The 118,231-nt window shown below is 34.6% G+C and overlaps 10 protein-coding genes, 1 long non-coding RNA gene, 2 other non-coding genes and 1 pseudogene across 16 annotated transcripts in view; 9 read left to right on the top strand and 5 right to left on the bottom strand.

The window, feature by feature from the left end:
- Positions 1 to 6,063: 6,063 nt before the first annotated feature.
- LOC145559654 (wall-associated receptor kinase-like 14) lies at positions 6,064 to 11,737 on the top strand. The gene is made up of 3 exons (XM_081621040.1): positions 6,064 to 7,136; positions 9,401 to 9,454; positions 10,223 to 11,737. Exons 1-3 carry the CDS (start codon positions 6,416 to 6,418, stop codon positions 11,512 to 11,514), a joined length of 2,067 nt encoding a protein of 688 aa, XP_081477166.1. The 5' UTR covers positions 6,064 to 6,415; the 3' UTR covers positions 11,515 to 11,737.
- A 691-nt stretch (positions 11,738 to 12,428) lies between these two features.
- LOC145637379 (uncharacterized) lies at positions 12,429 to 12,899 on the bottom strand. Its single transcript, XM_081688823.1, has one exon. The coding sequence runs from the start codon at positions 12,897 to 12,899 to the stop codon at positions 12,429 to 12,431; it is 471 nt and encodes a 156-aa protein (XP_081544949.1).
- A 21,120-nt stretch (positions 12,900 to 34,019) lies between these two features.
- LOC145559647 (uncharacterized) lies at positions 34,020 to 38,334 on the top strand. The gene is made up of 6 exons (XM_081621037.1): positions 34,020 to 34,417; positions 35,484 to 35,755; positions 36,330 to 36,527; positions 36,686 to 36,776; positions 37,351 to 37,570; positions 37,680 to 38,334. Exons 1-6 carry the CDS (start codon positions 34,131 to 34,133, stop codon positions 38,013 to 38,015), a joined length of 1,404 nt encoding a protein of 467 aa, XP_081477163.1. The 5' UTR covers positions 34,020 to 34,130; the 3' UTR covers positions 38,016 to 38,334.
- A 6,574-nt stretch (positions 38,335 to 44,908) lies between these two features.
- Positions 44,909 to 47,506, top strand: LOC145624009 (BTB/POZ domain-containing protein At5g66560-like). Its single transcript, XM_081676939.1, has 3 exons — positions 44,909 to 45,316; positions 45,406 to 46,665; positions 46,791 to 47,506. Exons 1-3 carry the CDS (start codon positions 45,197 to 45,199, stop codon positions 47,343 to 47,345), a joined length of 1,935 nt encoding a protein of 644 aa, XP_081533065.1. The 5' UTR covers positions 44,909 to 45,196; the 3' UTR covers positions 47,346 to 47,506.
- Positions 47,507 to 52,627: 5,121 nt separating this feature from the next.
- On the top strand, positions 52,628 to 53,946 carry LOC145623993 (cold-regulated 413 plasma membrane protein 2-like). Of its 2 annotated transcripts, XM_081676919.1 has the most exons (4): positions 52,681 to 52,977; positions 53,114 to 53,221; positions 53,325 to 53,395; positions 53,486 to 53,946. In XM_081676919.1, exons 1-4 carry the CDS (start codon positions 52,814 to 52,816, stop codon positions 53,737 to 53,739), a joined length of 597 nt encoding a protein of 198 aa, XP_081533045.1. In that variant the 5' UTR covers positions 52,681 to 52,813; the 3' UTR covers positions 53,740 to 53,946. The 2 variants fall into 2 exon arrangements, with proteins under 2 accessions (XP_081533053.1, XP_081533045.1); XM_081676927.1 differs by having other exon boundaries at positions 52,628 to 52,977; positions 53,325 to 53,946.
- Positions 53,947 to 54,438: 492 nt separating this feature from the next.
- On the bottom strand, positions 54,439 to 54,529 carry LOC145566689 (small nucleolar RNA snoR8a). The gene has a single exon (XR_014095473.1). It is a non-coding gene; the product is annotated as a small nucleolar RNA snoR8a (small nucleolar RNA).
- A 592-nt stretch (positions 54,530 to 55,121) lies between these two features.
- LOC145566747 (small nucleolar RNA SNOR75) lies at positions 55,122 to 55,203 on the bottom strand. Its single transcript, XR_014095484.1, has one exon. It is a non-coding gene; the product is annotated as a small nucleolar RNA SNOR75 (small nucleolar RNA).
- An 804-nt stretch (positions 55,204 to 56,007) lies between these two features.
- LOC145623986 (vesicle-associated membrane protein 724-like) lies at positions 56,008 to 57,849 on the bottom strand. The gene is made up of 5 exons (XM_081676907.1): positions 57,534 to 57,849; positions 57,289 to 57,433; positions 56,961 to 57,081; positions 56,805 to 56,867; positions 56,008 to 56,694 (listed from the first exon to the last, which is right to left on the bottom strand). The coding sequence occupies exons 1-5, from the start codon at positions 57,733 to 57,735 to the stop codon at positions 56,545 to 56,547; spliced, it is 681 nt and encodes a 226-aa protein (XP_081533033.1). The 5' UTR covers positions 57,736 to 57,849; the 3' UTR covers positions 56,008 to 56,544.
- Positions 57,850 to 58,476: 627 nt separating this feature from the next.
- LOC145623976 (pentatricopeptide repeat-containing protein At1g20230 pseudogene) lies at positions 58,477 to 64,754 on the bottom strand (annotated as a pseudogene). Its single transcript, XR_014110353.1, has 2 exons — positions 62,302 to 64,754; positions 58,477 to 61,582 (listed from the first exon to the last, which is right to left on the bottom strand). The product of XR_014110353.1 is annotated as a pentatricopeptide repeat-containing protein At1g20230 pseudogene (transcript).
- A 1,880-nt stretch (positions 64,755 to 66,634) lies between these two features.
- On the top strand, positions 66,635 to 69,889 carry LOC145623968 (CASP-like protein 5C1). The gene is made up of 3 exons (XM_081676889.1): positions 66,635 to 67,190; positions 69,273 to 69,405; positions 69,504 to 69,889. Exons 1-3 carry the CDS (start codon positions 67,057 to 67,059, stop codon positions 69,696 to 69,698), a joined length of 462 nt encoding a protein of 153 aa, XP_081533015.1. The 5' UTR covers positions 66,635 to 67,056; the 3' UTR covers positions 69,699 to 69,889.
- An 11,240-nt stretch (positions 69,890 to 81,129) lies between these two features.
- On the top strand, positions 81,130 to 82,004 carry LOC145623960 (uncharacterized). The gene has a single exon (XM_081676880.1). The coding sequence runs from the start codon at positions 81,264 to 81,266 to the stop codon at positions 81,774 to 81,776; it is 513 nt and encodes a 170-aa protein (XP_081533006.1). The 5' UTR covers positions 81,130 to 81,263; the 3' UTR covers positions 81,777 to 82,004.
- Positions 82,005 to 88,894: 6,890 nt separating this feature from the next.
- Positions 88,895 to 89,266, top strand: LOC145637365 (uncharacterized). The gene has a single exon (XM_081688822.1). The coding sequence runs from the start codon at positions 88,895 to 88,897 to the stop codon at positions 89,264 to 89,266; it is 372 nt and encodes a 123-aa protein (XP_081544948.1).
- A 4,540-nt stretch (positions 89,267 to 93,806) lies between these two features.
- Positions 93,807 to 94,536, top strand: LOC145623954 (STS14 protein-like). Its single transcript, XM_081676872.1, has one exon. It carries the CDS (start codon positions 93,926 to 93,928, stop codon positions 94,442 to 94,444), a length of 519 nt encoding a protein of 172 aa, XP_081532998.1. The 5' UTR covers positions 93,807 to 93,925; the 3' UTR covers positions 94,445 to 94,536.
- A 23,642-nt stretch (positions 94,537 to 118,178) lies between these two features.
- The window catches only part of LOC145623947 (uncharacterized), an 828-nt gene continuing 775 nt past the window's right edge, over positions 118,179 to 118,231 (top strand). Inside the window, exon 1 of one of the 2 annotated variants that reach the window (XR_014110319.1) lies at positions 118,179 to 118,231. This exon is cut by the window's right edge and continues 10 nt beyond it. This is a non-coding gene — a long non-coding RNA (uncharacterized LOC145623947). The other variant, XR_014110316.1, reaches the window with a different exon arrangement.

The raw sequence follows: 118,231 nt of genomic DNA, 5'->3' as shown, positions 1-118,231 counted from the left end.
AGGTTCGGTTAAAGTCAATAATTTGCGGGTTATAATCAGGTTGGGTCATTTCTAAGTCGGGTCATTCTCGGATTCAAGTCGAATTATGTTCAAGTTAATAATTTGAAGGTTATAATTAGGTCGGGTCATTTCCAAGTCAGGTCATATTCGGGTTCAACTAACTATAAATAGATAATTATAATTTTTATCAAGCTAATTATTTCCTCTGACTATAATATATATGAAAATATACTAGGGAACTATAGTTTATAATTTAGGAAGATAATTATCTCCTTTGACCATACAACAAATATGTACGATATTTAACTCTTAAATTTGAGGATGATGCTCCTTTCTTTTGTTGGCTTGGACCGAATTGGTTTCCCTAGGCAAAATGCTTTGATCAACAATAATAAGGTGGTCTAAATTGCATTTAAGGTGATTTGAAATCGGGTCAGGAATAATTTGGGTTGAATTTAGGCCGGGTCAATAACAAGTCGTGTTAATTTCGAGTCGAGTAAGTAACAAATCGGGTTGAATTTTTGGGTCGGGTAAGAAATAGGCCTGGTAAAATTCGGTTCGAGTCAATAACAAGTCGGGTTTAATTTATGTCAGGTCAATAACAAGTCGGTTGATTTCGGGTCGGGTTTGTAACAGGTTGGGTTAAATTCGGGTCGGGTTAAGAATGGATCGAGTTGAATTCAGCTAAGGTTAGTAACAAGTCGGGTTAAATTCGGGTTTTGATGGGTTAAAATGGGTTTGGGTCAATTTCGGTTCAAATCGGGTTCGGAGCAAGTTAATTAAATTGGTCGTTGTAAACTAGTAAATCGGTGCAAGTTGTAAACCGATAAATTGGTTGTTTAAAGACGAATTGGATGATTCCACCCACCTAATAGGACTCCTGAAGGGTATTAGGGACCATGATAAACATTTTGACAATTTTTATATCGGGCTAAAATAAGTCAAAAAATTCAAAAATTGAAGGCTAATATCCACATTTTTGAGAAATTTCTGAGTCTTAGGCCCGGTGTCTAAAAGTCTTGAAATTCAAGGGAATACATCTCGGGGTCATATAATGTCATTTGGAACCATATGTTATCATTAATTATTGTCATAAATGTTCGTGGTAGGCTTGAGTTAATTAAATCGGTGCAAGTTGTAAACCGATAAATTGGTTGTCTAAAGGCAAATTGGATGGTTCCACCCACCCAATTCGACTCCCGGAGGGTATTAGGGACCATGGTAAACATTTCGACAATTTTTACATCCGGGCGAAAAAAATTCAACAAATTCCAAAATTGAAGGCTTTTATTCACTCTTTTTGAGACATTTTGGAGGTTTCGGGGCCCGGTGTCGAAAATCCTTGAGATTTTAGAGAATACATCTCGGGGTTATATAATTTCGTTTGGAACCATATATAATCATTATATGTTGTCATAAATATTCGTGGTAGCCTTGAGTTAATGCAATCGGTACAAGTTGTAAATCGGTAAATTGTCCGTTTAAAGAAGAATTGGATGGTTCCACCCACCCAATTGGACTCTCGGAGGGTATTAGGGACCATGGTAAACATTTGGGCAATTTTTATTTTCGGGTGAAAAAAAGTCAAAAAATTTTAAAATTGAAGTTTAATATCCACGTTTTTTGACTAATTTTGAAGGTTTCGGGGCCCGGTGACGAAAAGGCTTGAGATTTTAGGGGATACATCTCTGGGTCATATAATGTCGTTTGGAACCATATATGATCATTATATATTGTCATAAGTGTTCGTGGTAGGCTTAAATCAATGAAATCATTGCAAGTTGTAAATCAGTAAATTGGTCGTTTAAAGGAAAATTGGATGGTTCCACCCACCCAATTGGACTCCCAGAGGATATTAGGGACCATGGTAAAAATTTCGGCAATTTTTATTTCCCGACGAAAAAAAGTTTAAAATTTCCAAAATTGAAGTCTAATATCCATGTTTTTTGAGAAATTTTGGAGGTTTCGGGGCCCGGTGTTGAAAAGTTTTGAAATTTTAGGGAATACATTTCGAGTTCAAATAATGTCGTTTGGAACCATATATGATCATTATTTGTTGTCACAAATGTTCATTGTAGGCTTGAGTTAATGAAATCGGTGCAAGTTGTAAACCGGTAACTCGGCTATTTAATGGCAAATTGGATGGTTGCACCTAGCCAGGTGGACTCCCGGAGGGTATTAGGGACCATTGTAAACATTACGGAAGTTTTTATTTCAGGGCGAAAAAAAGTCAAAAAATTCCGAAATTGAAGTCTAATATCCACGCAATCACGCATTTTGCGAAATTTTCGAGATTTCGGAGCCTGGTGTCAAAAAGTCTTGAAATTCTAGGGGATAAATCTCATGGTCATATAATGCCGTTTGGAACCATATATGATCATTATATGTTGTCTTAAATGTTCGTGGTAGGCTTGAGTTGATGAAATCAGTGCAAATTGTAAATCGGTAAATTGGCCGTTTAAAGGCAAATTGGATGGTTCAACCCACTTAATTGGACTCCTAGAAGATATTAGGAACCATGGTAAACATTTTGGCAATTTTTATTTTCGGGCAAAAAAAGTCAAAAAATTCCAAAATTGAAGTCTAATATCCACGCATTTTGAGTAATTTTGGAGGTTTCGGAGCCTGGTGTGGAAAAGTCTTGAAATTTTAGAGAATACATTTTGGGGTCATATAATTTCATTTGGAACCATATATGATCATTATTTGTTGTCATAAGTTTTCGTGGAAGGCTTGAATTAATGAAATCCGTGCAAGTTGTAAACCGGTAAATTGGTCGTTTAAAGGCAAATTGGATAGTTCAACCCACCCAATTGGACTCTCGTAGGGTATTAGGGACCATGGTAAACATTTCGACAATTTTTATTTCCTAGCAAAAATAAGTCTAAAAATTCCAATATTGAAGGCAAATATCCATGCTTTTTAAGAAATTTTGGAGGTTTCGGGGCTCGGTGTCGAAAAGCCTTGAGATTTTATGATATAAAACTCGGGGTCATATAATATCGTTTGGAACCATATATGATCATTATATGTTTTCTTAAATGTTCGTGGGAAGCTTAAATTAATAAAATCAATGCAAGTTGTAAACCGGTAAATTGGTCGTTTAAAGACGAATTGGATGGTTCCACCCACCAAATTGGACTCCCGAAAGGTATTAGAGACCATGTTAAACATTTCGGCAATTATTATTTCCGTGCAAAAAAAAGTCAAAAATTTCCAAAATTGAAGGCTAATATCCACGTTTTTTGAGAAATTTCGAAGGTTTTGGGCCCGGTGTCGAAAAGACTTGAGATTTTAGGGAATACATCTCGGGTCATATAATGTCGTTTGGAACTATATATGATAATTATTTGTTGTCATAAATGTTCGTGATAGGCTTGATTTAATAAAATCGGTGCAAGTTGTAAACCGATAAATTGGTCTTTTAAAGGCAAATTGGATGGTTCGTTCCACCCACCCAATTGGACTCCCGGAGATTATTAGACACCATGATAAACATTTCGGCAATTTTTATTTTCGGGCAAAAAAAAAGTCAAAATTTTTTAAAATTGAAGTTTTGAGAAATTTTGGAGTCTTCGAGGCCCGGTGTCTAAAAGTCTCGAAATTCTAGGGAATATATCTCGGGGTCATATAATGTCATTTGGAACCATATGTGATCATTAATTTTGTCCTAAATGTTCGTGGAAGGCTAAAGTTAATGAAATCAGTGCAAGTTGTAAACCGGTAAAGTGGTCGTTTAAAGGCAAATTGGATGGTTTCACCCACCCAGTTGGACTTCCGGAGGGTATAAGGGATCATGGTAAACATTTCGGCAATTTTTATTTCCGGGCGAAAAAAAGCCAAAAAATTCCAAAATTGAAGGCTAATATCCACGTTTTTTGAGAAAATTTGAAGGTTTCGGGGCCCGGTGTCGAAAAGACTTGAGATTTTAGGGAATACATCTCAGGGTCATATAATGTCATTTGGAACCATATATGATAATTATTTGTTGTTATAAATGTTCAGGGTAGGTTTGAGTTAATGAAATCGGTGTAAGTTGTTAACCGGTAAATTGGCCGTTTAAAGGCAAATTGGATGGTTTCACCCACCCAATTGGATTATCGGAGGGTATTAGGGACCATAATAAATAATTCGGCAATTTTTATTTTAGGGCGAAAAAAAGTCAAAAAATTTTAAAATTGAAGGATAATATCCACGCTTTTTGAGAAATTTTTGAGGTTCGGTTCAAGTTAATAATTTGCGGGTTAGAATCAGGTCGGGTCATTCTCGGGTTTGAGTCGGGTTAGGTTCAAGTCAATAATTTGCGGGTTATAATCAAGTCGGGTCATTTTCAAGTCGGGTTCGGTTCAAGTCAATAATTTGCGGGTTATAATCAGGTTGGGTCATTCTCATATTCAACTCGGGTTATGTTTAAGTCAATAATTTGCAGGTTACAATCAGGTCGGGTCATTTCCAAGTCAGGCCATATTCGGGTTCAACTTACTATAAATAGATAATTTTCATTTTTATCAATCTAATTATTTCCTTTGACTATAATATATATGGCAATATACTAGGGAACTATAGTCTATAATTTAGGGAGATAATTATCTCCTTTGACCATACAACAAATATATACTATATTTAATTCTTAAATTTGAGGATGATGCTCTTTTCTTTTGCTGGCCTGGACCGACTTGGTCTCCTAGACAAAATACTTTGATCAACAATAATAAGGTGGTCTAAATTGCATTTAAGGTGATTTGTAGTCGGGTCAGGAACAATTTGGGTTGAATTTAGATAGGGTCAATAACAAGTAATGTTGATTTTGAGTCGGGTTAGTAACAATTTGGGTTGAATTTTTTGGTCGGGTTAGTAATAGGTCTGGTAAAATTCGGGTCGGGCCAATAACAAGTCGGGTTGAATTTGGGTCAGGTTAATTTCAAGACGGGTTGATTTCGGGTCTGGTTTGTAACAGGTTGGATTAAATTTGGGTCGGGTTAGGAACGGGTCAGGTTGAATTCAGGTCAAGTTATTAACAAGTCGGGTTAAATTCGGGTTTTGACGGGTTAAAATGGGTTTAGGTCAATTTCAGTTCAAGTCGGGTTCGGTTCAAGTCAATAATTTACGGGTTACATTCGGGTCGGGTCATCTCCAGGTCAGTTCATATTCGGGTTCGGGTCTTACATACTCGGGTCAACTCGAGTCTAGGTTTGGTTTCAGGTTGGGTCAGGTCGGGTTTGGGTCACCATTTTTTCGGGTTCAGATGGTTCGGTTAATAATCGGGTTTAAGTCGGTATTTTGAGTCGGGTCAACTTTTGACAGTTCTACGTGCAAGCTCTGAATGTTGCAAGCAGAAGTTCCTGATCGTCAATAAGCACTCTTGCACAGACGTGCAAGGTATGGCATGGCCACGCAAACTCTCTTAGGCCCTTTTCTCACCTTTTCTTCGATTTTGCTCCTTTGTTATGGCTTCTAACCTCGGTTTATCATCCATATGCTTCAAATGATCGTCTTTGGACCTAAAATTTCAACAAAAACACTAACAACTCGTGAAGCAAATGATATACAAAAAATTGCACGATAATAGAGTAAAAGTGAACCAAAACACCTATTTATCAAGTAAACAAGGTTCAAAATCATCCTAAAATCATATCGAATAACAAGTTATCAATTTCTCTTTCTTACCAACCCCACCCACACTATGTTTTTTTTATTTTTATCTCTTACTAACAATACTTTATATTGTATCCATACAAGCCTAGTCTATAATATTTTTAAATTACGAGCCAAGTCTACTGTTACAACTAATACAAAACAGAGGGAGTAACTATTGGTAGTTATTTACAAGTACTTATTTTCAAAAATATCTTTGAATTTATTTGAAGAAAAAAAATGTTATAGGGGCAAAATTGTAAATGAAATAACCAACCAAAACCACATTTCTGATTTCTCTACTCCTTTATTACGTACCCAATCACCCTTAATCCCGCGTCCCCACTCTGCGTCAAACAGACGGTCTTACTTTTCTTCTCTCTCCTCTTTTTCTTTCTCTTTCTCTTTCTTTTTTCCTTTCTATCATCAATTTCATTTCCAGTTTCCCCCAATAATCATCCACAAATTACAGAAAAATCCCAGTTACAATTTTATCTAATACTTTTAATAAAACAATATTCTCACTTCTACAACTTCGTTGATTCTTACTCTGCAAAAAATTGGTAGTTGCTTACATTGATTCAATTGCTTTTAATTCCCTCTTTCCATTAAATACACTCACAGAAATTTCTACGGAGCTGAATTTAATGTTGTAGTTGATCTTCTCAACGGCTTCTTACATGCGCTTTTACTTCTCTGTCACTCGAAAGAATCGAATATTTATCATTCTAAATTGCATTGAAGAACCCAAAATTTGAACAATATAGAGTTGAAATCCAAGATGAAGATGATGTTGTTGCTTTATAGACTGTTAATTTTTCTGGGTTTCTGTTTTCCATTAGCAAAATCGATCGAAAATTCGTCAAATTGCAGCAGATCATGCCATGGTAAAGCAGTAAATTACCCATTTGGATTCTCCCATGATTGCGAGTTTCAATTGGATTGTAAATCCGACGGAAAAATGGAGTTCAAGGGTTTTGATATCAGAAATTTAACATGGAATTCTATTCTACTTAATCTCTCTCCAAATTGCAGTCGTCCGATGAATGAAACCCAGAAATTATTTGGAAGAAACTACGCTTTAACTGCTCAAAATGGGTTGCTATTACAAAACTGTAGTACGCCGTTAAATGGGTGTGTAATTCCGGCGAGTTTGATTGAGGGTAGGTTTAATCAGTGTGAAAAGAAGAGAGAGAATATGAGTTGTTATGCTGCTGAACATCCGATTGGAGGAGGTGGGATTTTAAGGTACGAGGATGTTAGTAATACTGGTTGTCAATCGTTGTTTTCGTCGATTGTTATCGAAAATTCTGTCGCCGGAGATAGCAATTCCGATGCTTTTCTGGAGTTTCAAGCTGTTCAGGTCAGTTGGTGGCTGACCGGCACGTGTCAGTGTGATCAGAACGCAAATTGTAGTACTGTTGGAGCTTCCGGTTACCGGTGCCAGTGTAATCCTGGGTTTTCCGGTGATGGGTTTGTCAACGGCGATGGTTGCCGCAATGGTTAGTGGGTTATATTATTAAACTTTATATTATATTTGCATTTCATGGTTATTGTTAAATATTGTTATTTATATTGTTTTTCATATTGATCTGTTTTGTTGTTAATGATTGAGATTGTGTATTGACAAGCGTGAAGAGTAGTTGAAGTTTTGCGAGTATTAAGAAACGGAGGAAGTATAATTAGGTTATCCATTGATTTTGTTTTGTGTGTTGCGAGTTGATGAGGTTGGGTGTTTTTTGAGTGGTAATGAGCAGCTAAGTTGCTGTAGTCATAGGAAGGGATTGGACAAAATTGACTAAGGTTAGATTAATAAAATGAAGATTTTGCGTCGACCGCCTAATAGGATATGATAATTAGTAGTTTAGTACTAGTAGATACATAAGATATTGTTGTAAAATGAAACCATTGAAAAGTTTCTTTGATGGAGATTTCTACGAAGTTGATGGGTTACTAAAAGCACATGGACCGGGTTTGGTGTCTAGTTGTTTAATTAATTGATTAATACGTTGTAATATATTGTTGGGGATTGACATTAGCAAATGATTTATTTTGAATAGTCAAAGAGAGCCTTGAGTGTTCAAAAATGTGGGGATTCATTCATGTACTTTTATCATTGACTATAACCTAAGGTATGAAAACATTTTGATATCGTTATTACATATTATTATAGTTATGTTCCGTGGGCTACTTCGAAACCTCTATTGACTTTCCATCGGATGTGTAATGTATTCCAGCCATATCTAAGAGAAAAAAAAATGAGATAGGATAATAGAAAATGAATTAAGTGCCAGTTTGGTTTGTTTAGGATGAAGAGGATAGGTTTTGAACATTAAACAATGTATACTAGCTCATATAAGTCTTTGTGCAAATTTCTGTTTACGTTTAATTGTGTTGTCTTGTAGTGGCAAAAAAAGCCCTGGTGCAATCAAATAAAGGTCCATGGCATACTTGTTTGGACTAGGGACCTAAGAGATTTCTTATATGTTACCTTCAAATTTTTAGGGGTTATTTTCTGGACTATTTAGTGAGGAAAATGCTAAAATCCAATATCATTGGATTAGAGATTTATTTGGGTTAGACTGTGGACTCTGGTTAATATTACTTGAGCTGATAATGGCTCCTTAAATTTAGCTTACAACATTTAAAGCTAAACTTCGGAATCTAGTTACTGAGGGGTAATGTAGAGTTATTTCGTAACTGTGTCACTTATGACTAGAACAAGATCATATATAAGGCAGAATTATTCATTTGTATGTAATTTACATAGAATGCCTGAAACTGTTGGTGTATATAATAATGCATCAGTAATGCACGTGTTTTCTTTCCTTGACTTCCATGTTCAATCAAACAACCAATGTAATTAGCCATGATGGAAAAAAAGTACATGAGATATAAAATGCGTCAGACATTCAAATGGGACATGGCAGATAAAACTACATACACAATTTTGTTCATTCAACCATTTGTAACTAAATGAGATAGTCCATGTTTGTAATTCTAGAAAAATTGTTGCAGTTGCTCCAACTGTTTTCGGTTGTATTAGCTGTTAGCACTTAGCAGCTTGTCTTAAAGACTGGCTCTTTCTTGTTCAAGTAAAAATATATTGAGATAGTGGAGAAATAAGGAAACAAGAAATGCACACCCGTTTTATCTGAGAGACAAAGTTTTTTTCATGTGAACATAGGATAGTGTAGGGGGCTGGTCTTATGGATATTGGCAAGGAAAAAGGAATAGAAAACTCAATCTAGTTTGAATAGAATAAGTTTTGTTATTTAACTCACGGGGACTTGAGCAGCAAGATACTGTGAACAAATTGGTTGCTGTATGGGATTCCTAGTGAATAACAAGATACTTATAATGTATGTTTTTTTCCCACTACATCCATGCTGTCATTATTGGATTCGATGAATGCTTCTGAAACCTCAACCTCATCAGGATGGAGTGGCTCCTGGATCGAAAAGTGGATTAATTTGGGGGACACTTCCCCGGACCTGGGCGATTCTAATTTATGGAAATTTTTTTTTAAAAAAAATAATTTAAATACATGCTGCCATTATTCTTATTCATGGCATTTTCTTACTTGTAATTCATTTGTAAAATCGAACTCTATCTTGTCCGAAGGGGAAATTTTATGTCTATAATTAGTTGGACTTGAGATTGTTGATGCTGGGTTTATATCTTTTATATCTGTGTGTGTTACATCTTATTATGTGTGCGTTCAATTGGTTGTTATCTGACCTTCTTTTCTTTGGCCTCTGAACAGATTCAGTTGCAGTCCTTCAGAAAGATGGAATTAAAATTCCTGTTCTTATTGGAGGTATTCCATCTACACATTGGCATTTACAGTCTATGTTATCATGTTTTTCCCTCTTTCTTTCTATCTTTCCAGCTTCATAGACGGTGAATAGTTAAATTTGTGGGCTTCTGCTAAAATCTTGATCTTTCTTCAACAGACATATTTGTACTTTTTGCCAATATCTACATAGTGCATACTCTTTAGGCTTAAGTACTACGGCACTAGTATGTCTTTTAGCTTAATCAGAGAAAATCATTAGACAAATCATACTATTGGTCACTTTGTGGACTTCGTATTCACAGTGTGGCTTTACTACAACATATCTTTGGCATAACACACAATGCAGTGTTACACACATAAACACACCTCTACCCGTTGGAAAACTCTTGATTTGTCAGTTTTTTTGTAGTTCTTATTGAGCTTGTTTCCATTCATTTTGATCTTTTCATAAGAAGTGGGTGGAAGTAGTGAAGGGGTTGTTCATGGTTTGAAAGCTACTGCTGATTTCAACGTCTTGAACAATGTTCATCTATAGTAACTAAGAAACCAATTAATGCTATGGGGATCTGGTTTCCTTTGGTGGTATTGTTCTCTGGGAAACCTTTTACAGGTCTGAATTCTTGTAGTCTACAGCCATAGTATAGTAATAGTGGTTACATTGTGTCCATGTAATGTCTCTCCATATTCACTTTTAAAGTGGCATACAAAGTGATATTTTTTTTTTTTTAATGAAATATATCATGTACAACTAAATTGCTGATTTTGTTGCATCTTTTCAATGTTGAAAAGGCATTGCTGCTGGTGCTGCTTCCATGGCAATCTTGGCTGGTATTTGCTACTTTTGTCGTCATCGTTCTGCTCATCAGAAAAGTCGGATGAGTGCAAGGCGTCTTCTTTCAGATGCTGCTGGCAACACTCCTGTTCCTCTGTACCCTTACAAGGAGATTGAGAGAGCCACAAATGGCTTTTCTGAAAAGCAAAGGTTAGGCACTGGTGCATATGGTACAGTTTATGCTGGAAGACTTCATGACAATGACTATGTGGCTATCAAAAAGATCAAACATCGGGACCCTGATAGTATAGAGCAAGTCATGAATGAGATTAAACTCCTATCCTCTGTCAGTCATCCAAACCTTGTCCGTCTTCTTGGTTGTTGCATAGAGGGCGGCGAACAGATACTTGTGTATGAATATATGCCCAATGGAACTCTTTCTGAGCATCTACAGAGAGAGAGAGAAAGTGGAAAGGCCCTTCCTTGGACAGTACGCCTTACCATTGCTTCAGAAACTGCCCAAGCAATTTCCTATCTTCACTCTGCCATTCATCCTCCGATATACCACAGAGACATAAAATCAAGCAACATACTACTAGATTTCAAGTATCAATCAAAGGTCGCAGATTTTGGACTTTCTAGACTGGGGATGATGGAATTATCGCATATTTCAACTGCTCCTCAAGGGACTCCAGGATACGTTGATCCTCAATACCATCAGAACTACCATCTTTCTGACAAAAGTGATGTTTACAGTTTTGGGGTAGTTTTAGTGGAGATTATAACTGCAATGAAGGTGGTGGATTTTAGTCGACCTCATACTGAGATCAATTTGGCTGCCCTTGCTGTTGATAGGATAGGAAAAGGACGCATTGACGAGATAATTGATCCATATCTTGAGCTGCACAGGGATGCTTGGACTCTTGCATCTGTTCACAAGGTGGCAGAGCTTGCTTTTAGATGTTTAGCCTATCACAGAGACATGAGACCAACAATGATGGAAGTTGCTCATGAATTAGAGCAAATTAGGCAAAGTGGGTGGGCCTCTATGGAGGAGAATGTGTGCATGGCATCATCGGTTGCATCTTCTTGCTCCTCGCCATTTAATGGGAGTGAGAGATCATTTGGTGGTTTATCAATGAAGAGGGTAGTAGGAAGCCAGAGACTTGTCGTTCCACAGAAAGGTATTGATCACCTGGCTTCATTGGAGGAGGGAAAAGATAGTTCACCAGTATCAGTTCATGATGGTTGGTTTAGTGAACAAAGCTCACCTTCAACAAACAGCTTGTTGGGTAATGTAATTCAGTAAGCTTGACTAAAATTAGTAATCTTGACTCTGTCGTCGTACAATGTGCATAAACTAGTAAATTTTGTTGCTTATATTAATAGCCCTTGTTGTTTTCCTTCTTAATGTCCACAAAGGCGGTGGTACATATGTAGAACTGTGAAGCAATTGAAACAAAGTGTACACATTATAGTTTAGGATGTCTTGCTGTTAGTGCTGTATATGTCAAGGAATCATTTACGCGCGACTGTGTCCCCTTACACTCTTATGATCCTGCCACAATTTTTGGCCCTAAAGTTATCTTTTTTATGAAATTTAAGTCCCCTTTGAGTCGTCTTTTAATGATGGCATAAGTGATTTCCATATCCAATTCTTTTCCAAAGGGTGAAAACTGTTACAATACTGCAGAACAGGGGACTATTTATATGGGCGTCAGTTAAGTCTCTACTAAACAAAGCCAATTTTACAATGCTATGATCTTACCAAAATTGTCAACCTGTGGTCTAGTTTATGTCATTGTTTGGGTCAGGTATCTCCTTTAGCCGTCTTTTAGTCGTAAAACCAAGTTTCTGGTCGGTTTGGTCTGTTTTAACAGGCCGGCTAAACTTAATTAAGCTCATAACAGCTTGTAAAGTGTCAGCAAAACTTATCATAATTCATACAGAATATGCAAGAAATCTTGAAGTTTCGAAAGAAATTCTTTAATCACATCAGCTAATCTGATGGGGATGTTTGCTATCTGTCACATTATCAACTACAAGCGAATATAATCAAAGTAAATCAATTGAAATCCAAATAAATACAAAAATAAATTCAACTACTTAAGTAGGTGAAATTAGTGAAGTTTATGATATATCGTTTGTAATATGTTGGCAGTAACATTACAACTCTCATACAGTAAGTAATACAGTACAGAATTTTACTAACACTGACAAAAATCAGGTTTTTTGAGGCTGAGAACCCAAAATGCTATTAACAATAGAAGTAGCAATTAGTACCCCTAAAAATTCAGCTCCAGCAACTACTCCAGCTTGAGCTAACCCACTAAAACTCACACTCTCAGCTGCACTTTCAATCCCTTTCTCTGCAGCAACAACTCCCTTCTCAGCTGATTCGATCCCTGACTCGACTGTGTCGATCCCTTTCTCGACTGTTTCGAAGCCTTCCTTGACTATCTCCTCTGCCTGCTCCAGCTTCTTTCGCAGCCCGAACAATGGAATGTCCTTGGCATTGGCTGATGGTAAGTCGACTGCTGTCAGCACCGTTGTTGCGGTGAAGATAAGGCAGCCTCTACGGGTAGCTGATGGTATATGCGCCGTTGCGCGTGGTGGGGGGGTGGTGGTGGTGGAGGAGGTGAGAGAGTTGCGGACTAGCTGATGGGGATGAACTAATGAGGCTGTGGATGCCATGGCTTTTCCTGCCTTATTTTCTTCTGGTGGTGTTGTGTTGGTGGAAAGGGAAGTGAAATGGCTAATATTTTTTGCGGTTTAAAAGTGTGTATTGAGTTGCCTCAAGTTGAGGATATCATTTGTCCATGTCTACTAGTCTACTACTCGTAGGCTCCATTCACTTCACCGGTTCACCTTATTATTTTTGAATTAAAATTATTTTTACAAAATTGTAGAACTTAAATTATTTTTACTGAATTGAAATTAATTATTATTACAAAAAAATTGTAGAACTTAAATTATTTTTACTAAATTGAAATTAATTACGAGTATTATTTTTATTGATTTTCTATTATATTTCTTCTTTTAAGATATTGAATTTTACTATATTGAACTTATTTGTAATTACTGAACTGAACTTATTTTTACTGAATATTTTTTTTAATAGGCCATAGTGCAAAACTCTTTATCATGAAATCTATATCTATACTATCTATTAAAAAACGTTACTTTTGTTATTCAAAAAAAAAAATAAAAAATAAAAAACGTTACTTTCAAATTTTCATAATAAGATTAAGATGGAAAAACGTGTTTTTTTTTTTTTTTTTTTTTTTTTTGCAAAATTTCCAAAATAAAATTAAACAATTTTATCTTCATTTTTTTTTGGGTGAAGAACCTTACCTTACTTGAGTACAATTTAAAAAAAAAAAAAAAAAAAAAAGGAAAAAGAAAACCCTACTTTTCTTTTGATCTGCATCTATAAATACTTACAAAACAATAAATTTACCCCAAGCCAAAATTCTCGATATTCTCCATTCAAAAAAAAAAAAAAAAAAAATCTCGATATTCTTCTTCCAACCCAATATACGAGCAGTGCTATTATGGATGTAGAGGTCGTCATGGAAAAAAAGCCAACCACAATCAATGATCTTGATGATAAGTTATTGATTGAGATTTTTGTTAGACTTTTCTCTTAAGAAACCATAATTACATGCAAATTTGTATGCAAGCGTTGGTTAATTCTACTATCCAACCCTAAATTTCTGATTCAATTCCTTAACCACAAGAAAAGGCAACAACCCCTTTTACAACAACAACTACCATGGACCTTTCTAGGCTTTTATTCGACAATTCGACTCGAAACCAAGGATGATGCCAATGATCACTCAAAGGAGACCAATTCCCTAAATCATAAGGTATTTAGTTCTCCTAAATTTAATCTCAACAATTGTCTTCCTTGTCCGGTGAAGGTTGTTGCGGCATTCAAGGACTTGGTATTATGTTTAGATCTTACTAATCATAAGCAATACTATATATGCAATCCGCTAACTAAGCAATGGGTTGTTCTTCCCTTGACTCCTTCGCCTCATGATCCCGAGCTATCTTGGGCTACTTTGTTGTGTGAAGATCTTTATTATAATGACTACAAAAGTCGTATCGATTACAGGTTTAGGGTTGTGGCTGTTCATCCTATACCTAAGAGGTACAATATAAAAGAGGATGATCCTTTCAAAAATTTTAACTTGATTGTTTTTTGTTCTGAGGATTTCCAATGGAAATGTATTGATCTCAAAGTCCCTTTGCCTTTGAGGGCGGATGGCAATATTAAGTGGATATCCGCTAACCCGCTCCACCCGCTTAAAATAAATGGACGAAAACCCGAATTAAATGGATGAGAAGCGGGTGACGGATGAAGCGGATGATGGATCGGATCGGATGTGGATGATATTTTTTTCACCCGCTAACCATCCACCTATCCGTTTAACATATATTAAATTTTTAATCAAAGAATTTTACTAATAAAATATAGAATGTGCAAGAAATTACTTGTCTTTTTTTTTGTTGTAAATTAATTTTTCAAACAATATGTTGTTATTATTTCTTTTTTATTAATAAATTAAAAAAAATTATTATATAAATAAACGAAAATTAAAGTTTATGTGATTTTTTTTTTTTCATTGTAGTACTCATCCATTTGTCATCCGCTCCACCCGTTTCATCCGCGGATGATGGACGAACGGATATGGATGATGGGTGAAGCGGATGACAGATGGATGTGGATGGAGCAATTAGGATAATGGATGGATGCGGGTGAAGCTCCACCCGATCCAAATCCGATCTATTGCCATCTCTAGCACGTACCTATTTTGATTCCTATAATGTGCCTTTTCTAGGTTTGCTTTGTAAGGGGATGGTTTGTCTTCGCTACGCTTCATATTTTGGAATATTCAATCCATTCGATGTCACTCCTAACTCGAGTGGCACTCTTGATGCAAGAATTGTACCATTACCTTTTCGAGGAAAAACCCTCTTAGAATGTGAAGGCCAGGCCGATTGATTTTAACATTAGATTCTTTGTTTTACCCCATCAGTGATGATGGGGATAAGTATAGGTAAAGGGATAGGGATAAGGATAGAAAGCGGTCCATCCCTGAATTTGATTCCAATTCTTTGTTGTACTCTCTTAGGGGCTAGGGCTAATGATAGAAAGCGGTCCGCCCCTGAATTTGATTTCAATTCTTTGTTACACTCCCCTAGGACTTATGAAAGAAAGCGTATGGCAATATCAATGACAAATATAGAGCTGGATCTCAACAAAGTACTTGAGGAGAATAATAATGAGGTAGGCAGTCGTCTAAGCAAGATTTTCATAGAGTATTGTGGCGAGGGATCAAATTCAAGATGGTGTTCAAGTCGTGTGATAGGGATGCACCCAAGTAATAAGTGTTTGCTTTATTTGGTAACTTGTGAGGATGAGGTGCTTTTGTGCGATATGGGGTCAAAGTGCTTGAAGTCTTTGGGTACATTGCCTCCGAGTTTTTTAAAGTCATCCTGCTGACCTACGCCAAAACTTGAGCTCCAATACTGGCCAACTCCAGTTCCTACAGTCCTCTGATCAATCTCATAGACATTAATGCGAATGGTTGCTATTTTTCATGTCCAATCATCTTGTTTATTATGTTTATCCTATTATATTTGAAGTAATTTTTGGAGGAAACATTTGGTACATACCGTAATTAAACTCTTTTACGGAGTATGAATTATTGTTTCTTGTTTTTTGTTTCTAAATCTACAAGTATATTGCTTTTGGTTCTTTCTCAAATTAGTCAAATAGCATTGTTGTTAGCCCGTAGTAGTACTACTACACATGGTGGGAGTGGGATTATATTCTGGGGTGGGTGATCGAATTTTGCTATTGTTCTTTTTCATGGTAGGGGTGGAATATATTATGGGTGGGCCCATGCACAATTGGATGCCAAAATCCACTGACCATGCACCAAGTGAGAAGAGAAAAATTATAGACCCCCATAAATGTTGATGCTCTAATGGATGTATGTATTCTATGTAACCAACATTAGTAAATGAAAATTTTGTCAAAAAAGAATTTTTAAGTTCACTTGTGAGAACGGATCTTATGTTAAAAGTGACATGAAAGAATTTTATAAGCAATTTTTTCTTTTAAGAAGAGACCTTGTGGTCAGAAAGTGGGAGTTGACCACCGGAATCTGACGTTGACGACATGTGGGAGACACGTGATGTTTTTAATGTATAATTATTTAATTTTCAAGCCAAAAAAATTGTACAGATAAGGTTTTGAATTTAAAGTCTAAATTATATTGGAAAAAAAATTACTAAAAATGTCTTATTTTGCATGCTTAGAAACACCTTGATTCCCGTGCCATTATTTTCAAGGCAAAAAATTTTCGACTAGTACATCACTTGATGTTACAAATTTATTCATAAAAAACGAACCCACTTCTCATGACATTAGACAGTTCACAAAATCACAATTATGTACATACATATAACGCTGAAATTCTATAAGAAGTCTCATAAATTTATTCCTAGCAATTGCATTTCTAAAAGTCAATTATGTACCTTGAGGTAAAAGATGTCTTAGTCTACCATCATGTAGGATTCTGAATTTGGGAGGGTAGTCCGTCTCACAGATAGTTGTTAGTCTCGTGATGTATATCACTATTCGATCTATCACCTTAACAATCTGATCAAATTTTATGGGAATCACATATGTAGTGTTTGATGTAATTTTGCGCTGTAAAGTCATACCATATGTCTCTGGCACAAGGGAGCTGCCCACACTATCAACAATAAGCCGTGTGACAGGGTAAAGTCGTATCCCCTAATCAAAAGTAATTCCTAAGTCCTCTAACTAAAGTAGATAGGGAAGTAGGGTCGAACTCCACAGGGAACAGATCTTTTCACTCCTAATTAATTATTATAGTCTAAATTATCTAAGTAACCAATAGTTTTGGGAATAAATTCTATACTACGAAGAATAAGTTTAGGGAGGAAAGAAATAATAATAAGGAAGCCTAGGGTCACAGGTTCACCAACAATTAATATTCCGGGATAGAACGAAGTAACTAATAATAATTAACAATGCACAAATAACATGATTAACAGGCTCTCGCAATTTACTAATCAACATAGATCCAACATGCTCTCGCAATTTACTAGATCTAAGTTCCTATTGAAAATAGCCTTTAATATTAAATTAACATCTGCTCGATTCATCAATTCAATATTGCTAAACATTCACAATCAAATTACATCTGCTCGATTCATAATCTAATTGCAAAGAATTAAAACAATTCAATAAGAAATTATCATGCAATATCAATAATCAATAATAACAAACTATCCCTTCATATTAATTATGGATCCCCATAAACCCTAGAATGAAATTACTCACGCATCATCATAACTAAACTAATCAAATAATCAAATAAAGGCATAATCAAAGAAGCAAGTAAAATAGCTGAAATTAAAAGAGAAGAAATTGTTACCAAAAAGAAATCTAAAATTAATGGAATAATTAAGAACAAAAGTTGAGAGAGAATTTAAGAGAGAGAAAAATACTAAGTAGAGAGAGAAAATCTAAGAAAGAAGGTAATATAAAAATTCCGTACCAAATTGTACTTAAACGTTTCCTAAAACAAGATTTAAAACTAAACTTAATCAGGTCTTCTAAAAACGCGCGCCCGATCGGGCGAAGGGCCGCCCGATCGGGTGCGCCTTTTTCTTCGCGTTCTTCCCAAGCAGCATCGCCCGATCGTGCTAGACGCTTGCATGATCGGGCGCGCCTTAGCACGCACAACACAAAAGTCTTGCCGCGCCCGATCGTGCTAGAGGTTGCCCGATCGGGCGGTTGCTTCTCCTTGTGCTTGGACTTCGATTGGGCTAGATTTCTCGGCCCAATCCGGATTTCCTCTCGGGTCTTGAATACTTGGTCCAAATGCCTCGGGATCCCAATTACCGAGCCCTTAATCACCGGCTCTCACCGATCTTGGGCTCCAAAAGTGGTCGTGTCCTTCTAGCTTCCGTAGTTGATCCATAAAGCCCGGGAAAATGCTCCAAGAGTGCAATTTCCTGTAAAATACAACTAAAACTACGAAAACACTAGAACACACAAATTAGTAATAAAAGTGGCCCGAAAGAGCCAAAAACACTACTAATAACGACCAAGGGACGGGGGTAAAACACTATATAAAATGGACATATCAAACTCCCCCAAGCCAAACCTTTGTTTGTCCCTAAGCAAAGAGCTCATCAATGAACATATAAAACATACTTCACCCCAATAATCAAATAAAAAACCAACGATTCAAGGCAAATCTAATGAACATGCTTCAACATCAATCAATCTTATTCATCTAATCACCCTTCCTCCCCAACCAATTGTCAAGTAGAGCAAACCACAAGAGCATATAGAATTCAAGACTAGTGCTCACACACTCAACTCTCATTTATGTGGCAAGTAAAAGATGTACTCGATCGCTCTCCAACCAACCCCTTTATTGTGAACGATGCCCTCCCAACTCACACTCTCGTGTGTATAAAAACAATGAACGCTCATCCTACTAGTCGACTCGAAATATGCCAAGTCATAACTTGCATTGATAAACAACACTTTCACATTTACATAACTTCTATGCACAAGGTCGGAAGGTCTTTAAAGCTTGTAATGTAAGGCTAGGGTAAAGGTAGGATAAATTTGGGATTATGTGAGAGAAAAGCTATGCATTAAGGGAGCCAAATCCTAACAAACCCATGATCAAAACAAATGATGATCATACATCTCCATCAACATAACTAACTCCAATAAAAATCAACCAAATACAACTCCAAACAACATAAACAAACCCATTACTTACAAAATTCACTCATAAAAATATGATAATGTAGAACTTTGAGTGAAAAACAAACTTTGAACTCATTCTTTTCTTCTTTTTTTTTTTTCTTTTGAACAACCTTCAAATAGAACATTTGAGCATTAATAAAACTTTTTCTTTTGCTTATTTTTTTTTCTTTTTAACTCATATTGGAAATTTCAACTTTGAAACACAACATATCAATATTTTCCAATCAAAAATCAAATAACAAACACTCTTCTTTTATTCCCACATTGTGCAAATAATGTGCACACCACAACTCCCTCATCTCACCAACTAATAGCTCCCCCAAACCAAGCTTGGGACTAGTAACCAATGGGCTCATATAGGCTCGTAATGTGGCTAAATAAACAATAAAAGGGCACAAGCAACAACATGGGTAACAAGAAGGGAACAAATGTATCTAAATACTCTGAAGGCCACCTAAAAGAATGAACGCCTTCGTCCTCCTCATGTGCATAATAATAAGTCATGAAACACTACTCATAGTTGCAAATCAATACTCAAATTCATTGACATACCAGGAATTATGGAACTATCACACATTTCCTAACCAAATCAACTAGTCAAGCACTATATTCACAAATAGTTGGCAAAATTGACTCATGTTTAGGAATCCAAGCAATTAAACTTCAAATCATGACCAACAAATCCACAATGCTCATTATCAATAACCAAGAATCAAAATAAATTTTCTCAAGTATGGGGCACAGGGAAGTATGATTCATAATTCATTGGAACGTATTTTTGAATTTTTTTTATTTTTCAATTTTTTTTTTGTATTTTTCATATATAAGAAGGCAATAAAAACTACACTAGAAAGCAAATAAAAACTATACTAGAAAGCAAATAAAGAGAGAAAAGGAAGAGAATTACCAAGTGAAAGAACACCCCCTCAAGCCAAATCAAGCAATGCCCTCATTGACTTGGGAGAGTAGCCTACTCCTCATCCTCATCCATCCTCGAATAGCCCCCTCCGTGGCTAGAACCGACTCCTCCATGGCTAGAGCCACCACCTCCATAACCCGAACCACCTGCAAAGTAGTTAGGGTCTAATTCCCCCCAAGCCCACCAAAAGGTACATCGGTCCCATAACCATGGACCGATGAGTAGTCGACATAGGTACCAAAGGCACTTGGGTTCGTATATCCACCTTGTGGATATTGGAACCAATCAGGGACAAGTTAATCGGGGGGAATAGCCCCCCGACGGGCGTAGTCATCATACATGGGGTATAAACCCCTCCCTAGGTTCCTCTCCACGTACCCTACCCTTCGATCTAGAGACCCTACTCTAGTATCCAAATCTCTAACCAAACCCTCAATTCTCCCTTGCCCCGTCTCAATCCGATCTAATTGGCTCCTAAAAGCCGAGAAGTCATAAGGGGCGTTGGGGTCTATGTTGTAGTTGGTAGAGGAAGTGGGAATATCGTATGTAAAGGGTTGAGGTGGTGGATAATGTGGTGAATGGTGAGGAGGTGAGTGGTCAATGGGAGAGTGATGGGGTTGAGGTGAAGGGTGAGGTGGTTGCACCTCACCTTGACCGTTAAGCTCAAAAGTGTAAGAAGGCTTCCCCTTCTCAAATTTGGTCAAGGTGGGGTAGGGTAAAGTGAAAGCATTATCTCTCCTACCGGATTCCCGTTGAATTACCCACCAAGTCTCCCCTCCCATGACATTAACCCAATTAAGGCCACCTAGATAGGGTAGGTCCATAATAGTTGGGCCGGATACCTTACCATCATCGTTAGGGACAAAGCTAAGGTGTTTGACCGCTATATGTGTAACTATGCCACCAAAGTAAATGGGTACCCTAGACCTACCCGCCTCGGCCGCATTGGCCACCCGTTGGAAGTGGTTGGCCATTTTATGGACTATATTGAGCTTTTCACTCCTAGGGATCATGTATGACCCTAGTAATTCAAGCTCATCCCGCCTAACATTGGCGGGTTCATGCCTTCCAAAAATGGTAAGACCAACAAACTGCTGCCAAATCTTTGGCACGGGATGTTGTATCCAAGTGCCTTTAACATGTTGGAGGTTCAAATTGGGATCCCCCGTAAGGGATTGATAGACAACGGCAATGTTGTCTTAGGGCGGTTCAAGGGGCCTATCCGATTTCAACTCAAAAATTTTACCAAATTCTTTCAATGTCAATCTAACATCATTATTGAATAAACGAAATTGAACATGAGAAATTAAAGCATTTGATTTTATGACATTAAAACTAGAAACGAATTTTAAGGTTAAATAATCATAAGTATCGTAATGCATGTTAAAAAACCGCTCATGCCAACTCCTTTGAATAATTTTTCTACATGCTTATCAATTCCTAGTCTAATAAGGGTAGGGTGATGAATGAACCGAGTGGGAATTACCTGCCTCGTGATGAGGTTAAGCATCCTCTGTTTTTGCTCTTGGGTGGTGATGACCACCCTCTCCCATCCCGAAATTTGAAAATCCGGGTCGATTCTCGCCTCTTGTTGCCTAGAGCCTTCCCCCCTTACCGTTCTTGATCTCTTGAAAGCCATTGAGATTAGAAAGTGTAGGAATTGGGTGGTTTCTCTCTCTTAGGGTTTAGAGAAAATTGAGAGAAAATGGTAGAAATTGGGTGTAGATTGTAGAGAAAGATGAAAGGATTAGAAATATGTAAAAAATTTTGAGTTTTAATGGAAGGATTGGAGAAGATCTTGAAAAATAAGTGAGTTTGAAGGTGTAAAAATGGAGGTTTTAGAGAGAGAAAGTAAAGGAGAAGAAGATGAAATAAGAAGAAAGTGAGGAAAGAAAGAAGAGGAGAAGCTTAAAGGGGACGGCCAAAAATAGGCGCGCCCGATCGGGCGAGGCTCGCCCGATCGGGCGGATAATCTGAAATTTCAGAATCGTAGTTGCGCGCCCGATCGGGCGCGAACACGAACGAAAAATTCGCCCTATGGCTCGCCCGATCAGGCAAGCTTCGCTTGACATATCTTTTCCTTCACTCGATTTGCGCCCGATCGGGCGAAATTTGCTCGAGTTTCTAACTGCACTTGAGCGCCCGATCGGGCGAAATTAGCCTCGATTCCCAGCTCTCCTTTCGCGCCCGATCGGGCAGCCACGCCCGATCGGGCGAAATAAGGCTCGAATTTTAACCTTCCTTGCGCGCCCGATAGGGCCCGTGCCCAGTCGTTTTCCTTTACTTTTCTTCGTCTTCAAATTCTTCTAAGTCTTTTGACCTCTTAAACTTATACCTGTACAAAAACACTTATAAACGGTAAAATTTCACTCTCCTCGCCTCTCTGAAATAAAATAAAAATAGATAAAAAGAAAAACTAGCCTAGAAAGCAAGAAATACGGGTTGCCTCCCGCAAAGCGCTGGTTTATCTAGGTCCCGCACGACCCTCTTACCACCTTGATGCTCAGGTTGGAAGTGGAGTTAGGAAGGTTTCCTCCACATCTCTACTAGTAGCGCCCTCATGATACACCTTCAGTCGTTGGCCATTTACCTTAAACCCTTCACCCTTGTCATTGACCAACTCTACCGAGCCAAATTTGTTTACCCTTTTGACAGTGAAGGGACCGGACCACCTAGACTTCAACTTTCCTGGGAAAATCTTTAATCTAGAATTGAAGAGAAGAACCTTATCACCTGGTGCAAACTCTCTTGGTAAGATCCTCTTGTCATGCCACTTCTTGGTCTTCTCCTTGTAGATTCGCGCATTATCATATGCTGACAATCTAAACTCATCTAACTCATTGAGTTAGAGGAGTCTTTTCTTACTCGCGACCTTAGAGTCCATATTAAGCTCCTTGATCGCCCAAAAAGCTTTGTACTCCAATTCCACGGGAAGATGACATGCCTTACCATAAACTAATCTATAGGGTGAAGTACCAATTGGTGTCTTGAATGCTATTCGGTATGCCCAAAGTGTGTCATCGAGCTTCATGCTCCAATCTTTCCTTGACTTGGCTACTACCTTTTCTAGGATCGCCTTGATTTCCCTATTAGAGACCTCAACTTGACCACTAGTTTGAGGGTGGTAACTAAGCCCGGTTATGTGATATACGCCATACTTCTTAAGGAGGTTATCCAATTGTCTTTCATGGAAGTGGGTACCTCCATCACTAATGATAGCCCGTGGAACGCCAAACCTCGGAAATATGGTCTTCTTGAAGAGCTTGGTGACTACCTTGGCATCGTTTGTTGGTGAAGCTATAGCCTCAACCCACTTAGACACATAATCGACGGCTACAAGTATGTAGCAATTCCCATTGGAAGATGGGAACGGCCCCATGTAATCAATACCCCAAACATCGAATATTTCTACTTCAAGAATTCCGGTTTGGGGCATCTCATGCCTCCGCGAAATGTTGCCAGTCCTCTGGCAAGAGTCACAAGCCTGCACAAAAGTGTAAACATCCTTGAACATAGTAGGCCAATAGAAACCTGACTCACTAATCTTAGCCACCGTTTTAGTGGGGCCGTGATGTCCTCCATAAGGTGAGGTATGACAGGCGGTAAGAACGCCATGAGCACCCCATTCGGGAACACACCTGCGAAATAATCCATCTACACACTCACGAAACAAAAAAGGATCATCCCAAAAATAATGTTTGACATCAGAAAGGAATTTCTTTTTCTGTTGGTAGGACAGGTCAGGAGGTAGAGTACCACCCACTAAATAATTAGCAAAATCCGCATACCATGGGTGTTGCTCTACAACTGCATATAGGTTGTCATCAGGGAAAGAATCATCTATAGGTAAAGAATCCTTACCCTCATCATACCTGATACGTGACAAGTGGTCTGCCACTACGTTCTCTGCTCCCTTTTTATCTTTTATTTCTATGTTGAAATCTCTTTTTATCTTTTATTTCTATGTTGAAAGCTTAGAGCAAGAGAACCCAACGGAGTAGCCTTGGCTTTGATTCCGCCTTAGCTATCAAATATTTCAATGCTGCATGATCAGTAAAAACAATAACTTTAGAACCAACAAGATATGATCTAAATTTTTCTAAAGCATAAATAACAGCAAGAAACTCCTTTTCCGTAGTGGCATAGTTGACTTGGGCTTCATCCAAAGTTTTTCTAGCATAATAAATAGCATGCAAAACCTTGTCCTTCCTCTGTCCGAGCACGGCTCCTAGTGCAAAGTCACTTGCATCACACATGATCTCGAAAGGAAGGTTCCAATCGGGAGCACATATGATGGGTGCCGATATCAAAGCCTGCTTGATCCTGTTGAAATCCTCAAGACACTCGTCAGTAAAAATAAATGGGGCATCCTTGAGCAAAAGTTGTGTCAATGGTTTAGCAATTTTAGAAAAATCTTTGATAAAGCGGCGATAGAACCCCGCATGACCCAAGAAACTTCTAACTCCCTTAATATTAACTGGGGGAGGTAATTGCTCAATCACTGATATTTTAGCCTTGTCTACTTGTATGCCCTTATCAGATACAATATGACCTAGGACTACTCCCTCTGTCACCATAAAGTGACATTTTTCCCAATTAAGGACTAAGTTGCACTCTTCACATCTTTTCAAAATTTTAGCGAGATTAATTAAGCATGAATCAAATGAAGAACCATATACGCTAAAATCATCCATAAAGACCTCCATAATAGACTCTATGAAATCAGAAAAAATGCTCATCATACAACGTTGAAAGGTAGCGGGTGCATTACATAAACCAAAGCGCATTCTACGATATGCAAAAGTGCCATAAGGGCATGTAAAAGTAGTCTTTTCCTGATCTTCAGGGTGAATCGGAATTTGAAAAAATCCCGAATACCCATCCAAATAGCAAAAGAATTTATGATTGGCTAACCTCTCAAGCATTTGACCAATAAAGGGAAGAGGGAAGTGATCCTTTTTAGTGGCGATATTTAATCTACGATAGTCTATGCACATACGCCACCTTGTTACAGTTCTAGTGGGAATTAATTCATTCTTTTCATTTGTTATCACAGTCATCCCACCTTTCTTTGGCACTACCTGCACAGGACTTACCCACTTGGAGTCAGAAATAGGATAGATAATACCTGCATCAAGTAATTTCATCACCTCCTTCTTGACTACTTCCTGCATGTTGGGATTTAATCTCGTTGGGGTTGAATGCAGGGCTTGTAATTTTCCTCTAGATGTATCCTGTGCATACAAAAGTCAGGGCTAATACCCTTGAGATCATCAATATTGTACCCTATAGCCTTCTTATGGGTTTTGAGAACCCCTAGAAGTTGGGAAGATTGTAGGCCAGTAAGTGTAGTACTGATGATCACGGGGTGTAGTTCTTGTTCATCCAGAAAAACATATTTTAAATGAGAAGGGAGAGGTTTTAGCTCAGGTTTTTTGACCTCTGCAGGTTTTGATTCCTGAACTAAATTTACTACCTTCATTGATTCCTTGGGGCTTAACTCTTTTAAGGAAAGAGCCTTTTCAATATCCTGTACCTCATTACCCCAAATGCTTGCATTGTCGCTAGATAAATTCCCGCAGAGAACTTCCTTTAAGGATCCTTCGCAAGAACCTGTGGCAAGCTATCATCACAAATATCATCCATTATATCAATTATATCAATGTAGCAACAATTTTCCTCTAGCATAGGCCCTTTCAAAACCTTCCCTAAATTGAAAGTAACGTTGTCGTCACCTACAGAAAGGGTTAGTTTACCATTTTTAACATCAATAATCGCTCCTGCAGTATGGAGGAAGGGCCTACCTAATATAATGGGTATTTGTGTGTCCTCTGCCATGTCTAAAACAACAAAATCAACAGGAATAAAAAATTTACCAACTCTGACAAGTACGTCCTCTAAAATACCTAAGGGGTATTTTACCGAATGATCTGCCATTTGCAAAGTTATATTAGTAACTTTTAATTCCCCCATATTAAGTTTAGCGTAGACAGACGAGGGCATGACACTGACACTAGCACCCAAATCACACAAAGCTTTATCAATAAAAACATTCCCAATATGACAAGGGATAGAAAAACTACCGGGATCCTTTAATTTAGGAGGGGATTTGTTTTACAATAAAACGCTACACTCCTCTGTGAAAGCTACAGTTTCTACTTCATTAAAGGCCCTTTTCCTAGTCAGAATGTCTTTCATAAATTTAGCATAAGCATGAACTTGAGTGATTAAGTCAGTAAAAGGAACTGTTACCTGCAGGTTTTTCACGACTTCTAAAAACTTACCTAATTGTTTATCAAGCTTACTCTTTAGATGTCTATTAGGGAATGGAAGCTTGATAACTGGGCTTTGTACATTTCCTCCCTTATCCTGCGATTTACCCTGCACAGAAACATTAGTAGGGTTAGTATCTATTTGTAGCCCTGCAGGGCTAGCAGGATTACCGTTTGGTATAGAGGAATCTAGATCAGGAACTGGTCTATCTTCCTTTGGCATAGGAGGTCCATCATAATGTGAACCACTCCTTAGAGTGATTGCATTGGCATGATCTGTAGGATGGATTGGTTGTGATGGTAGAGCTCCCTGCTGACGGGATTGTAGGGTAGATGAAATTTGTGCAATTTGATTGTCCATGATTTTATTATGGGCTAGGATAGAATCAATTTGCGCATCCCTACTCTCCATATGCTTCTGCATGTTGGCAAGCATTGCTATAATTTCTGTCATGGCAGGGTCGGAAGATGATGAGGGTGATGCTTGGTTTTTCTGGCTGGATGATAATATTTTTGCTGTGGTGGGGTTTGCTGCTGTGGTTGTTGTGGAGGTGGAGGATTTTGTACATTGGTTCTCCGGTACAAAAGATAAGGATGATTTTTATAACTGGCATTGTAGGAATTGGAATAGGGGTTATTCTGCCTATAGGTTTGAAAGGCATTAACTTGTTCCATAGAGCTCCTACAATCTTGCTCCCAATGACCTATAATTCCACAATTTTCACAAAAAGCTTCATGGTTAGCAACAGCAGAAACATTAGCTACAGAGTTAGGAGCAGCAGTAAGATTATCTAATTTCTGACAAATAGATGTTAATTGAGCTTGCAAAAAGGATACGGAATCGACACTATGTTTTCCTTTATTTGCAAACCCTCTCGGATTCCCATATTGGGAATTGTGTATTGTCATGTCTTCGATAACCTGTCCTGCATCATCCACATTTAAATTCATAAACCTCCCACTAGCTGCCGAATCTAGCACTAATCTAGAAGAATTTCCAAGTCCATTATAGAATGCTTGGATCAATTGCCATTGTGCTAGATTGTGGTGGGGGCACTCTCTCTGTAGGTCCTTGAACCTCTCCCAAGCCTCATATAACGCTTCGTCGGCCTCTTGAGCGAAGTTCTGAATAGCACTCCTTAGCACCGCTGTTCTCTCTGCAGGATAATATTTATTATAGAAATTCAAAGCAAGAGTTTCCCAGTCAGTAATACCAAGTGCAGTTCTATTCAAACCATTAAACCATAATTTTGCTTTGCCACATAATGAAAAGGGAAAAAAAATATCCCTGATTTGGTCTTGCGTGACCCCGGCTTGTCTAATGGTGTTACAATATTGGTAGAAATCTGCGATGTGAAGATTAGGATCTTCACCCTTAGCTCCGTTGAACTGCTTCCTCTCTATCATAATGATAAATTGGGGCTTGATCTCAAATTGAACTCCATCTAGAGCCGGAGTGGGAGTAAGGTGCGGGAAATCTGTGAGCTTCGGTTGCAAGTAGTCACTGAGTTTCTTCTGGGCCGTCATCTCTGATTCTGAATCTGAAGGAATATCTGTGTCACTAGAATCAGAGGGAGGATCGCGGTGATTATTGTTATTATCACCAGAATCCGCCAGGATTTGCTTGTAGAGATTTTTCTGTCTATGGAAGGAACGTTCGATCTCAGGATCGAATGGGATGTAACCTGATCTGGAACACCTGGGCATAAACAAGAACTAGAAGCAAATATGAGAATTGCCTCGAAGAACTAACGTTCTCTGAGGCAAAAAGGGGATAATCTAGACTACAAAAATATAATCAGAAAACAAAAATAAAACCGTTTCCCCGGCAACGGCGCCAAATTTTGACAGGGTAAATTCGTATCCCCTAATCAAAAGTAATTCCTAAGTCCTCTAACTAAAGTAGATAGGGAAGTAGGGTCGAACTCCACAGGGAAACAGATCTTTTCACTCCTAATTAATTATTATAGTCTAAATTATCTAAGTAACCAATAGTTTTGGGAATAAATTCTATACTACGAAGAATAAGTTTAGGGAGGAAAGAAATAATAATAAGGAAGCCTAGGGTCACAGGTTCACCAACCATTAATATTCCAGGATAGAACGAAGTAACTAATAATTAACAATGCACAAATAACATGATTAACAGGCTCTCGCAATTTACTAATCAACATAGATCCAACATGCTCTCGCAATTTACTAGATCTAAGTTCCTATTGAAAATAGCCTTTAATATTAAATTAACATCTGCTCGATTCATCAATTCAATTGCTAAATATTCACAATCAAATTACATCTGCTCGATTCATAATCTAATTGCAAAGAATTAAAACAATTCAATAAGAAATTATCATGCAATATCAATAATCAATAATAACAAACTATCCCTTCATATTAATTATGGATACCCATAAACCCTAGAATGAAATTACTCACGCATCATCATAACTAAACTAATCAAACAATCAAATAAAGGCATAATCAAAGAAGCAAGTAAAATAGCTGAAATTAAAAGAGAAGAAATTGTTACCAAAAAGAAATTTGGAATTAATGGAATAATTAAGAACAAAAGTTGAGAGAGAATTTAAGAGAGAGAAAAATACTAAGTAGAGAGATAAAGTCTAAGAAAGAAGGTAATATAAAAATTCCGTACCAAATCGTACTTAAACGTTTCCTAAAACAAGATTTAAAACTAAACTTAATCAGGTCTTCTAAAAACGCGCGCCCGATCGGGCGCGCCTTTTTCTTCGCGTTCTTCCCAAGCAGCATCGCCCGATCGTGCTAGATGCTCGCACGATTGGGCGCGCCTTAGCACGCACGACACAAAAGTCTTGCCGCGCCCGATCATGCTAGAGGTTGCCCGATCGGGCGGTTGCTTCTCCTTGTGCTTGGACTTCGATTGGGCTAGATTTCTCGGCCCAATCCGGATTTCCTCTCGGGTCTTGAATACTTGGTCCAAATGCCTCGGGATCCCAATTACCGAGCCCTTAATCACCGGCTCTCACCGATCCTAGGATCTAAAAGTGGTCGTGTCCTTCTAGCTTCCGTAGTTGATCCATAAAGCCCGGGAAAATTCTCCAAGAGTGCAATTTCCTGTAAAATACAACTAAAACTACAAAAACACTAGAACACACAAATTAGTAATAAAAGTGGCCCGAAAGAGCCAAAAACACTACTAATAACGACCAAGGGACGGGGGTAAAACACTATATAAAATGGACATATCACCGTGTATGTGCTTTGAGGTTTAAGATACTTCCTGAATCTAAGCAGTCTTGTTTAGTGGTTTCAACAATCCAATGATACTCAAATTCATCAGGTGTTTCCACACTGCTTGAAATTCCCGATGGGATCTCAACAGATACCAATTGTTTTCAAGGCCACATCTAGAGGTGCAATGTAAAAGAAGTCACGTTCATATTCATTCAGCAAACACCAGCCATCATTATCAGCTGTCCACACTCCTGCAGGATCATACTCGTCAGCCTTACTTAGAAAGTCTTTAATTAATTTCAGATTCTTATCCAATGATGAGCTTGAGTCGACTAGCATGTCATTGCCTTCTATCAGGTCTTTTTCTTCATTGTCAACAGAACAAGGATTCAGCACACCCGTCTTGACCTGCAAAGATCACGCTCAAAAGGAAGGCTCTTACAACTGTACATTTCTAATCTAACCATATCAGAATTAACAAATCTACCTCTTTTTGCAGCATATTCTTCTTTCGCAATGCATCATGCACTCCTACAATACAGTACATCAGCTAAACAAGCAGATTTGAAACAATCAAAAGTTTACTGCCTCTCTCCATCCATTTTATAAGTTAAAAGGACTCAGCATCCAAAACATACATATGCTTATTAGTTGTGCTAATAACAGAATTTTGTCGGACACTTAAGTGAACTCAACAAGAAAATTACCTTTAATTTAGTGTAACAAAGCAACTTCCTAGTCTGCAGCAAGTGGTTTTAATTAGCAGTACAACCTAACATGGAAGTGGCCTTCTTTATCCTAAGTCAAGATAATTACCATCTTAGGGAACCTTGGATCCAGCTGTGCTGTAATACAAAATGCTTACTACTCATGTTTCCAACCTTGTCTGTGGGTCCTCTGATGATTGGGGATTCAAGATCTGTTGGTTGCAATTTAAGTTGGTGGAGTTCCAAAATGAAGATATATGCCATGAATAACTTTAAACATAGGAAAGACATGTTGGAGCAGGGACAACAAAAATGCATATATATCAAAGCTCTTGTTACCACAGTAAAACTAAGAATCGATTATTTTACATGTTATTACTTTTGTTCTTGATATGTTATTGCAAGATTCAATAATGTCACCCGAAGAATGTAGTTAGTTTGCACATGTGTGACTCCAATAGTTGTGAACTTCTAAAACTACAATGTTACTGCATAAGGTTATGGATCTTGTCAACTTTTAAAAAAATTTACTCGTATCATCTTATGAGCTTAAGGATTTCCTCTAAAATAACTTAAATTACTACATACTTAGTATGCATAATGACAAGCACAAATACAAGAGATCATACATGCAAACATATTACATGATCAAAGTAGAGAAGCTTCATCACAATTGTGCACTGTAATGAGAAAGAATATAATAAAAAAGTATAAGCATACCAAATTTCATACTAGTATACCACTACTTTGCTATTTTTTTTTACCTTTTCTGGCTAATATATAATCAATCAATTTTCCAGCATTGAGTAGTTCAACTTCCACTAAAATACAAAGTATGATCTCCAAATATTCAGCACAAATGCTCATCGCAAACAATAAATCCATATGATAAATACAAAATCAAATTACAACTGAATTTAAACTTTATGCTCACAAATTTATCAATTAACATTCAATTACAACTACTTTGTCAGACATTTCTGGAAACACTTGGCATAAACCACAGCTCACAAACTCAACAATAATATTAGCCGATGAAACAATTAACACAAGAATAAAGGCAGATTTTGATGATCACAAAGTAATAATACAAAATTAAACCCTAATTCAAGCAACGAATAATCAGAAGCTCACAAACAACGGAAATTCAATCGATGACGCAATTCACACAAGGATGAAGATAGATTTTGATGATAACATTGTAATAATACAAAATTAAACCCTAATGTCACGGGTCATCTCCCTTGCCAACCACTTGCCAACCATGGGCGTCATTTGGGTCACTAGGCAACGATCGTGGCTAGGGGGCTTGCCCCAGGCGAGCACTTCCCCCTAAAGAGCTTTATTTAGCACCTTGTGTAAAATCCCAGTGAACACCCAAGTGACAGTAACACAATAATGGGTCATTTGGAGACCCAAACGAAGTCCAAATGGGCACAAATTTGGGGGTCCACCGTATTTTGGGCCAAGGAAGACGATGGTGGTGTCGATTTTCCAAGATGAGGTTCCGAAGTACAAGTTTTGGCAGCAGGTAGTCCGGAAAACGCGGGAAGCTTCTAGAAGGTCTGGTACATCTTAGAATTCTTCTAGGTTCTTCTATGTATGTACATTTGTATGATAAGTTTCTAGAATGTTCTAGGTCTCTCCTTAGCATTCTAGGTAGGAAGCTTAGCTAGTAGAAACCTCCATGTATCTAGTTCCTAAAGAGGAGGGAACTCTCTAGATACTTGTAGTCTAGAACCCTCCATTTGAGGAGGTTAGGAATTTTCTAGAGAAAGCTTGTAAGTAGGGAGGAGCACTATAAATAGGCTCTAAGGCCTCATTTGTACATTCAAGTTGAGAGTAATAGAAAAAGCCTTCCAAAAGCACTTGTGTTCTCTTGTAATTCAACCCTTTCCTTCAAACACTTAGAGAATGTGAGGAAAACCAAGGCACGAGGGTGCTAAGAGAGTGATCGGGCATACTAGCAAGGATGATAGCTTCTGTGCTCAATTGTCTACGACACTTATTCGTAAATCCGGACTAAGGCACTAGGGGTGAGTGCTTAGTTCAACCAAGGGGACTTGTTAGCACCAAGGGGACGTGCTAGCAAACATATTTGATCAGCACACACGGACGAAGATAGATTTTGATGATCACATTGTAATAATAATACAAAGTTAAACCCTAATCTAAGTAGAAATTCAAGAACCGAATTATCAGAAGCTCAAAATCAACGGAAATTCCATCGACAATACGTTTAACACAAGAAATCAAGGATGAAGATAGACTTTGATGAACACATTGTAACAACACAAAATTAAACCCTAAGCTAAGTAAAAATTCAAGCGATGAAGTACCAGAAGCTCAAGATCAACGTAAATTCAATCGATCGAACAAACGATAACAAATTTCATCTCAGATTTAGCAAAGAAACTGACAATTAACTTTTCAATTTGAAAGAAATTTACCAGAACATCAGATTGTTTCTGAGCTAATTCCTATTCATTCACCAGCTGTATGACAACCTGAAACGAAAGGAGAAGCAGAGAATTGAACTTAGAGGTGTAAGAATGATCCGAAAACAGAGAAGTAACGAGTATGAATGAGGATTTTTAGAAAAACAATGAGAGATGAACCGCCATGTTTGTGAGATTGGAGAAAGAAACTTGCACTGCAAGATTAGAAAGGAAGGGAAAGGGGAGTTTAAAGTTGAAGGAAAGTGTACAGGAAAAATGGTGAATTGGGATATATATAAGATCGCGGGAAATTTGGGGAAGGAAATGTTCAAGGAGTTTATTTATTTATTTATTTTTTAACTTGTACTCCGTAACATAATATTACGTGTGATCCGTGTCACCACTTTAATTTTATTTCGTGATATAAGCATATAAAATTTTGTTAAAGTTATCTTAATACTTAATTAAAATTTACTTTTTATTGAAATTCATTCTATTTACTTAATTTTCATCAATTTGGAAATATGGCTAAGTTAGGATTCAAAAATTATCGGGCTGAGGTTATTACTTTCTTGTATGTATCATTATATAATTCACTATACACATACCTAGTCTAGTAATCTCCAATGAATTTTTTGGATCGTAGGAGGGTCGGGGGCTTGCTAGCCCACCCCTGGCTTTGCCCATGTCTGAAATTAAAAAGGTCTAAGATTACAAAATTTGATCATAATACTTCCCTTTTTTAGAAACTAGATCATAACACTTTAGGAACAATATAATATTGTAAGATCTTATCCACCCAATGCTAAAATAAACTTCAATATTATCCTTATTTGAGCTTGTTTGACCTTACTAAAAAAAATCCCTATGAAATACTTCGTACGTTCTTTTTTACTTGACCTGTTTCTTTTTATCATGATTGTCGATACACAACTTTAGCCATCAATAACTTTTATAATTTTATTATAAAAGTTATATATTGAGATACTATTTATTTAGACGATTCTAACAAGATCTCACATGAGCATGTTTTTCCTTATCAATAATTCACAAAAAAGACGGTCAAAGAAAAAGTAGTGAATAGTGTAAAAGTCAAAACAAATCAAGTAAAAAACAACGGAGGAAGTAGCTCATAATAAGGAGAACATTATAAGATCTTCTCTCTCGTCTGTGAATGTAGGTAACACATTGTTAGTAAACCATGCATTGTTTCGAACCTGATGAATATTTTGCTTCTTAGACGAGGGTCCATAGCATACTAATTGAGTAATTGGTATCTCAAACTGACAAATAGCCTAATTCGTATCTTAGCCAGACTAAACCAGCCCAACAATTTAGAAACCAATTCATACAAAACAGTCCGTTTATCCAAAAAAAAAAAAAAAAAAAAAAAAAAAAAAAAAAAAAAAAGAAAAAAAAATGTGCGCTGATTGAAATAATTTTCCGTATAGTTTTTCCGCCACAACACAAACCAAAGGGTTTTGCATTTTCCCCCTAAATTTCTTTTTCCTTCTCTCTCCTAAATTTCTTGCCAATTTCCATGGCAGATGAAGCTTCAACCATAACTTCTACATCAAAAATGGCGGAAGATCAACCAACGCCTAATCAGTCTGAAACTACAAACGAGGGAACAATTCAGTCGAATGCGCAAGGAGAGCACTCTGAATCATCCCTCAAAAACCTTGAATCTTCCGAAATCTCTGCTGTAAATGACCATGAGAAGACTCTGGAGTTTGCTGATGAGTTAATGGAGAAAGGAAGCTTGACATTTAAAGAAGGTGACTTTCCTGATGCTGCTGAACTTTTTAGCCGTGCCCTAGAAATCAGGTTAGGGTTTTAATTCTCTCTCATTTGAATTTGATTTTACTTAGAATTTGTTTTTATGTTTGTTTTTGAACAAGGAATTGCTTGAAATGAATTTGATTTAGGTGTTTGATTTTAGTGGTGAAATTGAATGCTTCGAATTTAGGGTTTTAGCGAATTTAGGGGATTTATTCTGGATTGAAGCAAGTAGAAAATGACTGATGATTTTGGACAGTAATTGGAGGTTTATTGTTTGTTAAAGGCTGCCCCATTCCCAAAATATGTGCATTTGATTTTTAGGTTGTGCCCCTTTTTATGCAGAATTTGCAGATTAAACAACTTATTAAGATAAGACAATATGATTGCAGTAAGATCAAATTAGTTATAAACCTTCAATGTGTTTGGTTTATGATGACGATTCACTGTTTTCGATAGGCAATGCCGGGGTTTGGGGGGGGGGGGTGTTGGAGGGGGTTATCGAAAATATGAAACAAAGCATACCCAATGGCGGATCCTCCCTCTCTTGTGATCTCTTCCTTATGATTGTAACTTGAAAATAAATCTGGGATATCCTTCATGTTTTTGGTGGTCTGTAACTCTAAAATTCATTCAAAAACAACATTTAAATTTCCGGATATACCGTATAGGTGGAACCAAAATCTCTTTGTAGTTCTAAATGATTGAAGATTGCATATGTGCTAGCCTCCTAGACCCTGTAAATAATGTGATAGATGTTTGCTGTTTTCATTTTGGTCTATGGAGAAGCCTTTAGATGAACTGTAACTCTAGTAAAATAATTAATTTGGAAGCCTTATCGTCTTGTATGTTTGTTTTTTGATGATTATATACCTTGACATTGGGTTGCCTTTTCTTTTACTACAACAGGCAATGGTTTAACTTGCTTAAGAACGTGTTTGTCCCCAGTTGTAGTGATATTCTTGTACTTAAATGGTGTAGCATTTACTTAGCTGCATTACTTGGGGTGCTCTGAATTTATGTATTCGCTTATAAAATATAAAATTTCTGTATATTCATATAATTATATAAATGGTTAGTAATCTTAGTATGGCCATCTTGTGTTGTTTTGCAGGGTTGCTCATTATGGTGAGCTTGCACCTGAATGCATTAAATCATACTATAAATTCGGCCTTGCATTGTTGTACAAGGCACAGGAGGAGGCTGATCCCTTGGGATCTATGCCAAAGAAAGATGCTGAATCCCAGGAAGGTTCTGCTAAGATTGAATCTTCAAAGAAACCTGTTGAGCGTGAATCATCCCTAGCTTCCATTTCAAGTAATGCTGAGCAATGTGCAAGTTCAAGTCAACCTGCGAGTTCAAGTCAGCAGCAAGGCGCTGATGATGGTAACTCTATTAGCATGTCTGTGTTTGATGTTTAAAAATGCGTAAATACTACCACCTCTGTTTCTTAATTGTTGCATCATTTTGACTAGACACGTGTGCCAATGTAGTACGTTGATTGTTACAAAGTATTATCTTTCATTATGCTTTTATAGATAATCTTATTTTGAAAGTATATAATGAGATTAACTCAACACAATTTTAAAAAATTAGTTTGCAAACGGTTCCTTATGACAATGCATGTTAGGCATGTAAGCTGGCCCCAAATCATTTTGGGAGTAATGTGGTCAAAGTTATTATAGGAATGGTGTAAAAAATTAATATGATGCAACTAGTGATAGATGGAGGTAGGAGTTTCAATTGGATGTTGGTATATTATGTTTTAACACCATTGAATAGATAAATCATAAACATCTCAGATTCGTGCTTGGCCTAAGCCCATGTTTGTTAGTCTGGCAAAACAGTAGACAGTTGCAATGGCCAGAAGTTCAATCCAAATTTTTCTTCAGAAACATTATGCACTGTATTTGTTTTCCTCGCATTTCTTACTTTGATGGTTTACTTTCTTTCGAGATAGTTCCAAGCAAGGATGATGGAGATGAAGATGAGGAAAGTGATACAGATGAAGTTAATGAAGCTGAGGAGGATGAGTCTGACTTAGATCTGGCGTGGAAAATGCTTGATCTTGCTAGAGCAATTTCAGAAAAGCAGTCCAAGGAGACAATGGACATGGTTGATATCTTGTCGGCTCTTGCTGAAGTTTCCCTTGAAAGAGGTATCATATAATAATTTCTTTTAATTGGCTATGAATCAGTCTGTTGATCATTACCCCAGTTATTGACTGCCTGTTCAAGTTTTCTTGCTGGCCTAATATATCATTCTGGTACTCAGTTTCACTAAATCATGTTTGATGTTTTGATTGCTTCTTTGCAGAGGATATCGAGACATCTCTCAGTGATTATCAGAAAGCACTTGCCATCTTGGAGACTTTGGTTGAACCTGATAATCGCTATATCGCTGAATTGTATCCTTCAAGCTTTGCTGTATTCTGAAAATCTTAGGTGGCATCAAGTTTCCCCCAGGATTGGGACTATGTTTGTTGACTGTTGAGTTCACTTCCCTTGCATAGTGCATGCTAGACATTTCTTTATATGTTTTATGATTGCTTCGTAAGCTAATCCATGCATAGCTTAACTAGAACATTCATAATTTACATACAGGCTGGAATACTCATGGTTATATGGATTACATACAGGATTGGGACTATGTTTGTTGACTCTTGAGTTCACTTCCCTTGCATAGTGCATGCTAGACATTTCTTTATATGTTTTATGATTGCTTCGTAAGCTAATCCATGCATAGCTTAACTAGAACATTCATAATTTACATACAGGCTGGAATACTCATGTTATATGGATCATTCTATATTCTTTGGACAAGGTTCTAGTTAATTAGTCTTCTTGGTAGCTTCTTATTCCAAGTGTTGATTCTATGTTAATAGAATGCTTCTTGAGTTATTGGTTCCAGGCTTGCTGTAGTTAAAAATCATTATCTATTTCATTGCTTTGCTCATTTGTAACCTTCACAGTATATGTCAGAAACTTCCGCATCTGCCTTTGTCTAGAGGTTGGCTCCAGGTCCCAAGAAGCTATTCCGTATTGTGAGAAGGCAATATCTGTATGTAAATCAAGGATGCAGCGTTTATTGGATGAATTGACAAGAACACCAGATGCTTCTGAGGATGCTGCCGCTGATAAACAAGCAAAAAAAGCAGAGATTGGAACATTGAAGAGTCTCTCCAGTGACCTGGAGAAAAAGGCAAGTCTCCCGCTATCTCTCTCTTTTTTGTACCTCCCCTTCCCCAACCTTCCTATGATTACCTCTTCCTGCTCTGGGACTGCTAGGCTAACTGTGCATCTGTCACCAGCTTGAAGATCTGCAGCAACTGGTATCCAACCCGACATCTATCCTATCTGATATCCTGGGATTGGCAGCTGCCAAAGCAAGGGCCAATGAGCAGGCTTCTGCATCTGCACCAGCAAGTTCTTCACGTGTTGGTGTTGCCACAAGCAATGGAGAATTTGATTCCTCCACTGTATCCAGTGCTCACACTAATGGAGCTGCCAGCGGAGTCACACATCTTGGTGTTGTGGGCAGGGGAGTAAAGCGTGTGAACATGAATTCTGTGAATGTAGAATCAGACTCCAGTAAAAGACCTGCCATTGATCCTAAACCTGATACAGGTGATAGCAGTGCTGCTTGAAGAAAAACATCAGAAATTCTAACAACCGGATGTGAGACATTTCTGAGCATCTAGATTCTGATTGAGCAGCATAATATTTCTCCTTTATTCTTCTTGTACTATTTTATGCATGTATGACTTGGATTGTACCAAGTAGTAGTCTGGCTTTGATTCCTCAAAACGATATCCTTCTGAGTGATAGTTATGTATGCTGTAGAAGCCTGCTGGGGCGCTTGTCCATGGTTCATCCTGCTTCCTCTTATTGATAGACACCGTCTCTTGTAGAGTTGTGATCATGGTTTACTATTTTCATAATCAAATCAGACCTATCTTAGATTCATACTTCGTATGTTGTTTAGTAGGCCGGCCTAGTCTTCACAAATTATGGCCTATAGATCTTCTGTTATGGCCTTTTTCTTTTCTTGTAACTTGATATCACTATATCTACATCAGTGGATGATGTTCTACAGCATTTGGACCAATTTATCAACCTCAACAATTAGTAATGTGAAATGTCTAAACTATAACAATTGTGATTATGTAAATTAGCCTTAATACATGTCTTTTAAATGTCATTTTTTTACTCGTTATAATCTTTACTCATATTTGATTAGATGACAAAATAATACTTTAGCAGGCGTAGACCTCAAAATGTAACATTTATGTTGAAAATTACTATGTAATTCTCAATTTATCTAAAAAATTACAAATATGTGAATGTAGATTGCATGGAAGTGGACAGAGGTGTATAACAGTGAAATAAAATCAAAGCAATGCATTGAATCATCAAATCATAATGTCATATTGTCAAGTACAATAACTCAATAGGCAATAATTAAACGAATTTTGACTACTTTTGTCTAATACCATAAAATAATAGGAAATAAATGTTGAGGTTTGTCGAATTTTGTTCTTATTACACTGTAAGTGGCTCCACTATTTGATATTTACAGTGAGGCATCCTACTCAAAAGCGAATTTCATTTGCCACTAATTAAGAAATCTTATCTTAAAAATCTCCATTGATATTGAAATCTTAAATAAAATTGGATCACTTTCCTATATATACTAATTCTTTCTTTTGTCTCGATGATCTAGACAAATACTCGTGATAATGAGGTTTATTCTAATTGGAATTTTATTTATTCATCTCCAAAATTGTTGCTTAGAAAAATCATCTTATATTTAGTATATGTACATTTGTTCAACCAAGAACTAGTAGAAATAAAAAGTTTAACTTTTTGCATTTATATGTACATTTATTCAATATTAACCTTGTATTAACTTTTTGCATTTATATGTACATTTATTCAATATTAACCTTGTATTAACTTTTTGCATTTATATAGCCTAAAGTAATTGAAAATAAGATGAACAATGTTTTGTTCACCTTATTTTCACTTATTTCAGGTATAATAAGTTCATTTCAGGGAAAATAAGCTTTGATAAGGGTTGTCTAATTTCACATTACAACTAAAATAAGTTTTAATAAGATTTGATAAGTTCAGATAAGTGAAAATCATGTAAATAGAAAATAACATCCAATTAAAATTTCAATAAAGTACATTATTTTTATTTATTAAAAAAAAGGCATTACCATCTTACGGTAAAGACAACAAAAATCAATAATCTAAGTGAATATTTTTCATAAAATTACAAAAGCATAAGCTATATATTCCAGAGAATCTTTGCACAATACAATATTTATTAGAGATTGAGATTTGCCTTAAAGATGAGTAATATTTTTAATCCTCCGTGAGTAATGCATGAGAGGTTAGATTAGTGACTTAAATTTATGGATAAAACTATTGTTTAAAGAGTTAAAAATAATGTCAACTAGTAACTGATCAAAGTTCACGAGTGTATGATCTAATAGTCATAGACCTGAGACCTCAAGTTAATTGACCAACAATTAATTAATGAAAGTTTTGGATTCTAATTAATCTGTTTTCTACCTACTTGGCTTTTGCACTTTGTCCAATGATTAGGTGAATAACTAAGCTTATTGTCCTCAAATATTCAAGTTTAATTAGTTTTTCTATATTATTAGTCTTTGATGATTTCTTTGTGCTACCAAACAATCAACAACATTTTCCTTTTTCACCAATATATAGGAATAGGATTAGGCATTACGGCAGTATAGTTTAGGGTTCTGTTATTAGTACTCCCTCCGTCCCAAAAAGAACGACCCATTTGAGTTGATTATGCGGGTATTAAGGAAGTTAAGTAAAAAGAAGTAAAAGTATATTGGAAAAATAAATTTACATGGGGTTTGTAAAAAAATAGAGAGAGAAAGTAAAAAAATAACATGGAAAATCAAATTTTTATATGGGGAAGCTAATTTTGCACAAATATTGTAGCAAATTGGTGGGTGTTTTAATGCAAATGGGTCATTCTTTTTGGGACAAAGTTTTGGCCAAATGGGTCGTTCTTTTTGAGACGGAGGGAGTAATTAATTAATATGATTATTTATTTATTTTCGTGCTAACAATATAATGCATTAATGCTCCTAAAACAAGACCAGTGCAATTAAGATTTTAGGTATCAGACTGTACATAATCAGTACATATATTGATATATATGATATGATTGAGATTTTTTACCCCACATTGTATTTTACTAGTATCACTATTTTTGTGTATGGTTAATTTAGCAACCATAGACGTGAATAGAATTTGATTTCGGATTTTAGAAATCGCCCCATGAGCCTAATTCAACCTATATTTACCCTTTTACCTTATTGTTTGAATTTAAACAGTACACCCATGTATAATACTTGTACCTTTTCACTTAGTATTGATACATAGAGTTTGATCATTTATTCAACTTCATTTTTGTAATATATATAGAGCCGAGTCACATTGTAAAAAATTATTTTTCAATTATATATGTATTCCGTGTCAACACCTTACACGAGTTTGTCAGCCAAGTTAAGTCACACTTGGGTTCAAACTCGTGACTACAAAGAGCATGTTCACTTCAGTTTAGTTTCAGTTCAGTTCAGATCCAATCAGTTCAGCTCAGTTCAGTTCAGTTCAGTTCAATTCAGCTCCAATCAGTTCAGCTCAGCTCTTTATTTCATTCTCTTATAAAATATTCATTTCAGTTCGGTTCAGCTCAGTTCAGTAAATATGAACAGACCCAAAGTTTTCACCAAGCAAGCTTAGTTAGTATTTTGAACTGATAAATGTATTATATATTATAAATACATAAAACTTGGTATAAGTATAAAAAAAAGTACAGTACTTGGTATTTACTTTACATGAAAAGAATAGCATCATATTGTGGTGGGTAGAAGGCAAAGCATTAACATAAATAAGCAAAGGAGAGGGTGGACCAAAGAAAGAGACATGAAATAAAGTTGGACAAAATAAGATAGCCGTGGGAGAATTGGAAGAATTCAAATATGGACATAGCAGTTTCAATCGCCTCATTTAAGAATGAAATAAATGCAAAAAATGTCACATACATACATTAACATTACTCAATTGTACGACCTAACTCTCTTTATGTCTTACCACAGTGGGGGTTGTTGCACTTGCAGGGGTAGATACGATCTTATTTATGATTATACACGAATTGCCAACAACACCAATTTCATACCATTGGTTTTCTTAGGGTACTATTCTTTTGAATTTTGAGTAGTAGGCCATATATTGGTAGGATTTCTGGATTAAAGGATTAAATCATAAACCGATTTGATAGAGCTTGTAAGTGTATCACGTATATATATATATATATATATATATATATATATATATATATATATATATATATATATATATATATATATATATATATATATTTGTGTTCCTAATAAGCAATTAATTTGAACATGAGGCTAACAAATTACTATTACTCCGCAGTACTTTCGTTTGGCAAGGCAATTTCTTGTCTTATATTCCATTAGATTTGTGTTGTTTTAAGACAGACATGCAATAAGTATCATGTAACTAATGTTAGTGATTGAATTTGTAATTTCATAACATACATAAACGTACAAACAATAAAAGATATAGTTGCATACATAGGTACTGGTTCCTCAATTTCTTTTTTTTTTTGGGAGGAAGGTTTGTGTGATGATGTAACATAAATAATGATCTTTGTTTCGATTATCTAAGCTTCATGCTTCTTGTTAAGCTTTTATACGTAGTATATATTAATCTCTTAGGGTATGTTCGTTCTGTTCACCTTATATTCACTTATTTCAGGTCTTATAAGTTCAGTTCGGGAAAAATAAGTTTTGATAAATGTTGTTCAAATTAAATTATAATTAAAATAAGTTCAGATTAATTCAGATAAGTTCATATAGGTAAATATCAGGTGAATAGAACACAATATTAGGGCGTTAAGTTTTATGAGTATGTACTCGCTCCGTCCCTAAATTACATTCTTCCTTTCTATTTTTGGTAAGTTTTTTTAGTAAATCAACTCTTTTTTTTGTTTTATATTTAATGCTTTCTCACTCATCCTTACCTAATCTCACTCATAATCCTTGTGCCAATTACAATGAATATGATTGGTTAAAAATTTTCAATTAGGAGCATGTGATTAGTCCTTTTTTTTTTTGCAAAGGATTGATGACATGTCATGAGTAATAACTAATCTATCTTTGTACTTCCCATTGCATTATCTAATTATTGTTATTTGTCTTATTCTTTCCTCCTTAATTCCCGTGTAAATTTCCAAAGAGGAATGTAATTTAGGGACGGAGGGAGTATCAATTGGGCTAATTGGCCTTGCTTACCATTCAAAGCTAAAGCAATTAAAGAGAAGATTCTTGGAAAATGGGACAAACTATTTTACATGGTTAAATGATGTTATTATTAAATACATGCAATATTTCAAAAATTGATCATTTCATCATTAGATTGGACATTGATTGCTCCTGTCTTCACTTTTTTTTCATTAATTCATTGTTTAAAGCTTTCTATACACTCTTTTAAACAAGTGGGTCCAAATTATGAGCAATAATTTACATAGCCATCCAAGACCAAAACAATAATTATATGTCTTCATGGTTATAATGATGCATGAGTACTTCGTAATTAATTTTGAATCATTTCATTAGAAGCATAAGTGTTACTCCAAACTATAATAATGTGAGGTGAGGCACGAGGCAATAATCATATGTTTCATATCCTTCTCTTTTCTTCTCATTCTTGGATGTGACTCTCATACTATCATACACTACACTAGTTTGCTATTGCATGCCTATCAATATTGTAGTAGTATAGTTTCAAATTCTTTAACATAAATAAACGAGCTTATGAACATAAATGAAAGAATTATTTGAGGAGAATAAAAAATGAAATTACATACTCCATACTTTTGTGAACTTAAATGAACAAACACTTCTACCACGCGTCGTACTTCTATTTCAGGCTCAAGCTTATCCTCCCATCATAGTTTCTTTAAAATTATTCATTAACTGTACTGGATATTACTATGTTGGATGTTTAAGTTTATTGATCATTAACTCGATATTACTATGTATTGGAGAAAAATAATCTTACTTTCATTTTTCATGTGGCTGAGCTGAGGGTCTGTTCTCTTCAACTTATTTTCAATTCAGTTCGGTTCAGTTCCTAATTTCCTGCTCGATCTCATAAAATATTTAGTTCAATTCAGTTCAGTTCAACTCATTTCAGTATCTCAAAACAGGCCCTAAGTTTCATATATAGATGCAAAGATCATACAAAACTTAATCTAATAGTGAGTCTTTGGAGATAGGAATTTCCTTATTCTTTCCCTCGCTTTACACAAATTTAACTTGCAAATCTACATTGAAATGTATGAAATGATAGTATTTGCCACATCTCAAACTCTTTTTGCAATTGAATAATGGTTTTTTTTTTATTTTATTTTATTTTATATTACTATATACATAGATGAGCCAACAATATTCAAATTATTGTACGTAAACCAGACCCATACGTAGTTTAAAAATCTCATACATTGATTCATTGTTTAACATTTGTGGGTGACAAAAGAAAGGCAATCCCAATAAAATAAATAGAGGGGGTCTCAAATTATTTATTGTAGTGATGTAAGAGAGGGGGAGTCTAGTACTCTGTTTATATTTCATTCAAAATTTCAAATTAAAGATTTATTTTCAAAATAGAATTACTACCTCCATTTCTTATTATTTGCATTAAAGAAGGATTATTTGTATGATATAAAAAATTTATCTGTTACAAATAATACGAAATATAAAGGTATGTTAGTTGAAATGCATATTTTAAACATATTACGGAGTAACATTCAAGTGTTACCTTGTCCGATAATTAAAGATAATACTTAAATATTGTCATATGAAAAAATTATTCCTATTTAGATGGTAATTGTCGTTAAAAAAAAACATTTATTAGATAAGAAATAAATAAAATTAAATTAAAACTATATGATGATCATGATGCTAATAATTAGTCACCACTAAAATACCCTAGTTACATCAATAACAGTGAATGTAGATATTTTAAAGTTTCATAACATGATAATATCATCTTAAAACTAATTTACATTTTATTATGTATACTAAGGGCCTGTTCTGATTAACTGAACTGAACTGAATTAAATATTTTATGAGAGAAGGAAATTAAGAATTGAACTGAACAAAAATGAACTTATTGGAACTGAACTTAACTGAATATTTTATGAGAGAAGAAAATTAAAAACTCTACTGAACAGAACAAAAAATAAGCTGAAGAGAATAGACCTTAATATTACATTAATTTTTATAATAATTTTATGAAAAACTCACCTGCTGCATTTGTTTTGATTTCTTTGTAACCATAACAGAGATTTTCTTTATATTTTTGGACGGATTACTGTGAGATTCTTCTACTTAATTGAAGACAGTAGGATATTTCTACAATCATAAAATAAATAATTAGAAAAAAAAAAGGTAGAATATTCAAAATAGAAAAATAAGGAAAGAAAGACTGTAGTTGGACCCCCTTCCCTTTTATATGTAAAATTAAACCAAAATCCTTTTCCTCATTATTGGATTCCATTACACCTTTCCTTTTTATTTTCTCTTCTTTCATCTTCACTTTATCATTTCCCATTTTTATTCCACTCATTTTTTTTTTCTGTTTTTTTTTTGGGTTTCTCTCTATATTTCTTCATGCTTTTTTCATAGATCTGTAGCATTATAAGTTCTCTTTTGAGTTTTCTCAGAAAATAAATAAATAAATAAAAATGGTGAATGGAAAATCTGGTGCTGCTACTCCTAATAAAGGTCAAGCATGGTTTTGCACCACTGGTTTACCAAGCGACGTCGTTGTTGAAGTCGATGACATGACTTTCCATCTTCATAAGGTACTCGATTTGTTATTTTTTTTTTTTTTTAAAAAAAAGTGGAATTTTGTGTATTATTGTGTAATTTGTTAATTCGTAAATGATTTCAGTTTCCATTGATGTCGAAGAGTAAGAAACTCCACGACCTCATAAAAGAACAAGAAGCCAACAAAGTACAACCACTAGAGCAAAGACAAGATACACAAAACGACGACGTTGAATCCGAAGACGACGAAGACTTAGTTGAGCAAGAGCAATGCCACGTGTCACTCACAGAATTCCCCGGCGGCTCAGAGACATTCGAAGCCGCCGCGAAATTCTGTTACGGTGTAAAAATCGACCTGACCGCCGCCAAAGTGGCCCCACTCCGGTGCGCCGGAGAAGTTCTAGAAATGACGGAAGAATATTCCGAAGACAACCTCATCTCCAAAACAGAAAGATATCTCACAAACAACGTTCTCAAAAACATCAAGGATTCCGTGAAAGCGTTAAAATCATGCGAGTTTTTATCGTCGCTTTCGGAAAACCTTGGCATTGTTGACCGATGCATTGATGCTATTTCATCGAAAGCGTCGCTTTATGATCCGACATTGTTCGGGTGGCCGGTAAACGACGTCGTTGTAACCTCTTCCGGAGGTTCTAGAAAGAAGAATACGACGTCGTCGAAGATGAGAGACGCATGGGTTGAAGATCTTGCTCAACTGAGCTCAAATCTCTTCAACCGAGTCATCTCCTCAATGAAAGAGAAAGAAGTGAATCCGGAGGTTATTGAGAGTTGTTTGATTCATTATGCGAAAAGATGTTTCCCTGGGATTAGTCGTTCCAACCGCAAGCCGACGCCATCATCGTCGATGATGGCGTCGGAAGCGGAGCAGAGACAGTTATTAGAGACGATAGTGTCAAACTTCCCGACGGAGAAGAGCTCTCGATCGCAAGCTGCGACGAGGTTTTTGTTCGGGTTATTGCGCACTGCGAACATTCTTAATGCTTCGGAAGCATGTAAATCTGCTCTGGAGAAAAAAATCGGAGCTCAATTAGAGCAAGCAACATTAGATGATTTGTTGATTCCGAGTTATTCGTACTTGACGGAAACTTTGTATGATGTTGATTGTATTGAGAGGATTTTAGGCCATTTTTTGGCGGATTTTGACGGGAGAGAAATTGAAGGTGATGGTGATCAAACCCTAGGTAATGCCCGATCACCGGCGATAATGCTCGTCGGAAAACTTATTGATGGTTACCTTTCGGAAATCGCTTCGGATTCGAACTTGAAACCGGAAAAATTCATTCAATTGGCTCTTTCGTTGCCGGAGGAAAAAGCACGGTTATATGATGATGGTGTTTATAGAGCCGTCGATGTTTATCTCAAGGTATTATCTTATATATTAAACTATTTCATTAATCATTTATTATATTAAATTTTGTATTAATTGTATAGTTGAAATGTTTAATGTGATTATTAAGTTGTGTTAATTATTTGTTGATGTTGTTATAGGCGCATCCATGGTTATCAGAGGAAGACAGAGAGAAAATAAGTGGAGTAATGGACTGTCAAAAGCTAACACTTGAAGCGTGCACACACGCAGCACAAAACGAGCGGCTGCCACTAAGAGCAGTAGTTCAAGTACTCTTTTTTGAGCAGCTCCAACTCCGGCACGCCATCGCCGGTACTCTAATAACAGCCGACATTGCGGCGAGTGAGTCCACTCGTCCTTCGGTCCAAGACGAGGACGAGGGGGAGAGGGATGGCGGCGATGGTGGAACCGGGGCGGGGAGGGAACAGAGTACATGGAAGGAGGCAATAAGGGAGAATCAAGTGTTGCGGCTAGATATGGATAGTATGAGGACAAGAGTACATGAGTTAGAAAGGGAGTGTTCAAGTATGAAGAGAGTAATTCAAAAGATTGATAAGGTGGGAAGTGCTTCTCCGAGTTGGAGAAGCACTATAACACGTAAGTTTGGGTGTAAGTTTAAGACACAAGTTTGTGATTCGCATGAATCAACGGTTGTGGAGAATAGGAAAGGGAGACATCACACCAATCAACGGTGATTAATTAACTCTAGTAAAAGTAAAAACAATGTGTCTATAGGATTAGAGAATTATATTTAAATTCATACTTAATTGATAGGCATATTTCGTACAATTTGTAATTTTGTTGATTGTGTATTTGGAATTGGAAAAAGAGAGGTTCAACTAGCATTCTAGCAGTATTATTTGGTGTGGTATTTCTCGATTCTTTTATCATCTTCTGGATTTGGTAAATTCTTTTTGGTGCGATCTGATATGATGAGTACATAATGATGTTTTTATACTCCGTAAATGAACATTCATAATTTACAAATGACAATAATGTAGATAAAATTCGAAAAGGATCCTGAAGTCAGTATTGTAACCGCATTAATAGTGTACGAGTAATATAGTATTACTGTATTAGTAAAGTTGGTACTATTGTAGTGAGTCACTTTATTGCGCCAAATAAAATTATGTGAAAGTTGGCAATACCAAAAAATATTGTGGGACTTTTGAGGTGGAATGGAGGGAGAGAGAGAGGGACCGCTAGAGGCCAAGATGTATGGGGGAGTGGCCTACGGTAGTGGGGGGAAGTTGGGGGGGAATTACTACTTTATTTGTGCGAATGATTTGGGGGACTGAATGGGTCCGGGTTCGGGTTTGGGTACGAGTCTGAGTTCGAGTCTGAGTCTGTCCGAAAGACTTTAAGGTTATATTAGTACTAGTAAACGTAAGATGGAGAAGTGAGTGGGTCGCATTGAAGTGGCCGGTGAACAATACAGTTGCCCATGCAATAGTGGGGTTGCTCGGGAAGTTGCCTACCTGATACGTAATGGCATCATTTGGTTTGGGGCATGTACTCAATTGGTGTGCAAATGTTTTAGGTGTTTTAGATCTTAAATTGCCGGCGAAGTTAAGACTAGTTGTAGCGTGTAAATGAGATTAACAAAATACTAATTTGTACTTTTTTTTAAAAAAAATTGGTATAATGATTATTGATTAATAAGCTGGTAGTGTTTGGGTAATAAAAAAAAAAAAAAACTAAGTTCATTTAAGGCATGCTTATTGAGATTCATCAAGCCATGTTGAAGTAAGAGAAAGTTAGTTGCATGAGAAAAAGTAGAATGGGAAAAGTAGGTTTTGTTTGGGTGGCAGATTAAACTCAGGATTTGTGTGAGTAAAATGAGGCGAAAAGGGTGATTGGTTTGTAGGGGGGAATTAGTACACAGTAAGGTTGGCAATGCTTGATAAAATATACTAAGCTCTTAGTGCGAATTAATTCCACTTTAAAGAAAGGGCGGATGAGATTTGAACCCGTGAACCCGTGACCTTTGTGTCACACTGGCTCCAATACCATGTTAATGTATCAACTCAACCAAAAGCTTAAGTTAATAGTTGAGGCCCATGAATATGTTTTATACCCTATCAAATAATTTATTAATATTAAAAAATATTTATGAACAAAGAATATAAGGAAGTATTTCCTAACGGCTCTATATTACTTTGATTACAGCTTTTTGTTAATTACAATAATATACTTGTACGTTAAACTGTTAACTATGTATATGGATGATGTTGGATTAATTTTATGAGTGTTAGAGTTTTAAAGTTTTACTATAATTAAAATCTTGTAAGGGTCAAATTATGCATTTACAAATGTGTTGATTGAACTTCCGCAATTTTACAAATACATAGGAAGTACTTTAAAAGGTTGTACACTATACAACAGTAGGTGTTTAGTGGAAAAGAAGTTTGTGGAACAAATTAACAAACACAAATTCATCTTTAATAATCTAAAGTACGCGGTTTACGTAAAATAAACGAACTAAAGATTCGAATAGAATATGGAGTAGAATATTTGAGGATCGGATTTGCATTATAAATATTTTGCATAAAATTTGGTTGTTACAGTAAGAGCTTTTAGTGGAATAACATTCGAACAGCGCTTTTGAGTTGGTGAAAAGCTCATAATAATTATGTTTGTGCTTCTCACAAAATAAACTAAGAATGTTATTTCAGTGATAATATGAAATGGGTCTGGGCAACCCGAATAAAGAGGAGAAGAGTTTGGTCCACAAACAAGGCTTAAGAGTTTCTATACTAGAATCAATTGGCAATAGTAGGGGTAATTTCTCTACATTATAAAGTGGAACCATCTCTCATTTTTTTCTCCAATATAGGACATACACAAGTGGACTACAATGAGTTTCAACAAAGAATTCAACTACATTCTTCAAAGGTGGTGAACTTTCGACACTGTAACTCAATACAAAACTCTCTAGATACATAAACCAGCAGAAAAGGATCGTAGAGTGTGTTGTACATAGGTCGTTTAAACCTATTTAATTATTTATAAGTTATAACGATAAGACCGATTTAAATAATTATTTAATCATGTAGTATGAAGCGTCAGATAGCTAATTTTAAATTGATTAATTATCTAATAAGAAATTAAAAGGAAGCAAATTTGTTTGTTCGTTTTGGCGATCACACTCATAGCTTAGAGCTTGAATATCAAAGTTCAACCAACGAGTTAGAATAAACTTAGAAGAGAATTGTTTCTTTTGTTAGTTCAATTTGGCCTTTGCACATAGCTCAAGTATATCTTAAAAAGGTATTGGCAATTTTTTTGTTGTCTTTCTACAATATTTTAAGAGAAGCTTTTTTTTTCCCCCCTCCAAATAGAACAGCTTTGGAGCATGTTGATCAATTTCTTAAGTCGATCTTATACTGATAAATATTATCTAAGTTCAAATAACAACTAAATACGAGAATTAGGGCTTGGTCACATTTACTGAACTGAACTAATTGGAGCTGAATTGAACTGAACTGAGTTCAAATGTATTTTATGAGAGAGGGAAATTAAGAGCTAAACTGAATTGATTAGAGTTGAACTGAACTGAAATTAAGTAAATGTGAACAGACCCTTAGTTTTAATAAATTCTAATTAAATGAAATAAGATAAGTTCATAACAGGTAATGAAAATTAGTGAATAAAACAAAATGTTAATGGAAGAAGTCATAAAATTTGAATTTCTATGAAAAAAAATACTACAAAGTATGTAATAATTATGATGTCTTCTATATGTCAGTTTGTCAAATTATATGAGCCTTAGAAACCCAAAAATGTAATGTCAACATGTACAATTGAAGTATAGTACATTAACAAACTTGTAAAATCAATCTCCACATTGTGCATATGCATAATTAGTTAATTACTAATTACCAGGTCAAACACAATGTGAATTATCAACTATCACCAAGTCTCCTTGAACCTAACATGTAACAAACTTTAAAAATCAATCTCATCTTTCGGTGCATCCATATAATATTATCCCCTTGTGTTTAAGCAATAATGTTAATTAACGATGATAATCATAATCCAAAAGTGAAGACGACCTTTTCAACGTGGGAAAATTGGGTAATTATTAGTCAAATTATGAAATAATCAAGTAATTATCAAGGCCCAAAAAAGTAGACTTTGGCATAAAACTCGGGCCATTGAAAACATAGATCAAGTATAATGATGACACTCATAGTTTAACATACCATAATTTCTTGACAATCATGTGTGAAAAGTTTTTCATTGATTTAGGACAAAGGAAAAGACGTTCTAAAAAGGTTAAAAATAATATGGTGGAAATGCCTTTCTATAGGACTAATAGGAGTAGGTGGTAAACAGGTTATTAAAAGGGTCATGCATAACCTGCTACTATCCTTTATTTTTGACAAAATAATTTCTGCCCACAAGAATCCTGTTCATGATTGAAATCGTCTTTTGTGGGATCAAATTATAATACTAATTATATTTCATTTACTTGTCCTATTTTTCTATTTAAATTATTGCTTTATTTAATCAAATTTATTATAAAATAAAAAATAAAAAAATCACACTCGCCCCCTTTACATTTTCTAGCATATAATGCTAGGCAAATGATATAATTGGAGACAACGAAAGTATAGAATATGTTTTTGGCTTAAAATGTGTATTGAATTAAATTTACGGCCTGTTCACATTTATTTAATTTCAGTTCAGTATTTAATTTCCCTAAATGTGAATACGTCCTTAATATTGGTTTTTTTTTTTTTTTTTTTTTTTTTTTTTTTTTTTTGTGTGTTTCACCCGGTTCACCTTTTGAGCTAATCCGGATTTGGGGATCGTTTTTGGGTGGTTAAATACCACTCCCCTTCGAATTGTTGTTGCGGGAGATCAAACACGGGTCCTCCGTGCCAATTGTAGTCTCAATCCCCACTACACCAACATCCAATTTGTTATTGGAATTCCCTTTATCTTATACTACGTATAAATTCTAGATATGTAATGAAAGTTGAACCTTTATTCATGAGAGCATACTGGAAATAAGGATGTGGGCATGATATAGTTGTTTTTTCATTTTCCCAAAATTAGAATAAGTCTTTTTGGTTGTTAGTAGTGACCAGCATTGTTTCATTATTTTTAGACGTATTTCTTTGTATTGTTGTGCCTATTATTGTACATATTTAATTATTAATACCTCTGATTATGTCTAAAAAAAGAAAAAAATCATTTATTCAGACAAATCAAAAGTATTACACAATTATTTTTTTTCTTATATATCAAAAATAATTTAAATTATTCCCTAAATTGTGAAAAATTGCAAAATTATGGTTAGAGATGGAGAATTGGATGGAGCGTTGGATGGAGCGTTATAATTATAATAAATTTTAAAAAGTTTACATTAATACATATCTTTAATCTATGTATCGAAAGAGAGTACAAAAAACTGTTAAATCGATCTCTTCAACAAATAAAAGTAGTTTATAGTTTTGATGTATTATGTATATTATACATATGACTTGAAATTAAGGAATGATATTTAGCTCCAAAAATGTGAATGGTTAGCTTTTCGTCCTAATGACTATGTAAAAATGTACCACATTACATTGAGATGCAAAAATTAACTACTCCGTACGACTCTACAAGACTACAAATACTACCTCCGCTAAATGTTATGTGCAACTTTGGGGTATTATTTGTGAGATATAAAATATTCCAAAGTTGCACGTAACATTTAACGGAGGTAGTATGAATTCTGAATTGAAGCAGCTTAGAAAATTACTTTATCCTTATTTATTTGGGCTGGACCATCTCATTGTAATTCATAATGGCAGATCAGATGACAACCTGAAGCTAAAAACATTGAAAAACAAGCAATATTTTTTGGGCCTTTCATAAATAGAAACATGGGCCAATTTTGTACAAAGGCATAAATGGGCTTATAGTATAAACTAACAAGTGTAGTTCCGCTTGTTAAGGTTTCAGCAGCCTATTCATTCGGATCAAGCAAATTTTGTGGCTATTTTACATTCTAATACGTTCGAAACGTTACTTTATTTTCTTCAATCTTCACATACTTACCGTAATAATATTACACTTTGGTTTTTCACACACATATTATCATTTTATAGGATTTAAGCGAGCTAAGGAAAAGAATAGGAGACCGAAACTGGGCAGAGGAGTGAATTATATGGCAATGACACCTGAGCAACTAGCCGCGGCCAATTTGATCAACTCCGACATCAATGAGCTCAAGATCGCTGTGATGACACTCATTCATGATGCTTCTAGACTCGGCGGCACCTCAGGATTTGGAACTCATTTTCTTAGATGGCTAGCCTCTCTTGCTGCTATGTGAGTTTCTATTTTCATTCGCAATTCAATTGCCTATTGACTAGGTACCATATGATCATGTATCATAGTTTGGCTGATGAAATAGAAGTGGCTTCTTGTATTTGCTAACGCAAAATTTTTAATATTTTCAATGCAGTTACTTGTTGATCCTGGATCGCACAAATTGGAGAACCAACATGCTCACATCACTCTTAGTACCATACATATTCCTCAGTCTTCCTTCTGGCCCTTTTTACCTTCTTAGGTTATTCTTCCTTTCCTTCTCTATTACCATCATATAGCACCCTGCTTTCTATAATGGTTTAATTCATCGATCATATAACTAACTCACAAATTACATGCCACAGGGGTGAGGTTGGGAAATGGATTGCTTTTGTCGCGGTTGTGCTAAGGCTATTCTTCCACCGCCGCTTCCCAGGTACATATCATCCTCTAAACTCACACTCCTTATCTGTATCAGCTCATGAAATCATTTACGAAATAACAATTGAACACGTAAAATGTGCAGAATGGTTAGAAATGCCAGGATCACTGATACTATTGTTGGTGGTAGCTCCAGAATTGCTAGCACACAAATTAAAGGATAGTTGGATGGGAGTTGTAATTCTGTTAATCATAGGGTGTTATTTGCTGCAAGAACATATCAGGGCAACTGGTGGTTTAAGAAATTCGTTTACTCAAAGCCATGGAATTTCCAATACGATTGGGCTGCTTCTCTTATTGGCTTACCCAATTTGGTCCATGGTTATTTTCATGATTTAATTTGTTCATCAATTTTTACTTTTTAAATTATACACTGCCATAATTATTACTCCTGTTAAATTTGTGTAATAGGTAATTTAAAGGTTTTCATCCAATTTTCATCAATCCCATTCCATTTTCTTTGGTCCAATTTTTGCTTTCTAATGTCATTCATTATAAATCCTTGAGAAATGATAAATCTATTCCCGTTATATTTATACAAGAATCAATCAACTAAGGGCCTTTTTTGAAAACTAAACTTAGGGCCTGTTCTCGTTGACTGAATTCAGCTGAACTGAACTAAAATAAATATTTTATTAGAGAAGGAAATTAGAGGCTGAACTGAACTGATTGAATTTCAACGTAAGAGAACAGACCCTTAATTGGAGGTGAAATGAATATTAAGAGAAGGAAATTAAGAACCGTACTTATTAGAACTGAATTAAACTAAAAATAATCTGAAGAAAACAGTCTCAAAATTAACATTTAAAAGCATATTCCTCTTTAAATCCGTAATTGTTCAAAACTATTGCAAAGTACAGAGTAGTTTATACAAGAATACTTTACCAACTAAATTAACTAAAAACAATTTGATTAGAACAAAAACTTAACAAACTAAAATTAACCAATTAATACAAGAAAAATGAAGAAATAGAAATATATATTTTGAATATTTTCAATTTAAATTTAAAAGAGCTTTGATGATTGAAAGCGGGGTAAAACGCTCATATTCTATGGGTGTATAGATGAGTCTATCATGCCATTAAAATAGCAATTCAGAACGAGGAATTTTTATAATCACTGCTATTTTACCCCAACTTTGGAAAATTTCTTTAATTCAATTTGTTGCTAACTAATTCCATTATTATTATTGTAACTTTCATTTTAAGTAAAGTAAAATAATGGACCACATTTCTAAACAGTAAAACAAATCCCTACATAATATCCCATCAAATGAAAGCCCATTATTGCTCATCATAGGAAAATCATTATATGGTTTTGTAAACACCTTTTAATACTATATATATATTAACATTATGTTATAATTTATTCATTAATAAAACTATACAATTGAATCAATATTAACTTAAAATTATCAAGATTAAAAATTTCATCCAGGTTGAAAAAGCAGAGAAAGGGGGGAAATTGCAGCTCAAAAGTGCTTGAAAAATAATCATGAATAGCATAGAATAACTACCACTATTCTCATTAATTTAATGAGAGTGTAATTACTTTCTCATCATAGCTGCTTTTGCTTCCCTTTTAAGCCTTCACAAACACCCAGAATAATAATCAATTGAAACAAATATTAATGAAATTGCAAATTAAAAAAAAAAGTTCAAATTTATTTATAAAATTTCATGAAATTAAAATTAAAGAAAAAGAGGGAAGAAATGTATGATTCCTCTCAGACAAATGCCTCGTTTTGTCGTCACAATGTTAAGAATGGATCGGACTCGTCATCTGTTTGTATCATCAATGAGAAATCAACCATTTCTTCTGAAATTTACACCAAATTTTTTTTCCAAAAAACTAACAAACAAATTAAATTCAAACAAATAAAATAGATTATTCAAAAAATATTGAGAAAAATCGAAAACAAAAACAAAATGGATTGAAAATGAAGAGTGAGAAAGGAGGAGAGAGATTGGAAGAGAAATGGAGAAGAAGGAGGAGTAATTATAGGTAAAGTCTAAAAAAAGCGGTGGATATTAGGGTTAAGGATTAGGGTTGAAAGTCAACTACTCATTATTTGGTCTAAGTTAGGCCCAGGCCCAGGCCCATTTACCCACTTGAAGAATTTCCATTCAACCCTCGTCTAATGAAGTAATGATGTGTAATGAGTAGTCACCATGTGTTGTTAAGGGAAAATTAAATGATTAGGGGTTACTTTGATTTGCTTCTAAGGTTTCATGATTTGAGCATGGGGTTAAACATTAAAATTATAAGGAATTTTGAGAGTTTAGGTTAAGATGATTTGAAGCAATGGGAATATTATTGTTAATATTTTTAGTTTTGTTCGTTTTGATTTGTGTTAGAAAGTTAAAAAAAATGGAGTCCTATGAGGGTGGGAGACTTGAATTAGAAGTCGATTATTTGGTTAGCTAGATAACCAAAGTTGAATGGAATTGAATGATTTGTATCGATGTGCCTGGACTTGGTTGTTAATGTCATTATCATTGATTAATTTGATTTTAGTTATATTTACTCAAATAATATCAATTCAAACTTAACAAATAATACAATAAGTACTGATAGTTTGATAGATATCAACTATATATATTTTTTTTTCTCATAGACACTTTGGAATGAAGATTTCCTTATTCTTCCCCCCACTTCCAAATGGCCTAGCCAGCTAATACGGACCAGGTAATGTCAATTAGGTACATTTATGAGAACAATAAAGTATAAAGATAAAAGTCCATGTGCTTTACTTTTTTGGGAAAACGCCTAGACAAAATATTTGACCTACAAGCCTTTATCAAAAATTACAATTTCATTACATTATTTCCTAGTCTGATATACGGAGTACTTCCCCCCAAATTTCTTAGAGCAAATAGTTTATCATATTAGCTTGTTTCATACATGTGTAACATCTTTTAGCTGTGGTGTACCAAAAAAAAAAAAAAAAAAAAAAAAAAAGAAATCTCATTCAACTGTTATCTATTTTTTCAAAAAAAAAAAGCACAATTGAACAATAAGATAATTTTGAAACAAAACCGAATACTTCTCATAAAACAATGAAGGCAAACGTTGCCAATTGTCCTCTTCACCTCTTTGTACAACATGCATAATGTAACACAGCCAGTCCACAAATCATAGCAGTCAGCTACAGTTAAAACCGTTGCAAATTGAAGCCCAAATAATCAATGCCAAAATCAGAAAAATTACTCCTAGGATGATTAGTTTTATTTTGGCATTCTGATACCACATCTTCCTTCTTATCTCTATTGCTCTATTTCTGTACTCAAGAGACTGAAACAACAAAGAATTAACTACATATATTAGCAATTGCACAATCCTTCTAAGAAAAGGCGGTATGTTTTTCACTTTCAAATAGATGGAGTATGATATAAATGAATTACCGAATCATGTAGAGCCTCAGCCTTGTCTACAACAGTGTTTATTTGCTCCCCTCTCTCAATAATCTAGAATACAAAGCAATTAAACAGATAAGCGTTAAACTCAAAACATTGCAATCGTTCAAATCCATTTCCTTCATTAGTCTCAACTTTATTTACCTTGTTTACATTGTCTGTTATGATAACTTGGACCTCGGAAATTTGAGCTTTCACTTTTGCTACCCTATCAATTTCTTCAGCATGATCAACAACCCATTGCATATTTTGCTTCATTATAGGCCTGCTCATTATACCGGAAAAAATAAGCTAACATAAAAGTTATGTTAACTGGAGGAAACACATTTTTTTTTCAAGAAACTTTCTTCCATATTCCTTTATTTGGTTTGTTCAGAAATCAAAATTCAGTTCAAATTAACTTACTGCGTACCAAATTTAATCTAAGTGTTTAGCTTTAGATGTTTAGTTTGGCAAGGACTTAAAAACATACCCAAATTTCTTACTGAGACTTTTTGCAGTGGCAGCATCCCCTTCCCCATGACCATATCTTTTCTTGAAGTCCTGTTTAATTCGGTCAAGAAACTCGAATAGAATCTGTTGTGTTCCCACAGTTTCTCTGGCTACAACACCGTAAACTGCACATTTGGAAAAGAGCATACTTCAGCATAAGCATATTACTTAGAACATACTCCTTATAATCTAACAAATAAATGTTATTTGAAATGTTATGACTACCATATGGTCCATATCCCTCTTCAACTAGGAAATTAAAAGTGTGGCCATCGTATTTCATGGTGAACTTCTTGTGAGGATCAGCAGGGAGATTCTCGAGCCATTGAGCAGCAATGCTCGGTAAGTTGCTAGGCCGGGTGGTGTGCTCAGCCAATATAACCGCCCCTCGAGCTACAAAACTGTATACAATCCATTCTTGACCCATGTTATTATCCCCAAAGTACCAGGATTTGGAGGTTTCGTAGCTTAATCTGCAAGTGGCAAGAAGTTTTAGAAAGAGCTCTGAAAAATACGTACAATATATACCTTGCTATTAACTTTGGCTTGTTTAATCTGTATATATTTGAAGCTGAAATTTCTTTATTAACTTAAAGAAATAATTCTTGAAAAAATCAGATGTTGAAATTGTCTTATTTCAAAATATATCAGCGTTTGGTTAAGAAGACCTTTTCTTTTCCTTCCAAGAAAAAGCATAGATTTAGTTTAATTGACGAGGTTTGTTCAATATTTTGGTCATCTTGACCAAGGAACATCACATACTGGATTCAATATATCGTTAGCATTCTGTTCACGCCATCATGCTATTCACTTTTGAAGACGTTATTTTACATATAAACAATTTGCAACTATATATATGCTAATATGCAAACACACCTGCGGCCTATTTGACAAACAAATATAAATGGGATGAAGTAATAGTGTAATACATTTACTCGCCTTGCAAGGAAAATTATTACTTTGAAATTTCAGAATTATTTCTTTGAAAATTATTCAAGAATAATATTCCAAAGTTTTGATGAACCTTCTTCCCATCTAGAGACAAGTTTGAAATCTAACCCAAAGGAAAGTCTCAATCTTCAGGATTAAATTTAAAACTCCAGATTCTTTTCAAATATACTCATCCTTTTTCAGATTATTTACTCTAAAATTCACCTCAATTATCCTATAGCATTTTTTTTTTTTTGACAAAGATATATAAAATATCAGTTATTTGATCTTTATCATTGAAGGGGATAGCATTTATCTTTTGGGAGGATCAATAATCTACATGTAGTAATTATCTTATTAAAAGTGGTGGTTATACCTACACTGACCAGGACTTCATTCCTAAAAAAAGAAAAAAAGAAAAAAAGAAAATGACAAGGACTTCATTGTGTAAAGTACAAAAACTATTAGAGAAACTACTAGCAATATTAGCCTCAAGTTGTCAATAGAAGAAACCTCTTATCATCGTATGACTCCTATCCTATCTTTTTGTCCAACTCATAACCACAAAATACCCAAACTACCTAGATTAAGCTCTCTTTTTCTCAGTTTTACATAGCACTATAGCAGAGAATAAAGAACCCTTCATGCAACCCTCTAAGAGTCTAAGGTAAATCCTTGAGGCAATTGGCGGCGAAGCAGATGCTGGCCAACCATCTTTCTTCAATGTAGGTTTTGCGTCGAGTTTGATCTGCTACCTTAGATCTCACTTCACGCACATTGCCTCGGTAAGTTGCCTGGATCTCTTATTAGGCACTCTCATTTAATTGAATAAAAATCAAAATCATTTTTAACAAATACAAACTCGTGTGTCCAACCTAGACGTATGATGTGGCTAGATAATAAGAGTTCTTGTTTCAAATCTTACACATTGGTAGAAAGCGTATTACATTTGAATTCGCACAATATTTGTTGTGATGATTTATTGTAAAGGCAAGAAAAAATACATCATTAAGGTTATATTAAAGTTTTTGTAATTTTTGTAAAAATCATTAATTACCTAGTCAATAGCTAAGTATATTATGCCTAAGATAGAGCCTAGAATCATGCCTATTAACAATGCAGAGGTTAAGAGAATGAATATAAATATGAATATTTAGTTGTCTACATACATACTGACATACATAAAGAAATGTGCTTTAGATCATCTTTTTTTTTTTTTTTAGAAAACTAGGGACCCTATACTGCTCCATTGGATTAGTAGACAATAATTCCTTTGGAAATGCAGAGTACCCTGACATTGAATAATACACCATCTTTGTTCCAAATCAGTTGCATTGATATGTTGCATCTGATTCGTGATAGATGGTGACAGACTCATCTTGTGTAGATGATACAAATTCGTTTCGAATATCTAGCAAGTTATTAGATGATTGAGGAAAGTTTTTAACAGTGTGTTTGGATAGGGTAATTTGGAAGGGTAGGGAGGGAAGAGAAAGCGAGGAATTTCGTCCCTATTGTTCCCTCCCTTCCTAATACTTCCAATGTTGATACATTTGGAAGAAAAAAAGCAAAATTTCCTTCCCTTTTGTCCCCTCCCTTCCCTTTCCTTTCTCTGGTCTTTCCTTCTTTTTATTCTGTATTAGAATTTCTAAGTAACCTGTTAAAACACTCACACTAGTGAGCAAAATTTTTTTTGCTCATTCTCTCTCTAGCCACTTTCTCTCTCTTACCAACCATGAGCATTTTTTGTGAGCAAATTTTATCCCACTAGTGAGCAAAAAAAAATTGCTCATCAATCTCTCTCCTACTTTTTCACATACCCCATCAACATTTCTCTCTCTTACACATCACCATATTATTATTAATTATGTTTTGGTTAAATGAAGTTTTAGTGCTACTAATTACAATTATACTATTATTTAACTTAATACAATTATTAAATATTAATTAATAATATTGAATTTTAATCGCTAAACAATTATAAATTATAAATCTCACTAGAAATGGGAGAAGAATAATATAGAGTGTTTTTGTGAATTTTGAAATTATATCAAAATATGTCAAAATGGATCTCTATTTGTAGAGAAAAAAAATTATAACTGTTGATAATTTTTTTTTTTAATTATAAATCGGCCAAAATAACCGTTTTAAATTAATTACCGTTTTAAAACGGTAATATTTGCTGATTGGAAGAAGAAGCTGACAGAGACTTTGGAGAAATGCTGGGCCCCACATAGTTACTATTCATCCTCAAATTTGCTCATAGGATGAGCAAAATCAGAAATGCTCATGAGCATTTTTCAATATGCTCATTGATGGGGAACCATTTTTAACAAATTTGCTCACCATTTTTGCTCATGAGCAAAAAAATGCTCACTGATGTGAGTGCTCTTAGGGTCTGGTGCAGATATAATTTCGCTATACTGAAAGATTGGTTTTTGTTGTATGATGACAGGTAAATTTTACCAACTGCTTCGTATCATTATTGTACATATTTTATAACTTTCTGTCTCATCAAACTGGCAGAAAATGTAATCACTCTAGCAAACAATGTGTTATTAATATTAAGCTACTATTAATTGAACCCACAAGTCACAAGAGATTAAAATGTGATGAGATCTAAGACTTACCTTGAAGACGAGGAACTGGATTGCCAATCAGTGTTCAATGATTTGCATGAAATTTGACTAATGGCAAAGTTCTGCCTTTATCTGAACATATACACCGACAATCTGACAGAGGGTATGAACATAGCTCCACTGAAGTTCCATGACGCTAAACTCCTATATCATCTGACTTGCATAATGAGATGAAGGGATCATTCAAAACCCTGATTTGATCCTACTCTGAAGTTCAGCTTCCTGCTGGTAGGACTGTGCTCTTCTTCACTATTAAGGGACTTCTAACAGTTAAAAAGCCAAAAAGCTACATTGGAAAATTACTTGTCCCATCATATGCTATTTTCTCCAAAGAGGTAGCTATAACTATAACAATTTAGTAGTGTTGCAAGCTCGAGGAGAAATTTGAACAAGAAGAACAACACTTCATCATCCAAGGAGCCAGCGCGTAGTCTTGCCAGGAGCAAGCCTGAGAGCTGGGTGGTGATTCAGGTGTACCAAACTGTACAGTTATCAAGACAAAGGTGCAGAACGATGTGAGTCTGGTGTGATCGAAAGCAACATCACATTTTGTGTATGAAATAATGATGATTGCACTCAATTTGTTACCTTTACCATTTTAAAGGCAGTTTTGATGATCCCAAGGAGAAACTCCAAAAGTTATACAGCCTGTGAATTTGTGATTGTGGTCAAGAAGCCAACTTCTCATCTGAAAAAGCTCATGTCCTGCATCATATCAAAAATCTGTATCAACCATGACTGCTTGCACCAATGGTAAATCGAAACACACCTCTTGAATCTAATCTGTTTAAACCAACAAAAATATTTTGCAATTAAGTCATAAAAATTGAAATTAAATATACAACAGAAGTTTTCCAACCTAAACCACTGTAGCTTTGGTAAGGTCAGGAAAGTGAGAAACAGGGAAGAGGGGGTTAGGATTTTGTACAGAACAGCCCATGGAAATGATTCCATTCTCAGAATCCTTGATATAGATGTAAAATGTATCACGTATATATTCTCACTGTTGTTACAGATTAAGCTCATCACAAGTGCTAAACCAGTTTCTGAAAGCTGGCTGTTTAATTTTTCAGTACTAGCTAAAGAACATGCATTTCATGTTTTACCTGAGGCTAAGACCTATGTTTGAAGCATAAAAACATTATAGTCTTTGCAGCCCTACATGAACAATATGAAAAAATAATCATAATAAATAAATAAGAAAATCATAAAGGCTTCCACATCTTTCAAAATGGCTAGAGGCCTTAGCGAGAGCAAGACAGTCCAGGATTGGACATTGTCAATACCTAGTCCATGATGCAGGCTGTTCACAATACATATGTAAGATGATGGTTTTACACTTTTACCTCCGGTTTTTTGCCTGATGAACTATGTTAATCTCTAATTAGTCTAATAAAACAAATTATGGACTTGATTTTTTTTACCTATTTTCCTTGAAATTGGTTGAATCGTTACCTCTACCGGTCTACCCTGTAATTAGCATCCATATTGAGCATCAATTTCTTCCAGCAGTTGTGCATGCTATGCTCATCAGGGACATAAAGCATATGTCCCTGCTGCTTGACAGCATAATAAGTACGAAGTACATGTCAAACTGAACTTCTAACATCAAAGCAGCTTTGGAGCTCATAGGCCTTGAGATAGATCATGTCCACAGTTCATACACCGTATATTTTGCTACCAGATTTTCAATGAAGTAATCACCAAAAGTCTTGACAAGAGCACAAGCCATCCTTGAAATGGTGAAATCTCAAAGAGTCTCTAACAATTATCTGTATGCCAACAACCTTGGCTGTGAATTTTATGAAATTATGACAGTCACCACATATTCTTAAATTTTTGAACACACGAATTGAAGATTCCCCGTTTAAATTCAGCAACCCAAAAGCAACTGCTAGCTTCTCACTATGGTTGCATAAGACTTCCTCTTTCTCTTCTTGATCCAGATCTTGCAGAACAAAATCAGTATTTGGCAAATACCCAGCCAGTCTGACCTTATATCTGATGTCACTTAAGAATTGGGATATTTTATCACTTTGTTCATTGCTATTATCACCAACAACAAATGAGTAAACCTTGTTCTTGACCTGAATCCAACTACAACCTGGAGGTTTTGATATTCCCTTTTCTTCCATTATTTTCCTATACTTAGAAGCTTCACCCCACAGTTTGCCAGCAACAAAGATGTTTGACAATAAAACATAATTTCCAGGATTGTCAGGTTCAATTTCAAACAGATTCTTGGCAGCGATTCGTGCCAAATCAACATTCTTATACACTCTACAACCACCAAGTAAAGCTCCCCAGGCAGCAGCAGTTGGTTTCATGGGCATATTCTGAATGTATTCATAAGCTTCTTTTAGGCGACCAGCACGACTGAGTACATCAACTAAACTTGAATAATGATCTGCGTCGGGCTCAATAAAGTGATCCCTCATTGAATGAAAAGCTTGAAGACCCTCATCAACAAGTCTTGAGTGACTGCAACCAGAGAGAACCCCTGTAAAAGTTACAGAATTTGGCTTAACCCCATAAGTTATCATATTTTTGAAGAGCAACAAAGCTTCTTCCCCTCTCCCATGCATGGCATTTGCAATAATCATGGTATTCCAAGCTATAGCATCCTTTCTAGGCATCATGTTAAATATCTGACTGGAAATCTCAAGCTCACCGCATTTAGCATACATATAAATCAAGGCTGTTGTGGTAGTCATATCAGCGAAAATCCTATTCCTTAAAATGTATGCATGTATCTCCTTTCCCTTCCTTAAGCTCTCTAAGTTCGAGCATGCAGGTAAAGCACTAGTTAAGGTAATATGATTGGGTTTGAGCCCTTGAACCTGCATTTGGACAAGCAATTCAAGAGCTTGGGTGTTCTCTCCATTTTGAACACAGCCACCAATCACAGTATTCCACGAATCATAGTTTAAGGTGACCCCATGTGTTCTCATTTCACCAAATAGGCCGAGAGCCCTTTCTGATTCTCCATTTAAGAAATACGCCGATAAGATAACATTCCAAGAGACGATATCACGCACAAGCATACTATCAAACACTAATTGAGCCTCTTTCAAACATGAGCAACTTGCATACAAGTCAACAAGCGCACTAGTAACAAATGTATTCTCTCCAAACCCATCTTTCACAACGTACCCATGAATTTGTCTACCTAAATCCAAGCACTTCAATTTAGAACAGGCAGGCAGAATCGAAGACACTGTCACTTCATTCGGCCTTAATCCACTCAACCCCATCTCACGAAACACGATCAAAGCATCCCCAAGAAACCCACAACTGACATAACTCGACAACAATGATGTCCAAGAAATAACATCCTTGACAGGCAACTCATTGAAAACAGACAGAGCACCCTCACAGCACTTACATTTCCCATACATATTAATCAACGCATTTCCCACAGTAAGATCAGACAGAAACCGAAACCTAACAGCATCATCATGAATCTCTTTCGCTTTCGAAATATCAGCAGATGCAGCACAAGCCTTGACAGCTGATAGAAGCAGTATTCTATCTGGCAGCTGAATGTTCTGCTTCCTGAATAAAGTATACAACTTCACTGCTTCATTTGAGTGACCTTGCTTTGTGTAAGCAGAAATCAAGTTTGCCCAAGAATGTAGATTTGGTTCAGGAATTTTATCGAACAGTTGGCGTGCACGACTTAAATCGCCCGAATTTAGAATGGGTTTGAGCAGTTTTTCTCCTAGATGAGGAGAGATGTTAGTGGGTATTTTGAATCGCATAGTTTATAGCTAGAGGAGCGGCAGATTAGAAGAATAGCAGATGAATTTGGCGGGAAAAATCATTGACTATAATGCTTGCTCATAACTGGAATAACGACTTTCAATTTGAATTTTAGTTATTTACAGCGTCTCTCATATGATTTAAATTGCCCACGCGCAACGGCGGAGCCATCTATAGACTATGGCTGGTGGACTCCTGAAAGGTATCAAATGCAATAAAGATGGTAGTAGGTTGTGTCGAGTCGTGTCTCATTTTGAGCCTAAGTGTTTTATTTATGGTTAATAAGGCCTGCGCTATGACTATGTTGTGTTGAAATTTTTATAAGGTGACTCATACACGGCCTAATCATACACGGCCTAAGCCCACGTGTCATTATGTCGTGCTTACATGCCTAAAATAAGTTCAATATTTCACTGTATTTTCTTCATAGAGAATCGTGTTGTGTCTTGTACTGCTTCTCTAAAATAAATGTGGTACACGATCTGACATATATAGTAAATTGTCGTGTTGTGCCTACATCATGTCCATGTAGTGTCATGTTTCCTTCGCGTTGAGTCATGTTGTGCCTCGGATTGGCCTGTTCTAATGCCATCTTTAGGTGCACCGTCTTGTATTGACGTAGATCTGCATTTGGTTACTCGATTGTTGCCACTTTGGATGGGCGAAATTGCAAAATCAGTGTTCTTGCTCAGCTAAATTGATCATTTTAGTGACAGAGCACTTGCCTTGTCTCTTTTCACTCTCTTGTCCTTCTATCCTCAATCTTATAGGTTGTTTATTGTATGATATGAGTTTGATGCTCTATGTTTTTGATGATAGAAATTATTATCTAAGTAACTTGGTATTGAGTTAAATCTTGACTAGGTCGAGATTTTAATTTCAATTAAGCCCTGAAAAGTTCACTCATAAAAATCTCTCTTACACATCATAATCCTTATGGATTTTGTCTAAATTTAAGCCCTCATTTATCCATAATCACCCTTCCTCCTATAGTAGTCTAATAACATACAATATTACATAATATGATTTTGTCAAAACCAAATAACATTGAAAATTTCTACTATCCAATCCCTCAAATTCTCTATGTAAAGTACATATTTTCAATTGTCATCCATTTTGAAATAAAGAGAAGAACATCAATAATATAATCCCAGGGAATCAAAAGTCTACAATGCCTAATTGCCTTTGCATCTCCTTGGACCAAAGAATAAGATTATGGGTACCCTATAAAGTAGAATATATTATGGGTACCCTTAACCACCCAATCAACTAACTTGATCAGCATGAGGTACAACAAAAAGAATGGCTGGTAGCAAGATTTAATATCGTCCTTTGAATTGGCTGCTGCTCATCTGTAATTTGCTCTCATCAACCTCTTTTTAAATGGTCCACTTGGTATTCAAAGATTTTTGTCGCCTAACTTTATATATCTACCAATATTTCTTCATTTTTACTTTGTTAGTGCAACCTTTTTTCTTTTTCTTTGTCTTTCTTATGCATGTATTTTTAATGCTTAATAATGCTCCATGTCTCAATAATCTTGTCATGTGTGCAAAATAAATAATGCAACTATTAAATCGTTGCAACTCAATACAAATCGAAGAATGTATAACGAATACATGATAAAACAAAAGGATAGTACAATTATTTCCTCTATATATATCCCACAAAAGGCAATAATTATCTTTAAAATATTGATTTCTTTCTAAGAAAATCAAACATTTTTTTCACACTACATACATTCAAATATTCCATACAGCATTACTTCATTAGTGATATTTCCCGAATTCCTTATTCACGTGATTTTTGCAGTTGCTTTCACCTTTTACTTAAGCTACTCTCTTAATCTCCGTTTCCACCTTCCGTAACAATATATACTCTAAAATGTAAAAAGTGTGAACTTGTATCTCATTTACACCATTACCCCTACCTTAAATTGCTAGATCCACCCATATATGAAGTACAAGTTCAACCCAATTGTTTAAAACAACCAAAGAAAAAAAATTGTAGGACCAAATGACAGTCCAAAATTCTTAAACACCCCTCTTAAATAGTTAAATGAACATAAATACAATTCTGAATTCTGAAATCAATTAAATCGAATTAATATATTGAATCTCATCATCCCATTCATTCCACATTTCCACACATTTCTCTGCGATTGATTTACACGCTGCTGACGAGTGGTGGGTGAGAACTGAGAAGCTGTTACTTTTAAAAAAAAAAACAAAAAAAACAAAAAAAAAAAAAAAAAAAAAAAAAAAAACTGGGCACTTCACATTTAACACCAAACCATATAGTTTACTTTAAATTTTTTTTTAATAGAAACTGTCAAATAATTTAGGAAAATAAAAATGAGAGAAAAAAAGTATGAAGGAGAAAATTAGTAGGAAGAAGAAGAGAAGAGGAGAGAGAAAATGGTGGATGAAGTGCCAGGATCACTGGGCACCAGCGCAAGTTTAGCTCTTCGATTGGGTCAAATTATGTTTTCCTCTGCTTCCCTCTTTTTCATGTGCCTTGATGTTGATTTCTATGCATATACTGCTTTTTGGTATGATTTTTACTCATTTTTCTTTTATACCCTTTTTAATTTATTCTTTGATTTTGGGGTTTTTATGATTTTGTGTTGGAATTATGATTTTATTAATATGCATGTGATTTTTACAGTTGATTTGATTTCCTCTGTTTTTGTTTATATGTTTTAGTTGATTGCCATCATAGGTTATGAATTTTGTTTGAGAAAGGGTGGAATTGTTTAATTTGTTATGGGAAATCATGGGGTTGTTACATAAAATTCAGTTGAATAAAATTGTTTAATTTATGGTGTTAAATTATGTTGTTTTTTATAACTCCAATTATGACAGAATTGAGCATGGCAATTATATTAATCACTGTAAAATTCATTTTTTTTTTTGAGATTAGGGAACTTCAGAGATTATCATATATGGAAATGAAACCATGTGCCTTGTTGAGGGGTTTGGATGTTGGTTTGGTTGGTTAGTTTATAGGTTTGATCACTTTGATCAATCTTTCAATCATTCACATGCTGATACTGTCATTGATGAATGCTGTGGATTGTTGGGTTAATGTTATTGTGATCACTGATCAGTCCCTAGGCCTCGGTCGCAATTTCGAGGTTAGTTTCTCTTTTAGATGTGTTTGAATAGCTCATAAACCCTAGAGTCTTAGATGGTTCACCAAGCTAATAGTGTGAGAAGCCAAAACTCTCGTTTAGTTATTCCATTTGGAATGCAGACTGTAATCTGCTGTAAGATAACTCTCACAAAATCCTGCGGCCTAAAAAAGCCCGGGCAGATCATGTTCATGTCTGTCCCTAACTGCAGACACATATTACAGGCAGGCTGTATCAGCCAATTTATCACACCCCTTCAGTCCTCTGCTGTGATGTATCTTCAGTCCAATGTTTATTTATAGTTCAAAATCAAGGATGCATCTTGATTGAGTCCCAACCTAGAGTATCTGTACTATACGAGTCGCACTGTCACAGAACAGTCAAGGATGCACCTCAATTAAGCCCCAACCTAACCTCTCGAGCCACACTTTCACATAAAAATATCTTTATGATGCACTAAGGCCACTAATTAGTTCTTGATGTCAGCAAACAGTTTAATTTTTACTTGCGAAGGCATCAATGGAAATTGTATGGACTATGTTTTTGTTATTGCAAACAAGCATTGAATGGACTATGTTTTTGTTATTGCAAACAAGCTCAAAAAGTAAAATACTACCGTACTAGTGGACACAATATGGCTATTATCTGTGCGTAAATGGAGTAGGATTGGGAAGAGGGGCTATTTTGACAGAAAACAGTTAAGAGTGGTGATCAAGAAGGAAATGAGCTTATGAATCTATGATGATCTCATAACTCACAGACTTACATCTAGAGCTATTTGTTTGTATCTTGAGCTAAGACAATAGCCCATCTTGTTGTCAGCAAACAGTTTAATTATACTTTTTTAGTACATATGCTTATTTTGGATTATTGTTTAGTCGTCTGTGTTTTTGTAACTCTGTAATGTTTGAGATCTTTAATTGTTCGAGTATGAGGATTAATGATACAAGAAATTGTGAGTTTATTATTCAAATAGGAAACAGTAATAATTAGATACTAGCATTGATGCATGTTTTGTTTATAACTTTATATTGTTGTTTTGTTTTTGAAGCTTATATTTTAGTCAGTATAGGCTATCTGAAATGATCATAGTCTGAGAACTGAAACCTCAATATTTTGATGCCTACAAGTTCTGTTTACTACTAAAAGGTGCTAGTAAAACTGTAGGAAGTTTGGCCTTGTGGAGTTCCATGTTTTCTCAAGTTTCAGCTGTCTCAGAAAAGTGAGCAGCAAAACTTACACTACAGAGTAGAGTGAAGAATTTACGCTATTTTCTTTTTCTGTTTAGTTAAAGATTCTTTTTGAAAAACTATTGATGGGCATAATTGATGTGCTTGCTACTTCCTTCTTATATATAATGGATCCTGCATTCCTGCTTGTAAACAACGGACTTGATATAAAATTTTGATTTCCGTTGTTTACTTGTCAAAGATGAAGCATAGTTGTCAGCTAGTTTTCTTGCAATGCATGTTAATTGAATTCTTTCTTACTGTTATGCAGCTTCTTAGTAACGGTCATGGGTTTGGTGATTCCGTGGAGTATGACATTGGGGCTAGTTGATGCATATTCTGTCTTTATTAAGAGGCCTTCGCGTCAACCTGGAGTAATGACTGTAATTGTTGTAGGAGATTGGGTAATTCATCTGCACTATTTCATTCCCTTCAATTTATTATCTTGGATTCTAGATTGCAAAGGTAAATGGTAGACATCTTCTTTCTTATGTGTTATCAGGTTTTGTCATTCCTTTCGCTAGGAGCAGCTTGCTCATCTGCAAGTGTTGCACAAATCATGATTGCTGAAAGCATTCCGGCGTGTCCTGTGAAAATCTGCAGTAGATATTCTCTTTCTGCTGCCATGGCTTTCTTGTCTTGGTCTATATCTTTTGCATCATCTCTCTTAAACTTGTGGATCCTTCCTAAATTATGAGTAGTTAATTGTATATAATCCGTAATACAAAGTAGTTTTTTTGGTGCTAAATTATACAAATAGAAACGTTTAAAGAGAAAGAAAGAAGATGGCTACCAAAATTCATGGTGGTATAGGCTTCTTAGCATGATTGTGTCTTGTATACTGTACAGACATTTAGATTGAAATTACAATTATTCTTATAAATTTGATTTTTTTTTTACTTTTTATCATGGACTCTTGAGTAGAGTAGCTGTAGATTTTGGGCCTAGGAATTGATTTTGAGCCCAAAACCTAAAGAAAATTCAATATGATAAAGAGGAAAGCCCAACATAGTCAAACTTCAAAGTAGCATTTGAATTGATCTGGCTAATTGGGGTGAATCTGATATCCTGTTGTCAGATTGTATCAAACAGTACAGGTTTACCCCAAATGAATGGCCCAAAATAATTGAACAATGTTTAAAGTTTTAGACAATGAAGCCTTCACACATTTACCACTACGTACTCAGTCAGTCCTTTTTTGTTTGCAACATCGGCCCACTTTTTATGAGCTACTTTTGGGTCAAATGGTGTAAACAATAACGGATGGAGAGAGTATAACCCAAAAACTCCTAATTCTTTCCAATTTTTAGACACTAGAATTGTCTAGTACTGTATACATTTAAGTGTACCTAATTCTAGATACTAAGGGCCTATTCTCCTCGGCTTAATTTCAGTACAGCTCCAATAAATGTAGTTTAGTTTAGCTTCTAATTTCCTTCTCTCATAAACAATTCATTTCATCAACTCTATTTAGTTCAGCTTCAATCAATTCAGTTCAACTCAGTTCAGTAAATCAAAACAGGCCCTGAAATACAATTTTTATAGATTACTCCGTATTTGCTATTGTATTCACAATCGTACTAAGATACTACGGAGTATAAGAGTTATAAATATTATACATGTACTACTTAAGAGTTCGATTTTCCCATCTAATGGGATTACATAGCTGAATTTGTGGTTGGTATTTCGATTGCAACTCGTGGTTACTGACTAGAAAATTCTTGCAAATTTCGAAACGTCAATGAAGATTAGATTGGTACAATATTTCATCATCTTCCATGACTTTCACCTAATCCTGTGTTAGGATAAGAAAAGCTTTCAAATATATTGATAGACAAATTCCGAACTATGAGTTCAACTAAACTTGAACATAGTTGAACTGAACCGAACTGAATGAAATTAATGAGGTAAACCAACTGAATTGGAAATAAAATCCAAAAGAACATGGGCTTATTGAGCTAATTAAAACCCCATTTTTGACTAATTGGTTGTCATAGTATCGGAACTAGCTAATACCCATATTTTATCGGTCATGTCTCATGTCATGCCAAATCTGATATTTTTTTTAAATGAGCACATTGTGGAAGACCATTCAAACTTAGATCTTATAGTCAAAAAGGAAAAAATGATTGAAGAATAAACGACATGATAACTAAAATTGTCTGAAAATATACTTGTATTTCGGTGGCAAGAAGAATGAAGCTTCGTGGGACTAAGTATATATAATTAGATCGAAATGACAATTTAGCAAATTACAAAATTAGTCAATTATTATAGTGTAAACTACAGTATTAAACATTGCACTAAGACAGATATATATATTTCAATAATTAAAAATCTATTTATATTTGATGAATAATTGATTAGATGCAGCATAAGGAAGCATAATGTCTTGCAACTAGCTTTGAAAATTCTAGCAAAAAAGCTCAAAGTAGTTGTCTTGTTTTGGTGTCCCATCAAATTAAATAATTGTAGCTAATAATTGTATGATAATTATACGTAAACTTGGTTATCAGCTTTTCTATGATCCTTAATATATTAATTAATTACGCTGTTATTCTAAAAAGGAGTTGTACATTAGTACATACATTCATATACATTCATATAATATGATTGATATGAATATATGATATGATAATAGGAAGATTATTAACAATTAATATATTTTCTGACAACATTATTGGAGTTTTGCCTTTGATAATCTTTTTTCATGCCCAATTCTTTGAATCATATCGATCGATTGATTCCTTTCTTTTAGTAGCGGGAAGTGTATAAACATATATATACATAAAGCGATATTTGGTCGGGCCAATAATGTATGGTTAGACGATAATATAGGAGACTTAGTATTAATCTACTGCGTATTAGCCTATATATCCTTGTTTCTAATGTGTCTTGATGTTGTTTAGCATGTTGTAATCATATTATTTTGTAACGAACAATATAATCTACGTAGATTTTAGTTCCTACGTTTGAAAGGTGGAAAGCTTATATTAGGGATTAAGCTAAGCTTATTATTATGCTTGTTTATAAGCAAATCTATTGATAAATTTGTTCACCGGAGACACCGGCAACTATTCAAGGAGTCGTAAGACTTAATTGATGGTATCAAAGTAAATGTACTTGACGTACGTAACCTACATCAATTTGGATCGAATGTTAATTGATTGGTTTTATTAGCCATATATAAATGTTTTATGTTCAATAGGTTGCTACTTGCTCATACGACTACCAATTAACTTTAGTACGTTATGACTTCGCTCAGTGTCATATGGTTAGGATTGCGGATGCCCCCTTGTGTTATGATGGTAGCTTTGGTTCAAATCATCAAGTTCGGAAAGTCGTTTGGTTTTTATAATGGTTGCACGCTTGTGGAACGTATTTTGTTGCACATTTGCTTCTTGTACGATTTTGTGATCACATGGATTGAGAGTTGTCGCCCCGGCATTGTCTTTTAACATAAGTTATGATAAGTTTTTAATTAGGTTCCATTTTCGTGGTCTAGTTATATGCTATTTGGACCAACAAAATATTTGTAAGAAAATGTAAAGGAAATAGGTCACATACCATAAATTAAATAATCCAATATAATTGATTGAATAATAGACAGGGTTGTGAATGAGAGCCACCTCAGAATATTGACTTGCGTTGCCTTTCTTAGCCAACTCACAAAGTGATGTGAAAATTAATGATTGGATTGCTTAATTAGAGATTGAGAGCCGGCCACCGTACCTCATGAATAATAAAGTCAAATAGATTGAGTGAAATTTTGAGTCAATACCAAATGGGCTTGGGTCACTCGAACAAAGAGGAGGAGAGTTTGGTGCACAAATAAGGCAAAGTAGATTCCATACTAAAATCGTACCAAGTGGTAATTAATAACAGGAATAACTGTTGTACCGTACAAAGTAGTTACATCTCTCTTCTTTCTCTTATATGAGACACTCATAAATGTAATACAATAGGTACGTTTTATTAACAATACTCTTGTATTATTTTTCATTTTAGTTTTAATTTTTTGGAAATAATAATATAAATGAAAATCATGAAACTATGTATGCCTATGAATATTAACATCATCATAATCAATTTTGTGTTTACATAGATTAAAAAGTTCTAAAAGTATAAAATTCAAAACAAATGGTTTCTAATTGTTAGGTTGTTATTTTCAAAATAACATAATTGTTATAGATATGATTAATTTTTACTTTATTATACAATATCATACATTGTAGAATACTAGAATTATCACTAACATAAAAAACTCTCATACCAAATTAAATGAGTTACGTCTTAGATAATCAGCTAGTTACAATGTCATTGGAGTGAGTCTCACTCTTTATAAGTCCAAACATCTACTTTTTTTTCACTTGACTTATATGCCACCTTTAACATTTGTTTCTGATTTTACTCGTTGCCTTTTCAAATCTAATAAGTTATTATCGTCAATAACAGATAGTCTTACAAAAGAGTGAAGAGATACACTCTCTAATCCTCCATCACAATATGATATTCAGATTAATTTATATATGTGTACGTAATTTGAACTAGTTAATAGCATGACAAATAATTTCGAATAGGGCCGGCCGGATTTTGATAGGGATAATCAAGCTAGGTTAATCAAGAAGCAACATAGATCAGAGTAAAGGCCAATGCACAAATAGCTAACTAGTCGACATACATTATACTCCGTACAATACAATACTATTCATTCTCCAATAACACCAAGAAGAAGCAAAACAAACCCTCCATATAAATTGGTGCAAAATCCAACGAGCAATACATAAAACTATATAATATACACTTGGTTCATTAAAATCGAATAACAACAATATATAATATCTCATATCTGCATTAAATACACCATAAACAAGTATAATATAAGATTAAAAAAATAGATTATATGACAAAGGAAATAATAAAATAAACGGACAACCGAAAAGTTATGGGGTTAAGAATAAAGCCAACAATGTTGAGGTCTGAATTTGTCGTAATACAAAACGATGGATTACATAAGTTGTGGGTTTGTCGGGTTGTTGGGTTAAATGCAGATTTTTTATGGGTCCAAAAGTTTATATACGTGCCTACTTTCTTGACGTTGCAACGAAGCTACTTATATCTCAATTTGCACCACGTAATTAACTTTATAATATTATTTCATCTTCGGTCTTCCTCCTCGTTTCTCTGCCTTGACCCTCACTTTGTATGGGTTCGTTTATTTCATGTTGTTTGTATATATGTTACAGTAATAATGTACCTGTATTTTCAGGCATTGCTTTAAGATAGTTGTCATTTTTTGTAAGCTAGTTACTACTAGTTACAAGTACCATAACTAACCCTTTTTACACATGTAGTGCTCAGTAACTAATCATGCTTGGTACAATTGGTGAGAAGTTTACATTGCGATGATTTAAATGTTATAAGTTCGAGCTCCTCAGGTTAGTTTTAACTAAGCTCTGACATGTGAGAAGTCTTGGTCTGTTGAATCTATGAACAAACCCTGGCCACATACATCGTATGAGTGAAAGTATTGTCCACTTATCCTACATTAAAAAACAAGTGTAAAAAGTAAGGAGATGTTTGAAATGTGTACTCACATTAAAGAAAAATGAAAGTTATGCCTACTTTATAAGATTAAAGGTCTACCTCGTTATCATATGATTTTGAGGTGATAGAAACCTTCTTAATTAGACGTATAAGTTAATTACTTATGGTGAGTGTGTTTAAAGGTCGTCTAACATGGTTCATGATGTTTTAGTCAATATGTCCCATAAATACGGTATGTTCATTTATAATAAAAATAAATAAAATTGTACTCCCTCTCCCTCCCTTCTTTATCTATATGCCTTTTTTTTCTTTTCTTTTCTTTTTTTTTTTTTTTTTTTTTTTGCGAGAATTAAGAGATGAAAGCAGTATATTTAAAGGAGTTAGCCACAAAAAATAAGTTGGTTATTTATAAAGATTTTGTAAGTTGCCAAAGAGATAACTAAAAGAGGGAAAAGAAGAGTATAAAGTATGATAAGAAATACTTGATTGAATTTATGATGGAGATGGAAAAAGGTAGTAAGAAAATACTTTTGAATTACTTTTTTCAAGTTCATACCTTGATTTGATTGCTCTTGCTTTGTGCTTGGAAAGTCTAGTTATTCTAGTTTGTGGGATTCTTTAGTGTTAGTTCATATATTAACAACATGCATGTGGTAAATCTAATGGGCATATAGTCATATACACATGCCTACGTAGGATCGAGGAGATTCAAGTAGCATATACAAATACAAGAATACTTTCTCCTTTTTATTATTTTTTTAAAATTTTAATTATCTTTTTTGATTTATAATTATAATAAACTATTACTTGTCTGTTGTATTGTGAGTATCTCGTTTGAATCGTCTAAATATATATTATTGTACGTTAGTATATTTTAATATTATCAGTTTTTTATATATATAATTTTTATTTTATATTAATTAGAGACAAATAAAAGTGATAAAAGATGCACGTCAAATAATACAAACGAGAGAACGAAGCAAGTCCAATAGCATATAGAAAATCGATAGAATTTAATAAATTTCGTGTAGAAACGTCAATTTTTGTATTTTCACTATCTCTTTTACTCTGTATATTAGTTTTTAATCCCTAACAAATTCCACTTACATAATAAATTACTCAATTCAATTCACAATTCTAAAACTATGTAGCAAGCAAGCAATTAAACTGATGAATGTGTCAATAACGTGAAAAGTGCAAATGTTGCAATATCAAAATTATAGATAGTACAAGTTACGTATTGTGTGACGCTACTGTTAGATTCTATTTTTGTGTTTCAAAAAATAAAAAATAAGGGTGAAAATTATAGTCCGTCCATACATTTTAAACATTAAAGACAAGTACATTAATAGAAGAGGAGTTCAATAAATTTTTTCTTATTATGATAAATTTTCGAAAGACCCAAAATATAGCCAAAAAAATGTTAAATTTTACTTCACTTATGATTTAAATATCCAATGCATTGACTTGAATAAATATATCGATGCACATGCTCGGACAGTTAAACGATAAGATGAGCAGAATTAGCCGGTGAGACGAGAATCGTTGAATTTTACCGACTTCAACTTGTATTCATTTACTGATTCAATCCTATTATATACGACTTGATGGAATTAATCCATGTTGTTGAGCACTTCTTTACTTATCTACTACTAGGTCTACTACTAGTAGAATTGTCTAAGGGCGGCCTAGAAGGTACGAATGTTACAACATTACTTAGGGAACTTCATGACTATATTATGATTTATCTTTAATCTTTGCCATCCTTTATTGGAGCTTGTGGTATGAATATAATTGCAACTTCTACTCTATTGCAAAATGATCATATTCTAATACTCTATATCCATCTAAATTTATTATATTTTGCATAATATAGTTACCTTATAATGTTACACATGCACTACGTACTTACTTGCACAAAATATCTTAATTGTCCGATTTGTGGTTTAAGAGAAAAAAGAGAAAGACTAAGGGCTTGTTCTGATTTACTAAACTGAGCTGAATTGATCTGAACTAAAATGAATATTTTATGAGAGAAGGTTATTAGAAACTGAACTGAACTTATTGGAGCTGAATTAAACTGAATTTAAACGGAAATGAATAGAACATGCCTTAATTCAAGATAAACACGTCGTATAAATAAACTCCGAGCTTAGAACAAGTAAACAAATATGAAAATAACTAAAATTAAAGCGTACTAGAGTAAATTATGTTCATATGATGTACTACTCGCTCCCTTAATCCTTATGCTGTTTCAAATTACGTCAATTAATTTGTTGTTTCTCATTAAATTAAATGTATATATAATTTCATCTCATGCTAATTATACTCATTCAATTTAAAGTAAGAATTCATCTCATGTTAACTGTACTCATCCAACTAAGAATTCAAAAAAAAAAATGATGGAGATTAGATGTGAAATTTTAAATAATGAAGGGATAATACAATATTTTAACGAATTTAAAATATTTCACTTAATTTATGTACCCTCCTATTCACATGTGGACTATTTTATTTTTGTGACAGATAGATGAAGTATCAAATTCGATACTGTAATGCTTATCTTAAGTCAACTAATATATAATTTTAATCTTATCAGTATAAATCTTTAATTAATCCTGAAGATCTTTATTTTATTATATAAAACAATAAACTTCCACACTAAAGCATCTCATGCTTCATACCAATTTTCCTCCTCCTTATACTTTCTCAACAATAATTGAAGAAAAAAGAGGTGATGCATTAAGTAGCTAGAAAAAGTGCATTTACATGATCTTCGTACAAAAAAGAAAAGAAAAGAATGATACGGAGTACATTATTAAAATTAAATTATTACAAAAAATACATAAAAATAAAAAATAAAAAAAGCAAATCTTATTCTAACTACATAAATTTTGTTACGCCGTATTTTTATGATGTACTTGTATTTTTCCTTTGTAAAAAGTTTCCACTATAGCCGTACCAAAACGTGATTTCATTATATTGCGCAACATTCTTACTTACGTTGAAGCTTCGTTGAGGCAAGAAAGGTAATCTCATATAATTATAAGCTTGACTCTACTACTTTATTACATAAAAGGCAATAAAATGTTGCTTTCATAAATTCATACTTTATCCTATAAACTTTTTGACTATTTTTTCTTGCCGTTCAATTTCCATTTGATACTTGGTAATCACTCACTTAGGAGTATTAGTCTAATAAGAACGCCCATTGTTTTTAAAAAGCGGCTTATGTAACGGATTACGCTTAATTAGTGGCTTATGTAACCTATTACGGAATAATCATTGATTTTCATGAATTAAAGTATTAAAACCTATTTACCTATTTTTAGTGTCTTTTCCATTTATGTTTCACTTTTCATAGCACTAATAAAATTAAATATTCTAAGACTTCTAACCTAATCCATTATATAACCTTTATTTCCTCAAAATGATAAGATTCTCCCTCGTTTGCTATTACATTGTTAGTGAATCACGTAAATATGTGTCATGCGTGTGTGTATTTAACGTTGTTCTTCCTATATTTTTCTTGTATCAGTCGCAAAACATAAAACTTAAGGAATAAAAACAGTGGATTAAAAGCGAGGATAATACAACTTAGTAATGTTTGTTAAGTGTCGGGGAAATAAGGTGCAAAAGTCTCATGACAAACAGCTATTTGTAAAACTGGCTTAATTTTTTGGGTGGTTTTAAGTATAAAGAATAGTGTAATTAATATTAGGAGTCCCATGGTTTAAGTAGCGTGTCTTGGGACCTATATCACGTGAAAGTTATCCCTCTTTAGGTTAGTGGTACCAATGGATTAGCGCGTTACATGTTATACCATGAAATACATGTACTACTTTAATTTTTTTCGGTTTTATGCGTTACGTGTTCAAATTAATTTAATTAATACACTTAAATGTGAGTTGCAGAGAGTGAGTGTGAGCACTGAGGGTGAAGGATCCAAGCTATATATTGGAAGTTGGAACTCGACAAATATAAGTGTTTGTGCAATTTTGTAGCTTGTCATTTAGGACATTAATGTCAGGATCGGATCCATCGATAGTTCTTAATTATGCGTTATGTATGGTTGTATATGAGCGATTTTTAAAATGGGATTTTCTATTCGTTTTATATTAATGTATTACAGTATGAAATGTAATGTTTAGAGTTACGATACATTTATCCGGTGTTTGTCTTTACGTTCTAGAGAAAATATAAAACAAATTAAAGTGCGTCTTATGTGGAAAGTTCTTTGTTATCTAAAAAATTGAGCAAATTTGTTGGAATTTATTTGAAACTAATATTATTAATTCATTGATCGGTTGAATTTTATGATGATATTTACAATAAAAATTTGATTTTAATGAATACTCCTTGCCAAATTAATTAAATAAGGGTATGTTCATATTTACTGAACTAAACTGAATTGATTAGAGCTGAACTGAACTCAACTGAGCTGAACTGAAATGAATATTTTATGAGAGAGAGAAATTAGGAGCTGAACTGAACTGAACTGAAATTAAGTAAATGTGAACGGACTCTAATTTTTGTTCAACAAACAAACTACAGTTCACATTTGAAAGTTTATTTTGCCCTCAATCTTGTAGTTGTTCCATACATAGTTCCTCAAGAAGTTAAAGTTTATCAAATACTCTTTATATGATTTATGCTTTAACATAAATTACGAATTAAAGATAATTATTTTTTTCGAAATGCATATGAAATTAATCTAACATGCCATAGTTTATATATTTCAATACATAGTGTGTATTTATTCCTATAGTCGATTTTGACACCCAATTAAAACAAATATTAAAAAAAAAAAAAATCAAATCATATTAAAAATGTTTACAAGTCACCTATTTTATCATGATAACATTATTTAAAAACACAACCTCTTATTGTCTATTAGGCCATTAAATAAATTTAGAGTGAACAGAATATCGCCCCGTTTTAAATAGTATAGTCTCGTACTCACATGTATATATATACCTTAGTTCATGCATGCAAAATGCTAAAATATATTAAAATTCATGATTAGGGTCTGTTCACATTTACTTAATTTCAGTTCAGTTCAGCTCTAATCAGTTCAGTTCAATCCAGTTCAGCTCCAATCAGTTTATCAGTTTAGTTTATAATTTTCCTCTCTCTTACAATATTCATTTCAATTCATTTCAGTTCAGTTCAATCCAGCTCCAATCAATTCAATTCAATTCAGTTCAGTAAATGTGAACATGCCCTACATCATTGTTATATAAAAATTCCCTGGCATGCAACATTAGCAAAATAAATTAAACTTTTTTTTACTTTTAATATTTTATCAACATATAACCACTAATTGAAGGTATATCAACCATTTAGCTGAATAAAATTATGGACCTACATGATGGATTTAGGCAATTTAGTAATTATGTTTAATATTGATGAAGAACTTAAACTTTAAATCTCATTTAGTAATCCTAAACACGCACATAATTACGTGCTAGAACTTAATTTTTGAAATCTTTGATCACATATGCTATGTAAGTACAAAAAAAAGTGTGTGAACAATCAAAACTTAAAATTTGTAAGAAAGTTCTACAGTTTCAACCCTTATCTTCTTGGTAACTTCTCTGTTACATCATCTACATAATTATATCCTTTGTCGTCAATACGTTACCATCACAGAATAGTAAATACCCAAAATATCCAAAAAAAATTTCCCTAAATTGTTTTTCCCCAATTCGTACTGTAGACATAATTACTTAATTGAATTACTTAATTAGTAAGTATAATTATTTATTGACCAGTAACAGCCAAATAAACACCCTAATACTCACAATAACTTAATGATGTGTCAATGTGTCAAATATGCGAAAATATAAATTTACTCCGTATATAAATGTGCATGGTTCAAATTAAAGAAACCATCAATATTTTGTTCGGCTACTTTCCCAATTCTTTTTTAGTTGACACAGATTTTTATCATATTTACCAATGATTACTTTTAACAATTAATATCTATAATTATTATCAACACTTAAAAGTTTGCTCCAAAATATAACATGTAAAGTTATAAACAGTTAATATCACTCCTTATTAAATTTATATTGAGACAATTTAAACACAATTCCATATATATTACTCGTAATATGAGTAGAAAATACTCGTATGATTTATCATTGAGAAGTTTGTGAAAAGTGTTAACTAGCTAGACTGTTTGTCAACTAAAAAAATACGAGTAATTTGTATGGAATATGAAGGAAGTTTGTCTGTGAAATGTACTCCGTACAGAGTAATGTCAAAAATCAAAATGTATAAAAATACTCGTATTTCCTATGGAGTACGGAGTAGTATTTAATTTATGTTTTAAAATTTAAAATCCAAAAAAGAGTAATGCTAAAAAATCTCTACTACAGTACATACGACTTTTACTGCTAAACAAATTTCGATTACATACACCCTGGCGTCAACTTATTTCCAGCTTGTCACTATTTCCTCACCCCACCCCACCCCACCCCACCCCACCCCTCCTTCCTCCTCACGTCTACTCTTCTTTTCTCTCTCCTCCATTCCTTCCTCTATATATACCCCCTTTCTCATCTTTCCCTCATTACCATTCATTTCCCAACTCAAAAAAAAAAAAAAAAAAAAAACAACATTTACAAACCTTTGAACATTTTATTGTACTACTACAATTACAACAACTAAAAGAGAGAATTCATTGTGATAACAATCTTATTATACAATTATGGGTATATGTTCGTCTTGTGAATCGACCTCAGTCGCAACAGCAAAGCTTATACTAGAAGATGGAAGACTAGAAGAATTCTCCTACCCTGTTAGAGCTTCATATCTTCTTTCCAAGGATCCCAATGTGTTCATTTGTAATTCCGATGAGATGGATTTTGATGGATTTGTTTCCGCTGTTCGGGCTGAAGACGAGCTTCAGCCCGGACAGCTTTACTTTGCGCTACCATTGGCTAAACTTAGCCGTCCCCTTCACGCGGAGGATATGGCGGCGCTCGCTGTTAAAGCAAACGCGGCTCTTTTGAAGAGCCGCGCTGGGGGGAAGTGCGGCTGTCGGAAGAAGGGTGGGTTTTTCGGGGGTGGGGAGAAAGAAGAGAGATCTTCTGCCAAGGTAGCGGACGTAGGGTCCGCTGCTGGCAGAAGAATGAAAAATATTGGGAATCGAAACCGGAGTAATGGGATTAATGGAAGGAGAATGATTTCTGTGGGTAATTTAAGCGCAATTCCTGAATAAATTGGAATGCAAATCAAAATTGGGAATGAGAATTTTAGATTAGATTTGTGTAAATAGGTTGATTAATTGTATAATTATTAGATGATTAGTGGTTCAATTTACCAATTTTGATCATGGATGGTTTAGATTAGCCCACAATTTTGTTCGTTATTGGATTAATTTAAGTGAAATTACTCAAGTACTCAACTATTTGATTATTTTGTCGTATATATGGTTCATTTTCCAGAATTACGGGAATTTTGATTAGTTTACTATAGTAAATTACTAAAATGGAAACTGCATATTCTAATGAAACTTTTCTAACAACTTTTTGAAAAGTCCTTGGACAGTTGGAATAGTTGCAAGATTATTCACATAAACATAGCATTAACTCGAGTTTAAGACGTTCGAAATTCAAAGTTTACCTGTAGATGATATAGTATTCAAGTCCTTTCGAGTTATGATGGTTTATTTTAGCCAATCACAAATTATTACGCGACTAACTTTTATTGTTGTTATTAATGATACGGAGTATTAAATTGGATTTAATTTTAGTATATTTATATTTTGCCAAACTGGAAAGGGGACCGAAAAACAAAAAGAAGGGTATTTTAGAATACAACATGCATTATTCTTGCCTAAATTAACGTTACCGGCAATGTATTAAAACAATTTACTCAATTCTTAAGCTAATGATAAACTCAAAAACTATAAAATAAGTATAGTTTCAATGATTATTAAGAACGATTCATATATAATAATACACTTGGTTTATAATATTAACTTAATTAAGAATATATAATCGTATACTAAAAAGACGATAAATGCATGTTATCGATAGTTACAACTTGTAATTAATGATTAATGAAATCATACATTAGATACACATAATGCCCGGACCACCGATTGTACCCTGGTCCCCCTCTAATCCTCTATGCATGTAATTGGGTAATATATCCAACATGGTGGACACATTATTTAACAAATGCTATAGATTAATAATTAACATACCTAATAACTTTAATTTCACTTAATTAGCACACCTAATAATATCTGGTAAGTAGTTATGGTTGAATGCATGTTCACATGCAATTCGTTATTGTTAGAAATATTCCGGCCAATTACACAATATAAAAGGAAGAAAATGTAATCGGTTGAGATCATACATGTGGTCACTGATTTACTGTAAAAATTACTCCCTCCGTCCTTCAAAATTTATCCCATATTTCGTTTTTCACATTTTCAAGAAGCATGCGTAAATTTATGATTTTATGCACATAAATGGACATAATTTTGATATGAAACAAGAACAAGTGTGGTTGCAAGTGAAAACATTACTAAGGGCTTGTTCTGATACGATTATTTTCAGTTCAATTCAGTGCAGTTCAGCTCCAATAAGTTCAGTTCAATTCAACTCTAATAATTTCAGTTCAGTTCAGTTCAGCTCCTAATTTCCTTCTCTTATAAAATATTCAGTCCAGTTCGTTCAGCTCTAATCAGTTCAGTTCAGTTCAGTTGAGTTCAATTCAGTTTAATTTAGCTCTAATAAGTTCAATTCAGTTCAGTTGAGTAAATGAGAACATACCCTAATTAAAAATAAAAAACAAAGTATTTTATTGAGTAGAATGAAACGCTAAATAAAATTATTTGTCATGTTTTTATATTTTGGTGGAGCTATTGGATAAATCTTATTTGGTGAGGCGGTTATAAGATGCAATTCAAATTGAACTCTTGTATTTGAGCTGGAAGTTCAATATGAATTTACAAACCCTTTGTTCGACAAATGTAGTTGCATACCTGAATTGTTAACTTCATTTTTAATAGTAGTTATTAACGGTTGTATATTAGATTTTAGCATGCAATCTAGTTTATACTATAATTGACTTGAATAAGGGGCAATGAAGACTATAATATATATAGTCAAGTATAATTCCACCACTTGATTTGCTGAACTGAACTGAACTGATTGAAGATGAATTGAACTGAAATGAATTGTTTATGAGAGAAGAAAATTAAAAGCTAAATTGAACTGAACTGAAATTATGCTGAAAAGAACGGACCCTAAGATCAGATTAGCAACCCCTTCAATTTACTTCGTATACTAGTAAAGTTTTTAATCCTCTCATCTTTCACTAATGTGGAAGTGTGGAACACTTACATGTGTTATTTAGGAGGATCATACCTCAAACATGCAATCTAATCTAACAAAAAAATGAGAATATAAAGATATTTAAATAAGATAGAGATCAATTACCCTACTGGCTACAGCTACTGAGCTAGCTCAATATCTAAGAGTAAGATTCGAATTCCAACGTCTCAATTCATTCACAATAAAATCTACTCCTACTTGTATAATAATTTGTATTATCGATCGTCCTATACTATGCTACAAAGCTACTGGTACATACGACATACTCAAGTAGAAAAAGATTGGTACAAGAGCATTAAGTTTATTCCCGAAAATAGCAAAATAAGACAAATTATAACGGGACCATTGCAATTTAGCATTGCCAATAAATAGTATAGCAAATTCTTGGAATTGATGATGAATGACGAACGATGAACTATTACTAGTAGATTATTATAGTGGATTCCAGCTTTCTTCAACGTATTATGGACTTGAATTTAGTTTATATGAATTGAATCATTTGAGTTCGTCCTATTTTCATTTGTATAAGCTGGCATGCTGTAGACTGTAGTCACGGACTTTTATGTTTACGTACATTTTATCTTTTGCTTTTTATTTATCACGAGTACAAAAGATTAATCAACTATGGATGGATCGGACTAGTCGGAGTAGATATTGGATAAAATTAGGACTGTTTTATTGATCAATTGGATAGACCAGTTGGTGTACAAGGGTCTACATCATCATCATGTAAACTACAATAGGGTAATGCTATTGGTTCTTACTATTGTACATGATTAAGACGGTTCAAGAGAAACTGATAGAGTATAAATCATAAACCTGGTAAGCTTTTGGTTGAGGCCTAAGATTATGTTTCATTCTCTATCACGCCCCCTTGCACGAGAGCCCGTTGGGTTTAAAGTGTGAATGCAGCATGGGTCTTCCGTATAACCGCTCACATTAAGTATCACTTAGGCTAATAGTAAGGATTGTATCTCATTAAGTCATAACGTTGTGGGATCAATTCCTACCGAAGACACTTGAGGCAGCATGCATTTCAAATTTAAAGGCATTGTGTGCTCAACTCATTTAGATTGGCATGTGTGAGATTTTAATTTGATACAGCGTATTTTCTTTCTATAGGAAAAACTACTAAAAATTATTAACTGGTGGCTAGTTTATTACTACCTCCGTTACAGATTATGTGCAACGATTAGACATTTTTCCTCTCTGCTTTATGTCAAATCGTTGCACATAACCTATAACGGAGGTAGTATGAATCAAAATAATTTCGCGAGTAAATAACGTAAGTAACCTCTTAGGTTGGCTGACTTGAGCATCCTCTACAACATTATACGTACATTTTCCTTTGCAATGTAAAGTAGACACAAGCTATGAAATTGTTTGCGTTCCCCTTAATGAAAAAAAAAAAGGGAAGACAATTAGACAAATGTGGGTCGAAAGCATGTCTAAATCTTTGAATTCTTTGGCTAGATGACCAACATTTACAAAAATGCTTGGTACTATAGAACAATGATAATCAATAATCAATATGCATGGGTATTTTGAGTAGGTGGCTTGTCTCCAATTGTCATTTATCAGCGTCTCATCACTGCTTCAGTACTATTTATGATTTTATGTGTGTGTCTTATAGCTAGCAAATAGTGTTTATTTGCACATTAGTATTAGCTCTATTTATGTATTCATTGAATTATGCTCTTGTCCATTACATATAATAGTAACCTTGTAATTATAACAGAAATAAAACGTGACAACACTAATATAATCTTTAAGGACGACTAGGCCATTTTACATAACATGGAGTTAATATTAGCAAGTTATTAATTTTAGTTTTATTAAACATCTTAAATTATTTATGAGTTACCAACTACGCGACTAACTCAAGCAACCAATGTAAACATGTTTATGAAATTCTTACTCCGTTTACAAGGATAAGAAAATGAGGTCGAAACTTAATAGCCGAGTGAGAGCTGTGATGCACAATGTAGAGGAAAAACATCAGAAAATCAAAACGTCAAATCTACACAACATTGCGTGGATTGAGAACAACATCAAATCAAACATCAAGTATAGTTCTAAAACTGATCCATCTCAAGCTGGTCCATAAAATTATACAAGTACAATTACCATATTGCTCTCAAAGACCGGACCCATTCATAAGTTTTTGTGTTAAATTCAGTCAATTAACGTGCCCTTTAATTTCTAACAAAAACAAAATCCAAATTATCCGTATGATACAAGTACTGTACATAATTTCTTTGAATCTTCATTGTATAAGCTTAATTAAGAGCCTCAAACTTACGGTTTCTTTGAATATTCCTCGAAAGCCTATGATTATGTGTGGAGGAAATTAGATTCTTCAAGTTGTAAAAATTCTCTTGGATATCATTACATGTAATGTGAACATATATAGTCAAGATTTGTTGTTTTTTGTTGATAGTTAAGGGTTTTTTTTGCTATTGTTTTGGAATTTTACCTTCTCACTCGTTAGGAATGTGATAGAATTCCTCTCAACAAGACAACCACTTTTATTGGTTACATACAAAAGGTTCAAAAATCGACTTTTTAAATCATTTTTTTTTGTTTAAGTTTGTACAGAGTATAAATCTATTATCACCAAACAACAAATATAAGCGTCCTATATTAATCAAAGAAGATGATATAATTCCGGAGTATTTCATAAAGATAAAGACCTATTACTTCTTTAAAATAAAACATATTCCTGGGCCTCAACCATCAGCTTAAGCTTTTGGTTGAGTTGGTCCCAACACAAATGATGTACATGTAACTACTATTTGTAATTGAAGTGTGATGGATAAAATTGAGAAACTGTCAATAACTTGAATAAATGACTTGAATAAATGGACTAATAAACTATATTAGGGGTTAACTTTTCCCACAAATTTGTGGACCAAAGAATTTGTTGGGCCGTGGTCATATTTCAATATTGATCACTCCAGCTGTAGTTCATCCTTTATAACACAAAAGATAACACAAAAACTGCGTAAGAAGTATTAAAACCCTAGCTAGAGCAGTTAAAGATGCAACACAGAATTTTCTGTAACGAAAGGGCTACTCATGAAGTCATGACAGTGATGACTGATGTGGAACCGCGGCTCATCCTAGACCATTATAACATATATAAAATCAATGACATGGAAAAACAACTCTAGTCACATACTCTTATTTGTGATTAATTGATTACTTTTCTTGACTCTTGTATGATAGTATCCATTATCCTGTAATGTATATCCCTACTTGTATCATCCGGGGCCGACTCAAAGATTATTGGGTGTGTATTAAATACAATTGGTCACTCGATTGGAGTCGTCTTAGGTGATCCGTGTAGGAATATGAATGAATTATTATGAGCTGGATTTCCGTCCAAACAAAATATAAAAATTAAAACACGTAATATCATTCAAATGTGGGTTCTCCTATAATGTTGTCGCTTTGGCGACGATTGATTTGAAATAATCTTAGCCCTCAACCCCCCTTACCAACCCACAACTCAAGGCCACAAAGCGAAGCCAATGCATTAAGCGAGCTCCCACATCTAGACGCGCAGGGCCATGGAGTGAGCCCCGGCTTCTAATCATTGATATATGAATTTATTGCTAAACACCTAGAGAAAGTAGCACACTACACACCATACATACATGATTCAAAATCATTGAATTGGACCTGATAATGATGTGTCCTTCAACCTGGATAATAAACAACATGATTGTGGGTCTTGCAAATTAAAATCAAAGGAATTTGTGGTTCTTAAAAGTTGTAATTAAGAAGCCAGCTAATTTTGTAGGCACCTGATTCCCACCATCAGACTAGTATGTTAATAGACCTTTGTCACCAAATGAGGAAACTAGATTAAATTCTTGGTGGTTTAGACTAGATAGAAGAGTAAAATTTCTATCCATTAGTTTTTTCCCATGAATGAAACATTTAATTTTATAGGGTGTGGAAGATATTGTTTTGCTGAATACAGAAAATCAAATTTTCAAAGGAAGTCCCATTTGTTTGGCCCTTGCTCTCTTGATTGAGTGGAGCTAATAAAGTTAAACTAAACTGCATTGAAACGATTAAATTGAACCGAAATGAATAGAACTAAAATGAATGTCTAAATTGAACTAATAAATGGAGTTGAGCTGAATTGTGTTGAACCAAAAGCTTAAGTTGATGGTTGATATCTAGGATTATACTTTTTTGCATAATAATTGTGTGTTTGAAAACCTTTATGAAGTTACAATAAAAACTATACATTGTTGTTCCCAAAAAAAAAAAAAAAAAAATCCTACCATCAATTTATATAACCCCTATATGGTCAATTTGAGTAAAGTTGATGTGTACATTAATACTCATATTAATCAATGCCTCTAATTCAATTCTTGACTAAAAGAGCTCAATTCCAAATCTTAATATCTAGGGCAAGCTAGATCAATGAAGCACAATTGTACTTTATTCTAATTTATTATGAATCAAATAGTTTCAAACTCAAACAAAGAAAAATAAAAAACCAAAAAAATTGACTGGGCCTAACCCACTTGAATGACGAACTGGTCCATGCAAAACTATGTTAAAATCATTTTTTAAAATCTAGCTCTTATTGGACTCAACAAAAACGGGTCGGGTCAACCCGAGTACCCCAAAAACCCACCCGAAAACAATTTCCTATAAATATGCTGAGTCAGGCTAATTAAGAATCTGACAATGTCTACCCAAATCGTGCAACATTAATCTAAGGAAGAAGACACACCAATATAATTATATGATTATTATTATGCAGATTAATGCTATTGAGTAAATTCCAATCTTACAGGCAACTACTCCACTTTCATTAATTTATTCTATAATCACATATCATCAATCGTCCTTAATTACCGGCCTTAGATTCAACTCTCTGTAACACCTTAATATATATTACTACTGCTACATAATTAACGAAAATATTTCTTACAAATTTCGTACATTATTTTCTCTCAAACTTAAAATGGGTGGATGTGTTTCGTCTCAAAGGAACTACGGAAGAAAGTCTGGTAAGAGACCGGGTGCAAAGGTGATCAAAGTGATTCATTTAGATGGTCGAGTGAAGGAGTTCGAGCCGCCTATATGTGCTGAACAGATACTGTCTTGTAACCCTGGTTGCTTCTTATGCAGCTCCAATACGATGTCTATTGATGCGTACCCTACGAATGTGCCTGAACCTGAAGAGCTTCGGCCTGGTTTGTATTTTCTGTTGTCTAAGGCTCAACAGAATAAGCTGTTTTCGCTTGAGGATTTGTGTGACCTTGCTGTTAAGGCTAGTTCTAATCTTTCTATTCATGATCTTCAGCTGTCTTTTAGGCATTATGCTGTTGTTTGATTAGTCTTTTTTTTTTTTTTTTTCTTTATTTTTGTAGTAGTTCTATTTGATTGGACTGTTTAACTCAGATTTATTAGGATGATGTATATTATGTAGTGCAGTTATGTTTACCATATTTCTTTGTATTTATTCTTTTTTTGGATCGTTCATCATAAACAATCTTGCTATTCACCTACTCGTAATTATAAGCTCTTAAATTGCCACTAGTACAGAATAGATGACTATGGTGAGTTAAATCCAATTTTGGCTAGCTATAAACCTCTTTAAATCATTGCAAATCGGATCAGAATCAGATTTATTTCCTAATTGCAAGCATACTGAGTTTTACTCTGCAACAAATATGGACTTAGAATTAATTATTACAAATACAATATCCGAGTAAATAAGATAGATGCACATGACAATACCTACTTAAATTTGATATAGAATCTTATTATCAACATTTTGATCACCCTTATTGAGTAATTCTCTTTAAATACATAATTTTAGTACAATATAATGATATAGAGTAAGATCTTTCATATAATTCCTAGCTACTACTTAGTTACACTAGTTTCAACAACATTTTATTATCGGTTGTGCTAACAAGTTAAACTGATAGACCCATTTTAGTTTCATTTTTAGTTCTTCTAGCTAATGCAAATCGAGATTGATTAATTTTCTTTTAGGTTATATGACCAAGCAAGTTAATTGTACATATACCTAGTACTTGTACGTATATAAGCTCATGAAAAGTTCAATTTGCGACGAGTTAGTGTAAATTACTTAGAGGCCATTTCACCAATTGACAATGTTTAACACTAAAAGGCTTCTAATAAAGAGATAGATGATTTTGGAATTACATATAAGTATATAACTATGGTTATCTTATTTTTGCACTATTATTAAACTCTTTTAATAGAAAGGGAATTTTGACAATTACCACCTTCCGTTGTGTCCATTTTAGCAATTACCATCTTCTATTTTTTTTTTGAAAATTACCACCTTCTAATTTCAAAAACATCAAAAGTTAACACCTTTTTGCCCCCCAACTACCACATGACGTCATTTTGGGCCCATTCTTTCCCTTCCCTCCCTATATCCCTCACATTTCTCATTCCTATTTGGATTCTCATCTCCCCTTTCACTTTTTTCCCCCAAATCACCAATAATTGTTCGTCAATTTTGATTTGGAGGAGTGAATTGAAGTGTTTTTGATTGTTTAGGGGAAAAAAAGTGAAAGGGGGAATGAGAATCGAGTTAGGAATGAGAAATGTGAGGGAAATAGGGAGGAAAGGGAAAGAATGAGCCCAAAATGACGTCATGTGGTAGTTGGGAGGCAAGAAGGTGGTAACTTTTGATGTTTTTGAAAATAGAAGGTGGTAATTTTCAAATAAAAAAATAGAAAGTGGTAATTGCTAAAATGGACTAAACAGAAGGTGGTAATTGTCAAAATTTCCTAATAGAAATGAACAAATGATATGTATGTTATTTCTAGTGCTGTTAAATTTCAAACCGAAACCGTTTAACTGCCCGAAACCGACCGACCCAAATGAGAACCGAACCGATTAAAAACCGATTTTTTGGAAACCGAAAACCGACCCGAACCGTATTTTAGTAAACCCGAAACCGAATCGACCCGAATAATGTTAAACCGTATAAGAACCGAACCCGTTAACAAATCGAACCGAATATAAACCGAACTGAAAGAAAACCGAACCGAAAAAGAACCGAAACGTATCTAACCCGAAACCGGTTCCAACCCAAAACCGTTTAAACTGGCAAAAAAACCGCTTACACTGAACCGTTAGCAAACTGCTACCCGTTTGCACCGAACCATTTAAAACCCGAACTGATTGTAAACCGAACTGGTTATAAACCGAACCGTTTATGAACCAAACTGCTTCTAAATCGAACCGTTTACAAACTTTTTTATATAATTAAATGGATTTTTTTTTTTTTGACGGGGATATAATTAAATGGATTAAATATTAGAAATCTTAGAATATTTTTTTTAAAATAGCAAGGCAAATCATTCATTAAGGTCTTAAGGATAATCAGTGTTCACAAACAAGAGCAAAACAAGCAGGCTCAGGCCCTGCCTCAAACTATTAGCAACATTAGTGCCTCTAGTCATGTATACATTTGAGGTGATGAAACCAAATGAACAAAAAGCTTGTAATATTAAGTACCAAGGCTTGACTGAAGGCGTAATAAATAAAATTAATTCACAAAGACTATTAAGCATATGATTACATTGATTCTGTGAGTAATAATGAAATAAAGATGGGAGTGTGCTAGTGACATGAATATACTATTAGGCTATGTTTTAATTCAGATTCAACTATAATTTAGTAAACTTGAAATGGAACCGATATGAATAACGTTAAAGTGGTAATCGAAGAACCGAACCAGTTATAAACTGAACCGAACCAGTTAAAACTGAACCGAAAAAGAACTGAACCAGTTATAAACTGAACCAAAAAAGAACCGAACTGTTTCTAACCCGAAATCGTTTCCAACCCGAAACTGTTTGAACCGGGATAAAAATCGTTTACACCGTACCGTTAACAAACCGCAACCCGTCTGCACCGAACCGTTTACAACCTGAACCGAATTAAAACCGCTTAAGAATAAACCGAAACCGAATCGAACCGATAACTATTTAAACCGAACCAAAACCGACCCGTGAGACAATTAAACCGATTCCAAACCGACCCGATTAAATACCGAACCGATTTCAAACCGAACCGAAACCGAACTGTCAAAACGTTTTGACAGTTATTTCATTTTAGTATACATTCCCTACAAATTAAAAGTGCATATATACTTGTATATATTATACTCTTTTCATTTGATATCATTATGGAAATTTCATTTTTGTAAGATAAGAACGAAAATAAATTAGAAACTACTAAACAATAGTAGTTCCGTACTAGTATAGTACTCTAGTAATGTAGAATTTATACTCCGTAATGTTATACAATACTCATCTACTCAACGTATAGTAAGTAGCTGTATTAATTGATTGATTGCTTAATAATAAATCAAGGACCATATTATATGATTAATATCTTAAATGGTTGAAATTAAAAATCCAAGTAGCAAAATGGGATTTGCGGAATCAAAGTCGTCGTTAAATAAAAAAAATTAAATAAAAGAAACAAAATCTGAAATCCCCAACCTAAATCAGCTGGCATGTTTATCTGTCACGCCTAGTAGCACACGCTCAGGAATCAGCTCACGTTCACATTTTTTTTTTTTTTTTTTGTTTTTGTATTTGACATATTTTGTGATTAGTCAACGACATCTTACATTTCATCACTAAGTGATAGCATGGCAGCAGCTCGCTTTTCGCCCCTATTCTTTGGAGCTACCGGAAGGGAAGGCGGTGGTATTGACACCGTAGTTCCCGTGTCCTCTTTAAGCAAATTGACACACTTTTCTTATAAAGTCGTTCAAATTGACACAATTTTCTAATAAGGTCGTTCTTTTTTAGTTGATAGTCTTGATACACTTGTTTTTTTCATGAAGAAAACGATCCATCAATGTTACCAAGTACTAGTATGTTATTTCTCACATTTTTGGGTCTCAATTCTTTTTGGTGTATTTCTATGAAAATATTTTTTTACAAAATCACCACTTCCTAGTTCCTGCTAACCATAATAATAAGTTTACAGCATTATCAACTCTACTACAGTTAGTTAATATGCCTAAAACTCTATGCTGATCATATCGTGTCAACTAAATACTATGAAGGGAGAGTTATTGGTTATGTGGAAATAAGAACAACAACTCATTATAATATTGGGCCTGATGTTGGGCTCAAGTAACTTGGTATTTAACTGAGAGTAATTGGGCTTATAAATTTGTCTATTTGGGCTTATAGATCTGAATTTGGGCTAATAAAATAAAAAAAAAATACAATTTTTTTAAAAAACTTTATGGGCTATTTTTGCCTCTTTGAGTTAGGGCGCTAGGCTAAGAAGTTGAGTGATAAAATTTCATACATGGTTCATGATCCGTCAAATACAGTCCTCTCAAACTTAATATAGTTTGCAATATTCTTAAAGAGTCTTGTGTATAATTTTCCGACCTCTTAGCAGAAGCACTATTATGAGGGTCGTGCAATCTATTGATGATCAACTCTAACTCTAATGTCCCGTATCAATTATTGTAGCTTAACCGACCTCATCCAGTATCTTATCTGTATCAAATATTAGCTGTTAGCACTTTAATATCAACATTCAGCAGGATAATCCTATAAATTATTATGATACTTCAATTCAACACACATGAAACAAAGACTTCTCCTCTTCACTACAATTACTCTTAATATTATATGTTAGAGTTTAGACATTAGACAATCATCACTGAATATGAAACTCCTTGGAAATTAAGCATTGACATTCTAATCTGCTACACTAACGTTACATGCACGTGATCAAGACACAAATCTTTGAACCCCCCACGTGATAACTCTATATAATGTACCATCAACTTTTTCAGCACCATTTATCTTTATCACATCTATAATTCACCTTTACAAAATTACAAAAATACCCTTTAACAAAAACAAACCAAGGACAAAATCGTAAATACAACCAGACAAAAAAAATCTTATTAATATACCACTATCCTTTTATCATCATCACTTTCATCCAATAAAAACAAAATACAATGGTCCATCTTATAACCACTCTACTGATTCTCTTGTTCATCTCATCGGCCTACGCCCAAGCACCGCCACCACACCCACCGTTATCAGGCCCAGCCCAAGAATACTTAGATGCACACAACCAAGCCCGGGCCCAAGTTGGGGTGGGCCCACTCAAGTGGAGCCCAATTCTGGAAAACGCGACGGCCCGTTTAGTGATGTACCAAAGGATCAAGTTCAACTGCCAATTTGCGGACCTTAGCAAGAGCAAGATCAAGTACGGGGCGAATCAGCTGTGGGCCCAAGGTTCTTCGGTTAGGCCCAAAACAGCGGTGGACGCGTGGGTGGCGGAGAAGAAGTATTATAACCACGAGAAAAACTCGTGCGAAGATAACCGACAGTGTGGGGTGTACACGCAAGTGGTTTGGAAGAAGTCGATGGAGTTGGGGTGTTCACAAACTAGTTGTGTTAAAAATGGGACGAGTTTGATTGTTTGCTTTTATAATCCGCCTGGAAATGTGCAGGGTGAAAGTCCGTATTAGGGTAGCTAATGTGGAATTAATGTACTAATGTTTTGATAAGAATAATGTAATACATTTGTACTTTAATTTCTAGTGAGTGCAGTTTAAATGGAGGTTTATGTTAATTTGCGTTTTAATTTCATCACATCTGAGTTTTTTTTTTTATTTTTTTATTTATTAATTTTTTTTAATACGGAGTAAATCATCCTCTTGGGCTGTGTGTTAGATCTATCTGTCTCTCGTGGAAGATGACTAGGAATTGTAAATAAATAATGCTTATGTTAAATTGTTAATTTGTCTTTTAATTTAGTGTTTTATTTTGACTGGATTTGTAAGCTGATGCAAAATTTTAATTTAATGCAACATTGATAAACACACAATTCCTTATTATTGCTAAGCTTAGTCCCACTAAATTTAAATTTTGTAGTGCCCTAGTGATAATCTACTCAATAACATTAACTAAATTCAGCATATTTTTATTGTAATAGTGTCGTCGTACAATAAGCTACTCCGTATATCCTTTACAAATAAATTTGAACCGGAGAATAGTCTACCCACAAATCCACAATATTGCATGAGTATGAAAATATATGTCATACATTAACAGACTTTGAATCTTCTTATTTTATGTTTTTGTACATAATATTGCATACATCTAGTCTCATCATGGTCGATCTACGCTCCTACACGAGTATAATTAGAGGTGATCAATGATCTTAGCTTTTGATGAAGAAAGTTGGCCCATTTCGAGCAAAGACGTTAATTGGGTTTTAAAAGGTCGGCCCAACATCTCGTTAAGTACTACACGTACATGAGAAAGGTGATACAAAGTACTACATTATTGCTCATCACGCTATCATTAGTAGCATGCGAGATGTCAAAACCACACACAATCCGAAACTAATTCGAAAAATATCCAATTCAGATTTGGACTCACGTGCATACAATAACTTAACATTACTCAACTTTAAAAAATAATCTTACCCGATCCGATCTCATCTCACTCGATCCAATCATCCGAAATTTCTAATTGACACCTCTTGCCTACTACATACACTCTTTAAGTTTCGTTACTCATTTGATGGAGTTCTCATTGCTATAGTATTTTCTAGTTATTAAGATGCATAATATGTTCACATGTGAGGGTGTATACTAGTCCAAAGTAAGATTGAATTAAGGTTCTATTCTCTTTACCTTATAAATATAGTACTCGTATTAAATAAAAATAATTTCAATTCTTATAATTTGTTGTGGGCTTAAATTTGTGGGCTTTTGGGTTTCTCTCACTTGTGTTCTCCCCCATCTGTTATAACAATTTCAATATTTATTACTCCGTAAAATAAGTTCAGCTCACTCGAGTAGTATATTTATCTTAACTGGTAAGAAAAAAATACATGTTATCAAATTGATGCATAATATCAATATGGGAAGCTCTGATCCCCTATAATATCATTATTTAATTTCACCAATCTCGTTGTTCTTTCATTTATCCAACAGTCATTTTTTCTAGATAATCTAGTTAGTGAATTCGGGGATAGAACTATGGTTAATAATTATATCATACGTAGCTCTACATATAACATTAGAGATTAAATTGACAATATGAGAGAAGACATGCAACAACAATACTATTATCATAGTATATAAAAACCATCAATAACATTCATTCATTCGATTACATTTTTAGCCACAATAAATTTAAATAAAAACTCCTATAGGAGCTTATTTATTTAACGGAGTAGTAGATAAGCAGAACGAGATTACATAATCTTCAAGGTTGGTATAGTAAGGGTCTGTTCTCATTCGTTAAAATTCAGTTCAGTTCAGTTCACTTCAGCTCCTAATGTCCTTCTCTTATAAAATATTTAGTTCAGTTCAGTTCAGTTCAATTCAGCTGAGCTCAGTCAATGAGAACAGGCCCTAAATTAGTAACCCAACCTACATGCCAATTTAAATTTGTTGGAGCATCCTTTCCTACAATGGGAGCAGCCAAACCTTTTGAGTTTTAGGATGATCTATTACAAACATCATAACACGTACTACACACTTAAAACAATCTCACACGATTCCACTTCTAAATTAACCCTGGATATTAGATAATTAGCTAGAGTAAAAGGAAGACATATACGAAGTAAATAACAACATAACATATAAGATCTTTTAAAATAAAACATGTACAATAACATAAAATGAACAATTTATTTATTCATTCATTTGTTACACAGAAAGCCACAATATACAATAACTTAAAATGCCCCTACGTATATAGGAGCTTATTCATAGTGGATAAACAACCAAAGTTGTAAGGCACAAAGAGATTACTTATGAGGTAACCCATGCCCACTATAATTACAATCAGTTGGAGCATCAAGGGGTTTTAGCCCCAACAACGGGACCATAACCAATCTTGCGAGGTTTTGGAAGATCGGTAGAAGGCTGGGCTTGAGCCTGCTCGACACCGCCACAGTAAGCGGGTCCGCTGCCACAGTAGCCAAACTGGCTACAGCACAGCCCATTGGGGCAAGCCCCATTGACACATTCTCCTTGTCCCATTGATGTACCCACCATAAGGGTCATGATCACCATGATTACCACAAAGCTCTTTACCTTCATCATTTTCACTCTTCTTAACTTTTGTAACTAATTTACTCTTACTTTTTTTTTCTTTGTTTTATGAGTTTTTTGTGTGATGAATTTGGCTATGAATTGGGGGGGGGGGGTATTTATAGGGTTTTGAGATGCAGTCATTTTGGAAAATGCATGCAATTTAGAGTTTGGGAGATATTATTATTGCCTAGACTACTTAATTAGCTACTGTACATGATGTACATTATCCTGTTATTATATTGGACCACCTTTAATTAAGTTAACAGTAGATTATTCAACATTGGAACAAGTTATTACCAACAACTTCCGTTGTTCTTTGAAGTACTCCTACAACCTATTTGACTGTATGTGTGCTTGCCAATGCGAAATTGCAAATTATTGATGAGTAAAATTCTTTTTTTTATCTCCGTAATAAGTGTAAAATATAAAAAGTTAATATTTTGAACACTATACAATTTTAACTAATACACACCCTATTAGACCTAAAATAAGTGAAAATTTAAGGTGATATAATTGATCGATAGATAAATAGATAGAAGGATACATATGTTGATCCTTGAGAATTCAGCTTGAAATACCAGTGTAGACTAGTCTACAACTCTACACTCTACTTGAGTGAGCCAATAGTGAGGTAATTAAGTCAGGTTACTGGGCCACATGATACATAGAATAAAAAATCCCACATATTTTATCATTAATTTACTCCTCAGTCCTCAAATAACAATAGGCATTCGATGTTATTGGAATTAATTAATTATATATATATATATATATATATATATGTGTTGATTACAGAGTTATAGACTGAACATGTTTGTTTCGGGTAAATACTACATGGACTGAAAACTAGTGTAGTTAGCTAAAAATGAGCTTGGCCCGAGAAGTTGCTGCACAATTCAACAAAGCATGTTATTTGGCTTCAGAATTTTGCCGAGGAAAGCCCCTCAAATGCCTAATTTGGTTTGTGTTAATACAGAGTACAAGAGAGTATTAAATGCTATGCATGAGATTTAGTGATTAGTGATTACTAATAAAGAAGGCCCCATTGGACATGTGGCAAGCTCTGAGCGCATGAGCATGCTAATAATTTAGAGGCTTTCCATGCTCTTTGGGCTTGAATTTGTATCAAGTTGAGGGATAAATAACCTTAACAAAGTTTTGTGGGCTTTGAAGCTAAGCTCAGTGAGAGATCAAGCCCCCAAGGCCCGAAATGGGGAACATTTTGGCAGGTATATATTCGTGATCCCTCATTCAAAGTTGAACATTTACTTTAACAAACATTAGCATACATTTTCTAACTGAATATATTTTAGAATAATTTTGTATTTTTTAATAATTAAATATTCATTTTCATGCATTATGATATTCATTCTTATAAAATAAATGTTCATTTTCATGCATTATATTGTTTATTCGTATATAATAAACATTGATTTTGTTAGGAGAAGGATCGACCAAGAAAGTTTCGGTGACACCAAGAATAGGGTCTTTAGGTATCGGATCCACATGACCCCACCACGTCGACGATAACGATCATCGAGCTCCGCCCATCAATGACGAAGTTCTAGAGGACAATAGGTGACTGCTTGTGATAAGACGGAGGATGTGGCTCGTAGTGCTGCCGCCATTTAGGATGGATTTGAAGTTTGGAGAGAGAAAGTGGTGATAGATTTGGAGGAAGACGATGACAAAAAAATTGGTGAACAAATACTATAAGAATGAACATCTGATAGTATGAAAATGAAATTTAATTTTGTAAATAAATATAATATAGCAAGTAAATTTTCATTTTTATTATATTAAATTGTGAATAGTAATGTTATAAGAATGAGAATTTGATAATATGAAAATGAACATTAATATTATAAGAAAGAACATTCGATAGTATGAAAATAAACATTTAATTTTATAAGAATAAACATCCTACAGCAAGAAAATATTCATTCTTGTATCTTGTTATATTAAATGTCCATTTTCAAAATCAGAGATCAGGACCAGCTAAAAATTTGCGATCCAAACAATGTTTATTTTACAATTAATGATAAAATATAAATCCTATCTTGGGTTACGTTCAAGCTGATGGTTACCGGATATCCAAAATTAGGTTTACATTCCATCACTCCATCCTTTTTTTGTCTTATTTAGAATTTCTTGATTAAATGTTCTTGCTCATATTTGCATATATGTCATCAATATTCTTGACCACTCGTGTCGTAATGTTATAATGTAAGGTTGTTAGAATAGTCTACACTTTACACTCGATAGTTTGACATGATTAACAAAAGACATGGCCATGCATTTTGTTCATGTTTTTTTTGAGGACTGCATTTTGTTCTTAATTTTCTTGCAAGTTGTACATATTATCCATTAAGTAGACAAAAATGAAGGTTTCCAATCTATATTCCAGCAGATTAAACTGATACCATACCACAAATTTGGAAATTATATTTTTCGAAAGATCTAATTTTAATTAATACTCGTATTTGATCTTCAACAAAATTCAAAATAACAACCTTTTGAAAAAACCAAATTCAAATTTAAAAATATGAACTTAAAAAATACTCGTAACTAAATTTGATCTAAATAATTTTTGGAAATTTATTTATTTTTGAATTGATTTTTGATAAAATATATATATATATTTTCATATCCTGAACAATATATATATATATATATATATATATATATATATATATATATATATATATATATATATATATATATATATATATATATATATATATATATATATATATATATAAGATATGAACAAAAATTTGACTATTATTAAAAATATTTTCATATCCTGAACAATATATCAAGAAAAATAGACATTTTAGTAGTATTATGCCAAGTGAGTTAAGTGTTAATATTTTAAAATAAATGATATTACCAATGTCATAAAGTGAGTATACAATATCCGTTCAAAAAAAAAAAAAGTGAGTTACAATATAACCAATTTCTTTAATTTAAGGTTTCAAAAAAAAAAAAAAAAAAACTTTAATTTAAAACAACAATTTCTCTCTAAAATAAAAAACTAATAATACCAACGGAGAAAGCACTGTAAAATAATTGACAAATTTTCATATCTTATCTTCTTACATGGTCACGTAGACACGTACCGTATGTATCCACAACGGGCTCAATAGATTCATTACTATTTAAAATTTGATTCTGGTTTAATTCATCAAAATGCAAATGATAACTTGACAATTATTCTTAAGTTAAAAGTCTTATTAATTATTATTGTGTATCATTCACATTCATATATTAGAGTATAAACTACGTAATAAATGGACAGTTTTGCAATGGCTCGCTACAATAATTGTAACTTTTAAATATGCACCATTGATATGCGATATTAAATCATGGCCACTCATTTATTTGACTATACAATTCTATTAGTAATAAAATAAAATTTTAAAAAAATACAGATCATCTCCCCTCAGTTGCATCAAAATTTAGATCATCTTCCTTAGCGAGATACTCTGTTTTTAATGCAGTTTGTAGAACTTGCAATTTCTGTTTAGGACTATTTTGCGCGGAGTTCGTCTTTCCTAGCCTTATTGGTAGATTCTCTGTTTGTATGAAACGTTTAATGGCATTAGCCATTAATTAGCCATCTAATATAATTCTTAATTCTATTAGAAAAGAGTTAGAATTAGTGACTAGTGTAAGTGAATGAAAGATCATATAATACCTTCTTTGATATTATTCCATCTTTATTTGTGTTAATTTATGGTTTTGTCTTTATATACTTCAGGAAGATGATGGTTTATTTACTAATTTTGATGGAAAAATAGTAGATCTTAGATATTCCTATGTTAATTATTAATAACACAACAATCAACATTTAGACTTATGACTGCATGTCTGCATAGTGCATACAAGTATCCTCAATTTGAACGCTGCGCTGAAACTTCAATAACAATGGAGATTCGATTGTAACAAGCAGTTTTTGTTTTTTATTTTTATTTTTATTTTTTTATTAAAAAAATTAACTGCAAAACAGTTCTTTTTTTTTCTTGCTTTATTTTATATTTAAATAATTTTTAAAGTCCGTTAAAAAAAAAAAAAAAAAAAAAAAAGTCAATTGAATGGATAGACAAGATTGATTTTTGTAAATAAAGAGTCTAGATTGAAAATAATTACAATGGCTACAATTTTATTGTAGCCATTGAAAAGTCTTCCCGTAATTAGTTACTCATTCCTAATTTTTTAATGTACAATTGATGTATAATCTGTTGCTGAGTTTAGTCCCAGTAAATTTATGTTTTTACGAAATGGTTATGTACTCAATTTATACTTATTACGTAGTATATAGAATATCAAACCATTAGCGTCGCTCGTCTCATCCTGTTAACCTTCTTTTTTTTTTCTTTTTTTTTTCATTATTTAAACTTAAAAATTATATCCTTCACTCTTTTATACAAAGTATAAAAATAATAATTTTTTTTACATGCATACTCGTATCTTTTATGAGTATAGTTTGACGTTCACTCTTTTAATTCCTCTCCCTACCTTTTCATTTTTCTCTAAATACATACAACATAGGATATGACAGAATAAATAAATACATAAAAATTAAAGTGTATTTAAAAAAAAAAACAATTCAATTTTCAACGCTAGTTTCAATAATTTCACTTAATGATCACAAATGGACATACATTTAGGACTTGTTCTGATTTACTGAAATGATGAGCTGAATTGAATTGAATTGTACTTAACTTAACTTAACTTAATTGAAATGAATTGCTTATGAAAGAAGGAAATTAGGAACTAACCTGAAATAATTGGAGCTGAATTAAGCTGAACTAAACTGAAATTAAGTTGAAGAGAACATACCCTTATATCGTAATCTGTCATGTATGGTTCTAATTGTGAATGTTGTTATCTGATAGAGTATAAAACATATTCCTGGGTCTCAACTATCAGGTTAAGCTTTTGGTTGAGATTGTCTACTTACATGAGCCAACGTGACATAGAGGTCATGAGTTCGAATCTCATCCACTCCTCCTTCGAAGTGGAATTAATTCGCGCCGGGTATGGGAGGGCCTATGTTGCATCCACATTTCAAATTAAAAGAGCCTTTCATATGAGGAGAGTGATAGTGTTAGTGTATAAAACATATTCCCGAACCTCAACCATCAGCTTAAACTTTTGGTTGAGATGGTTCACTTACATTCTCTACAATACAATAAGCAATATCCTTTTCACTTTAATTGAAACTGTAGAATAATCAACGTTGGTACAAAGTTAGTATGGACTGTTTTGTAATTATTTTGTAATTTTGGCAGATAAGTTAATAAATACTCATCATTGATATTTGATTAGAAAATTATGAAAGTGACAAGGGCTTGAAATGGAAATGTAGACTAGTCTACACTCTACAGTGGAAAGTGATTTTGGCACACTAAAAATTGATTTTGGCACACCCATTGTGAGAGCGCAGTTTTCAAAACTCCTCTCACATGAAGGTGTGCCAAAATCAATTTTTGGTGTGCCAAAATCATTTCCCCTCTACAGTGTGTGTATGACTACATGAAGTAAGGCATTATTTAAATTATCAAATTAAATACTCCATCAGTTTCTTAATTAATGACTAACATGTTTAACTATTTTTATAACTTTGACTATTATATAAGTATAACTTTAACTTATCAAATCATCATTTTTTTTTTGCTATTATATAAAACAAAAAAGTAAGTTATCTATGTTTCAAAGAAAAAAAGTACTTCTTAAGTTGTTATACAATTTATCTTAATGTATACTTGGCAGTTATTAAATGAATATAAAATTTTTATTATTTTATTAATGCATGATTAATATATTGACAGTCAAAGTTAAGGAAAAAAAAAGTATGTCAATTATTATACGAGTATATGGAATGGAGGAAATTTAGATGACCTTTGATTTGAACATTTTTTCTCTCTCTAGCTTTTTCTCTCCACTAGCTGATCATCAGAATTTCCCCTTCTCGCCTTGGCGAGGAGGCTCTGGGAGTCTCCTAGTGTTGAAAATAGCTCTTTCTTCTCAAATTGTTTTTCTTTTTATTGTGTTTTATTTTGCAGGTATTGCTGTCAGCTAGGTGACGCCTGTTAGTCTTTCAAGTCTCTTTGCGGTTCAAATGGAACCCCCTGATCCCACTTCCTCCATAGTAGACACTACTATGAAAGAAGCATCCCTAGATGGTGAGATAATTAAAACTACTCCAAAATCTCCTTCTTCTATCCCGGAGGTTTCTCAGCCGATTTCCTTTAGAGAAGCTGTTCAAAGCTCCTCACAATGGTTCAATGAAGCTCGCAATATAGCTGTGACATCCTTGCAATGGGAGGATGATCATGTCAACCCTCCTGATACTACTAAAGTTGTATCTTTCCCTAAAGAAACATTAGATAAACTAAGGCACCCTTGGAAACTAACCCTTATGGGAAAACCATTAGGTATCTCTATTCGCCCTTCTTTTCTAACCTAAAGAGTAAGGGCTATGTGGAAACCCAAAGAAACGTTAGACGTCATTGATCTTGGAAAAGATGTTTTCTTATTCAGGTTCTCAGTGCAAGATGATTATGAAAGAGCTCTTCTAGGAGGTCCTTGGTTCATTCTTGATCATTACCTAATGATCACAAAATGGAAACCTAATTTTCGTCCTTCCATGAACCCATTTGACAGAATGACGGTTTGGATCTGGTTTCCGGAACTACCGGTGGAATACTATGACAAAATCGCTCTCTTTGAAATAGGGAAAAAAGTTGGGAATCCGATAAGGGTTGATTATGCAACCGATCACCTAATTAGAGCTAGATACGTAAGGGTGTGCATTGATATTGATCTCTCCATCCCTCTTGTTGATTCTATTTGGATTAGCAATGGATGGCAACAAATTGAGTATGAAAATATTCATTCATTATGTTTTCAATGTGGTAAGATTGGTCATCCAAAGGAATCTTGCACCTTGTTTCAAGCAACGAAGTCTAAAGGTAAACAACCATTACAAGATGATCCTTCTTCAAGTTCTATTGTTAAGCCCAACCCAAGCATAGCCCATTCTGATTTGGATCCCACTAGCCCAAAAGTCAACAATATGCCACTATCTCAAGATGGCAATCCACATGACAACTATGGCCCATGGATGATTGTTTCAAACAAGCGCACCCACCCAAACAAATTACAAAAGAAAAATCCCAACAGCTATAATCCAAAATCAATTGCTACAAAAAATAAAATAACCCCTTCCAATTCCTCCACTAAGAAAATGGTGGAAAAAAATAATATTATTTCCAAAGATAACTTCTGGCAACCCCTGAACCAAATAGATGATGAAAGGAATGAATCTTCTTTGCCCAATAGACTCCCCTCTGCAATTTCTATTCTTGATAAAACCCAGAATCCTTGCGTGCAACCTTTTTCTAATGATAACCCAGCCACCACCAATACCCAATCAGACATGGTGACTGAGCAGACAACCCCTCCATTGGCCACCACTACTACAACGCTTCAAATTCCTGGCTTATATAACTCCACAGAAATAAATATGCTTGAATTACACTCTAACACTGATAATACAACTTCTGCAAATTACCATGGAAAGAAACAACCGGAAAATCCCAGCTCCTCCACGGCGATCTCGCCGGATTCAGCGACGGCAACCTCCCATCAGGCCACCGAGGCCGTCGCACCCAACTTCTCCAATTTCGACATCACCCATCCCATCCAACCCTCAAGCTAACAACCTAATTTCAGCATCCTCCATCCACATCTCTTTCTCTTGCTCCACCAAATCAGCCACCGACTGTTTCTTCCCCACCTCCGACCCTCTTGGGTCGTCCGATCTCAGCAACAAACTTTCGACTTCCATTTACCCCTTACCGACAGAAAATAACTCCTTCCCGCCCCCAATTGGTCACTGTTCCTCCACCATCATCGGCAGCGAGTTCATCTCGCAGCCATTCTCCGACGGCTCAACACCAATTGAGGCCCCACCTGACCCTAGACAAAGTGCAATCTCGTTTTCAGTCACCCCAGTCTCAATTTCGCCCATCCAATCCCCTGCTTTGGCCCTCCCTGGAGTCGCCGATTACTCCGGCGAAGCTATCCCTGATGCACGAGACTCTCCTTCAATTGAATTCAATTCCGTCACAGAATCAATTCCAGAAACATCCATCTCACCATTGGCTTCGAGACCAAGCTCGATGGCCAAAATACCCCCCTCACTCTCTAGCACCAACACCGAAAACTCTTCCCATTTGACTGTTATCTATAGACCACAGCGAGATAAATGCAGAAAATCCAGAAAACCTTATGACTCAATACATGAGTCAAAAGGGTGTAGTGGGCCTACGAGTAGAGGTCAACTTCTGGGAGACGACCTTAACAACAAGGGAGGTCCACCTAATGATGGAACCTCTGGCTTTGGAGGATACAATCAAGCTGAACCAGAAAATGGAATGGAAGGAATGGGAGGAGTTGCCCTTCATCCACCCAACTGAGTTGAAATCTGCGTCTTATCTTTTTCTCGAATTTCCCAATTTAAATATGAAAATTATTGTTTGGAATGTTCGTGGAGCCACCCGAGACGACTTTATCCCACATGCTTTGGATATTATAGCCACTCATAAGCCTAGTATCTTCATCATTCTTGAAGCCAAAAGCAATGGCATTCGTGCAAGAGGCGTTGCCAATCACTTAGGTTTTGATGGCCTTCAATTCATTGACCCAAATGGTACTAGAGGTGGGATATGGCTCATGTATAAATCCAATGTTGATCTCATCCTTTACGATGATGATAAAAAAATTATTTCAATGCCCTTTTTAAATTCAATCCCAACAGCAAAGAAGTTTTGCTTACTGGGGTTCATGCTCCTTCAACGGTGGCGGAACGACATCGTCTTTGGAGAGAATTCAGGGACAACTTGCCTCCTGATGATACTCCCTGGATGATGGTAGGTGATCTAAACGAAGTTATGTCTCAATCTGATAAGATGGGAGGTAGAGATTTTCGACAATCTCAGTGTAGGGATTTGAAAATGTTAGCTGATGCTGCTTGTCTTGTTGACTTGGGTTACAATGGTAACCCCTATACTTGGCATAACGCAAGGGAAGGAGCTGCTAACATTTGCGAGAGACTTGATAGGGCTTTGGCGAACCCAAGCTGGCTCAATACTTTCCTAAACACTCAGGTAACCCACCTTCCTCGTACCTTTTCTGATCATAACCCTTTGTTAGTTTCTTTATTTAATTTGCGTATTCCTGGTAATTATCCTTTTCGCTGCAAAATGGCTTGGATTGATCATGTTGATTTTAAGGACTACTTTGTCAATAATTGGAATGCTGGAAATAGAGACTTTCTTGCAGGAAGATCAAACTTCCTTAACTCTATTAAACAATGGAATGAAAATGTTTTTGGGAACATAATTAAACAAAAAAGACGTTTAATAGCTAGAATAAACGGAATTCAATTAAGCCTCTCTAAACATTTTTCTAATTTTTTGTTTCAACTTGAAAAAGATCTTATTCGTGATTTAGATTATATTTATCATACTGAAAAAATTTTGTGGGCCCAAAAGGCTGGTCTTGATTGGCGTAGATATGGTGACTGTAATACTAAATACTTCCACCTTCTTGCTAAAATTAAAAAATCCAAAGGTCGTATTCTTTGCTTACAAGATAATAATAACAATTGGGTGGATGATCAGACTGCCCTAAAAGAATTAGCAAGAACCTATTTTATGAATATTTTCACCTCTAATGCCTCTCTTGACCAGAATTTGGCTACTTTATTTTCCTACCCTAAATCTATAGATGAGGCTTCTCTTAGTTCTCTAGCTGTTATCCCTACTACTGAAGAGATCTTCTATAACTTGCAGTCTATGAATGGTACTAATTCCCCAGGTCCAGATGGCTTACAAGCTATTTTTTTCAGAAAAATTGGCCTGACCTAGCTCACCCTATCTCCAACTTTGTGAAACAATGCTTCTCACAAGGATCCATTCCTACTGAAATTAACAACTCCTACCTTTGTCTTATTCCTAAAAAGGATAAACCCCAAACTATGAATGACTTTCGTCCTATAGGCCTTTGTAACACAATTTATAAGCTAATCACTAAATGTATTTTTAGTAAAATAAAACCTTTTTTGGATAGTTTGATTAGCCCATTCCAATCGAGTTTTATCCCTAATAGAACCATTGATGAAAACATAATTATTATCAAAGAGGTTGCTCATAAGTTTAACAAATCTGCCAAAAAGGCTAATATTATGGCTTTCAAAATTGATCTCGCAAAAGCCTTTGATAGTATTGAATGGACTTTCATAAAAGATACTCTAAGAGATATTAACTTGCCTGAAAATCTAATCAACCTTATTTTAAGTTGCATTTGCTCTCCCAATATCTCGGTCCTATGGAATGGACAAATTACTGAAAGTTTCACACCTACTAGAGGAATTAGACAAGGTGACCCGTTATCCCCTTATATTTTTGTTCTATGCCTTGATCGCCTATCCTCTATGATTCAAGATAAAGTTCACTCTAAGTGTTGGAAACCTTTAAAAATGGCTAAAGACATTAACATCTCTCATCTCTTCTATGCCGACGATGTCTTTCTTTTTGGGAAAGCCTCTTTAGATAACATTCAATGTATGATGGAGGTCCTTGATAACTTTAGGAAAATCTCAGGTCTCACAATTAATATCCAAAAATCTTCTATTATCTTTCCCAGAAAGATGGATCACAACATTAGAAAACCTATTTATGAATTTTGTAATGTCTCCAACTCTTCCAATTTTGGAAAGTATTTGGGCATAGCTATCAGTCCTAATAAACTTAAAAACAGTGACTATCATGACCTTTTAGACAAGATTAACTCTAGAATTAAAAGTTGGCAAAGTAAACTAATGCTAGTTTTTCAGGTATCGGCGTTACAAGATTGATTTAGGATCGCAGAACGTTCTGAATCATTCTCCGTCCCTATCGTTACTTTGACTTTCGTTTTCGAAACTCGCGTTTCTCCAAACTCAGTCAAAGTGGGGGCTTCTGTAGACACCCATTTGTGTCTCCCCAAAACCAAACCCAGTGATGAGTACCTTTCACATCGAATCATAATCGAATGAAACGAAGTGTGGAAAGGTCTAGTGTAGTGGAAAGTTTTATTTCTTTTCTCTTCTCCCTGATTTTGAAAACTTTATTTTAAGAAAACAGCCAATCCAGTTTGGTTGGTCCATGATATGGGTCCAGTAGTGGTGTAGTTGGATGGGGCTTGCAAAGACCTTTCCAACGATATATTATAAGCCCAATTCCGATGAATATTGAGGAAGTTATGGCCAATTTACTAAACTGGGCCCGATTTGAGCTTTATGTACGGCCCAATGATCTAGGGGAGGGCCTAATATGATTTATCATTCCTAATGCAATTAGGAATGGTTTTAGTCTTCTAGAATATTCTAGAAGGTTCTTTTTCATTCCTAATTCAATTAGGACTTTTCAGAGTTTTAATCAAGATCAAATAGCATTTTCGAAGAAATTATATTATTTTATCTTCCAGTACGGGAAATTTATCAGATTTTCAAAAACGCGTTGAAATCCAGTTTGGCGTCCAACCCCAGGCCTTGGCACCTGGAACCAGGCTTGGCGCCAGGCGCTAGCCACTGGTGCCTGGCGCCAGCTAGCCAGGGTTGGCGCCAATCCTGTTTTGCGATCGTCAGACTCTGTTTTGTTAAATTATCTTTTTTGGATGATTTTCTCTATAAATATCGTGTCAAAAACTCCGTTTTTATTCACCAACTCTCATCAAGATTTTCTTGATTATTCTCTCTCTTTTCTAAACTTTGTTTTCACATACAAAATTCCGCATTCGCAAGATCTACAAACACCTAGCCATATTCGAAGTTGCCTTCGCCCTAGACGTGAAAGGTTTTAATTTCTGAGGGTTTGGTCCCAAATCTCTCTTTCAATTATTTAATTTAATTGTTTTGATTATTATTTTCCTTGAAGTTACTAACGTGTGTATTTTGTTATTAGAAAGAGGTACGAGGCATCAAAGTAAGTGCTTTAATTGATTTATTGATATTATGATGTAGATATCATGTTTAGATTGTATTATGATATTCCTAGTATCATGTCTAGGGTAACTTTAATATCAATTATGATTAAAAGTACGATGCTTCCTATTTTCTCCCAAATATTTATGATTGTTAGTATCATGTTAGGGCTAAAGATTTGATTTTTATTATTTAGTGACATGCTAGGGTTTGTTATTAATCTTGTTAGTATCATGCCTAGGATCTTGCTATGGTTTAACATGATTATTATAATTATGATTGATATTATTGTTATTAATGATGTTGATTATTTATTATGTTGCTTGATATATATTATATTTATTGTTATTGCTTGATCACACCTTTTGTGCATGTTTAAAGGGAATTGATACTTGTAATCACGCTTGATAAGATAATTAATAATCTTGTTAGGGTTAATTTGATTATAATTCAAGTGATCGCCAATAATAGTTTATTTGTGCATTAAATTCAACCAACATAGATTAAACAGGTTTAGGGTTAATCCTATTGATTGCATGTTAATCAGAAATCGCACATGAATACGAGCAGAATAAAGTAGAGGCCTATTATTAGGGCAGGTTCAATCTCTTTTAGGTTGGATTTGTACCATCATCCCCGAACCCTTATTTGGTTCATGACCTTATGGAGTTGACGATCTCTTGGATCGTTAAGGGGTGTAACCTTCACCTCGTGAACGGTTTACAAGTTCCTTAAAAACTTGTTGGCGACTCTTTTGCTCTATCTTCTTCCCTTTTGGACGCCACCGTACTTTAGTGTATGATCACAGTGGGGTTCAAGCTAGTGGGATTTAAAGGCTTGAAATTATTCCCTACAGTTTTTGGTTTAAGCACAAGGTATACTAATGATTTAAGGCAACCCTTGTAGCCACATCATATCTCCTTTTGCCTTTCTAATTTACAAATCCTTTCTTCATAAACCACTTTGAGCCTCGTCTAACGATAGACCTTTCTTTTTTCAACCTACATTTACCTAACCTTGGGATAGGATGGTGTGCAACTTATGCAATTCTAAAAAGCATGAGTGAATTCAGAAAATTAAAATAAGCAAAAAAAATAAATAAAAGTGTACAAAAGGGCAAGTGTTCCAATGTCTTTGATATGAAAATATCTTCGATAAGAACACGTCTCAGATTGCGTCTCTTATCAAGTGCTCGGTACCATGCCTGAGAAACATGAATGCCAAGTGAGTGATAGACCGCATGATCGAGATTGCTCACACTTATAAAAATGAAATAAATGCTAAAGCAAAAGAAAGAGCTAAAAAAAGAGTAGAAAACCTCAAGCATGAAAATACAAATATTCAAAAGCAAGGTTGCACACCTTGGGGGCTTATCTAGGGTCTTGAGCCTTTATCCCTTTTTTCTATAACCTTTAGCCTAACCACGTAACAACCCTTAAAAAGACCTTTTTGAGGTATACACACTTGTGCGAGGTTCGGCTAGAGCTACGTTCGGCCTAATTCTTAACGGATACGTAGGCAACCTCACATCGAGGTGCGGCCGTAATAAACATGCATTTATATTCACATTCACACACTTACACCATGATCATATCAAGGGATCTCCAATGCTCATCCCTATTCACTTAGAGCTAGACTTGGGGGCTTGATCCCTACATCATTAGCTTACCTAGCCTAAGAGTCACCACCATTTGACTCTTTTCAATAATATATTTTTTCACACACTTAGCTCTTGCGGCCTAATTTAGTGTCACTATGTAACACCCCCAGAATTCGAGTCTTTAAAAACAATAAGAGTAACCTTTAACTTTCAAAAACCCAACCATCGAACTCTAGAAGTGTTACTGCTACACTTATTTTCCGTAGAAAATAAATGCAAAGCAAAAATAACATAATGTTTAAAATAACTAAGTGGTCTAAGTTGTGGTAAAATAAAATAGTCATTACATCAAAAACTGCAATTATTTGAAACCAATAACTGAGAGGAAATAATTAAATTCGGGGATAAACTAAATTGTCTTAGCTACGTGATTATTCTAACGTCTCCTCACACGTAACCGAGTACCCTTTTTACCAACCTGCAAAATAAATCAGAAACAAGAAAAGAGAGAGAACTCCCAAAAATCAGATAAACTGAGTAATTCCAACTCCATCCCGTAAAATAAATAAATTTTAGTTCAAAACAGTTATACATAATATAGTCTCATAAATATTTTAATACTCAACCAAATTCAAATAGTCACATAACATATTATTACTTTATTTAAGAAAGGGAAAGAGAACGCCAGTAAGCCGGGACTAGTCCCTGTCACCACCTACTTTACAGAGGGTCGCGCGTAACCCCAATTGGCCATAAAATAAAACAGAATGTCCCTAGTGTGCACACCCCTCACTAATACCCAGTGATTAGGAGGAAGACTAACAGCAATATACAATAATTTAAACCAACTAGTAGCAACCATATCTACTAGTGGGCAACCTGTTCTTCACCCTTTCGGGTTTCATTTCCCTTCTTAAATTAAATTTCACTGTACATCTTATTAGATTATATCATCCAATTACACTGTACACAAGTATTGCACAAATCAATTTAATTTCAAGTATCAATACTTCAATTTCAGTATTATTAGACCATAGTCATCCTACATGACATATATACCATCAATCATGTATAATCAATCATCCAATACCCAATATTATATTTTTTATAAAACTCATACGATAACAAATAATCATATTTTTCGAAATTACATATACTAGTACACAAAATAGAAAACTCATATATAATATATGATTCCATAATATCATACGATAGCACACTCATCACATATGATTACATAAGCACGTATTTGACACATAATATTTCAAAACATTTTCCTAACGGGATTCTAAAGATGATGGACATTGAAAATTACCTCTAGGACGCGTGGATAAAGGTTAGTAGTTCCCCGAGTAATCACCTATACGACCTTCGTCTACAATTAAACAAATAAATAGCCTAAGTTAGATAATTATGCAACTAATTGAGAAGTTAGGCGTAAGATCAACATATTACCACCCATAATCTGATCACCCCATAAGTACACTAATTGATAATAAGTTGAGTGATAAATATTGAAGATAACCATTTAGCTTTCGTAAAACCAAAAGTCAAAGGTAAAATTCTTTCATTTGTATATAAAAAAAAAAAAGTAACGAAACCCACAAACACCATTAACCAAACTTATGAAATCATCAAATTATATGTTTACAAAAATGACAGTCCACCACCACATATATAGTACTCCAACCCATATACTATAACTTGTTCCACTCCCCTTTTTGTAAGATACTAGCAGGATATATATACTAGTAGTATTTTGATGGCTTTAGCAAATTTCGGAAGAGGAAATGTGTGTAGCAATAATGATGATGATAATTGTCAGTATGAGTTGAAGCTATGATGGTGTAGTATCGAGCTATAACAATGGAGATAAGCAACAAATTCGATTTAAGTGCCCAAAAGATCGGGTTCGGCAACAAAGTTACGGGTTGAACAATGAAAGGAGTTAAAGGTTTCTAGTTGTAAGATTGGAGCTTAATTGGCTAGTTAAAACCATCAAGATAAAGAAGAATTATGAGCTCTCTTACCTATCGATGTGGCTTACCAATTAATGGAGATGGGGTGGAAGAAGAAACAATGCAGTAGTATTTTTTTTTCTTTGCGCACTCCCATTCTCACGGCCAACACTTATATAGGGTGGAATTTGGGTGGGATTGTGGTATAAGATAGACTCATGTAACTAACCATGATAAGATCAAAATTCAAATTGTAGATAAAATTAGTTTTTAAATAAGCTTGAATCCTACGTTAAAATCATTTTTTTTTTTTTTTTTTTTTTTACAAAATCAGTTTTCGAAAGTTATCCCAAAATCAGTTTCTGAAAATTGTCAATTTTCATTTTTTTTTAAACCCGAAAATATTAAATAATTAATATATATATTTTAAAATAATAAATTTAAAAGTTTATACTAGCAAGGAAATTTTGGGGTATTACACACTATCACACACATCACGCGTACATGACCAAATATATTTCCCTAAGGAACCCTTTGTCACGATATCTTAACATAACGATGAAGCATGCCTTGTCACATCACTCATCACTCATAATTGTCATTACATAGAAGTATGAAGTGCTTAGCCTCCGTGCCTAAGTTACCCAAATACTTTCATCATGGAGTCAACCATTGAGATAGCCTAGGATGGATTAATCCTTGCACCTTGAGAGATAGTATCGAATGACATTTGACTAAGCTCATTCAACATGCATCTTCAAACTTTCGATTCTTTTTCACGTCTTTCTTTTTCGGGAGAAAGTCGGTACCCCCCACAAAAATGACGGAAAATTTTTGTTTTTTTGCATTTTTGAGTCACACGATCACATTACAATGCACACACGGGTCACGAGTCACATGTGTCATGTTACTTCGAGTCGAGTCAACCTCGAGTCAGTCAAACATATCGAGTCAAGTTTATACCTTGAGTCGTGTCAAGTCGATGAATCAAGCAACATTAAACCTTAGGTCAACCCTTAGATAATTTTAAGCCTTAGGTCAACCCTAAGATAATTAAAGAAATTGGCAAAGTTCTATAGTAAAAAATAAATACAGGTGCAGCAGAACGGGAAGACCCTACTCCAGCGCCTGGCGCCAGAAATATTTCAGCAACGACAGAGCTCGAAGCCTCTCAGAAAGGTGATTTCGACTTCATACAACAATTTCGGGTTCCTTGGTACGCCAGTTAGCCCCTATAAGCAATTTGACATGATTAAGTAGTCAGTTTGATTACAATTGCAATAAGTGATCGACCTGATGAAATATCGTCTCACTTAGCTTAAAGCGCCTAATCACGGAGACACCAACATACTGGTTTTAGCGGAATAAAGTTCAGGCGAGCTTTAGAGATCGACAAACGTTGGTCTTCGGAAATTTTTTCTTCAAGACATTATCGCAACAAATGTTCAAGTACTGAAGCTCTATTGTTCAGAGACGCGTGAACATTTCCATCAAGCTCTTTTGCTCCAGAGACGCGTGGGCATATCATTCAAAAGCTCTTTTGTTCAGAGACGCGTGGACAATCCTTTTCAAGCTCTTTTGTTCAGAGACGTGTGGACATTTCCTACAAGCTCTTTTGCTCAGAGACACGTGGGCATCCTATTATTAGGCTCTTCGTTCAGAGACGCGTGGACACATCATTCAGAAGATCATATCAAAAAGAAGCTCTTTGTTCAGAGACGAGTGAACATCGAAACAGCAAGGTGGCGTTCCCTAGATTATGGAGAGTTGTCACAAACAGCTGAAGATTGTTTCAAGAGAAGCAATCTTCGATAGTATTCCCTTGGACGCGGAATATTATCAATGCGGATGAGGATTGTTTCGAGAGAAATAATCTTCGATAATGTTCCCTAGGATGTGGAATATTATCATTGCGGAGGAGGATAGTTTCAGGCGAAGCAATCTTCTAATTTGGAAGCAGTTACGGGCGTAGCGGTTTTCAAGCAGTATGGCATTCTCTAGCTTGCAGGAGGTCATCAAAACAGTACAGCAACAATCGGTTACTTTCAGAGACGTGTGCTCGACGGTGCAAGATACACGTTTCTTAACTCTTTTATCTGTTTAACTAATGCTAGTTTTTCAGGTATCGGCGTTACAAGATTGATTTAGGATCGCAGAACGTTCTGAATCATTCTCCGTCCCTATCGTTACTTTGGCTTTCGTTTTCGAAACTCGCGTTTCTCCAAACTCAGTCAAAGTGGGGGCTTCTGTAGACACCCATTTGTGTTTCCCCAAAACCAAACCCGGTGATGAGTACCTTTCACGCCGAATCATAATCGAATGAAACGAAGTGTGGAAAGGTCTAGTGTAGTGGAAAGTTTTATTTCTTTTCTCTTCTCCCTGATTTTGAAAACTTTATTTTAAGAAAACAGCCAATCCAGTTTGGTTGGTCCATGATATGGGTCCAATAGTGGTGTAGTTGGATGGGGCTTGCAAAGACCTTTCCAACGATATATTATAAGCCCAATTCCGATGAATATTGAGGAAGTTATGGCCAATTTACTAAACTGGGCCCGATTTGAGCTTTATGTACGGCCCAATGATCTAGGGGAGGGCCTAATATGATTTATCATTCCTAATGCAATTAGGAATGGTTTTAGTCTTCTAGAATATTCTAGAAGGTTCTTTTTCATTCCTAATTCAATTAGGACTTTTCAGAGTTTTAATCAAGATCAAATAGCATTTTCGAAGAAATTATATTATTTTATCTTCCAGTACGGGAAATTTATCAGATTTTCGAAAACGCGTTGAAATCCAGTTTGGCGTCCAACCCCAGGCCTTGGCGCCTGGAACCAGGCTTGGCGCCAGGCGCTAGCCATTGGCGCCTGGCGCTAGCCATTGGTGCCTGGCGCCAGCTAGCCAGGGTTAGCGCCAATCCTGTTTTGCGATCGTCAGACTCTGTTTTGTTAAATTATCTTTTTTGGATGATTTTCTCTATAAATATCGTGTCAAAAACTCCGTTTTTATTCACCAACTCTCATCAAGATTTTCTTGATTATTCTCTCTCTTTTCTAAACTTTGTTTTCACATACAAAATTCCGCATTCGCAAGATCTACAAACACCTAGCCATATTCGAAGTTGCCTTCGCCCTAGACGTGAAAGGTTTTAATTTCTGAGGGTTTGGTCCCAAATCTCTCTTTCAATTATTTAATTTAATTGTTTTGATTATTATTTTCCTTGAAGTTACTAACGTGTGTATTTTGTTATTAGAAAGAGGTACGAGGCATCAAAGTAAGTGCTTTAATTGATTTATTGATATTATGATGTAGATATCATGTTTAGATTGTATTATGATATTCCTAGTATCATGTCTAGGGTAACTTTAATATCAAGTATGATTAAAAGTACGATGCTTCCTATTTTCTCCCAAATATTTATGATTGTTAGTATCATGTTAGGGCTAAAGATTTGATTTTTATTGTTTAGTGACATGCTAGGGTTTGTTATTAATCTTGTTAGTATCATGCCTAGGATCTTGCTATGGTTTAACATGATTATTATAATTATGATTGATATTATTGTTATTAATGATGTTGATTATTTATTATGTTGCTTGATATATATTATATTTATTGTTATTGCTTGATCACACCTTTTGTGCATGTTTAAAGGGAATTGATACTTGTAATCACGCTTGATAAGATAATTAATAATCTTGTTAGGGTTAATTTGATTATAATTCAAGTGATCGCCAATAATAGTTTATTTGTGCATTAAATTCAACCAACATAGATTAAACAGGTTTAGGGTTAATCCTATTGATTGCATGTTAATCAGAAATCGCACATGAATACGAGCAGAATAAAGTAGAGGCCTATTATTAGGGCAGGTTCAATCTCTTTTAGGTTGGATTTGTACCATCATCCCCGAACCCTTATTTGGTTCATGACCTTATGGAGTTGACGATCTCTTGGATCGTTAAGGGGTGTAACCTTCACCTCGTGAACGGTTTACAAGTTCCTTAAAAACTTGTTGGCGACTCTTTTGCTCTATCTTCTTCCCTTTTGGACGCCACCGTACTTTAGTGTATGATCACAGTGGGGTTCAAGCTAGTGGGATTTAAAGGCTTGAAATTATTCCCTACAGTAATATTGTTTTATCTCGTGCCCGATCGGGCGGATGTTTTCCCGATCGGGCCCGCCTTTTTTCCTTAGGTCGGTTTGTTTATTTTGTTTTCTAATTTCGGGACATATATAAATATGAGCATTGCCTTTCCTGTATTCATAATTTTATATTATTGAACCCTAAACACATAAACAAAAACCTACCCTTTGAGATCTGAACAATTCTTGAGCAATTCCACTCTTCGGATTCGGGTGCACGAATTACGGGGAGAGTTGCGTTAAACTTGGGGGGCGTGCGTCATCAGGAAACCTGTACCGGTGGTGGCGTATTTCGCTTCTAAGGCTGTGGATTATTGTTCCACGGCGCGACTGTGAGTTGAGATCTTCAATCAAGTATTTTTCCCTTTCATCTTCTCTATTTTGTTATTGGAATCGACAGGTATTTTACCAATAATTTAGAAGCGAAATACTATTAATATCATGATACTATTGATTCCTTTAATAAGCGTAAAATCGTTATCTTGGAGATTGTTTAAGGTCTTTGGAGCATACATTTTGACGAAATTCAAGAACCCTAAATTATGGGTATTAAAATTTAAGGCGAAAATTAATTGGGAATTGACAATCTGAAGTCGTCCTAATTTTCGTAATTGGAAGATCGTATAGATCGAGTTTGGGGATACATTCTTTGATTGTCAGAGCTTTAGTGAGTTTAATGCACAAACACTAGTAGAAAAATACAAAAGGCACCGAGCCATGGCCACCGGTTTTTAAAAACCGGTGGGAAAAAAATGGGCGGGACTAGGCTTTTTATAATTGCCACCGGTTCAAACCGAACCGGTGGCATATGTTTTTAAGGCCACCGGTTCAAAACCCGTGGCAATAATAAAAAACAAATTCGCCCCTTTATTTTCTTTCTCTTTCCGCGTTCTCAGCTCTTTCTCTTTCCTCTATCTCGCGTTCTCTCTCTCTCTTCTTCCTCCTCTCTCCTCAACTAGATCTCCCTATTCTCTCTCTCTTTCCTCTCTACACCGTGCCGTCGTCCATTCCTCCCGCTTCCCTTTATTCATGTCCTAGCAACGGCGGCAGTGGCGCTAGGAGCTGATACAAACCCACCTCTCGTCGTTTCCCCATCGCGAAATGATTTTCCCTGAAGGTTCGTGCGTTTTTCTTCTTTTCTCGGTAAATAATTTCATTATTTCGTGTTTTTTGAGTTTTCATTTTTGTCGAATTTACAATTTCATGTTTTCGGAAACCAAGGGTTTTATGGATTTCGATTTAATTCAACATTACTCCATAGAAATTGTTCAATTCCTTTCTCAATTACATGCAGCTTCGCAATTACTGAATTTTGACAACATTTCATTGTCAGATTTCTTAACACCATATAGATCTGTGTTTTTGTGCTTTCAAATTACTGATGTGCAGTGGAGCGAACCTGGGTACGGGATTTAACTTGGGTATTGAGGCCATGTGAAGGTTGGGTATGGTAATGAGTTTGA

Source organism: Chenopodium album, chromosome 1 (genome assembly GCF_948465745.1).
Source record: "Chenopodium album chromosome 1, dcCheAlbu1.1, whole genome shotgun sequence".
NCBI classification, from domain to species: Eukaryota; Viridiplantae; Streptophyta; class Magnoliopsida; order Caryophyllales; family Amaranthaceae; genus Chenopodium; species Chenopodium album.
This window is presented reverse-complemented; position numbering and strand designations above follow the sequence as displayed.

Coding starts and splice junctions, on each gene's coding strand:
- LOC145559654 (XM_081621040.1), top strand. CDS start 6,416: ATGAAGATGATGTTGTTGCTTTATAGACTGTTAATTTTTCTGGGTTTC. Junction 7,137..9,400: donor CGGCGATGGTTGCCGCAATG/GTTAGTGGGTTA, acceptor GCCTCTGAACAG/ATTCAGTTGCAGTCCTTCAG. Junction 9,455..10,222: donor AATTCCTGTTCTTATTGGAG/GTATTCCATCTA, acceptor AATGTTGAAAAG/GCATTGCTGCTGGTGCTGCT.
- LOC145637379 (XM_081688823.1), bottom strand. CDS start 12,899: ATGGCATCCACAGCCTCATTAGTTCATCCCCATCAGCTAGTCCGCAAC.
- LOC145559647 (XM_081621037.1), top strand. CDS start 34,131: ATGGCAGATGAAGCTTCAACCATAACTTCTACATCAAAAATGGCGGAA. Junction 36,777..37,350: donor AATCGCTATATCGCTGAATT/GTATCCTTCAAG, acceptor AGTATATGTCAG/AAACTTCCGCATCTGCCTTT. Junction 37,571..37,679: donor CCAGTGACCTGGAGAAAAAG/GCAAGTCTCCCG, acceptor ATCTGTCACCAG/CTTGAAGATCTGCAGCAACT.
- LOC145624009 (XM_081676939.1), top strand. CDS start 45,197: ATGGTGAATGGAAAATCTGGTGCTGCTACTCCTAATAAAGGTCAAGCA. Junction 45,317..45,405: donor TGACTTTCCATCTTCATAAG/GTACTCGATTTG, acceptor AAATGATTTCAG/TTTCCATTGATGTCGAAGAG. Junction 46,666..46,790: donor CCGTCGATGTTTATCTCAAG/GTATTATCTTAT, acceptor ATGTTGTTATAG/GCGCATCCATGGTTATCAGA.
- LOC145623993 (XM_081676927.1), top strand. CDS start 52,814: ATGGCAATGACACCTGAGCAACTAGCCGCGGCCAATTTGATCAACTCC. Junction 52,978..53,113: donor CTAGCCTCTCTTGCTGCTAT/GTGAGTTTCTAT, acceptor TTTTCAATGCAG/TTACTTGTTGATCCTGGATC. Junction 53,222..53,324: donor GGCCCTTTTTACCTTCTTAG/GTTATTCTTCCT, acceptor TACATGCCACAG/GGGTGAGGTTGGGAAATGGA.
- LOC145623986 (XM_081676907.1), bottom strand. CDS start 57,735: ATGGGTCAAGAATGGATTGTATACAGTTTTGTAGCTCGAGGGGCGGTT. Junction 57,434..57,533: donor AGAGGGATATGGACCATATG/GTAGTCATAACA, acceptor CCAAATGTGCAG/TTTACGGTGTTGTAGCCAGA. Junction 56,868..56,960: donor TAACAGACAATGTAAACAAG/GTAAATAAAGTT, acceptor TTTGTATTCTAG/ATTATTGAGAGAGGGGAGCA.
- LOC145623968 (XM_081676889.1), top strand. CDS start 67,057: ATGGTGGATGAAGTGCCAGGATCACTGGGCACCAGCGCAAGTTTAGCT. Junction 67,191..69,272: donor TATGCATATACTGCTTTTTG/GTATGATTTTTA, acceptor ACTGTTATGCAG/CTTCTTAGTAACGGTCATGG. Junction 69,406..69,503: donor TAATTGTTGTAGGAGATTGG/GTAATTCATCTG, acceptor ATGTGTTATCAG/GTTTTGTCATTCCTTTCGCT.
- LOC145623960 (XM_081676880.1), top strand. CDS start 81,264: ATGGGTATATGTTCGTCTTGTGAATCGACCTCAGTCGCAACAGCAAAG.
- LOC145637365 (XM_081688822.1), top strand. CDS start 88,895: ATGGGTGGATGTGTTTCGTCTCAAAGGAACTACGGAAGAAAGTCTGGT.
- LOC145623954 (XM_081676872.1), top strand. CDS start 93,926: ATGGTCCATCTTATAACCACTCTACTGATTCTCTTGTTCATCTCATCG.